Below are 121896 nucleotides of genomic sequence, written 5' to 3' on the forward strand. Positions count from 1 at the left end.
AGTGGGAGAGAAGGCAGACACATAAACTCTCAAGGCTAATATCTTAAGAACCATCTTATCTAATCTCCACTGTTATCTCCAGCACTCCACCAAAATCCACTCAGTGCTGTAAAACATTTAGTCCTCAGGAGTTCACTACTCAGAGCTGCGGTTCCCACCTTCTTAGTACCAGGGACTGATTTTGTGGAAGACAATTTTTCCATGGACAGGAATGCAGGGGTGCGAAGGATGGTTTAGGCAGTAATTCAATCATTTTTCTGTGACCCAGGGCCTAGGGACCCCTGCTTTACCTAATACCCCATCCATTGGAAATATAAAGCAAGCCACATGTATAATTTACATTTTTCTGGTAATTATCAAAAGGGGGGGAAAAAACAAACAGGTGAAATTAAGCATTTTTGTTTTCTTGGAATGTTTAAATCCCTATTATTAATTTTTAAACAATTGTGTTTATGTATTTTTATTATTTATTTATTATTTTGGCTGTGCTGGGTCCTGGTTGCTTTGTGCGGGGATTTCTCTAGTTGCAGCAGACTTTCTCTAGTTGTGGTGAGCAGGGGCGACTCTTCCATGTGGTACTTGGGATTCTCACTGTGGTGCCTTCTCTCGTTACTGACCACTGGGCTCTAGGGGGCTCAGGCTTCAGTAGCTGCAGCACAAGGGCTTCAGTAGCTGTGGGGGCGGTTTTAGTTCCTCCTCAGCATGTGTATTTTTCCCAGACCACAATCAAACCCATGTCCCCTGCACTGGCAAGGAGGAATCTTACCCAGGGCACCACCAGGGAAGCTCCCCATTATGAATCTGCATACCATAAAAGTAACCAATTTTAAATGTATACGTTTTGTCATATGTACAGGTGAAATTAATTTTAATAGTATTTTATTTAGCTCATCACATCCAAAATATTATCCTTTCAACCAGAAATCAAAATAAAAACAGTTAATGAGATATTATACATTCTTTTACTGTACTAAAACCATCCCAGTTCAGATCAGCCACATTTCACTTGCTCAGTGGCCCCATGTGGCTAGTGAATAAAGCATAAATTAGGGGGAACCCACTATATTCTTGGACCACTTTTGGTAGTTAGATATCTTTCCTTGGATGATAGAATAATGCTGACTTGGTTTCTTCTTTAAACATTTGCATCTTCAATTTGTTTACCATCAACATGTATTAATACAGGATTAGGATAGGAATAAGTACTAGGTGTTATGGTTGCTCATGTTAGGGACGCCTCATCATGCCCTTGTAGGACAGAGAAGGTTTCAGGAGGAGGATACACAGGAATGGATAAAATTAATGCTGAAAAGAGATTTGATTATATTCAGCTTGTAATTATTCTCTAAACCATACTTATATGTTTGATGTACTCCCCTGTATATATTTCACAATTTAAAAACATAAGTTTTCTTCTCAGTAGCAATGAGCAATGATCCAGTGTCCAGATTTTGGCTTCTAAAAATCATCTTCAATAGAAGAAACCAGGGATCTTTGGAGAAGTAGATGATTTTATGGTGGGTAGAGAAAAGAAAAAGCTTCTCTGGTGGCTCAGATGGTAAAGAATCTGCCCGCAGTGCAGGGAAACCAGAGTTCAATCTCTGTGTCGGGAAGATGATACCCTGGAGAAGGAAATGGCAACCCACTCCAGTATTCTTGCCTGGAAAATTTCATGGATAGAGGAGCCTGGCGGGCTAAAGTCCATGGGATCTCAAAGGGTCGGACACGACTGAGTGACTAAAAATTTCCAATTTCCAGAGAAAAGAAAAGATGAGCTCAGAACATCCTGTAGCGCCAGGAAGTAAGAAAGGATTAAAAAACCAAAACCCAACAACCTGAAAGAGCAAGCAATGGGCAAAGCTGGGACAATTTGAGCTACAGAAGAAAAAACATAGTATTGGATTATAACCCAAAGTGTAAAATAAATATTACATGAGTCCCTGTTAATAAAAATAAATAATTGAATAAATAAGTAAATAAATGGGGGAGAAGAGACAAATCTTCTTTAAAGAAGAATCCCAAATAATTTATGTAGATGCTTCCCCCTCCAAGAGGTGGAATTTAATCCCATTCCCTAACCCTTGTGTGTCAGCTGGATTTAGTGACTTGCTAAAGAACAGACTGGAAAGGTGTGGGGGCAAGGGTGGTGGTTAGGGAGTGGGAGTGGTAGAATCACCAAGTGGTGGAAGTTAACATAACCAGTAATAAGCCATGTGGGTAGCATGTGACCCATGATAGGGTATGATGAGAAAGGCTCTTCATCTCTGTGGCTACTTTTTCTCCTGAACCCATAACCTCAGTCTAGTCATGAGGCAAATATCAAGTAAGCCCAAATTAAGGGACATTCTGCAAAATACCTAACCAGTGTTCCTCAAGGTTTTCAAGGTCATAGGAATAAGGAAAGACTAACTAGTAAGTTGTCGCTGGCCAGAGCAGACTAAAGAGACAGGGGAACTAAATGCAGGGTGGTGTCCTGGCTGGGATTCTGGAACAGAAAAAGAAATCAGTGAAATCTGATTAAAGTCTGGAGTTTGGGATTTTCCAGGCAAGAATACTGGAGGAGGTTGCCATTTCCTCCTCCATGAGATCTCCCTGACCCAGGGATCAAACCTGAGTCTCTGGTGGCTTCTGCATTGGCAGGTGGATTATTTATTACTGAGCGACTTGGGAACCCCTCAAAGCTAGGGGAGAAAGACATCAAAAAAGAAAGGAAGGAAGAAAGAAAGGTCTTGCCTACTAGAAGCAGAAACCTCAGAGAAGGCTGCATTTCAGGGAGCATGGGGAAAGGGTGGAGTGGAATAGCAGTCCTGGTGGAGACTCTTGGTCAGGTCAGGGTTAAGCCTTTGGGACTTTATCTCATGGTAGTCGGGGAACTATTGAAGGCTACTAATGGTAGCCTGACTTCAAGGGTGTGGCTGATTTCAGAATGACTCAGCCAAAGTCATCCTTTTCAGCTTACCCAGGCCCCTTTCTACCCTCCACTACCCAAGGTCCCTTCTTTCCGTGAGCTCTTTATTCTTTGCCTGTAGAGGCTAAACTCGGGCTGGAATCTAAGTCATTAGCACAGAGATGCTCTCCCCCACTGCTCACCCTCCCACCTCCACCCTATCCTGGTTCAGTGGTCTTTAGAGGCTCAGCATTGCCACACCTGCTAAGGGCCAGAGCCACCTTTCAACCCACCCAGCAGAGACCCCTGGGCAGAGAGGTGCAGGACGGGGACTCATGTAAAAATCCCATAAGCTCTTTGTGGAGTCATTTCCACCACACCCTCTCCCCTCTCTCTCCTCTCTCTTCCTCTGGTGAAAGGAAAGCAGTCCATCCGAGAGGGAAGCAGAAGGCAGCTTCAAGACTGAACCTTCTAGACTGCCACCAGGAAGATTGTTATCAGCCTTTCTTCGATGACCTGCTTGGAAACACAAATATGTCCAGGTCAGAAGCTGGCGGGGGAGGGAGAGGGATGGGGAGAAAATGGGAGAGAAAAGGTAACTGTATAGTTTGCTCTCCATATCCGTGGATTCAACTAACTGCAGATAGAAAATATTCAGAAAAAGACATTTCCAGAAAATTCCAAAAAGCAAAACTTGAATTTGTTGAGCACTGGCAATGATTTACATTGTATTTACAATGGTATTGACAGCTATTTATGCAACATTTACATTGTATCAGGTATTATAAGTAACTTAGAGGTGATTGATTGATATTTTGGGCTATGCTGGGTCTTTGTTTCAGCATGTGGGTTTTTCTCTAGTTGCAGCTTGCAGGCTTCTCTTTGTAAGAATCCGTCTGCAATGCAGGAGACCCCAGTTTGATTCCTGGGTTGGGCGTATCTGATAGAGAAGGGATAGTCTTCCCACTCCAGTATTCTTCGGCTTCCCTGGTGGCTCAGAAGGTAAAGACTCTGCCTGCAATGCACGAGACCTGGGTTCGATCCCTAGGTTGGGAAGATCCCTTGGAGGAGGGCATGGCAGTCAACTCCAGTATTCTTGCCTGGAGAATCCCCGTAGACAGAGGAGCCTGGTGGGCTGCAGTCCATGGGGTCGCAGAGAATCGGACATGACTGAGCAGCTAAGCACACAGCACATGCTATTTTATAGGTGTGAAGGGCTTGCGCATCCACACATTTTGGTGTTGGCAGGAGGTCCTGAAATCAATCCCCCATGAACACTGAAGGACTTCTCCTGCCAGCAGTGGTAGCTATGAGAGTTCAGTGTAGAATTTATCAATTTCCACACCTCAATCATGCCAGTTTTCTCATCCTGTATCTTTAATCCTGTATCTTTTCCCTCTGTGGAAGAGAATACAAAACTTTAACTTTACTGAGCAATCTGTTCTGTGCTAGGCACTATGCATAACTTCATTCAGTCCTCATAACAAATCTATTAGTATACTCCTTTTACAGAAAGCTGAGGCTCAGAGGAGGTAAGTGACATGCCCAAGGTTATGCAGCGGAGAGGTAGCAGAGCAGGGAGAGAGCAAAGCCAGTTCAAGTTTTTAGAAGCATGGGCTTGAAAAGGATCTTAGGGAATTTTAGCTTTCAGGGTAGAGGAAGGAAATGGTTTTATGGTAAAATCCAAATTTCTTACAGGGTATCTAGCCTCCACTTCTGACCTCACTCCTATAATGTCTGAAGTAGCCACAGCATTTAGAGAACTTCGTAAAGCCTTGCCCTTCTTTCTAAAGGTGTTCCTCCAAATCAGTCACTCAGGTCTGGGCCTAACAATCAGAGCCGCCATCCTTGTTCACCCTATGCAGGGCCCACATCCCCTTCAGTCACTCTTTGCGACCCCACGGACCGCAGCACGCCAGGCTTCCTTGTCCTTCACCATCTCCTGGAGCTTGCTCAAACTCATGCCCATTGAGTCGGTGATGCCATCTAATCATCTCATTCTCTGTCACCCCCTTCTCCTGCTGTCCTCAATCTTGCCCAGCATCAGGGCCTTTTCCAACAAGTTGGCTCTTCACATCACGTGGCCAGAGTATTGAAGCTTCAGCTTCCAATGAATATTCAGGACTGATTTCCTTTACGATTGACTGGTTTGATCTCCTTGCAGTCCAAGGGACTCTCAAGAGTCTTCTCCAACACCACAGTTCAAAAGCATCAATTCTTCGGCGCTCAGCCTTCTTTATGGTCCAACTCTCACATTCATATATGACTACTGGAAAAAACATAGCTTTGACTAAACAGACATTTGTCGGCAAAGTAATGTCTCTCCTTTTTAATACACTGTCTAGGTTTGTCATAGTTTTTCTTACAAGGAGCAAGAGTCTTTTAATTTCATGACTTCAGTCACCATCCACATCCCCTTACACATGCTCAGGTGTCATAGCACCTACCACCTCCTGACATATTTCTGGACTTATTTCTCTGCTTGTCTGTATACATTCACGAGAATATAAACTCCACGAGATCAGGACCTGGTCTGTTTGATTCACTGCTGTACTCCTAGTGTCTGATAGAGTAAACCCATAATGAGTTGGATGAATAAAAAGAAGAAATTCTGCTTTCTTCCACTGAGTACTGGACTCCTATTCCCCATCAGCTGCTGAATCCTCTCCCCACTTCAAAGCCTCACTCCTTTGCTTTCCCATTAGGGACTGCTTCTCTCTCACCTTTCCCAGCCTTGGGACTGATACAGCCACCCAATTAGTTGTTCCAACCAGAAACCAGAAGTCATCCTCAACTCCTCCTTTCTATCTGCCCTGTGCCACTACCCCCAGTTTCCAATCAATCACCAACTCCAGTCCATTTTACCTCTTTACTTGTCCCCCAGATATGCCAAGTCTCCCAGTCCCTGCTATGCTCCCTCCTCCAGGCAGCTCTCCTACTTTGCCTAGGTTGCTGCATCAGCCTCCTCTGCCTCTGGTTAGGCCCTTGCCATTCAGTCTGCATATTGTAATCACAATGATTAGCCTAAAACTCAAATCGCCTGGGTAAGCATCCCACTGAGTCCTCAGTGACCTGAAATAAAGTCCAGGATCTTAATGTGGAATATAAGACTCTGCCCTGTGTGCACAGCCTCACTTTCAACCACACTCTGCTCCTGTCTGATTGAAATACTTTTCGTTTCCTGGAATACTTTTCGTTTCCCCAAATGTGTCCATGACATTTCTTTTGCCTGGGAACTCTGGCCAACTCCTGATTGCATTCAGATCTTAGCCTGGACATCACTTTCTCCAGGACCCCACCAGGCGGGGTTAGGAATCCTTAGCGTGTAGAATCAAAGCATTTTGCCTACCCTGAATGATCTCAGTGGTCACCTGGTCCAATTTCCCACCCTCTTCCATTGTGTCCCTCTGGGTGTCACTGAACAGCCTCCATTACTTCTCCAATGCTTTTCACCTTTCAAGACCCATCTCAAGTTCAGTTTCATCTAGAAAAATTTCCAGAGAAGGAAAAGAAGGCTGCCTATGAGTTAGGATGTCTCTAGTCTCCCCGTTGCCTCTTCCTAGTGTGACTGTGGGCATGCCACTTTGCCCCTAAAAGCCTCAGTTCCCTCTATAAAACACAGATGATAACATGGCTATCTGCCTCTTGGTTGTTATAAGTAAAATTATAGATGTTAAAAAACTGTAAAGACTGAAGTGCTGTGTAGACATGAGGATGATTATCATCTTTCTGGGCACTGTACTCCTGCAGCACTCACAGGTCATGACCTACCATTCTGCACTTAATTATACCCTGCCTCCAATGATCTGCTCTTGTTCTTGTGTGGGAGCCTACTGTTTACCCAGTGCGGAAGCCAACTGGGATTGCATCTCTTATAGCCCTTCTGCATCCCCTAGAGTTCAGAGATCAGCACTGAGCTAACAGAAGGTGTGTTTTATTACTGTGATTGTAACACACTACCATTTATTGATTGCTTATTAAGCACTCAGTATATATTGTTTCTCAGAACTACCTGAGAGATAGGTATTTTTATTTCCACTACGCAAACTAAGGGTCAGATAAATAACTTGTCCAAGGTCACAGAGCTGTTAGGACCATGGGGGCAGAGGCCCAGAGAGTCTTTCTGGCACTATCCCCAGATGTATGTTAAGGGGCTGGTGGCTTTCCACCTACTCAGTCTTCTTCGGCCACAGCTGAGCTGTGTCGGAGAAAAAGAAAAAAATCAAACTAGAGGCTGGTCAGAGGAGGTGGCTGCCATGTCATGGACCAGACACAGAGGCAGGAGACTTTTGACAAGTAAGTTAGGTATGGCTCCACCAAAGGCAGTCACAAAGCCTTGGTCTTGTGGATGTGGCAGGTGAGAAGTGGTCAGCAAAAGCCCTGGGACATCTAAAAGTGTCAGCACTGAATAGCTGCCCACATCTACATGAGAAGCGTAGAGAGAAGTGTGCTCTGATGGCAAAGTCACTCACAGCAAGCAGATGATCAGCTCACAGTGAAAGTGAAGTCGCTCAGTCATGTCCGACTCTTTGAGACCCCCTGGACTATAGCCTCTGTCCATACAGGGAGCTGTAGACTCCTCTGTCCATGGGATTTTCCAGGCAAGAGTACTGGAGTGGGTTGCCATTTCCTTCTCCAGGGGATCTTCCCGATCCAGGGATCGAACCCAGGTCTCCCGCATTATAGTCAGACGCTTTACTGTCTGAGCCACCGCTTCCATTTTCCTTGTCCAAAAATTTGATCCAGGAGGAGGAAATGCAGAGTTCATAGTCCACAACTAGGTGGCACTGTGCATGGAGGGCACACAAATGCAATCAGAACCTTTCACAAGAATCAGTAGAAGGGATTTTAGAGCAAGTAAGCCATAAAGTAAATGTCTCCTTTTATAGAAGACATGTGAAATCCAGAGAAGTTATCCAAGTTTCCCAGTTTTGTGGCTGAACCAATTCAGTTCAGTCCCTCAGTCGAGTCTGAGTCTTTGCAATCCCATGGACGGCAGCACGCCAGGCTTCTCTATCACCAACTCCCAGAGTTTACTCAAACTCATGTCCATCGCATCGGTGATGCCATCCAACTGTCTCATCCTCTGTCATCCCCTTCTCCTCCTGCCCTCAATCTTTCCCAGCATGCTTTTTTCAAATGAGTCAGTTCTTTGCATCAGGTGGCCAAAGTATTGGAGTTTCAGCTTCAGCATCAGTCCTTCCAATTAATATTCAGGACTGATTTCCTTTAGGATGGACTGGTTGGATCTCCTTGCAGTCAAGGAACTCTCAAGAGTCTTCTCCAATACCACAATTCAAAAGCATCAATTCTTCAGTGTTCATCTTTCTTTATAGTCCAACTCTCACATCCAAACATGATTACTGGAAACACCATAGCTTTGACTAGATGGACAATTGTTGGTAAAGTAATGACTTTGTTTTTTAATATGCTGTCTAGGTACTAGAGGACAAATTTGGCCTGCTTCTAAGTTCAGTGCACTTCATCTTTAATGCTCATCAGATCCCATCAAAATGTCCATCTATTTGTGGTGTGATCTTACTCAAGTCATTGATGTCCTCTGTGCAGAGAATAGTGCGTTAGTCTAGATCCATGATGTCAATATGGTAGCCACTAGTCACATGGCTATTTAAGTCAATTAGTAGTAGTAGAGTTAGTTGCTCAGTCATGTCCGATTCTTTGTGACCCTGTAGACTGCAGCCCACCAGGCTCCTCTGTCCATGGGATTCTCCAGGCAAGAATACTGGAGTGGGTTGCCATGCCTTTCTCCAGGAGATCTTCCTGACCCAGGAATTGAACTTGGGTCTCCTGCATTGCAGGAGGAAAGCATAATTATGCATTCCACCAGGAAAGCATAATTAAAACTAAAAGTTAAAATTCAGTTCTTAATCACAATAACAGCATTTCAAGGGCTCAATAGACAATTATGAATAGTGGCTATCATATTGGACAGCATAAATATAGATTATTTCCATTATTGCTGATAGTTCCAATAGCATTGGTTGGTATTTAAGGTCCTTCCAGCTTTTAGCATCCTAGAGATCCTCTGTGAGAACAATGGAGGATATAGGATTAAATGCAAAAGGTTTTCCAGCTCTGAGTTTTTAACCACATACAAGCGATACAGAAGAGAATAAGATGAATAAAAATCCTCCCTTAATGGAGTTGACATTCTAATGAGCCTAAGATACTGTATCTAAAAACCACAGCTTTGTGCCCCAGGACCTGTGGAGGGGTGGTTTGAGGTTACTACGTAAATGATCCCTTGGAGACTGTTAGTGGCTACTGACAAATACTTCTTCTTAATTGCCTTTTCACCTTGACTCTTTCTTTCTCTACCCAACCCTCCCTGTGTTAGAACCCCAATAATGCTACCCTGCATAATTTTTGGAAAATAAATATCATTAGGAAATCCAGATGTAAGATATTAGACCATTATATACTATTTCAATCCATAGTTTCTGGAGCATAATTTTTAATCCATATGAAAATAATTTCACATTAATGCAATAAGAAAAATGACAATTTAGTGCATGTTCAGTCGCTTCAGTCATGTCCAACTCTTAGCTATCCCATGGACTGCCTGTAGCCCACCAGGCTCCTCTGTTTAGGGAGTTCTCCAGGCAAGAACACTGGAATGGGTTGCCATTCCCTACTCCAAGTGATCTTCTGAACCCAGGGATCGAACCCAGGTTTCCTGCTGCTGCTGCTGCTAAGTCACTTCAGTCGTGTCCGACTCTGTGTGACCCCACAGACGGAAGCCCACCAGGCTCTCCCGTCCCTGGGATTCTCCAGGCAGAACACTGGAGTGGGTTGCCATTTCCTTCTCCAATGTGTGAAAGTGAAAAGTGAAAGTGAAGTCGCTCAGTCATGTCCGACCCTTAGCGACCCCACGGACTGCAGCCTACCAGGCTCCTCCATAGGATTTTGGCATATTCTCTTACCATCTGAGCCAGGGAAGCTCAGGTACAAAGTAGAGGGACTTCTCTGCTGGTGGTTTAGCCATGGACTCTAGCCAATCAGGCTCCTCTTTCCATGGGATTTCCCAGGTAAGAATACTGGAGTGGGTAGCCATTTTCTTTTCCAGGGGACCTTAACCACCTAGGGATCGAACCTGGGTCTCCTGCATTGCAGGTGGATTCTTTACCAGCTGAACCACCAGGGAAGCCCATGTCACAGTTTACCTTCAGATAATATTCTACCATTTCTCTGATACAGTGTTTGCAACAATAAACTTATACAGTAAGTTTACAGAAGTAAACTTCTGAGCGGTTCCTTCTGAGCACATTTTATACTATTATCATCATGCATTTTTACTTTTAAATATGTTATAAATGCCACGTAATACTTTATTGCCTATTTTGGTTTAGTTGGCCAATTCTTTTTTTGTAATAAGCTATTTTTAAATTTTTTATTTATTTTTATTTTTGTGATGGATCTTTGTTGCTGTGTTTGGGCTTTCTCCAGTTGTGGTGTGTAGGCTTCTCATCGCAGGAGCTTCTCTTGTTGCAGAGCACAGGCTCTAGGGCATGCAGGCTTCAGCAGCTCCAGCACTCAGGCTGTATGTGGGATCTTCCTGGACTAGGGATCGAACCTGTGTTCCCCTCATTGGCAGGCAGACTCTTAATAAGGGATGTCCTAGTCAGCCAATGATTTTTTAAATAGATTGAAAGTATCTTTTCTATTTATTTTTTACCATGTTCAATACTTCTCATTTCTTTGTACATATCCAAGTTCCCTCAGGTATCACACTCCTTCTTCTGGAAGAACTTCCATTACCTTTTCTTGTTGTTAGGTCTACTGACAATGGATGTCCCCAGCTTTTGTCCGTTGCCCCCTCAGCTTTCAGCCACCCCTGCAACCCAGCAGGGGTTCTTCTCCATGCTCTCCCTGCTCTCCTTGGGGCAGCCTGCAGCTGCCTCTTACATGATGATATGCAGGTCACCATGCTAAGACCTCAGGTGGGTTTCTCCATTGTCCTGACCCAGCCTCAGTCTTAGGCAGGATCTATGCATCTGGGCCTCAGGCAGGAGCCTTCTCAGCATCCCTGACCCTCCTCCTTGTGGCACCAAATTCCACCTGGTGTTTTTGGTTTGTCTATAGTGTTCCCAGACCTAGAGCAGACCTCAGATTGGTATTGCTGTAGGGTCATGAGCCTGAACTGGTTTCCAGCCCCTCCTAGAAAGGTGGAGGGTTTCTGCTTCTGCTTATCCCCCGCCTGCAGTGAAGCCTTGCTTGTGTCTTGGAGTGCGAGTATTCGCTACACACCCATCAGTCCAGGCAGAAGGGTGTTGCTGCTATTCCTCCTGCAGAAACAACAGATCTTTGCTGGGAGGAACCCGGGCACGAGGGTCTGCTTCCCCTCCCCCAAAGGCTTAAAATTTTGCTTTGTTAAAAAGGAAGCATCTGGAAAACTGTAAGGGACTTTGTAGTAGCTCAGTTGGTAGAGAATCTGCCTGCAATGCAGGAGACCCAGGTTCGATCCCTGGGTCAGGAAAGGTCCCCTGGAGAAGGAAATGGCAACACATTCCAGTATTCTTGTCTGGGGAACAGAGGACCTGGCGGGCTACAGTCCATGGGATCGCGAAGAGTCAGACACGACTGTGCGACTTTCACTTTGCATCCTTCAGCAGCAGCCAGTTACCTGCTGCACACCTATGCCATGAGGATGTTCTCTGGTCTCCCGCTCTGCTTTCAGTCTTTCTAGTGAGCAGCCACTGGAGGCCTGTGGAAAAGAACTTGGAGTGAAAACTCCTCTTGTGTCAGAGCCCCAGTCCATACCACACTGATATGCTAGCCCATGCGTGGTCTTTAAAAATATGTCAAAATTTTAGCTAATTTTCTTCTCATCAGTTTCTCTGGCAGCCACCGCTTTCTCTTGTGCTTTGATTAAAGTGACATGTGTGTGTATCCCACCTCACCTTTGAGAAGACCTCACTCTTTGGAATTCAGTTGACTTCATTGTTCTCCGATGCGTTGAAGAAAAATCATGACATTATAGACTACTTGCCTTTTTCTCCTTATTGAGTTGGGAGTGGTATTTTTGCCACTTTCTTCATCTGAAGTGGAAGTAAAAGCCTATGAAATTTCTTGAAACGTACATTTTGTTACTGAACAACACTGGCAACAGTAAAGGATTTGCTCTGGACTACTCTGGTGACAAGGCAGCACCCTGAACAGGAATGTTGCCAAAAGTAATTCCCCATCCCTCTAGGTTGGGTTGAACTTTGCTGCTCCAGTGTGTGTGTCAGGCACTGTGGGGCAAAATATCCATTGATTCACTCAGTAAGTATTTAGTGAGAGCATCCCGTGGATAGGTATCCACCAGGCTACCTGCGGGAGATTGTGCCAACAGGCATGATTCTGGCCTTCATAGGGTTCACAATATAGTGAAAGTGAAAAAAATCATGACAAGTGTGGTTAGTGCCACAAAAGAGGAAATAGAGGTTGCTATGGAAGATCATGACCAATGATCTAACCTAGTCCTGTCCAGGGAAGCATTTCAGATGAGAGCTGGAGGTTCAGGAGAAGCTAGCCAAGTGGAGAAAGGAGGTATTCTACTTAAGTGTGGATACATATCAAATTCCCCCCAGTCTTATTGGCATTTATTTTATGATCACAAGTTCCCTGTGTCAGGAATTCAGACAAGGCACCACGGGGTGGCTTGTCTCTACACCAGTGTCTGGGGCCTCACTTGGAAGACTTAAAGGCTTGAGGCCTGGAAGCATCTAAAAGTTTAATTACTCACTTATCTGGTGGTTTATGCAAGCTGTTGGCCAGTGGCTTCAACTCCCCTCTACATGGGCTTTTCTGAATGTTCTCTCCACATGGATCAGTCTGGGCTTCCAAGGGCAAACATCCCAAGAAAGAGAGCTAGGTGGAAGCAACACCATTTTTTCTTTTGGCTATGTTGGGTCTTCATTGGTGGTTCAAGGGGACTTCTCTAGTTGTGGGAGCTTCTCTTATTATGACATGCAGGCTTTGCTGCCCTGTGGCATGCAGGATCTTAGTTCCCTGACCAGGGACTGAACCCATGTCCCCTGCATTGCAGGACAGATTCTTAACCACTGGACCACCAAGGAAGTCCCAAAACCTTCTTTTCTGACTCAACTTCAGAAGTCACTCAACATCACTTCTACTATGTTGAGGTAGTCGAAAAAATTCCACTCCACGTCAAGGGAAGAAGAAATAGACTCCCATCTCTTTATGGGGGACAGCAAAGTTCTAGAAGAGCATGTGGGACAAGAAATACTGCTGTGGCCAGGTGTGAAAAATACAGACTGCCCCAGTGGGAAGAATATTTCAGTTGAGACAATCCTTAAACAAAAATCTTCCCATGAGAGAAGGCAGAGTCCACCTGAGGACAAAAAAAAAGAGGCTGGCAGGTAGCCAAGAGGAGACTAGCATGAGATCTAAGAAGTCAAAAACCAAAGTCCTCATCCTTACCCTTGATGAGTTTGTCATCTTAATGGCAGTGGTGCCTCCCTTCTGCTTAGTGCTTTACCATCAACAAAGCAGCACCTCAGCGATTTCATTTGCTTCGAACAACAACCTTGTAAGGGATGTAATATTAGTCCTATTGCACAGATGAAGAAGCTAAGCATCAAATGATTGTACAGATGAAGAAGCTAAGCATCAATGAGGTGAAGTGGAAGGTGATACAGGAGGGATAAAGGTACTCAGTGATTTTAGTTGACACATGGATAAACATTTCACATGTTAGTGTTAATAGTTCACATCTTTTTTCATAGAGAAATATGTCTAAGACATCAAACTCATCATCTCATTGGACAAATCAAAGAAGCAAACTGATTTAAAGTTGACATAAGGGAAAGCTATTTAAAAATTTTTTTTTAATTTATTTATTTTTTCTTTTACTATGCTGGGTTTTTTTCGCTGTGCGAAGGCTTTCCCTAGTTGCAGCAAGTGGGGGCTACTCTCTAGTTGCTGTGTTCAGGCTTCTCACTGCAGCGGTTTCTCTTGTTGTAGAGCACGGGCTCTAAACACAGGCTCAGTAGTTATGGCTCATGGGCTTAGTTGCCCCAAGGAATGTGGAATCTTCCCAGACCAGGAATCAAACCAATGTCCCCTGCATTAGAAGGGAGATTCTTAACCACTGGACCACCAGGGAAACTTTTAATATAAAAGGTCTGTAAATACTGTAATAATGATAAAGATGAGAGGTAAATAGGAGAGCTTGAGAAATACTGGCAAAGGAGTAAGTGTGTTGGATCTGTCTGGAGTCAGACCAAATCCTGACCAGTTCCGGGGGCAAAAAAAAAAAAAAAAAGGCCTGAAGAGAGAGCCAGACAAGTTACTTAACTCCCTTCTGCCTCAGTTTTCTCATTTTAAAAATTAAAATAACCATGTTACTTCTCTATGAAAAGTAAACTAGTGAATATTGGTAAAGTGTGCAGAAGAATTCCTGGCACTTAGTAAGTACTATATAAGTATTTATTAAACAACTAAATTAAATCAACTTACTTAAGCATAAAAGGGAATGCGTTGGCTTTTGAAACCGCAAAGTTCACTGAAGTTTGCTTGTCTTGAGTCTGGATCCAGGGGCTCAGAGTGTGCCATTGCTTCTGTCTGTCTCTCTCTCATTCTTTCTCCTTCCCTCCCTTACTCCTCCCTCTCACTCCACATCTCAGCTCTACCCTGGGTTTACTCATCCCCAGGTGACCTCTCAACCACTGCTGGCAAGATGACCACAGCAGCTCCAGAGTTAGAGGAACCTGACAGAACTCACAGCTCCCATACCAAAGGGAAGAGACGCCCCCTTTCCAATGCTGTAGGAAAAGCCGCTTTATTATTCTTATTGGTCCTGCTTAGGTCACATGACCAAACCTCAACCAATCTTTGTGGCCCATAGGGAGGATTACTTGGGTCAGTTTAGTTACAAATGCAACCTTGACTCCAAGATGTGGAGTGCGTTTCCACAAAACCTTGGACCAAATATGCAGGAGGGGCAGTTCTCAGAGGAATATCCAGTGTTCTTCGAAGAAGAAAAAGCATTAGTTACCGGAAGGGCTTCCCTGATGGCTCAGATGGTAAAAATTCCGCCTGCAATGCGGGAGTCCTGGGTTCGATCCCTGGGTTGGGAAAATCCCCTGAAGGAGGGTGTTTCAATCCACTCCAGTATTCTTGTCTGGAGCATCCCCATGGACAGAGGGGTCGCACAGAGTCGGACAGGACTGAGCAACTAAGCACACAGCACTGGAAGGGCAAACAAAAAGTCTTCTATATTAAGTTTGTAAATTATCTAGAGTTGCCAAGCCTCAGTGTCCATGTGTTTATGTCAGATGAGTACAATATAAGACAGTGCCCACTGGGAATTCCCTGGCAGTCCAGTGGTTAGGACTGCTTTCAGTCACCAGCCTGAGTTCAATCCCTGGTCAGGGAACTAAGATCCCACAAGCCTCAAGGTGGTGCAGCAAAAAAAAAAAAAGATCCCATAGAATAAATTCATGGTAAGTTTTAAATGATATAAACATTTAATAAAGCTTAGCACCATAACCAGTCATACAGTAAGCACTCAATAAATATTAGTTATTATTAGTAATACCCATGTCACAGAGTTAATAATGATGGAGCTGGGAGTTACAAATATGTTTTCTGATTTTAAAAACTACAGGTACACGTCAATCAACTGGTCTTTGTACCCTTCAATCAGTTTTTATAACAACAAACCCTCCTATCTCTGTACTATTTTGCATATACAAAGAGAATTCACCTACATTTTTCTTATTTGATCCTTGGAATAAGAAATAAGGAATCCTCCTTATTGGATACACTTTGCCCTATACAAATGATACAGAATTGGAGAACCGAAAGCTTGAAGAATAATACATTTGCTCTATTCATTTCCTCAACAAATATTAAGTGTACACTAAGTTGTGTTGAGAGGGACTTTTCCTAATGCTCCAGCTTTCTTCTCTACTCACAATGACAAGACATGCTTTTCAAGTTGCAGATCATTACCTGTTAGTGGGTCATGAGATCAATTGAGTGAACTGTTACCAGCATTTTAATTTTTAAAATGAGACAGAAAACACTGAGTGCATCCCAAATGGTGAGCTAGGATTTGTGTAACGCTCATTCAATTACACGGCTGCATACATATGTCGATACAGATCATGATGAAAAATGGAGTTTCCTCTGAAAGACTTTGTTGAAAAAGTTTGAAAGCCGTTGACCAACAGAGGATCTCCAACGTTTTGACCCTAGGACTCCACTGTTGTCCAGTCACTAAGTTGTGTCTGACTCTTTGGGACCCCATGGACTGCAGCATGCCAGGCTTCCCTATCCTTCAGTATATCCTGGAGTTTGCTCAAACTCATGTTCACTGAGTCGGTGATGCTTAAAAATTATTGAGAACCTTAGGAAAATTCTTGTTTTGTAGCTTTTATCTATTGAAATTTACCATGTTAGAAAATAAAATACTGAGAAAAATTTAGATCACAGGAATATATGGTGGAAAAGGCAGGTAACATTTTTTTTTTGCTGAGCTGGGTCTTCGTTGGTGTACACAGGCTTTCTCGGGGCAAGCGGGGGCTACTCTTTGTTGCTGTGCGCAGGCTTCCCATTGCAGTGGCTTCTCTTGTTGCAGAAGACAGGCTCTAGATGCACAGGCTTCAGTGGTTGTGACAAGACGGCTCTGTGGTTTCCGATCACGGGCCTTAAAATTTGGGGTCCATAGTTGTGGTACACAGGTTTAGATGTCTGATGGATGGCATGTGGACTCTTTCTGGACCAGGAATCGAACCCGTGTCCCCTGCACTGGCAGGTAAATTCTTATCCACTGCACCACCAGGGAAGTCCAGCAGGTAGCTTTTTTTGCACTCTTGTGGATATTGTTTTGAATGTACAGACCCTCTGAAAGGTTTGTGGGAAATGGTCTACAAGATATCTGTTTAAATGTTTCTGCCAAATTTCTAACTCACTCTTTCCAAAACATACTCATTATTTAATCAATAGACTTTCCCAGAATGCCTGTTTAGTCATTGGCACTACTTTCCTTCAGTGATCCAGGTTTCAAACTAAGAATTCTGGTTTTGTGTTTGTTTATTTGTTTTTTGTTTGTCATGCCTCAAACTCAGTCCCTTGGCAGTGAAAGCACAGAGTTCTAACCACTCAACTGCCAAGGAATTCTCTAAGAATTCTGTTTGAGTCCTGTTTTCTTCATCCATCAGACATTTACCTCTCTTCTCTCTTTCAAGTGGACCTGGAATTATTATTTGGGAGGTAGTATAATGATTAAGAGCATTAACTTGCAGTTACATGACCTTGCTATAGAACTCTGGGCAAGTTACTCACACATATGCAAAATTCAGAAGTACTGCTGCTGCTGCTGCTAAGTCACTTCAGTCATGTCCGACTCTGTGTGACCCCATAGACGGAAGCCCACCAGGCTCCCCCGTCCCTGGGATTCTCCAGGCAAGAACACTGGAGTGGGTTGCCATTTCCTTCTCCGATGAGATATAAAATGAAAAGTAAGTCTCCTTCCCTTCTCTGTCCCAGAGCATCCTGTCCCTCACCATAGAGGTAGCCACGTCTCGCATCTCAGCTCTCAAAAGTTTTTCATTTCATGTCATCTCTTAATTTTTCTGTCTGTCAAACTCTAGGCTTACCTTGAACCCCTCCTTGGCTCTCCCTCAACAAAACAGAATTGGTTGCTCCTTCTTATTGGCAAACTCTGAATAAGCCTCTAAAAGTTTACTAAATGTATTGCTTTGAACATAGACACATTTATTTTTTCTCAATATATTTTGAGTGAATAGGGCAATGCCTTTTGCTTTTGTAAGCCTAATGTCTATCCAGTTCAATGCTTAATGCAGTATGAGTGTTCAGTGAATCTTTGAAGACAGAGTGTATTTCCCTTGATCAAGAGTTTTCAGACTCTCCAGTGTCTGTGAGGGTACAGTCTACACTCATATGGACTTTCCAATTTTCCCCATTTGACCTCAACTTCTCTATGCAAACTGATGCCCTGGGAAATTTGGCTGTAGCCAAGATAGTCTCCTAATTAGAGCCAGTCTGCCAAACTCTGTCCTACTGCCAGGCCTTTGTGCTGTTGACCATCAGCTGAAATTCTGAAATCAAATGTATGTTTCTTAGAAACAAGAAATGTATGTTTACTTATCAATAGGTAAATGTTGAATATTTCTCACAAGAAATTATTTAGTTTGGAAAGTTGCATGATATCAATCCACCGCAGCATTGTTTTAAAATAGCAAAAGAATCCCACTCCTGGGGGCGGGGGGACATGTTTGGAAAGGGTATATGTAGCCCAAAATTCAATGTAGCACTGTTTACAATAGCCAAGGCATGGGAGCAATTTAAATAAATGGATAGAAAATGTGATACGTATATACAATGGAATACTTAGCCACTAAATAGAATGAATTAATGCCATTTGCAGCAACATGGATGGACTTGGAGATTATCATGCTAAATAAAGTAAGTCAGACAAAGATAATTATCATATGATATTGCTTATATGTGGAATCAAAAAAATGATACAAATGAACTTATTTACAAAACAGAAAGACTCACAAACATAGAAAACAAACTTATGGTTAACAAGGGGGAAAAGTGAGGGGAAGGATAAATTGGGAGTTTGGGATTGACATAAACACACTGCTATGTTAAAAATAGCCCTTTTCATGAAGATGGCACCCGAAGGCGAAGAAGGAAGCCCCTGCCCCTCCTAAAGCTGAAGCCAGAGCAAAGGCTTTGAAGGTCAAGAAAGCAGTGTTGAAAGGTGTCCACAGCCACAAGAAAAAGAAGATCCGGATGTCACCCACCTTCCGGCGGCCCAAAACACTGTGGCTCAGGAGGCAGCCCAAATATCCTCGGAAGAGCGCCCCTAGGAGAAACAAACTTGACCACTTCGCCATCATCAAACTCCCCCTCACCACCGAGTCAGTCATGAAGAAGATAGAAGACAACATACTGGTGTTCATCGTGGGTGTCAAGGCTAACAAGCACCAAATTAAACAGGCTGTGAAGAAGCTCTATGACACTGACGTGGCTAAGGTCAATACTCTGATCAGGCCTGATGGAGAGAAGAAGGCATATGTTCGACTGGCTCCTGACTACGATGCTTTGGATGTTGCTGAGTGAACTCCGGGAGTTGGTGATGGACAGGGAGGCCTGGCGTGCTGTGATTCATGGGATCGCAGAGAGTCAGACACGACTGAGCGACTGAACTGAACTGAACTGAAACTGAGTCCAGCTGGCTAATTCCAAATATAAAAGTTTTCACTATGTATATGAAAAAAAATAACACTACTACATTAAAAATTGATAACCGACAAGGACCTACTGTATAGCACAGAGAACTCTGCTCAATATTCTGTAATAAACTAGGTGAGAAAAGAATTTGAAAAAGAATAGATATATGTGTATGTATAATTGAATCACTTTGCTGTACACCTGAAACTGATACAACGTTGAAAATCAACTATAGGCCCATATAAAGTAAAACATTTTTAAAGAATTTTAAAAAGCAATAGAAATACTGAAAATATGCTAAATGCCTACCAATATAGGAATGGTTAAACAACAATATAGTTTCTTAATTTAGTGGCAAACTGCTACTGATGCTAAGTCACTTCAGTCGTGTCCGACTCTGTGTGACCCCATAGACGGAAGCCCACCAGGCTCCCCTGTCCCTAGGATTCTCCAGGCAAGAACACTGGAGTGGGTTGCCATTTCCTTCTCCAATGTGTGAAAGTGAAAAGTGAAAGTGAAGTCGCTCAGTCTATATAGCTATTAAATGAGCTAGATCTAGATATATTAATCTGAATAAATTTTAAATGGAATTTTACTGCACGCTGGGCTTCTTTCTACAGTGTTATGCTCAAGAGATTCATCTAGGTTGTTGCTTGTGACAGTGGTTTGCTCCTTCTCCTGGCTATATATCAACAGTATTCTGCTGTATGAATACATCCATTTTACTATGGATGACCATTCGGGTTGTTTCCATTTCTCAGTTATGATTCTGTCATCTGTTATAAATATTCTTGTGCATAAATTATGCTTATAGGTTCACGATCCATGTGGAGTGGAGGATCTGAGTATACATTCAGCTTTAACTGATATTTTCAAAATCAATTTCCAAAATGGTTGTACCATTTTACATTCGTACTAATAATGAATAAGCATTCCAGTTGATTCACACGGTCACCAAAACTTAGCAACATCAAGAATTCCCTGAGGACCTCACACTTGCACTGTAGGGAGCAAGGGTTTGATCCCTGTTTTGGGATCTCCAGTCAGGAATTAAGATCCTGCAAGCCTTGGCTTGGCCAAAAAAAACCAACAACAACAAAAACTTGCTAACATCAGTATTTTAAGCTTAACCATTTTAAGGGTGAGCAGTGAGATCTGATGAAGTTCTTTTGGTTTGGGGGATTTGGGGGGTCATTAATTTTACAGGATCTTTGCTGGTAGACCACTTTCTTACACCCAGGAGACTTACATGTCTCTTAGACATGTGCCTAGAAGGCTTTTGAGGGACAAGTGAAAGTGAAAGTCGCTCAGTCCTCTCTGACTCTTTGTGACCCCATGGACTATACAGTCCATGGAATTGTCCAGGCTAGAATACTGGAGTGGGTAGCCCTTCCCTTCTCCAGGGGATCTTCCCAACCCAGGAATCAAACCCAGGTCTGCTGCATTGCAGGCAGATTCTTTACCAGCTGAGCCACAGGGAGGGACAAGACTGGACCACAAATTCAACCTTGTATCAATGCCCTTCTCACCAATGCACAGGCCAAAACTTGCCCTCACCTCGTAACTGCTCATGGGAGAGCAGAATCTTCTTCCTGATAAAGCAAAATCTAAAGACATCTAAAACCAAGCATTCGGTAGGGGCAAGCCTGAGAAGGCCTAAGAGAGGTGGTCCTCCCACTCCTGTCAGACAAAAACCAGCCCAGTGGGTCCAGCACAATGACCAGGGGTGGCCAGGTGGGGAGTGGTCAAGGGCTGGCTCCGCACTGGCTACAGGATCTCAAGGTCTCAGGCCAGCTTTGGCAGTTCCAGCTCTCAGTGCTCCAGTTCCGTGTAACAGCCACTGCCTCGACTCAAACGACTTGATGACAAGGATGTGCATCAGGCCTGTGGTGGCAACGCCCCTCTCCAGCTGGATGGGGTGGTCTGCCTGTGCACCTCAATGCGGTGCAGGTTGGCCTCCAGGCAGATGAACATGAGCTCCTCCTTGGCCTCTTCTATGTAAAATTGCAAAGGGAAGTTGAAGTTTTCAGGCTCAGTCCAACCACAGCTTTATCTCCATGTCCTCCTGCTGCTGGCTGATTCTGAATAAAGGCAAGTTCAGGAATTTATCCCAACAGGATTTAAGAGGAATCAAGCTCATGAAGTTTTAATTTGCATTTCCTTGATACTTGAGGTTTAGCAACTTCTCGTGTTTAATGGTCATGTGTTATTTTCTCAGTATGCATCTCTTCACGCATTTTGTCTATTTTTATCTTACCTTTCATTGTAAAGGTGGTCTGTCCTTTTCTAATCGGTTTATAGTAATTCTTTATATATTCAGAACACAATCCTTTCTCATTTGTATATACTGCAAATATCTTCTCCTGCTTTGTAGACTGCTGCTTAATTTTGGTGATATGTAAGTTTGCCCATCCTTCCCCATCTTTGTTAGCATCAAAATGCAATTTGGAAAAAAAAAAAAACAGAAAGAAAATTCTGCCCAAAGGTATTTCATTGTTATCATAGTTTTAAAATATTTTATTATTTATTTAGCTGTGCTGGATCTTAGTTGCATCTTACAGGATCTTTCATTGTGGCCCAAGGACTCTCTAGTTGTGGCATGGGCTCCCGAGCATGTCCTCTGCATTGCAAGGCAGATTCTTGACCACTGGACCACCAGGGAAGTTCCTCATTGTTATTATTTTTTAATAAGTACTATTTATTTTTTAGAGCAGTTTTACGTTTATAGAAAATTGAGCAGATAGTAGAAAGGCCCATATACCCCCTTTCCATCGCCTCCAGTCCCTTAATATCAATACCTTTCTTTAGTGTAGCATATGTGTTATAATTGAGGCAATGTTGATACATTATAGTGAATAGTTGTTTTTCTTTTTTTTACAGTCCATAGTTTTTACATAAGGTTCATTTTTTGTGTTGTATAGCAATAGGCATTTTGATAAATACATAATGCCATATATCCGCTTTTACAGTATCATATAGAGTAGTTTCACTGCTTTAAATGGCCTATTTCCTCCCTCCCTTCTTCTTTCCACTTTAAATCCCCTGCTAACCACTGATCTTTTTACTGTTGCTGTAGTTTTGCCTCTTCTAGCATATCATATAGTTGGAATCATATCATAAGTAACCTGGCTTCTTTCACTCAGTAGTATGCATTTAAGTTTCCTTCATGTCTTTTTGTGACTTAATAGTTCATTTCCTTTATCACTGATTATTATTCCATTGTATGAATTTACCACAGCTTTTTATACACTCACCTTTAGAAGGACATCTTGGTTGCTTCCAGCACTTGGCAATTATGAATTAAATTTCTATAAATATCTGCGTGCAGGTTTTTGTATGGACATAAGTTTTCAACTTATTTTGGGTGAATGCATGTGTGTGTGTTAGTTGCTCAGTCATGTCCGACTCTTGCTGACCCCATAGACTAGCTCTCCAGGTTCCTCCGTCCATGGAATTCTCCATGCAAGAATACTGGAGTGGTTAACCATTCCCTTCTCCAGGGGATCTTCCCAAACCAGGGATCGAACTCGGGTCTCCTGCATTGCGGGCAGATTCTTTACCATCTGAGCCACCAGGGAAGCCCATTTGGGTGAATAACTAGGTGGTAAGACTAAGTCTAGGGCTTCCCAGATGGCACTAGTGTTAAAGAAGCCATCTGCCAATGCCGGGGACTTAAGAGACACTATTTTGATCCCTGGGTCAGAAAGATCCCCTGGAGGAGGGCATGGCCACCCACTCTAGTGTTTTTGCCTGGAGAATCCCATGAACAGAGGAGTCTGGCTAACTACATGGGGTCGCAAAGGGTAGGACACGACTGAATTGACTTAGCACACATGCATGCAAGACTTAGTTTGGTTTTGTAGGAAACCACCAGACTGTATTCCAAAGTGGCTGTGCCATTTTATATTCCCATCAACAATGAATGAAATTTACTATTGCTCCATCCACATCCTTACCAACATTTGGTATTTGTTAGTTTTTTTAATTTTAGCCATTCTAATAGTAAGTTGCATTTATCAAATGGCATCTGATGTTGAGCATCTTTTCCATACGCTTATATGATACCTAAGTATCTTCTTTGGTGAGATATCCAGAACTTTGTCCGTTTTTAAATTGGGTTGTTTTCTTATTGTTGATTTTTAAGAGATCTTCGTATGCTTTGAATACAAGTCCATTACATGACAGGTGTTTGTGCAAATATTTCCCCCCAATCTGTGGCTTATCTTTTTAACCTCTTAATTGTCTTTTGTAGAGCAGATGGTTTTAATAAAGTCTAGGTTACCAGTTTTTTCTCTCATTAACCTGAAAATTCTTCACCCAACTCAGGGCCATTTAACTTTAATTCTTTCTTTTTTTTTTAATATTTATTTAGCTGCACCAGGTCTTATTTGTGACTAGTTCCCTGACCAGGGATCGAACCCAGGCCCCCTGCATTGGGAGCACTAAGATTAGACTAAGACTAGAATCTTAGCCACTAGACCACCAGGGAAGTCCCCCACACATTTTAAAAAAAATTTAGTTTTGGCTGTGTTGAGTCTTCATTTTTTTCAAGGGCTTTCTCTAGTTGTGGTTCGAGGGCTTCTCATTGAGGTGGCTTCTCTTGTTGCAGAGCATGGACTCTAGGTGTGTAGGCTTCAGTAGTTGAAGCTTGCAGGCTCTAGAGCACAGACTCAATAATTGCGGAGCCTGGGCTTAGTTGCCTCAAAGCATAAGGATCAAACCTGTGTCCCCTGCATTGGCAAGCAGATCTTTTATTTTTATTTTGGGTTGTGCTGGGTCTTCATTGCTGCTTGGGCTTTTCTCTAGTTGCGGAGATTAGGGGCTACTCTCTAGTGGTGATGTACAGGCTTCTCATTGTGGTTTATCTTGTCGCAGAGCACAGGCTCTGGGGCTCTCAGGCGTCAGTAGTTGAAGCATTTGGGCTCAGTAGTTGCGGCTCCCATGCTCTAGAGCACAGACTTAGTAGTTGCTCTGCGGCATGTGGAATCTTCCAGGATGCAGGATCAAACCCGGGTCTCCTGCATTGACAGGCAGATTATTAACTACTGGACCACCAGGGAAGCCCTGAAAACACTGGAATTCTATTTGATCTATCTTCTGTGAGTTTGATTAGCAAAAGTCATTGCACTAATTTTGATTGATACCAGGAATCCTGATACCACCGAGAGTCTATATGTACAGAACTGGGCTTGTCTCCTGGGATCTGAGTTCTGCCCAAATCTATCACCTTGAAAGATTCTACAGTGGATACTCCGAGCTGGGTAGCCCCCAAATCCATTTATTAATCTCTGTTCCTTTGCCTCCTCTTGGGATGCTAAATAATTGCTTTCTGGACTTTTCCAAACCAACCTTGTAGGTAGTTCTAAGACATAGTTCCAACAAGTGAGATATAAGCAGAAATCTGTTGGGGGCTTCTAAAAAACTTTTGCTTTCTAATAAAAGACAGCTAGCTGTTTCCTTTTCCCCTATTTTTCTTGCCTTGAACATAGATATGATGCTTGGTGCTGCAGCAACAATTTTATTACACTGAAAAATTAAAACTGAGTGTTCGAGCAGAAAAAATAGAAACAAATTATGTTGAACAGTTGGACTAATTACAACCATCACCTACCTCAGGACTTCTTGTTAAGCGTGAAAACAATCTCAAGTGTTAAAGCCACTGCTGGTCAGGTTATTTATTACTTGCCACTGAAAACCGTCTCAATTAATCTTCTAACAGTCTCAGTTAATCTGCCAACTATTCTAGTGGGGCCATCTTTGGGTAGACATTTCTGGAATGCTTCTTTTGGAAATGATCTAGGATTCTTTTTTTTTTTTCCATTGTGCCACTCAGCTTGTACAGGCCCTTGGCAGTAAAATCATGGAGTCCTAACCACCAGGCCATCAGGGAATTCCTACCATAGAATTCTTTGAGATATTCTCTTGATTGTTCCCATCAGTGGCAATCTCTGCCCCTTCTTTGACTGGATTAAAAAGAAATGAAGATAATTCATTTAGGAAACAGAAGACTCAGTGGGGACACGAGAGTCATATTCATTATCTAAAGTTTCTTTAAAAAATATTTAATTGCCTGGACCAGTTCTTAGTTGCTGCTCACAGGATCTTTGATCTTCACTGGGGCACATGGGACCTTTAGAGTTGTGGCGTGTGGGACCTAATTCCCAGTCAGGGATCAAACCCAGGCCCCCTGCATTGGAATCAGGTGTCTTAGTCATTGGACCATCAGGGAAGTCCCTAAAGGTTTTTTAAGAGAAAAAGGGATCATTTTGACTATCACTCCTGATCAAATTGACACAAGACTTTACAGTTTATGTAAATATCACCTCACTTAATACACAAAATCTATGTTGCTACAGAGAACAGAGTTGAGATAAATATGTAGAACTTCATTACAAAGAACTTTCTAGTGATCAGAATAACGCAAACAAGGAAATGTGCTGCCCCGTGAAAGGAAGAATTGCTCACCTGGGAAGGGCTGAGCAGAAAGCTGAGGATGCCAAGCAGGAAAGCAGATTAGGGCTCAGTTGACTCTAAGATTCAGACCCAAATCTGGGGCATGAGATTGGCTAATTCTTTCTTAGTTTCGCTAAGCAGGATTTTAGAGAAGGAACAGGAAGATCAGTAAGATAAATGGGAGCAGGAGGAAGCTTCCAAGTGGAATGAATAACTTGAACAAAGGTGCAGTGTCCTCAAGATGAGTTGGGATACTCTTGATGGACCAGTTGGACTGGAGTGGACAGTTTGGGCCCTTGAGGGTCTATGACTTTAGGCAAATCACCAGACTGTTTTAGATCAAAGTTTTCTCTTCTGTAAAATGAAAGGACTAACTGAAATCAGTGGGTCTGAAATTCTCTCACAGCGACCTAGAGGGCACTCCCAAAGGCTTTGCAACCACAAGTCCTAAAGAAAATGCTAGGAGGGAGTGTGTTAGTCACTCAGTTATGTCCAACTCTTTGTGATCCCCGAACTGTAGCCCCCAGGCTCCTCTGTCTATGAAATTCTCCAGGCAAGAATATTGGAGTGGGTTGCCATTTCCTTATCCAGGGGATCTTCCCGACCCAGGGATCGAACCCGGGTCTCCTGCATTGCAAGCAGATTTTTTACTATCTGATCCACCAGGGGAGCCCCGATGGGGAGTACATTTTTTAAAAAAATATTCAATTACAAACTATTTCAAACATTCAGAAAAATATAGATAATAATATAACCACTAAGATAAAAGTGATGTTTAATGTTTTGCTATGTTTACTATTGACCTCTTTTTTAAGAAATAAGTTAGCACTATAGCCAGACTTTGTTTTTTTGGGCTCCAAAATCACTGCAGATGCTGATTGCAGCCATGAAATTAAAAGACGCTTGCTCCTTGGAAGGAAAGTTATGACCAATCTTGATAGTATATTAAAAAGCAGAGACATTACTTTGCCAACCAAGGTCCGTCTAGTCAAGGCAATGGTTTTTCCCGTGGTCATGTATGGATGTGAGAGTTGGACTGTGAAGAAAGCTGATCACCGAAGAATCGATGCTTTTGAACTGTGGTGTTGGAGAAGACTCTTGAGAGTCCCTTATACTGCAAGGAGATCCAACCAGTCCATTCTAAAGGAGATCAATCCTGGATGTTCATTGGAGGGACTGATGCTAAAGCTGAAACTCCAATACTTTGGCCACCTCATGCGACGAGTTGACTCACTGGAAAAGACTCTGATGCTGGGAAAGGTTAGGGGCAGGAGGAGAAGGGGACGACGGAGAATGGGATGGCTGGATGGCATCACCGACTCTGTGGACATGAGTTTGAGTGAACTCCGGGAGTTGGTGATGGACAGGGAGGCCTGGTGTGCTGTGATTCATGGGGTCGCGGAGAGTCGGACACGACTGAGCGACTGAACTGAACTGATAGCCAAAACCCGGCTTCCCAGGTAACAATAATGGTAAACAACCCACCTGCCAATACAGGAGGCATAAGAGACTCAGGTTTGATCCCCTGTGCTCCTGAAGATGGGAAGGAATGGAAACCCACTGGAATATTCTTGCCTAGAGAATCCCATGGACAGAGGAGCCTGGCAGGCTATAATCCATAGGGTCGCAAAGAGTCAGACACGACTGAAATGACTGACGTAGCATGCATAACCAAACCCCATTGTTCATCTCGGTTTTCTTCCTTTTCCTCAGAAGTAACCACTTTCCCCAAATTGCTATGTGTTTTTCCCATTTAACATTTTGTACTTTTATTTCATATGTAAGCATCTATAATATGTGGTATTTTTGTGTTACGTTTTACATCAATATCACAGTGAATGGATCTTTTTCAACTTCCTTTTTTCCACTCATTATTATGCTTTTAAGATTTTTCTATCTTGATAGCATGTGAATCATTCAATTGGTTGTGTAGTACTTCATGATCAGGGATTGAACTTGCTTCTCCTGCATTGGCAGGCAGATTCTTTACCACTGACACACCTGGGAAGCCCCTGATGGCTCAGCAGTAAAGAATCCACCTGCAATGCTGGAGACACTGGTTTGACCCCTGGGTCTGGAATATCCCCTGGAAGAGGAAATGGCAACCCACTCAAGTATTCTTGTCTGGAAAATCCTGCAGACAGAGGAGCCTGGTGGGCTACAGTCTATAGTGTCGCAAAGAGCCAGTGCAAGTGAACACACGGTCACCAGTGGTTAAGACCCTGGGTTTCCAATGCCGGGGATGCAGGTTCAATCCCTGGTCAGATCCGACATGTCTCGAGTTGCGGGGGGAAAAGGTGGTGTTCTTTTTAAATTTGTAAGAAATATATATATATATATATATCAGAAGTTGCATTGCTGGGTTGTAGAATATGAGCATCTTTAATGCTTTAATGAGCATCTTTAATTTCAGGTTGAATATATCCCCTTTTGTCCCAGAGTCCAATCAAGACATGAAAATAGTGGTGTCAGTAACTACCTCTATAGAGCTGATCAGCTGGGACATCATCTGATGCTTTTAGGAGAGGAAAAGAAGCAACATTCACTACTATGAGCCATATTTGAGTAATCTTTGTCTACTTCCAAAAGTCAAATCAGAAAATATTAGAATTGGTCATTTAATTAAATATCTATACAATAAAGTAATTCTTTCTAGAGTATCCTGGACAGATGACTATATGATATATGCTATACATGAATACTACCACAGACAGAGAGCTCCAAACCTCCCCAAATAGCCCAACTCTAGTGGTTAGAAAGTTCTCTCTTAAATTGATCTGAAAACACCTATGGCTGGGAGGGGTCTCTTTCTGAACTGAACTGTGAGTCTCTGTTTCTTCTATGTAAAATGAAAGTAAGAATAATACCTACCTCATAATGTTGTTGTGAGGATCAAATGAGTTAGGGTGTGTGTGAGTGTATACATGTGTGTATGCAAAGATACATGTACATATGTATGTGTATATATGTGTGTACATATGTATATGTGTATATATGTATCTATACATGTGTACACATGTATATGTGGACATGGATACATGTATGTATATATGTATACACATGCAATATATAAACCTGTCATATATACATATATATTCATAGATGTAGAAAAGAAAAAGAGTGCATGAGAGAACAAGTGAGCTCCTGATAGAAAATAAATATAGATGTAGCTATTAATATTCTTCTTGCTATCATCCACTCCCTATCGACAAAACAACTGACAACAAATATTTACTGAATGTCTGCTCTCTGCAAAATACTGTGCTAAGAGTCACAGAAACATCAACCATACTTCTCTATCAGTATTTCTAAGATCCTCTGATATTGCCAGCATAGAACAGGGTTTAAAATGGGGGTTCTGGACTCAAATAAGCTGGGTCTTAATTCCAACTAGCTATATGATTCATGACATTATTGCTTAATTCACTGATAAGTACTTATCTCCCATGGTAAATGTTCAATAAATGTTAGCTATTATTCATTTGAATTGACCCAGTGTTTCAGCCTGCACCTTGGGAGCTATACATAGGTGACCTCAAAGCTTTCTCCCAGTCTCAAAGTTTATAATTTTTTATTTAAAATATTTATCTATTTTTATATTATCTTGGTCACACCATCCAGCATGCAGGATCTTAGTTCCCCAACCAGGGACTGAACCCGTGCCCCTTGCATTGGAAGCACAGATCTTAACTACTGGACTGCCAGGGAAGTCCCCTATAATTTTTTAAATTTGGTGAAACATCTATCTGTAAGAGAGAGATCAAGAGATATGATCCACCACATTTTTAGGATAAAGGCATTGCACAAAGCTGAATTGATAAGGGTAGGCTTTAATGCCTCCAAATGGGGAGAAATCGCACTTAGGGAGCTCACAGACTAATTCAGCTCTTGATATGAGCAGAAGCAGGACAAAACAAGCAACTCATGAAGTAATAAACACAGGGCAAACACTGTAAGTGCTAAATATGTATATATAGTTCTTCTTGAGGACAAGTGCTGCCTGGTTCTCACTGGAGGGACAGGTACTGTTCAAAAGTTCAGACTCTTAGATTGGTTCCTTATCATCCATATGACCCTGGGCAAATTGCTTTTAACTTTTTTATGCCTCAGTTTCCTCTACTGCAAAACAGATAACAGTAATAGTACCTATCTAAGGAATAGCTTAGATAGGTACTGTACTCAGTACAGTGCTGACATAGTAAGAAAATGCTCAGCAAAAGCACATTATTGTTATTGTCTCACAGAGGGCATCCTATGGGTGAGCGGTAAGTTTCCATTCTGGGAAGATGACCTTGTCTTCTTTTTCTGACTGGAGGCTCCTCATGGGTGGGGCCCGGTCTCTACCTTCAGAAGTTAGGCATAATAACTCCCTTGTGACCTTGGGAACTTCTTTAGAGACGAAGTGACTCCTCCATCAGACTTGGGACTCCACAAGGCTGGAACCGCCTCTCAGAGGTGGGAACGGCAGTACTTCCACCGATCTCAGATACATCTTGTCTCTCGCAACAGACTGAGGGTTTCCAAGAGTGTGTGTATGGCTGGCTCCCCTCCAGGCCACGCGGTGTAGGCTGATTACCTTTTATCCTCCTCCTTCAGGCGGGGAGACAACGGTGAGGAATGTGCCGCTTCGGCAGCCCCCAAGAATAGGATGCAGTGAGCTGAGACTTGGCTCTGGGGGAGGGGCCCCAGCCTTGAGGGGTCCCGCAATTAAGGAGCTCTGAGGAAGTCGTGAGAAGGCTCTTGCGAGAATGTGTCGGCCTCTGGGGGCAGTGGGTGAGGGGAGTGTCCCAAAAGCGACAGCAGGGAGCATTTTACGTGGATATAGGATAGAAGGCGCGTCCGGGTAACTAATGGCAACTGGGCGGGGTGAGCCCGCGCTGCGGGAGTTCTTCGACGGAGAAAAACTACGACTCCCAGGATGCCCCAGGGCCTAGCCCAGCTTTTCCGCCCGCCCACTGGCTGCCGGTCCGGCGAGCGGCGAAGCGGATTGGCCGCGGCTGTGCGGGGCTCCCCCACTAGCAGGTTAGTAGGCGCCGCCGGCAGCAGACGTTGACCGGGCGCGGGGAGTGGAGGGTGTGTTGGGGGGAGCCCTGATCGCCATTCTGGAAACTGCCGGGCGCTGTCTCCGTAGCGTAGCCTCTGGCTGTGAGGCGCGGGGCGGGGGCGGAGACTGCGTGGCGCAGGCGCGGTGCTGGGCTTCTCCTGGGTCCCCAGACAGCTGGAGGAGATAAACAGAGGAGGAGGAGGGAGGGGAGTGCGTGTGTGAGAGCGCGCGAGGGAGTGTGAGTGTGTGTGTGAGCGCGGGTGTGAGGCGGTGCGCAGGGGCGGGCGGAGGCGCTGTCCGGCCCCGGCCAGGCGCCGGGAGGGGAGCATGGGAAGGGGCTAGAGCAGCCCGGGTCCCCCAGCCCCCTCCCCGGGATCCGCGCCCCCCCTCCGGGGAGAGGGGCCGGGCCCCCCGGACGGACATGGGCTCCTGAAGTTGCGCCGCCACCGGTCCTAGGAAGAGGCCTGACAGGTACGGGTAGCCGCCGCCCCCTGCTCTTCGCGGGCGCCGAGGCGAGGACCGGCTCCGGCAGCCTTGGGCGCACGGGCCGCCTCTGCTCTGGGCCGGCCCCAGCCCTGCCGGCCCGGGGGCCTGAGCCCGTCCGCCTTGGGGGGCCCCCAGGGTGTCCCGAGAAGGGGCAGGCCTCGCCGGGGTGGAGGGCAGAGTGGGCCGGGGGCGAGGTGGGGACGGAGGGCTGGCTGGGACGTGGTGGGGGAGGCTCTGGGAGTTCGGGGAGCCTCAGCAGAGGGAGAGGTGGAAGTCGTCCCATCACGAGACTTTTTTGCGGAGTTTTCCTTTGACATCTGAGATGGCCCGGGTCTAAGCAAGAAGGGGGCAGGTGGAAGTGCCGAGAGGGCAACGTTGACCTGACCTCCTGCTCTCTCTTAGTTTCTCTGTCTCTGTGTCCGTCCCCGTGTCCAGTCCAGGCTTCTGGCAGCCGCAGATGCCTTCAGTGGCCCATCCTGGCACCAAACTGAACTCTGCCGAGGTGTTTCCACCAGGCGACTGTAGCGCCCGTACAAAAGGGCCTTTACTTGGGAACTGGCTATTCAGTACCCACTTCAAAGGGCAAATAGGAAGTGTGGAGTAGGAGAGAGACTGCGACCCAGCAGGTTCCAATTCTCGTTGCTGAAAGCTGCAGTGAGACGCCCCCTTGCCAACCAGGTTGAATTTGCTCAGTGCCCTCTGGCTCTCCTCTGCAGGTGCGCTACTAGGGTCTCTAGGAAAGAGATATCGGGACTTACGACTCATGTCTAACAACCTAATTTGACTATTTCGCCCAAAGGCCTTTTCGTCAATGACTTTCTTTAACTGGTAGAACAACTTTAAAGTTTTCTTCTCAAGTTAGTGAGTTTAAAAGCCTGGTAGGGTGGCTGTAGCTTCCCCATTCTTTCTAAAGATGGGTAGGTGATCAGGGCAAAGTGGCAGTTAAGTCATCACTTTTAATAAAGCCTAAAACAGTTTTGAGAAGACTATTCTGAGGTCACCTCCTGACTCAAAGGCATTATGAAATCCCCACCTAGGGCACAGGTATGCCCAGTGGCCTCACTAAACTTTTCTGTACCTTGCAGTACTTCTTGAGTGGCTAGTCTTTGCTTCTAAGTTGAAGGAACTACTTAAGGCTATTTTGGTTTGAATTCTGGCTTCTTCTTTGTAATTCTACTGTTTTTAAAGAGGTTGTTGGCTGTTGAGTATAGTAATAACCAGATCCTCTATCACATGCCAAGGAGTAACTAGGCTTCCTTAGGCTGAGTCTTAAGACTGACAATGAATTTCTTCATTGCAAGCTGTTGTGTTTCATTGGTAGGTGGGAAAACAACCTTTTGTGCCATAGTTGGTGATCACACTGCTTCAGTTCTGGAGTCCAGCGATCCTTCCCTCTTTTCATCTGTTTGGGGGCACTTATGTTCAAGTCACATCCCCATTTGTAGAAGCAGTGCTTTGGGTCAACTCTGAGGAGTAACTGAACAGCAGTTCATATTTGTGCCTGGGACTCATTCCCTTTGGGGTCACTGAAGGAAAGAGAATATGTGTAATGCTTGTGATGATGTCATTGACGATTTGCCAGTTTTGAGTTTTAAAGTTGTCAAACAGCTTTCCTAGCTGGAAAGAACTCATGGGACATCCTGTGAAGGATATTTTCACACACCTGGGCTTCAGAACCTGGCAGGTTACAACTGAAGAAGCCCCCTGCTAAACATCTGTAGCTCTGGAGAGGTTAACTGCTGGGACCCTCCAGAACTGTGACTTTAATTATTCTTTAATTATTTTTCTTCTCTCTTTTTTGGAATTAAGGAACATAGCCTGCATGTGCAGTCCTGGGTCTCAGAGAGGGAGGCATAGACAACACATGGTGTGGTGATGCTTACCTTTCCTTTTGGGTGACTGGTTTAATGATCCCTTCTGTCTCCTTTCTTCTTTCATCATCACCTTTCCAGATTCTCCACCACATCCGTGGGCTTCCAAACCCATATCACTCTTGGGCTGTGCTTTCTTCTCAGCTGTATAATAAGAAAGCTCTTCAAAAACCCAAGCCTTGATAGTTCCCATCAGAAACCAGTCCCTTGTGTTACATTTAATTCTGGCTCATTTACTGTGAGGGATATTTGCTAATTGGAATACATCCTAAAAATTGACTGACATTTATTGAGGGCCTGGTATATGTCAGACTCTATGCTCAGTAGTGTTCTTACTTTATCTAATTTAACCTTCATGACTACCCAGTGAGGCGAAAATCATTTTTCCTGGTATACATATGAAGATACTGGTTCAGAGAGGTAAAATAACTTGCTTAAGGCCACACAACTAGTAAGTGAAAGGATCAGAATTCAGACCCAGGTCTCTTTCCTCAGGGACCGTGACACTTGATCAGGAGCTGAAGGGACCAGAGCTAAGTGCCTGGGGGACATATACTTGAAGAACTGTCCTTGGAAAGGGAACTGGACTTTTCTCTGTGTGATTCTGGAATGCAGCACTAGGATCAGAGGATGAAAATCCCAAGAGGGTAGATGTTGATGTGACAGGAGAGAATTTGGCTTTCTCAAAATGGGCTGCCTTGTGAAGGAGTGAGTTAGCCATCATTGGAAGTATTCAAGCAGAGGCTTTGCATCTTTTTATCAAAGATAAAAAGATGGTAGAGGAGTTCATACTTATGTAGTTAATTGGACAGGTTTTTTTTTAGTATTTTAAACTGTTAATATGTGAAAATTATGTAAAATTCCTATTGTTTTGAGCCATAAAAAACTAATATGTATTGAATATTTTGTGCCTGATACTTGCTGGACACTTTTCTTCCAATATTTCATTTAGTCCTAGTGATAAGTATTATCACTATTCCCACTCTACAGATGAGGAAACTGAGGGTCCAGAGAGTTGACAGATATGCTGGAGGTTACACAGGGAGTCATAGTAGGGCTGGTGCTTGATCCTGTGTGTGCACCTTCTTAGATGTGTGTCCTAGAGTAAATCACATGTTCTCTCTGAGCGGTGCTTTTCTGATCTGTGAAATGACCACCTACTTTACAGTGGGTTTGTGAGGACTCACTGATGTAATATTTGCTTTTCATTAGATCTCATATATTGCCCATCAAGGGCCTGGGTTTGGGGGTGAAGGGACTTTGGTTTCTTCAGGGTGAATTCAGGTCTGTCGGGAACCCTGAGAGTAATTCTGGGGTTCATTCTTGGTGCTATTAGTAATAGCTGCTGACTCCACAAAGGGCTTTGTGGCATTAGTGACTAATACCTTAAAAACTTGAGGCCTGAATAAGAGGAGGATTCAGCCAACAGGTTGGGGTATAGGAGGCAGTGTTGGAGGCTGTGTGGAAATGAAATTCTCACCCTATTGTAGAGTCAGATTCAGGGATCACTGCTGCATCTTTATATTTAATGTCTTATTTTAGAATGAACAAGGTCATAACTGCTAGAGCTGTGACAGAGCTGGATGCAAAGAATAATAACCCTTAATCCTCCCTGTTGCCATCTGGGGAGGTATTAACCCCATTTTCTTGGGGAAGGGGGCAGAGGAGGATCAGTCCTTGCCCAGGTTGCTATCTACAAGCTCTTTGGAGGCAGTGTTAGGATCAGGACCTTGGTAAAATTATGTCTTTGTTCATAACCTCCAGATTTTATTTTCGGAAAGCATAAAACTGTGCTTATTCGTGAACCTTTTATAGAGCCTTTCTCAGAATGGGAGTCAGGCGTTTCTGGTCAGGGAGCTTCATCAGTTGAGGCCTGAGAGTTTGGGTGCCAGTGGCTCTTCCAGTTCCTTCTTGAGCTGGACATCTGGATGTAACACAACTGCAATTGAATCAAAAAGGAAACATTTCCAAATTGATTGACTTAGTTTTCCTTGACCTTTCTACTGGGAGTGAAATTAGAGGGTGAAACTTAAAGGGCTTCCCTGTGAGAGGTATGTTGAGTTGTGGCAGGATTTGGGACGATGCAAGTTAAAGGTGAAATGCAAGACCGGATGCTCTTGAATTCAATGAGAAAGGATAATGTTTTCAGAATACTCTCCCATTTCTGTTTCTGTTCCCTTCCACTATCTTAAGATAATTGTGGCCCTATGACACCACAGATAAATGAATATGGTCACTGAAAAGCAAAGCTCCGAGAACAGGAAAATCGTTTATAAAACTCAGATGGCGATAGAGAACTCTACAGACAGAGACAACATCAAACTGAGTTTTCATCCAGAGCTCCCACAAAGTGGAGCATTTCTTAGGATGGCCTTTCCCAGAGAATGTTTCAGTCAGCCCCATACGGAATCATTTAAGCCAGGAGCCTCAAAGATGGCAAAGAACTTTTCCAGTGATGCTTGGCTGATGGGCTTGTCCTGCCATCCACACCTTTCTCAGATGTTCTTGTGCCAACTTAGTCCATGATCCTGAAATGCAAGCTTTAAGTTTGTGTTTAAGACCAGCAGAGTCAAGGTGATTTTGATGCCTTAGCCTAACCGGAAGAAATGATAAGAGAGTTTCTTTTGGCAAAGAGTGCTTGGATGTGGTCTAAATAAAGATAGTAGTAGTAATTCTTTTTTAGTGGTCAACAGCCTGGGTTCTGGAGATAAAGTGTCTAGTTTGACTCTTCATTTAATTACTGTAACTTTGGGCAAGTTACCTTCTCCATGCCTCAGTCCTTCATCTATAAAATGAGAATAATAGTAGTACCTGTCCCATAGGGCTGATATGAGGAGGGGTCTGTCAGATAGTACTTGTAAAATGCTTAGAATGTCCAATAAATACTATTTACTAGGCTCGGTATCAGGCATTTTACATATGTGGCTCCTCCCATTCCTCATCACTCTGTGAAGGTGGGCTTTATAATCCCTGTTTTATAGATTAGGAAACTGAGATTTAGAAATACTGTCACAGAGAAAGTAGGTGGCAGAATTGGAATTTGAACCTGAGGTCTGTTGGACTCCGCAGCCAACTTTTTATTTTATTATTTTAGTTCAGATTACCTTTATGCATTGGAAGTGCATTTTTTCCCCCATAGGATTGCTCCAGTAGGAAAACCATTGCAAATAGAGAGGAAACTTGCATATATCTTTTGCATAATTCAGGATGTTGACAGGGAGGTTGGTCAGTTGTCACTCAGCTGGGGCCACCTCCGTGCAGTGGGAGGCAGTCCAGAGGAAAGAGAATACAGATGATGTGGGTTCGGTCTCCACTCTGTACTTCCTAGCAGTGTGTCCTGGGATAATGGTATTGGAATGAATTTTGCAGTGCATCTCAGTCTACCTCTCATTTTACACATGGGTAAATAGGCTGAGGGAATGAAATGCTGTACTCAGAGTCACGTAGCCAGTTAGAGGCAGGTCTTGGCCTGGAGCACAAGACCCTAATCCCAGTTCAGTACCTCTCCCTCAGTACCACATAGCAGTGGGCTTCAGTTCGCCCTTGTTAAAAGGGGATCATAGGAACTTTCCAGCTTCTTCTCAAGATTATTGTGAAGTTCAAATAAAAGCATGAGCAGAAGTGTTGTGATAGGTATAAAACACTGTTTATATGCAAGGCAGTCATGCTGTTGTTCATGCAGCAAGTTTTAATATATTGGTACCTGCTAAGCCCACATCTCTTCTTGGAAGACCCAGGAGGGGTCAGTAGATGAATCAGATAGAGTTGGCCCTCAGGATGTTTTTAGTCTGTTAAGGAAAAGAAGCCACATAAATAACTGCTATTCGAGTTAGGAGACCAATGAAGGAAAAGGTGAGAACTAAATTTTCTTAAATTGTGATTTTGAGGTAGAGAACCGAAGAAAGGGTTTAGGGACTTTTCCTCCTTTACAGCTGAGATATAATTTACTTACCATAAAACCCATGCTTTTAATGTGTGCAGTTCTTCACTTTTTAATATAGTCACAGTTTTATAACCGTCTAATTCTGGAACATTTTTGTCACCCCCCCCAAAAGAAAACCATACCCTTTAGCTATCACTGCCCACCCCCAATCACCCCATCTTCTCTCTCAACCCTAAACAACCGCTAATCTTCTTTCTGTCTTTATAGCTTTTTCTGTTCTTGAGATTTCATATAAATGAATTCACACAATATGTGGCATTTGGGGACTGGCTTCTTTCCCTTAGCATAATGTCTTCAAGTTTTCATCCATGTTACAGCATGAATCAATACTTCATTCCTTTTTATGACCAAATAGCATTCCTTTGTGTGAATAAGCCACATTTTGTTTATCCATTCATCAGTTGATGGACAGTTTGGTTGTTTCTACCTTTTAGCTATTGTGAATAATGTTACTATATGCATTCTTACACAAGTTTTGTATAGAATTTCTTTGTTTTCAACAAAGTCACTTTTTTCCTCCTGATCTTGTATTTCAAAGCTAGCAGAGGTGACAAAGACATCCTGTTCTCTATGCCCCACCATACCACACACAACGGAATCCTCAATGTCAGCTTTGTCTCTCTGGTAGGGAAGGAAATGTGGAAGAAATGTTGTAACCGTGCCACTGAGCATGGATAACAGGAGTTATCCAGTCGTAGAATTTAGGTCTGGCTACCATCTATTCCCTCATAGCTCAGTTGGTAAAGAATCTACCTGCAATGCAGGAGAGCCTGGTTCTATTCCTGGGTGGGGAAGATCCTCTGGAGAAGGGATAGGCTACCCACTCCAATATTCTTGGGCTTCCCTTGTGGCTCAGCTGGTAAAGAATCTGCCTGCAATGTGGGAGACCTGGGTTTGATCCCTGGCTTGGGAAGATCCTCTGGAGAAGGGAACAGCTACCCACTCCAGTATTCTAGCCTGAAGAATGTCCATGGGATCGCAAAGAGTTGGACACAACTGAGCGACTTTCACTTCACTACTGCTGCTAAGTTGCTTCAGTCGTGTCCAACTAAGCCTTCAATTAACCATCTATTAAGCCCTTACTATGATCCAGGTATATATTTTGCATTTTCATACATACTTCATCATTTCTTCCTCACAATGATCCATTGAATTAGGTTATCTTCCCTCTTTTACAAGTGAGCAAATTGAAACTCAGAAAGATTAAGTAACTTGCCCAACCAGAGGCTGAAATTCAGGCCCAGGTGCCTACCTATTATAAGTCTGCTTCTCTTTCTGCTACATTAACCAGAGTCCAAACAAGGACTATGGCACACCTAAAATGGGTGGTTCCTCATGTTTGCATATTACCATTTAATCCTTGGTTCCAGATGAGTAATCTTCTCCAGGTGTACTTTGTTCTAGGGTTTGTTAACCATAAGCTGTTATATTACTGGTACCCTTTGCATTATGACCCTGGGGAAGGAAATGGTAACCCACTGAAGTATTCTTGCCTGGAGAATCCCACGGACAGAGGAGCCTGGTGGGCTGCAGTCCATGGGGTTGCACAGAGTCGGACATGACTGAGTGACTAACACTTGCATTATGAAGTATGAGTTTAAGTCCTCCAAACTGAATTTTATTAGCTTCCTTTAACTGTAACGGGCTTCCCTGGTGGCTCAGAGGTTAAAGCGTCTGCCTCCAATGTGGGAGACCCGGGTTCGATCCCTGGGTCGGGAAGATCCCCTGGAGAAGGAAACGGTAACCCACTCCAGTATTCTTGCCTGGAGAATCCCATGGACGGAGAAGCCTGGTAGGCTACAGTCCACGGGGTCACAAAGAGTCGGACACGACTGAGCGACGGGACGACGACGACGAACTGTAACAGATACAGGCCCATTGAACAAAGTTTCCCAGTAGCCTAAGTTAAAAGTTTGTGGAAGTGATGGTGGTAAGTTCTAGGTGTTTTGGAGCTCCAGGAACAGAATGCCTTTTGGAAGATACAACATCTACATAGCAGCTCATGTTTTCTTTATAACATTATGTCATATGTTTTCCACTGTGCCTTCAGTTCAGTTCAGTTCAGTCACTCAGTCGTGTCCGACTCTCCGCGACCCCATGAATCACAGCACGCCAATCCTCCCTGTCCATCACCAACTCCCGGAGTTCACTCAAACTCATGTCCACAGAGTCGGTGATGCCATCCAGCCATCTCATTCTCTGTCGTCCCCTTCTCCTCCCGCCCCCAACCCTTCCCAGCATCAGAGACTTTTCCAGTGAGTCAACTCGTCGCATGAGGTGGCCAAAGTATTGGAGTTTCAGCTTTAGCATCAGTCCTTCCAATGAACACCCAGGATTGATCTCCCTTAGAATGGACTGGTTGGATCTCCTTGCGGTACAAGGGACTCTCAAGAGTCTTCTCCAACATCACAGTTCAAAGGTGTTTCTATATTTCTCATATTCCTGATTCACAAAAAACTGGCTTCCTTCTTCCTCTTTTCCATTGAATATCAGCTGGAGTTTGCCTGTAGTATCTTAAATTATAAGTAAATACCATTCCTAAGCCTTTCTATTCTAGCTGGAGAATGTTTTCTTGAACTTTCATGTTCTGCTAGCAAATTAGCCCTCAATGTTATGAGAGCTTTAGTGTGAAAATCAGAATTTACTTATTAACTGTGCTATCCTTAGGATGAAGAAGATACATTAAAAGTTTCTTGTTGTCTGGGAGTTCCCTGGTGGTTAGGACTCAGCCCTTTCACTGTGATGGCCTCAGTTCAGTCCCTAGTTGGGAAGCTAAGTTCCCATAAGCTGTGTGGCACAGCCCAGAAAAGTTGCTTGTCGGCTGTTAAACTCTTCATTAGTGATTTCCCAGGAGTCTGTCTCGCTCTACTGTTATTATGTTTAGATGTGTGAATAAATGAGTATAAATAAGATTTAATATATTATTCCATGTTGTTCCTTCTGAATTTACTGTCCTAGCTATTCATTTTGATCATTTGACTAAGTTAAAGTTAGCCTTCTTCAGTCTCTCTTTGGAGCTGATTATGGCCTGGGTGCCTTTGAAGTAACTCTGACTGCATTGTGTGCTCTTAGTCTAGCACAGTGCCTGGCAAAGTAGATACTGAAATTGTTACTTTATGGATTCTTGAAGTCACTTAGTTTGGTCTTTTTACCCCTCAGTTCAGTTCAGTCGCTCAGTCGTGTCCGACTCTCCACGACCCCATGAATCATAGCACGCCAGGCCTCCCTGTCCATCACCAACTCCCAGAGTTCACTCAAACTCATGTCCACAGAGTCGGTGATGCCATCCAGCTATCTCATTCTCTGTCGTCCCCATCTCCTCCCGCCCCCAACCTTTCCTAGCATCAGAGTCTTTTCCAGTGAGTCAACTCGTTGCATGAGGTGGCCATAGTATTACAGTTTCAGCTTTAGCATCAGTCCTTCCAATGAATACCCAGGATTGATCTCCTTTAGAATGGACTGGTTGGATCTCCTTGCAGTACAAGGGACTCTCAAGAGTCTTCTCCAACACCACAGTTCAAAAGCATCAATTCTTCGGCAATCAGCTTTCTTCACAGTCCAACTCTCACATCCATACATGACCGCTGGAAAAACCATAGCCTTGACTAGACGGACCTTTGTTGGCAAAGTAATGTCTCTGCTTTTTAATATACTATCAAGGTTGGTCATAACTTTCCTTCCAAGGAGTAAGCGTCTTTTAATTTCATTTTACCCCTCAAGAGAACTGAATATTATGTAATTCACGTACTGCACCAGAGATAGAAACTCTCTTGAATTAAGCACTTTTCTAGTGTTTAATCATACACACACACACATACACGTAACTTCCTTTTGCCAATTTCAATATTTCATTCATATCATTTCAATTGACTATTTCTGAACCTTCCTTAAAATAATGCTTTTAAAATGTGACCATGATTGAATCTCATATTCATATAGCTTTTATTTATTGCTCTGATTATTTGTATTTGAGAAGTATGAAACTAGTTATGCCCTCTGTACATTTGAGTACATTTCTCTCCTGAGGTGAGCCTTTTAAATGATCTCTATTTAGAAGTGTTTCCAGTTATGCTTGTCTGCCTCTAAAAGTTTGTGAAAAGGTACTGTTTCCTTAAGAGAGAAGAGGATGGGCTGTGTTACAAAATGAGCTGTCTGCCAGTGTGCTATCATTTCTTCTCAGGATGGGAATGCAACTGTTTACCAAAATACCACCTGAGCAGTAGTTGTGTTGAATTTGACATTTTGGGTCTTAAACCTCTGCCTACCAGTCTGATACTGTTTTAAATCCCAGTTTCCATTTTACCATTTACCTGAATAGCAGTGATTTTTGCTTGCCTAGTTTCCCTGCTTTTACTCTTCAGGTTCCTTTTAGTATTTTCAAGCCACACACCAATATTAGCTAGAGTTCCTTGTGGCTCGTGGGGTTTTAGTTCCCCCACCAGGAACTGAACGCATGCCCTTGGCAGTGAAAACACCGATTCCTAACTGCTGGACCACCAGGGAATTCCCTAAAGCCCCTTGCCTTTGATTCTTTGCTTTTTAGCATAGGTACTGTATCTTTTCATCTTCACTATTCCCTCATGACTAGCACAGTGCTGGGTGCCTGGTAAAAATTCAGTTTATGTTTTAAGAAAATTAGTGAATGAATAATGACAATTTATTTGGCTCTTTGGGGGATTCCCTGATAGCTCAGTTGGTAAAGAATCCGCCTGCAATGCAGGAGACCCCTGTTCTATTCCTGGACTGGGAAGATCCGCTGGAGAAGGGATAAGCTACCCACTTCAGTATTCTTGGGCTTCCCTTGTGGCTCAGCTGGTAAAGAATCTGCCTGCAATGCAGGAGACCTGGGTTTGATCCCTGGGTTGGGAAGATCCCCTGGAGAAGGAAAAGGCTTCCTACTCCAGTATTCTAGTCTGTATAGTCCATGGGGTCGCAGAGTCGGGCACGACTGAGTGACTTTCACTTGGGGATTCTTGTAGTGATCATTACTCTAGGAAATTGCATACTGGAGTAATTTATTTACGTATACATAGTGGTTAAGAGTGTACATACAGTTTTGGCTTTGGGTCCCTGCTATGTCTCCAATTTATCAGCTGTGTGATGTGGGAATTGTTTCATATCTATGACTCTGTCTCCTTGTGTGTACAGTGAAGATAGGACGAGCATCTACCATACAAGCTTTTGAGATGATTTTAGCACTGGTTTTCTCCCTTCTCAGAATTGTATCCCCCTAGATCTTTGTGACTTTTTGCCATTCAGCTTAAATGTCATCTTCTCAGAGAACTCCTCTGTATTAGACCAGATTTGTAGTTGTCAGCAACAGAAACCAAGATGATTTTAAGATGATTCTTGAAAGGATATTAAGGAAACTCAATAAAATATCAAGGAAGGCCACAAAGCCAGGCTTGAAGAATGGGCTAGAACAAAGGAAATTAGTTAGCAGCCAGGACCCACAGCCAAAATTATTCACAGAACCAGTCCATGAGGTCACTGCTGCCACTTGCACAGCTTACACCACCACCAGCTGACTGGACCTCAGTGTCAACTATAGCACCCCTTCCTGCCAGCATGGACTCTCCATGGTCCTCTGATTTTTTGACAGCAGATCTCAATTAAGGTCTGGGGCTCATGTGTCTGTTTGCATAGCCTGGGCCATATGCACATACACCAGGTATAGGAGAACCTCTGAAAGAGAATCTTGTCTCCACCATTCTCACTTCCTAGTGAGAGGGCTCTCTACTTCCCACCAAACTCATTGGATGGGAAATTCCCAAAATACAGGAAGGAAGTTCAGATGCAGGAGCTGCAGGAGCAGCCAGACAACTCCAAAATGCACTATATCTTTTTTAGCCTGAAGTCTAAAAGTAGCTCATCAGTCACTCTCTGATCAGCTTGTTTTATTTTCATCATAGCACTTTTCACTACTGGATTGTATTATTATTTGTTATCTATCCCCTCTTGCTAGAATATAGGTACCCTGAGAATAAGGAATTTATCTGTTCTGTTCACTGCTATGTCTCCTAGGTCTGGAATAGTACCTCGCATATAGTAGAAGCTTCTTGTGCTCACTTGTTGAGTGAATAAATGAATGGATGAATAAATGTAAAGCACTTAGCATAATTCTTGGCACATAGTAAGTGCATAATATTTGGCAGCTTACTATTTCTTAGCATATACAAGAGTTTATGTTCCTCTCAAAATAAGGGAAAAGGCTTTATACTTACATTATTTTATTTGACCTTCCCAGTAACCTTCTAAGGAAAAGGGTATTGGGAGGAAAAAGTGAGCCGCCTTCTGGTGAAGCATGCATGGCCCCTTCACTGTTTCAATGCTTCCTGTGATTGTGAGTCACAGGAATGAGCGCCTACTTAGAGATATTAAGAGACTTGACCAAGGCCACATGGCTGGTCTTACTTTATATCAGATATACTCACTGACTTTGGTGTTTTCCATTGTGATAAGCCCCATCTCATATTCTTGGTGATTGTGGGGGCAATTGCTGTTAATATTTTGGCTTTGACTGTTATAACACAAATCAGAGTCAATTGCAGGCCAGTGCTTAATTGATGTCAGTTTGTTCAAATTTATAATTTTAATTTGATAGCCAAGGGCCCCTGGAAAAGCCATCACAGAATTGTAGTTCTTACAATGGCATTGCTGGATGTTCTTGGTGCTTGTAGGTCTTGTGATCCTAGGTAGTGCCCATGACTTCCATATATCCCTGGTAATGCTTACTGAGATGCAGTGCTGGTTGGCTTCCACATTCTAAGGGAAGGTGCTTGCCCTTTTAAGAGCTTGTAATCGCAAAATAGATCATTGAGACATAAGCCCCAAAGAATTCAAGCTGAATGGGAGCATCTAATCAGGCAGCAAGTTTGTTTTTTTTTTCTATTGTCCTACTGTGTGCCTAGCACTAAAGGGAAAAAAGCAATCTCCAATAACATAGTGTTTATAAATGGAGTCTCCTTTTGTGGTTAAATGCCAAAAGGAAGGGAAGGAGTCTGCTCACAGCTCAGGTGGGAAATGTTTGGTTTTAGGAGGGTGTACAAGGGATCTGCAGAAGACCAGGAGGAAAGCCCGGGCCAGGAGATCCAGAAGTGGCTGCAGGGGGTCCTGTTGACTCAGGAGGGTTAGCAGAGAGGCCTGATGGGTCCCCAAGCCATTGTCATAGGGCCATCATGGAGAACAAAGACTGGACCTCCTGTGTGACTCCAGAGGTAGAAACAGGACCAAAAAGTGGGCATAAAAACAGGCAGAACTTTCTTTTAAAATTTTGTGGGTTTATTTTCTCTAGCTGTTTTTTTTTTCTGATTGTAAAATTAATGTGGTTGTATGGAAAAAAATTGAAAACATCAAAAAGTAGAAGGAAAAAGTCAGTCATACTATTTATTATCTAAAGATGGCAATTGTTATTTTTTATATTTCCTTTTTAAAACATAGCTGTGATGATAGTGTTTATTGAAAAAGAAAATACAGGCAATGTGATATAAGCATTTTTCTTTCACAAGTAGCCTTTCTAATGCTGCATTATATCATATGGCCATCCATTATTTAGCTGTTCCTCTATCATTGGAAACCTGGGTGGCTTTATTTATTCATTTTGCTCTTCCAAACTCTGTGATGAGTGTGCTTCAGTTTGGAGCTTTTTTATTTCTCATATTTTGTGCTTTCTTAATGGTAAATTATCAGAAATGGTTTCTCTGTCAGAGTTGTGTAACAAAGAAATAGTTTGTTTCAAGAGGTTCTGAGTATGAAAATCTACCTATCCGGATACTGAAGAAGGTTTTCTTAAAGTTGGACATGGTCACCATTACATTTCTTCTCCACTCTTTGTGAATTTGTTAGAAAGTTGAATGTTCTGTCTGTGATACTGATTTGGTTTGGGGGAGAGCTAAGCTGAAGGTGAAGGATTTTGAAGCATAAATAAGTTACAGACTAGTGGCCACAGATGCATACTGAGCAAGTGAAACTTGACATCTTTCTCTCTGTATGCCTTGTTCTTCCTTTCAGGATGTGTTTCCATCTTCCTTCATACTCATAGTCACACACACACACCCATTTTCTGGAGAAGCACACACGGCTCCTTCAGGTGTTGGTTCCAATATTTCCTGTGGCTGTGAATCAGTTTCTCCCCTGCCCCCTTGACCCTCCAGAGGTTCTTCAACACTATGGAGCAGGGCCAGCGCACCATGTCGTAAATCACAGGCAGTAGCCAGTTTACTGGGTGGGCTGGTGGGGTGTTTTAGGGGTGGAATCAGGGCTCCAAAGCCACCTTTCCGCATCCCCCAAGGTTTGATGATTTTTTTTCCCCCAGGTAATTAAATGTGTGTCTTGTGGACCTGGGCTTGGCTGGAATGCTCAAGGGTCCTGAAGATACTTTTATAGCGTCCTTCTGTTGAACCCATTAAGAGAAGATGGCAAAAGTCAACATAACTAGAGACCTCATCCGTAGGCAGATAAAGGTAAGCAACCCAGGCCCATGATCCAGAACATGAGGTCCTTTTTTCCCCACGGATTTCTTTTATAGCTGAATAAACTGAGGACTAGAATCTGACTTGCCCAAAGTCGCACAACTGATTTAATTAGTGACAGACCCAGGACTAGAGCTGAGGTCTCTTGACTGTGATCTTCTTTTACCCAAGAACGTGGAATGCATGGAGATTCCTCTGTCCAAGCACCTGTACCTGGGCTCCTGAGATTGATGGAGTCTGGTGAGGGAGGGGAGCATGAGTGTACACATCTCTGAGGCGGGGGGTGCAGCGGAAGTAAGTAAGTAGAGCTTCTTCATGTTGCTCTGGCTGCTCAGATAAACCTGGGAGAGTCCTAATCCCACTTTAGCTTAAGCTCTCTCTTCTCTTCTTCGAGGGTCTCCTGTTCCAAAGCCTGCACCTCTTCTCTGCGGTTTGTACATGGAAGACACTCTAGTACTGTGAGATGAATGATGACTGGGCAGTCACACTCATTTAGTTATGTAGCCCAGACTTTGTCAGGGAGGCCCTCAGTAAAGGAACACAGGGGTTTAATGGAGGAGATTCAACCAGGCAAGATGTGCTTTTGAAATAAGAGCCCCAGGCTGGGGTCAGGAGCTTGTAATCTCACTGCCCTAATTAACTACCTGCATGACTTCAGTCACTTCCCCTCCTTGTGCCGCAGTTTTCCACTGTTAAACGATAGTAATGTCTGTCTGTCTGTCTGCAGGCTAATCTTGAGGATAAAATCTAAAAGAACCTGAGAAAGTTCTTTGTAAAGTTTCGGTGCCAAAAATCTTTAAAAAATTAAGTGGTGTGCAGCATAAAGTGTGGTCACCATCTAGAAGGACTGAGTATATGCCTCTTCTTGAGCCATGTACTTGGTGCATGTTAGTCTGTGTGTCATGTATTTTGCCCCGCATCCTTTTGCAGCTTTGTCCACTTGTCGGGGCATTTTCTTGGTTTGATTTCATTAGACTGGGTGGCCCTCAAGGACCAGGACTAATTCCTAGAGGCACAGAGTCACAGAATTGGAGGACTATGCAAATTATTTTTCTCTTTTGTATATATCCTGCAATACGTGTCCTAAAGATGATGCCCACCTTCTTTAACCTAAATATGGAAACATTCCCTATTTGTTGTTTCAGGTTTGTTTTTTTTTTTTTTTTGGAACCTAACAATTGGGACTTAGTGCTTAATTATGTACTCACTTCTGTTCACTAATCCCTGCTGAAGTACAGTATAAGCTCCTGCAGGTCAGTTTCTTGTTCTCTTTTTCTAGCTCTAGCCCAGCACATTGCTGTATATGTAGTAGGAACATAGTAAATCATGTTACATTTGAATCAGTTGAACCTCAGAGTTTGTTTCTGTCCTTCAGGAGCGGGGTGCCCTGAGCTTTGAGCGGCGCTACCATGTCACTGATCCCTTTATCAGACGGCTGGGCCTGGAAGCAGAGCTGCAGGTAAGAAATCCAGTTTGCACCCTAGATGCAGATGATTGGTTCTCCACTCTCTGCCTGCCGAGAATCCTCCTGGCACTGTTCAAGGCATAAACAGTTTTTCTCTGTAGGTCATACCTGAAGGTTACCTCTCCTTTATAGCAGCTTTATTAGGCACAGAAATCTGAATCAAGATTAGTGATTGACACAGTCACACAGAAGCTGTTTTTTTGTCATATTATTTCCTTGGTGCTTGGAAAGGAAAAAGACTATTGAATTTCTTTCATACTGCTGTTTTTACTGTTGGCTTGGACAGTTAAGATTCTTACCTTTGTATATGAATTTAGAGTTTACAAAGTGTTTTCTCTCTCATGTACACGCACACATACATGCTTTCTCATTTTAGCTTCAGAGAAATGCTGTGGGAGGTAGACAGGAAATAGATACATATTAAAAAAAAAGTGACTTAGAAAAACTCAGCACCTTGTCTAGTGTTGTCCTGTCCAGTCCATGGAGAGTCAGGTTTAGAGTCCAGAAGTTGAGCTTTTTCATTGTGTCAGACATAAAAACAGTCCATAATGTTAGTTTCATTCCCTTTCCTTCCTCAAGATCATGTCCTGAATCCAACTTTTAGCTGTCCTGTCCAACTTAGTGTCATTGTTGGTTCCTTCACATTAATGTTTATAAGTGATTGTGTTGATCTTAGAAAAAGATTAGAAAGGAAATTATTGAATACTGACAGGGTTATCTGGAGGTAGTGAAATTATAGATGATTGTTAATTGCTTTCTTTTCATTATAAACTTTTATCCCTTATAAAATATGACTACACCAATAGTAATATGGAAAAGAGAACTAGAAATTGCATCTTATTCCCACCTCCCTAATATAGTTACTATTAGCATTTTATATACTTTGTTGTATCTCTTGCATATTTTCACAGAATCGTAATCACACTTTGATTTGATAATTTTTTCTATAATAAACCTTTTCTCTGTGCTACCAAGTAGTCCTCACAACTTTCACTGAAAATTTTTTTCTGATTATAGAAGTAGTACATATCATAGTGGAAAATATGGAATCGACAGAAATATATAAGAAGAAAACAAAATCACTTTTAATTCTTCCATCCAGAAATAAACATTGTTACTGTTTGGAATATTACTTTTGTGTATTATGAAGCAGAATGCTCATTAGGAGATGGGCATTAAAGTTGGATAAATTTAGTTTCAAGACCTATCCTCTCTCCAGCTATATGTGCAAGTTACCCCTCATTTCCTGATCTTGAAATGGAACAATAGCTGAGAACTGTTGTGACGATTAAATGAGGTGATTTTATAAAGTGATTAATACAATACCTGGATCATAGTAAGGTAGTTCAGTAAATAACAATTATTATTATTAAGTCTTCCAGTTTTTTTAATGCTTTATAAATTTTTTTTCTACAGAATTGGGCTTATACCATTTACACAGTTTGTTACACTCTTTTATACTTTTATTTCCCCATATCCCATGGACGGAAGACCCTGGTGGGCTACAGTCCATAGGGTTGCAGAGTCAGACACGACTGGAGCGACTTAGCACACACGCACATATCTCTAAAAAGTCTCTGAACCACATGAGTTTGTAAATATATTGTATTATTTCTCCTTTGTTTCTTTCCATATTTCCTTTAGAATATAAAGCACCTCTGTTTAGTGCAGTTGGGGGTGGTGCATGGGAAGTTTTACCTCCGAGGGGACATTTGGTAATGTCCAGAAACAATTTTGGCTGTGAAAACTAGAAGAGCTCTACTGGCATACAGTGAACAGAGTGTAGGGATGCTGCTCAACATCCTACAGTCAGAGTGCAACAAAGAACGTGCAGCACAGGATTAGCAGCGCCCAGTGCCAATAATGCCAAGGCTGAGAAACCCCGCTCGGGGGGTGCTGAGCAGGCAGTTCCCGCCAGCTGGCTGGGCCTCCACCCAACCCGTATTGTCTCTACTATCTCTTCCTGGTCTGATAACTTTGTCCACAATAGACTTGGAAACTTTAGTGAACACAAAACAGGATTCTATGATTCCCAAAGATTTGGCACTCAAATACAAAAATATGTTAAGGTGAATGAACTGTTTGAATTTACACCTGGCCGAAGGCAGCCTTGTTGGGGACCTGTAGTAGCAGTGCACAACATGAAGGGATGCTCACAGGTTTAGATGTTAAAACAAACATCCCAGCTTTGCCACTTGTGCGGCTTAGAGAAGTCAGAGCAGATGGAAAGAAGACTGGGAGGAAAAATAGGCTTATGAGAGAATTAGGGATTCTCCATAAAGTTGGGAAGCCTGTTGGATAGCTTTGTGGAGATGTCAGATAGACTGTTGATGGTGCTAACTGGGGGAGAGCTCTGGACCATAGGGAGAAATTCAGAGACTTCAGCTATCCATTTAGGCTTCAAGAATAGAGTCCAAGATCTAACTCTTAGAGATACTACAGCTGTCAGAATTGATTACAACCTAAGGAGATTGAACAGTTAACCACCAAATAGTCCATGAAGTGGATCGGAAACAAAACCAGGAGAGTGTAAGGAGAGTATTTCAAGAAAGGAGTGGTCAGTTTTACTCAGTGCTTTGGAAAGTTTGAATGAAAGTGAAAGTGAAGTCGGTCAGTCCTGTCCAACTCTTTGGGACCCTATGGACACCAGGCTCCTCCGTCCATGGGATTTTCTAGGCAAGGGTACTGGAGTGGGTTGCCATTTCCTTCTCCAGGGAATCTTCCTGACCCAGGGATCGAACCCAGGTCTCCTGCATTGTAGACAGATGCTTTACCTTCTGAGCCACCAGGGAAGTCCAAAGTTTGAATAAGTGGGGGCAAAACAGTGACTGTGGCCTTACCTAGAGCAGTTTTATTGGAGTGGTGAGAATAGATACTAGACGGAAGGAGTAAGATGGACATGAAGGAGTGCAGTAGCAAGTAATGGTAGTGGTTTCGCCGCTTAAGTCGTGTCCAACTCTTGCAACCCCATGGACTGTAGCTTGCCAGGCTCCTCTGTCCATGGGATTCTCCAGGCAAGAATTCTGGAGTGGGTTACCATTTCCTTCTCCAGGGAATCCTCCCAACCCAGGAATCAAACCCAGGTCTCCTTCATTGCAGGCAGATTCTTTACTTACTGAGCTATGAGGGAAGCCCATAGCAAGTAGGCAACTCTATATTTTAAAAACAATTTTTAGGAAATTCTCTCATAGTCCCATGGTTAAGACTCGGTGCTTTCACTGCCGTGGGTCTGGGTTCATTCTCTCATTGAGGAGCTGAGATCCCACAACTGCACAAAATTTTAAAGAGGGTGATTAAATTTTATCTATTTATTTAGTTATTGCACACTTTTCCCCTAGATGAAAGGAAAGATAGGATGTAAGCAGTAAAAAGGGTAAACAGTTGCAGGAAGGGGGACCCCTTCCAGGGCCAGAGAGTGGGCTCTTGTCTAACACTCAGAAACGAATTGTCCAGGGAGACACACATGCTGACACAGCAAGAGCCTTTATTGGGAAGGGGCGCCCGGGCAGAGAACAGCAGGGTAAAGGAGCCCAAGGGAACTGCTCTGCCCCATGGCTTACATGCTCAGGTTTTATGGTGAGCATGTAAAATGAATGGGTTGTCCCTGGCCAGTCATTCTGACCCAGCGTCCTTCCCGCTGGCACACTCATCACTCAGCCAGGATGAATTCCATGAGAAGGGTTTTTAGAAGTTGATGGAATATACAGACTGGTGTCCCCTCTCTCCTTCTGACTTTTCCCAAACCCTTCCAGCTGGTGGTACCTTGTTAGTTCTATTTTGTTCACTAGGACCTCCTGTTGTAAGAAAACTCTTACTGTTGTGCCTGGCCATGGTGGGAGGTTTTGATAAGTGGTTCCCCTAACAAAATTGTAAAAGATAGCCTTCTCTTGTCTCTACACCTCCTCTTCACCATTTTTTCTTCAGCTCACTGCCTGGACAGTGGACTTGCACAGATGTATAGAGTCTCTCTTGTCCTGCTCTCTTCTGTTTGAGTTTAACCAGTGGGGAGTCTTTCAGGAGATTGGAGGACGAAGACATCTGGTTTTTTTTCCCATTGTTTCCACCCTTCACAGTCACTTTTGTTTTGTTTTTGTATTTGTTTTCCAGCTCAATTGAGCTGTGTAGACAATTCTTGAAGGACTTTGTTTACCAAAGGAAGCGGAGAAATGGGGCTGTAGCTGGAGGGGCATATGGGATCAAAGGAGGGATTTGTAAGAACGGGAAGAAATACTAGAGCTTGTTTGTATGTTGATAAGAGAGAAAGGGATTGAGGATACAGGCTTAGAACAGAATAACTGAAGGAGCAAAGTCCTAAGGAAGATTGGCGGGCTTAGGATTCAGAGTTGGAGCAGAGCACTCAGCCTTTGATAAGTGCAAAGACATTTCTATCATTGTTACAAGGTCCAGTGGGTCTGGGGCCAAAAGAAGCATGAAAAGTGAAAATGTTAGTTATGTCCTACTCTTGGCAACCCCATAGACAGTAGCCCCCCAGGGTCCTCTGTCCATTGAATTCTCCAGGCAAGAAACTGGAGTGGGTCGCCATTCCCTTCTCCAGGGGATCTTCCTGACCCAGGGATCAAACCCAAATCTCCTGTGGCTCCTTGCTGGTGGATTGTTTACCCGCTGAGCCACCAGGGAAGCATAGACTGTGATAATTTTAAATTTCAACCCTTAAGTACAGATCTCTTCAGTATATGGGGTAGGAAGAATCCATAAAGTGCTGCTGCTGCATACTGAATTATGATGGTTGTCTTGAGGAAAAGCACTTGTTCAGTTGTTTTGAGTTGTAAGCTCAACTGGACATTTTTTTCATGGAACACCATCTGAAAGAATGGCTAGCAGACGAAAACTGTGGTTATTCAAATATGGGTATTTGGCAGACATTTTCTTTAAAATGAATGAAGTAAACTGTCACTTCAAAAAGAACAACTGACAGTATTTGTTGCCAAGGATAAAATTTGAGCTTTAAAGAGAAAAAAAAAAAAGAATATAGGAAAACTTATGTTTGCCACCAAGAGCTTGATAGCTTCGCAATACTTAAAAAAAATTATTTATTTGGCTCTACCAGGTCTTAGCTGCAGCATGCAGCATCTTTTAGTTGTGGCATGTCAGATCTAGCTTCCTGACCAGAGATGAAACCTGGGCCCCCAGCATTGGGAACGCAGAGTCTTAGCCACTGGACCACTGGGAAAGTCCCTTCTTAATACTTTAAAAGACTTTTTGATGAGAACTGCAAGGAGATCCAACCAGTCCATTCTGAAGGAGATCAGTCCTGGGTGTTCATTGGAAGGACTGATGCTAAAGCTGAAACTGCAGTACTTTGGCCACCTCATGCGACGAGTTGACTCACTGGAAAAGACTCTGATGCTGGGAAAGATTGAGGGTGGGAGGAGAAGGGGACGACAGAGAATGAGATGGCTGGATGGCATCACCGACTCTGTGGACATGAGTTTGAGTGAACTCCAGGAGTTGGTGATGGACAGGGAGGCCTGGCGTGCTGTGATTCATGGGGTCACAAAGAGTCGGACACGACTGAGCGACTGAACTGAACTGAACTGAACTTTTAAAAATGCTTTATGGTCATTTTCTTCCCTTGTTTTGTTTCCCACCCATTATCACATGTGTGTGTTGGTCGCTCAGTTGTGTCCAACTCTTCACAACCCCGTGGACTGTAGCCCACAGGCTCCTCTGTCCATGGAATTCTCCAGGCAAGAATACTGGAGTGGGTTGCCATTCCCTTCTCCAGGGGCTCTTTCCAACCTAGGAATTAAACCTGGGTCTCCTGCATTGCAGGCACATTTTTTACCATCTAAGCCATCGCAGAATCCCTTATCACATATGGACCCCATTTCATTTAACCAGAGTTTGATATGGGGCATTAAGAAGAGGTGATATTATAAGGGTTGGGGGTGGAATAAAAGAGGTAAAATCAACAGTAAAAGCTCCTGCCTTTTGTGGTTATTGATTATAATGTTTTCCTCTTACTGTCTGGGGGAATTTTTTCTCCTGGATTTCCTAATTTACTATTTTGTATACTTTTTGAAAAAGGCAAAAGGTAATTCCAAGAGAACTTGTAGGATATAGTGCTGAACATTTAGTAGAGGTTCACTAAAAGCCTATTGGTTTGATTGGCTTTTAAAATTTTCTATTTTAGAGCTAGTTTAAAAGTTTAAAAAGGTCATCTCCTTTCCACTGTTTTTCTCAGCCACCAAATGCACTCTCCTGGAATCAACTAACATACTCAATTTCAGTATCCTTCCAGATAAATTTTATTTATTTTTATGTCGATTCTCACCTTTCCTCACAAATGTTAAGCCTAACAGATTTACTACTTTGTATCTTACTTTTGAATTTCAAAATATACTTTCTTGATTTTACCATATCAGTACATAAAGATGTCTCTAATATCTAATTTTTTCATGGCTTCAGAGTATTGTGTTGTATGAGTATAGTATAAATTATTTAAATTGTCCCTGTTGTTGGATATGTAGATTACTTACGATCTTTTGTATGGACAGTGTTATTCCTTGCAGCATCATTTGGCATATGTGGGTGTTTATCTTTAGAATGCTGCTGCTGCTAAGTCGCTTCAGTCGTGACCGACTCTCTGCGACCCCATGACAGCAGCCCACCAGGCTCCCCCGTCCCCGGGATTCTCCAGGCAAGAACACTGGAGTGGGTTGCCATTTCTTTCTCCAATGCATGAAAGTGAAAAGTGAGAGTGAAGTCGCTCAGTCATGTCCGACTCTTAGCTACAAATAGAATTAGCAGGTCAGAGAGTGTATCCACCTGTAATTTTGATAAATATTAACAAACTTGCCTTTCATGGAATTTGCACAGTTTATCAATTTATACTCAAAGCATCAATTTACACTCTTATCACACTTCTTCACTCTTAAACATAGTATTCAATAAACAATTGTTCTCTCAATCCCAACCTCTTCTCCCCAACGTGTCCATCATTCTGAGAGATTTCACATACAAGTGAAATACAGTGGGCCAGAGAGATCTCAACTTGGCTTCCTAAGAGAAATGTAGTCTAGGCTGATACCTGAAATATGGATGGAAGGAGCTAACTAGGTTTGAGGGAGATAGGAAGAGACTGAGCGACTTCACTTTCACCACATTGGAGAAGGAAATGGCAACCCACCCCAGTGTTGTTGCCTAGAGAATCCCAGGGACGGGGTACCCTGGTGGGCTGCTGTCTACGGGGTCGCACAGTCGGACACGACTGAAGCAACTTAGCAGCAGCAGCAGCAGCAGGAAGAGAAAAGTTCTAGACTGGGAGAACAGCACTTGAGTGAGACAAAAGAGAGTAGAGGGTACTTGGTTCAAGAGAACAGCTAGTCACAGATACAGATGGAAAAAGGATATAGGTGAGGTTGGTGGGATGAGTGTGAGGGGATGCTTCATAATGAAGAGTGTTGTAAGCTGTATTGAAGATTGTTGATTTTATCCTCAGAGCAGTGGAGAGCTATTAGAGTGGTCCGTACCACGTAAGCAACATGATCAGAATGAAGGTTGTTCTTGTTTTTCATTTAAAATTGCCTTTAAAATGAAGATTGCTGACATTTAAACTGTGGACAACTAGACCACTTAAGAGACAGTTGTAGTGATTCAGGAAGAAGTAATTGGTTACTTGAACCTAGATAGTAGTAGTTTGGATGGAGAGAAGTCAGTGAATTTGAAAGACATGTAAGAGGTAGAATTTACAGAATTCTTGATGATTGAATGTGAAAAGTTAGGAAAAGAGAGGAGTCAAGGATAAAGTTAAGTTTCTTTTTAGCAGAGTAAATGATAGTTTCATTCACAGAGTTAAAGAGCACTGGAGAAGAAATAATTTTGAAGGAAAAGATGATAAGCTTGGTTATGACTGTTCTGGAGCTATAGGCCATGTGTCATCTAGTGCTTTCTAGATTGTTGCTGTTCAGCTGCTAAGTTGTGTCTGACCCTTTGCGACCCCATGGACTGCAGCACTCTAGCCTTCCCTGTCCTTTACTATGTTCTAGAGTTTCCTCGGTGTGTATGCCTAGGAGTGCGATTGCTGGATCATATGGCAGTTCTATTTCCAGTTTTTTGAGGAATCTCCACAATGTTCTCCATAGTGGCTGTACTAGTTTGCATTCCCACCAACAGTGTAAGAGGGTTCCCTTCTCTCCACACCCTCTCCAGCGTTTATTGCATGTAGACTTTTGGATAGCAGCCATTCTGACTGGTGTGAAATGGTATCTCATTGTGGTTTTGATTTGCATTTCTCTGATTATGAGGGATGTTGAGCATTTTTTCATGTGTTTGTTAGCCATCTTTATGTCTTCTTTGGAGAAATATCTGTTTAGTTCTTTGGCCCATATTTTGATTGGGTCATTTATTTTTCTGGAATTGAGCTGCAGGAGCTGCTTGTATATTTTGGAGATTAATCCTTTATCAGTTGCTTCATTTGCTATTATTTTCTCCCATTCTGAAGGCTGTCTTTTCACCTTACTTATAGTTTCCTTTGCTGTGCAGAAGCTTTTGATTTTAGCACTCAGCCTTCCTGATGGTCCAGCTCTCACATCTGTACAAGAATACTGGAAAAACCATCACTTTGACTGTACAGACTTTTTTCGGCAGAGTGATGCCTCTGCTTCTTAATATGCTGTCTAGGTTTGCCATAGCTTTTCTTTCAAGGAGCAAACGTCTGTTAATTTCATGGCTGCAGTCACATTCCTCAATGATTTTGGAGTCCAGGAAAATAAAATCTGCCATTGTTGCCGTTTTTCCCCCATCTGTTTGCCATGAAGTGATGGGACTGGATCATTAGTTTTTTGAATGTTGAGCTTTAAGCCAGCTTTTTTCACTGTGCTCTTTTGCCTTTATCAAGAGGTTATTTAGTTCCTCATCACTTTCTGCCATTAGGGTGATATCATCTGCATATCTGAGGTTATTGATATTTCTCTTGGCAGTCTTGATTCCAGCTTGAGCTTCATCCAGCCTGGCATTTCACATGATGTACTCTGCATATAAGTTAAATAAGCAGAGTGACAGTATACAGCCTGGATGTACTCCTTTCCCAATTTTGAATCAGTCCATTGTTCGATGTCTGATTCTAACTGTTGCTTCTAGATAGGTAGTTGGAATACTTGAGTCTGAGCTTAGGAATGAGTTACACAGTGGAGATGTTGATTTGGGAGCAGTGAGCAACATGTACATTGGAACAATGAAAGTAAGTTATGATTGTCATTGAGTGTGTAGAGTAGGAAGAAAGCCTAGGGTAGAGCCATAGGAAGACCAGTATAAGAGCCAGGGGGACAAAGAAGAACATGCAAAGGGTATCAAGAAAGAGCACCTTAAAAAAGAAGAAAAGAAAGAGCAACTAGAGGAGTAGGAAGGAAAACAGAGGTTGATGCCCCAGAACCCAGAAGAGGAAAGTTTCATTGAGAAGGAAGTGTAGTCAGCATCATCAAATACAGCCGGGAACCAGTAAGATAAGGACTGAGAAGTGTCCCTATGATTTAGGGCAAGGAAGCCTCGTGGTCACCTTGACAAGGGCCACTTTTGTGGTATCAGTAGAAGTGGGTTGAGAAATTATTGGAAAACGAGGAAGTAAAAATGTCCAGTATAGACTGCTCTTTCAGCATGGTTATGAAGGGGAAGAAAAATGGACAGCCACAGCTAAATGTGAATTTGGCATCAAGGGATGGCTTTTTAGATTAGAGAACCTTGAGCACGCTTAATCCCAAGGGGAAAGAATCAGAGAAAGGGAAAGTTGAAGACACAGAAAAGTTAAAAGATCATCTAGGGTTGGGATTTTGTCAGATGAAGGTGGGAAGAGAATGATTGTGGTAATGAATCAAATTTTTAGGGGAGTGGGAAGGAAGTCAAGATATGAGTAGCTTGTAAGGGAAGAATAGAGTGATTGGATCTGAAGGACTTGTTAAGGATAAGAATCATTGAGGAATGATATATATTCTCTTTTTTTCACTTACTAACATATCTTGAAAATCACCCAGGTCAGTTCAGAGAGTTCTTTTTTTTTCGTTTGTTTTTTGGCTCTGCCTTGCAATTTGTGGGACCTTACTTCCCTGACCAGGGATCAAACCCAGGCCCATGGCAGTGAAAGTGCTGAATCTTAGCCACTAGACCTCTGGGAAATCCCTCATGGAGCTCTTTTTCACAGCTGCATGGTAGTCTATTAATAGTATGTAGATAAAGCAAGGCTAAGTCAGTGAATTTCCCATGTATGGGCTCTTACAGTTGTTTCTAATAGTTTGTGCTACAACGCCATAATGAATAAACTTGTGTATATGGTTTTAGTATTGCTGGAGATATATCTTCAGGGTAAAAACCTAGAAGTGGGAGTACTGACCAAAGGGTAAATGTATGTGTGATTTTGTTAGCTATTGCCACATTTTCCTCCATGGGAGTTACACCATTTTGCCTTCCTAGTAGCGGTGCATGACAGCACCTGTTTCTCCACAACTTACCAACAGATTGGGGGGTTGAGCTTTAGAATATTTTACCATTCTAGCAGGTGAAACATGGTATCTCAGTAGAGTTTCAGATTACATTTCTGAGTGGGCTTCCATGGTGGATCAAATGGTAAAGAATCTGCCAGCAATACAGGAGACCCAGGTTGGATCCATGGGTCAGGAAGATCCCGTGGAGAAGGGAATAGCAACCCACTCCAATATTCTTTCCTGGAGAATTCCATGGACAGAGGAGCCTGGAGAGCTATAGTCCATGGGGTCTTAGAGAGTCAGACACAACTAAACGACTAACACACATGAGTGAAATGGAATATCTTTTTTTAATGTATGTAAGGGCTTCCCTTGTGGCTCAGCTGATAAAGAATCCGCCTGCAGTGCAGGAGACCTGGGTTCAATCCCTGGGTTGGGAAGATCCCCTGGAGAAGGGAATGGCTACCCACTCCAGTATTATGGCCTGGAGAATTTCATGGGCTGTGTAGTCTGTGGAGTCGCAAGGAGTCGGACACGACTGAGTGACTTGCACTTTCATACAAGTGTTGTTTTAATATAATTTTGCCAAGTTTGGTATAATGAAGGAGAGTAAGAATTTATATATTTAACTGCATATTTTTTCAAACATAAGTATAGACTGGATAAGCAGAGACTAATGCAATTGGTCATCTCTAGGGGATAGAAGGCATAGAGTGGAGGGGTAGAGAAAAGGGAATAACACTTCTGGACCTTTTTGTAGAATTTTTACTTTTATAACCACATTGAGGTTTTACACATTCAAAAAGTAAAATAAAGTTGGCAGAGATGGGGAAAGGGATATCAACTAACTCAAGTAATTTTTGACACAGTACTTTGACTATAAGTATTCTTTAACGGTATATATTTTGAAGACAAACTAAAGAAATCTTGATTGAACTCTAGTTAGTAAGTTTGTCATTTGTAGTGCTATTGCTGAAGCAGTTCTGTGACTATTTTGGGTTTGTTGCAGAACTGAGCAATGGGTAAATATGTCAGTGTTGTTGGGGTAAATTGATCAATGTATAATAAATATAATATTGATAACAATGTTATCAGTGTTGTTCCCTTCTCACTGTAGAAGGAGGGAAATTCAAATATGGAATAGGCAAAAGAAGAACTCTGAGGTATTGAATTGGAATTATTAGTATCAGTATGAATTCATGGGTGTTTTGCTTTTTTTTCCGGCCACACAGCTTGTGGGATCTTAGTTCCCCAACCAGGGATTGACCTTGGGCCCCAGCAGTGAAAGCACCAGATCCTAACCACTGGACTGCCAGGGAATTCCTGAATTCATAATTTTAAAATACATGTATTTTAGCATTATTATATATTATTATTTATATATTATTTCTAGCTCTATCTTCTGAGAAGGGTCCAAGAAGTAATGATACCTCAATAGCCATGAGTTACTGGTTTCTAAAAAGAACTAGGGGTTCTTGGAGGAGTGATTGATTCAAGTCTGGGACAGCCATGAGCCTCCAACATCTTGTAGCAGAGGATTAACAGAAAGTGAAGAAGTAAAAATGATAGGGGCTTATCATAAGGACACAGAAGCCAGCTTGAAAGGCATGCTACTGGCCAAACCCGTTGCAGTTTGAGCATCAGGATGAATAATGACAATAATGAATTAAAACCCACTGAATAAAAAATACCTGAGTTTGTGCTGGTAAGAGAGACAGAGAAAGAAGGGGAGGAGAGAAAGGGGGGAGGAACCCACTTAATTCTAGTAGATTGTGGTGGTGGTTTAATCTCTAAGTCGTTTCTGACTCCTGTGACCCCATGGACTGTAATCTGCCAGGTTCCTCTGTCCATGGGATTCTCCAGGCAAGCATACTGGAGTGGGTGGCCATTTCCTTCTCCACGGGATCTTACCAATCCAAAAATCGAACCCAGATCTCCTGCATTGTTGGTAGATTGTTTACCAGCTGAGCCTCAAGGGAAGCCTAAATTGAGAAATGAAACATTGGTAAAATCACAGATTTATAAGCATCATACCAAATCAGTAATTGATTCAGACAAAAATAATCAGTGAGTTATCGAATCTTTGGGTGGAAATTGATGTTTGCACAGTGTAAAAGTATTTTCTCACAGACAACAAAAGGGAAAATAGTAACGTTAGAATGGAGAAACCTGGTCTGTCTGTACTCAGTCTCATCCAACTCTTTGCAACCCTGGGGGGTGTAGGCTGCCAGGCTCCTCTGTCCATGGGATTTTCTAGGCCAGAACACTGGAATGGGTTGCCATTTCCTCCTCCAGGGGATCTTCCTGACCCAGGGATCAAACCCACATCTCCTGCACCCTCTGCACTGGCAGGTGGATTCTTTATCACTGCGCCAGCTGGGAAGCCAGAGAAACCTGGTGGATGCTGCCTTCAGCATCAGGTGCCGCCCGACAGTGTGCGCTGAGTAGGACACAAAATCACCTGGGTGTGGGTCTGTCAAAATGCAGACCCACGTTAACCATTTTCTAAAACTAGTCACGAGGAAGTAATCAGACAAATCCAAGCCCAGAACAGCTGACATAGGATTCAGAAATGTCAGTGTCAGAAAAACTAAAGGACTGAGGAACTGTTCCACATTAAAGGAGACTAAAAGGAAAATGACAGCTAAATGCAGCATGTGATTCTGGATTGGATCCTGGATCAGCAGAATCAAAGGGATAATATTGGGACAGTTGATGAAATGTGAATGTAGACTATGTATTGTGTCAATGTCAAATTTCTTCTCAGATGGTTCAAGGGGAAGAAAAAGGGGTGTATGTGTAGAGAGAGGAGTGGGGAGACAAACGTTAGCAGTTAATGAATTAGGGGAAAGATGTGTATGGGTGTTTTTGCACTATTCTTGTTCCTTTTTTATATGTTTGTAATTGTTTCAAAACTGAGAGTTTAAAATGTTCATTAAGAAAATATGAAGAAGTGTTGTAGTGGCAGCAACTTAGGAAGAGAGACCAAAGAGAGGTCAAGATTAGAAGATTGAAGTTTAATGTTGGTTAGGATAAGTTGTAAGTTGTTCTGGCATATAGACCAAAACACTTCTCTGTATTCCTCGGACACCTTTGCTGAGCGTTCCTCAGTTCAGTTCAGTTCAGTTCAGTTGCTCAGTCGTGTCCGACTCTCCGCGACCCCATGAATCACAGCACACCAGGCCTCCCTGTCCATCACCAACTCCCAGAGTTCACTCAAACTCATGTCCACAGAGTCGGTGATTCCATCCAGCCATCTCATTCTCCGTCGTCCCCTTCTCCTCCCACCCCCAACCTTTCCCAGCATCAGAGTCTTTTCCAGTGAGTCAACTCGTCACATGAGGTGGCCAAAGTATTGCAGTCTCAGCTTTAGCATCAGTCCCTCCAATGAACATCCAGGATTGATCTCCTTTAGAATGGACTGGTTGGATCTCCTTGCAGTATAAAGGACTCTCAAGAGTCTTCTCCAACACCATAGTTCAAAAGCATCGATTCTTCGGCGATCAGCTTTCTTCACAGTCCAACTCTCACATCCATACATGACCACGGGAAAAACCATAGCCTTGACTAGACGGACCTTTGTTGGCAAAGTGATGTCTCTGCTTTTTAATATACTATCAAGGTTGGTCATAACTTTCCTTCCAAGGAGCAAGCGTCTTTTAATTTCATGGCTGCAATCAGCATCTGCAGTGATTTTAGAGCCCAAAAAAATAAAGTCTGACACTGTTTCCACTGTTTTTCCATCTATTTCCCATGAAGTGATGGGACCAGATGCCATGATCTTTGTTTTCTGAATGTTGAGCTTCAAGCCAACCTTTTCACTCTCCTCTTTGACTTTCATCAAGAGGCTTTTGAGTTCCTCTTCACTTTCTGCCATAAGGGTAGTGTCATCTGCATATCTGAGATTACTGATATTTCTCCCAGCAGTCTTGATTCCAGCTTGTGCTTCTTCCAGCCCAGCGTTCCTCATGATGTACTCTGTATATAAGTTAAATAAGCAAGGTGACAATATACAACCTTGACGTACACCTTTTCCTATTTGGAACCAGTCTGTTGTTCCATGTCCAGTTCTAACTGTTGCTTCCTGACCTGCATACAGGTTTCTCAAGAGGCAGGTCAGGTGATCTGGGATTCCCGTCTCTTTCAGAATGTTCCACAGTTTATTGTGATCGACACAGTCAAAGGCTTTGGCATAGTCAATGAAGCAGAAATAGATGTTTTTCTGAAACTCTCTTGCTTTCTCCATGATCCAGCAAATGTTGGCAATTTGATCTCTCATCCCCCTTTAGTTATATGTGCTAGCTCATCTTGTCTCAGTGAGTTTTGTCCTAACCAGACAGGAGCCAGAAACCCTGCAGTTTGTGACCTGCAGTCCTCACTGGAGGCGGGGAGCTGTTTGCTTTCAACATCACTAGGATTTTCCAGGTCTTCCTTAAAGTTCTGATCATCCTTTGATCCATTCTGTTTCTTCCTCTCATGGGATTTCTTGGCACAGTGTTTGGCATTAACACTGAGAGGTAGAGAGAGGGAGAAGAAAGTACCCTCTCTTTACAAATAGGGAGAGTAAACAAGCACTTCCAAGTTCACATGAGTGGTAGAAATGAGATTAGTAAGATTTATATCAGGCCTGCCTGGCCTTAAAGTTTATAGTCTTTCCTACTTCACCCGTGTGTCTACTTTTTTAAAGGCCTTATTAACTAATAGTTCTTAGCTTGGTGGATTTATTCTTCTGCCGTTTTAGTTTTATTAGTAATGTCCTTATAAGTTGCATACATGATATATATCCCAACTTCACAATTGGTTTGATGTTTTTTGTTTCTGTTTTGTTTCTTGTGTAAATTTGAGCATAAATTCACTGGAAACAAGTCATACCAAACTAGTGAGGTTTTCTTTTTGAATATAGTTGGTATGGTAGACCAGGATAGTTTGATAGAGTAACCTGATTCTAACAAAGATTTATCAGAGTTTTTTTTACAATATCAGTTTAGAGAAGGAAACTTGACAACATTTATCAAGTAGTCACCCTGAAAGAAAGAGATGGAGCAGAGAGATCTGACTTTGTGAGAGATTTCAAGGACTGTCCTTTATATCAGGAGTCAACGGATTATGACTTGCTTAAGTTTATGTGTTTTATGTAAGTGTACAGTTCAGTGGGTTTTTTGTTTTGTTTTTTAGTATATTCACAAAGTTGTGCAGCCGTCACCATTACCTTATTCCATACATTTTGATAAGCTCTTTACCCATAGTATTCCCCATCCCCTACCCCTGGCTCCACCCCCTGGCAACCACTCATCTGTTTTCTATCTCTATGGATTTTCCTATTCTGGATACTTCATATGAATGGAATCATATACTGTGTAGCTTTTTGTATCTGACTTCCTCAATACGGGGGCTTCCCTTGTGGCTCAGACAGGTAAAGAATCTCCCTGTAATGTGGGAAACATCAGTTTGATCCCTAGGTCAGGAAGATCCCCTGGAGAAGGGACTGGCTACCCACTCCAGTATTCCTGCCTGGAGAATTCCGTGGACCGAGGAGCCTGGCAAGCTACAGTCCATGGGGCCGCAAAGAGTCAGACATGACTGAGTGACTAACATCTTTTTCATTTCCTTAATATGATAATCTCAAGATTTCTCTATGTTGAAGCATGAATCATACTTCATTCCTTTTTATTGCTGAATAACATTCCATTATATGGATATGCCACATTTTATTTATCCAGTCATCAGTTAGTGGATATTTTGTTTGTTTCCACTTTTTTACTATTGTGAATAATGCTGCTGTGAATAATTGGTGTAGAAGATTTTGTGCAGACATTTATTTTCAGTTCTTTTAGTTATATACCTAAGAGTAGAATTGCTGTGTCATATGGCAACTCTGTGTTTAATTTTTTGAGGAACTGCCAAACTGTTTCTCCACGTGGCACCACCATTTTACATTTCCGCCAGAAATGTACAAGGGTTCCATTTTCTCCATATTCTTTCCAATACTTACTGTCTTTTTTTATTATAGTCATTCCTAGTGGGGGTGATGTGCTATTTCATTGTGGTCTTGATTTGCACTTCCCTAATGACTAATGATGCTGATTGCAGCCATGAAATTAAAAGACGCTTGCTCCTTGGAAGGAAAGTTATGACCAACCTTGATAGTATATTAAAAAGCAGAGACATTACTTTGCCAACCAAGGTCCGTCTAGTCAAGGCAATGGTTTTTCCCGTGGTCATGTATGGATGTGAGAGTTGGACTGTGAAGAAAGCTGATCGCCGAAGAATCGATGCTTTTGAACTGTGGTGTTGGAGAAGACTCTTGAGAGTCCCTTATACTGCAAGGAGATCCAACCAGTCCATTCTAAAGGAGATCAATCCTGGGTGTTCATTGGAGGGACTGATGCTAAAGCTGAAACTCCAATACTTTGGCCACCTCATGCGACGAGTTGACTCACTGGAAAAGACTCTGATGCTGGGAAAGGTTGGGGGTGGGAGGAGAAGGGGACGACGGAGAATGAGATGGCTGGATGGCATCAGCGACTCTGTGGACATGAGTTTGAGTGTACTCCGGGAGTTGGTGATGGACAGGGAGGCCTGGCGTGCTGTGATTCATGGGGTCGCGGAGAGTCGGACACGACTGAGCGACTGAACTGAACTGAATGACTAATGATGTTGCACTTCTTTACATGTGCTTATTGGCCATTTGTATATCTTCTTCTTTGGAGGAATGTTTATTCAGATCCTTTGACCATTTTTAATTTTTTAATTAATTTATTTTAATTGGAGGCTAATTACAATATTGTAGTGGTTTTTGCGATACATTGATATTGATCAGCCATGGGTGCACATGTGTTCCCCATCCTGAACCCCCCTCCCACCTCCCTCCCCATCCCATCCCTCGGGGTCATCCCAGTGCGCCAGCCCTGAGCACCCTGCCTCATGCTTCGAACCTGGACTGACGGTCTATTTCACATATGGTAATATTCAGAGCTGTTCTCTCAAATCATCCCACCCTTGCCTTCTCCCACAGAGTCCAAAAGTCTGTTTACATCTGTGTGTCTTTTGCTGTCTCGCATATAAGGTCATCGTTACCATCTTTCTAAATTCCATATATGTATGTTAATAGACTGTATTGGTGTTTTTCTTTCTGGCTTGCTTCACTCTGTATAATAGGCTCCAGTTTCATCCACCTCATTAGAACTGATTCAAATGCATTCTTTTTAATAGGTGAGTAATATTCCATTGTGTGTATGTAGCACAGCTTTCTTATCCATTTGTCTGCCGATGGACATCTAGGTTGCTTCCATGTCCTGGCTATTGTAAACAGTGCTGCGATGAACACTGGGGCACATGTGTCTCTTTCAGTTCTGGTTTCCTTGGTGTGTATGCCCAGCAGTGGGATTGCTGGGTCGTATGGCAGTTCTATTTCCAGTTTTTTAAGGAATCTCCACACTGTTCTGCATAGTGGGTGTACTAGTTTGCATTCCCACCAACAGTGTAAGAGGGTTCCCTTTTCTCCACACCCTCTCCAGGATTTATTGTTTGTAGACTTTTTGATAGCAGCCATTCTGACTGGCATCAGATGGTACTTCATTGTGATTTTGTTTTGCATTTCTCTGATAATGAGTGATGTTGAGCATCTTTTCATGTGTTTGTTAGCCATCTGTATGCCTTCTTTGGAGAAATGTCTGTTTAATTCTTTGGCTTATTTTTTGATTGGGTCATTTATTTTTCTGGAATTGAGCTTCATGAGCTGTTTGTATATTTTGGAGATTAATTCTTTGTCAGTTGCTTTGTTTGCTATAATTGTCTCCCATTCTGAAGGCGCTCTTTTCACCTTATAGTTTCCTTCGTTGTGCAAAAGTTTTTAAGTTTAATTAGGTCCCATTTGTTTATTTTTGCTTTTATTTCCATTATTCTGGGAGGTGGGTCATAGAGGATCCTGCTGTGATTTATGTCAGAGAGTGTTTTGCCTGTGTTAGGAGTTTTATAGTTTCTGGTCTTACATTTAGATCTTTAATCCATTTTGAGTTTATTTTTGTGAATGGTGTTAGAAAGTGTTCTAGTTTTATTCTTTTATAAGTGGTTGACCAGTTTTCCCAGCACCATTTGTTAAAGAGATTGTCTTTTCTCCGTTGTATATTCTTGCCTCCTTTGTCAAAAATAAGGTGTCCATAGGTGCATGGATTTATCTCTGGGCTTTCTATTTTGTTCCATTGATCTATATTTCTGTCTTTGTGCCAGTACCATACTGTCTTGATGACTGTAGCTTTGTAGTATAGTCTGAAGTCAGGCAGGTTGATCCTCCAGTTCCATTCTTCTTTCTCAAGATTGCTTTGGCTATTCGAGGATTTTTGTATTTCCATACAAATTGTGAAATTATTTGTTCTAGTTTTCTGAAAAATACCGTTGGAAGCTTGATGGGGAGTGCATTGAATCTGTAGATTGCTTTGGGTAGTATACTTATTTTCGTTATATTGATTCTTCCGATCCATGAACGTGGTATATTTCTTCATCTATTTGTACATTGACCATTTTTAAAGTGTTACTTATTGTTGAGTCATAAGAATTCTTTGTATGTCCTGGATAATAAACCTTTATCAGATTATGTGATTTGAAAATTTTCCTCTCATTCTTTGGATTTTTTCACTTTCTTGAGAGCATTTTTGACTGACAAAACTTTTCATTTTCTTGAAGTCCAAGTTATTTTCTTTATTTTTTCATTTGCACTTTTGGTGTCATATTTAAGAAGCCATTTCCTAATACAAGATCACAAAGATATACATGTGTGTTTTCTTCTAAACGTTTAATAGTTTTAAGTCTTCTATGTATGTCTTTTTTCTATTTTGGGTTAATTTTTATATATGGTGTCATGTTGAGGCCCAGTTTCATTCTTTTGCATATACATATCCAGTTATGTATATGGACTTCCCTCATAGCTCAGCTGGTAAAGTATCTGCCTACAATGCAGGAGACCAGGGTTCGATTCCTGGCTCGGGAAGATCTCCTGGAGAATGAAATGGCAACCCACTCCAGTATTCTTGCCTGGAGAATCCCATGGACAGAGGACCCTCTCAGGCTACGATCCACGGGGTTGCAAGAGTCGGACACGACTTAGTGACTAAACCACTACCACCGTTCAGTTATTGGGCTTCCCAGGTGGCGCTAGTGGTAAAGAACCCACCTGCCACAGCAGGTAGACGTAAGAGACTTGGATTCGATCCCTGGGTTGGGAAGATCCCCTGGAGGAGGGCATGGCAAATCACTTTGGTACTCTTGCCTGGAGAATCCCATGGACAGAGGAGCCTGGTGGGCTCTGTCCATAGGATCACACAGAGTCGGACACGACTGAAGTGACTAAGCAGCAGCAGCATTCAGTTATTACAGCATCATTTGTTGAAAAGACTATTCTTTCTCTCATTTTAATTGTCTTGGCACTCTTGTTGGAAATCAGCTGCTGCTGCTGCTGCTGCTGAGTCGCTTCAGTTGTGTCCGACTCTGTGCGACCCCATAGACGGCAGCCACCAGGCTCCGCCATCCCTGGGATTCTCCAGGCAAGAACACTGGAGCAGGGTGCCATTTCCTTCTCCAATGCATGAAAGCGAAAAGTGAGTCGCTCAGTCGTGTCTGACTCTTAGCGACCCCATGGACTGCAGCCTACCTGGCTCCTCCATCCATGGCATTTTCCAGGCAAGACTACTGGAGTGGGGTGCCATTGCCTTCTAACCTTACATAAATGTAAGGGTTTATTTGTGGCCTATATGACACCATTAGAATCTTGCCTCTGCTCACCTCTGAAACTTAGCTTGCCTTACTCTGTCCCTTTTATCCCTATATTCTAGCCACTGGCCTTAATTCTATATCTATAGCATGGCAAGCCTGTTCTTACCTTTGTACTTGTTCTTTCCTATGCCTGGCATGGTTTTCCTTCTCAGCGTTCAGATTTCTTCTCAAACTTATCTATAGGGTTTCCCTGACCAGTATATCTAAAGTATAACCCATCACCATGTTTTCTTTTCTTTAATTAATTTTCTGGTTGCACTGGATCTTCTTTGCTGTGCAGGGGCTTTCTCTAGTTGCAGCAAATGGGAGCTAACTCTTCGTGGTGCGTGGGCTTCTTATTGCTGTGGCTTCTCATGTTGCAGAGCACAGACTGTAGGCGCACAGGCTTCAGTAGTCGCAGTATGTGGGCTCAGTAGGTGCGACATGTAGTTCTAGGGCACGTAGGCTTCAGTAATTGCAGCACACAGCCTCAGTAGTTGTGGCTCTCAGACCCGAAAGTTTGCAGCCTCAGTAGTTGTGACCCACAGGCTCAATAGCTATGGCACATGGGCTTAGTTGCTCCGTGGCATGTGGAATCTTCCTGGACCTGGGATGGAACCCATGTCCCCTTCATTGGCAGGTGGATTCCTATCCATTGCACAACCAGCTAAGTCCCACCAGGTTTTATTTTCTACATAGCACTTATCACTGTCTGAACTCATTTTACTGATTCCTGTGTTTTGTTTTTTTTTCCTCCCTCATCACTGGAGTTCTTTATCTTATTTACCACCATAACCTTTGCATATATAAGAGAGCCTGTTTTATAAGAAATAAAAATAAAACCAATCCATCAATCAAATAAAGTGAATTTGCTGGGATAGACTGCAGATATAGGTCAGCATAAGGAAAAAGTTTCTAATATGAAAAAGTTTCTCATTTGGTTGTTGACTCACCCCACTATATTCATACTTAGATTTTTACTTAAACATATAGCAGTTGAAATATATTTTACCTTATGTTTTTTAGAAATATGTTTTAAATCGTTCCGGGAGGATTTTTCCTTCCCCAGTAATCATAGTTCACATCAGGCTGTACTGTAAGTATTAAATTATCCTGGTGCAGGGGAGAGAACGTATTTGGACTTGATTTCCACTTTTGCTACTCAGCTGTTACAGTGCTTCACAAATACTGATTTGTTCCCCACAACAATCCTATGAGGTTATGTATATTATCACCTTTTTTTTAGAGACGTAAAACCTGAAACACAGAGAAGTTATAGAACTTCCTCAAGGAAACACAACTTGTGAACCCAGAAACACATTTACTGTTCTTTATGAACAGTTTAATGAATTTTGAAGAGTAATTATGTGAAGCGGTTAGGGCAGGGCCTGACACATAGTATGATGAGTTTTTGTTATTCTTGTTTCTCTTACTACTCTAGTAGGTAATTTTCAGTCACTAAAATTTGAGAAAGCATTGAACTTGGTTAAAGAAGCAACAGAAAGATTTTACGGAGATGTTTGTGTACTCACATCATTCTGCCTTTAAGGTAACTGAGTTTTATTTGCCTTCAGGACTCACTACATTCTGTTATATTGCAACTGTGTAATCTTAATATATTAAGGCTAATAAACGACATGTATTGTGAAGTTTAAATGAATTGGTATACATGAAAGCTTAGCACTTACAGGCACATAGCAGACCTTTCAGTTTTGAGGGATATAGCCGGAATTTAAAAAGGCAGTATGACACCATGGTTAAGAGCCAGGCTGTGGAGTCTGCTACTATACTGTTTATGCAATATGGATATTAACCTTTTTCTCATTAAAAAAAAACGAGAATAGTAGTGGTATTTCCATCATGAGGCAGTTGCAAAGTTTAACTCAGCATAAGTGAAGGGCATAATATTGTCTCTAGAGGATGGTGAGATAGCACTTACATATTAGCTACTACTATCATTATTATTTATTATGATTACCTTTTTTCTTCCTTCTCTTTATTGAGATATGATTTGCATAAAAATAAAGTACATAGATCTCAGGTTGGATGAGTTTTGACACTTGAGTAACTACTCCTCATGACAAGACAGAAAACACTTCCATCACCCTAGAAATTCCCATGGTGCCCTTTCCAGTCAACACTCCTCTCTCAGAGCAACCACTTTTTGGCTTCTGTCTCCATAGATTAGTTTATTTGTGTTTTATTTCTCCCCATAGGTTAGTTTTGCCTGTTCATACACTTTCTGAAACTGGATTATACAGTATGCATGTTTTTCCGTGTGGCTTCTTTTGCTTAGCATCATGTGTTTTGAGTTTCTTCCACGTGGTTTCATGTATCTATGGTAGTTCCTTTTTATTTCTGAGTAGGATTACACTGTTTGAATACACTACTTTTGTGTATCTCTTTTCCTGTTGATGATCATTTGGGTTATTTCTAGTGTGAGACTTTGAAAATTAAAGCATCTAGGGATATTCTTATTACCAGTCTTTAGGTGGATAAATGTCTTCATTTCCCTTGAGTAAATACCTAAGGAATGGAATTGCTGGGTCATAGGGTAGATATAAATTTGACTTTATATCAAACTGACCGTTTTCTAAGGTGATAGTAGCAGTGAGATCTCTTTTTAATACGGGTGGGAATAAGGGTGGCATTTGAGGTAATCCAGCACAGAGAAATATTTGGAGTCATATGGACCTGGGTTCCTATCCAGCCTCTGGTGTTTACAGTCTGAGTGACTTATTTAATATCTCTGAGACTTAGTCTTACCTGTAAAAAGGGAATGACCATTAGGTCATGTATATTGCTATCTAGTATTCTACCCAGCAGTGGCCTACCAAGCTGGGGGCAGTAGTGCAGGCTTGTAAGGGGGTGTGTGGTCTGTAAAGAATTTAAAAGCAGTAAGAATACCACCTAAGTGTCCATCTGCTTCTTATCATCATTATGCACCTGCAAGTCTAAGCAGCGTCAGTGATAAAATGCTTCTCCTTGCCTCCTTTTCCTCCTGTATACTATGCTGCCTGGCAATTATAGGAATTTTTAATAAATAGTAATTATAATCAATCTTTAATCAAGTTAAGCAGGAAGTAAGAGGTTGGAATTTGGAACCTGAGTGAGATCTGGGACTTTTGTTGCAGGTTCGTTCTCTGTGCAGTTTGTTTCTTCCTTATTCCTGGTGTGCAAGGCTCACCATAAGTAGGACATGTCCAGGGTTCCAGGGAGCCAACCACACAGAAGTCTGTTCCTCTCTCGGAGCCATCTGTAAACAGCCACTCCTCTCTGTTTCTTTAAAGTTTGAGGTTTTCTCCTTTCTTACCCACTGTTTAATTCTGATATGCCATAGGCATATTTTCTTCCATTGTATTCTTCAGCTTAATTCTAGATCATGTACCTCATCTAAGCCAGACTTATTTATCAAGGCCAAAACAAATCCTCTTAAACACCCCATGCCTTATATAAATTAGCTTCCCAAACACATATTCTAACTTATAGAGCCCTTTATTAATGCCTTTTGTCAATAGTTACTTTGTATTTTTGTAAAATCTGATTTGGACTTTCTCTCTACACTTTCTCCAACTTACCTGTCTCTGAGCTGTTTTTTACTGTGTAAAAATGAGTCATAAGCAACATGTTTGTCTGCTGTGGCCTGTCTTCTGTACTTTGGATGTGCTACTGATTTGAGGACAAATATAACAATTCTGGAAGCATTCATGCACTTTTCAGGCAGTGCTTAAGAGCCCGAGCCCTTGAGTTAAATGCTTCCTGATACCACTGCTAGCTGTGCTGCATTAGCCATGTCCAACGTGTGGGTGTGTGTTGGTTTGGTTTATGCCACCAAGCAGCTCTCCAATACCAGCTGCTGCTGCTGCTGCTAAGTCACTTCAGTCGTGTCCGACTCTGTGCGACCCTATACACAGCAGCCCACCAGGCTCCGCCGTCCCTGGGATTCTCCAGGCAAGAACACTGGAGTGGGCTGCCATTTCCTTCTCCAGTGCATGAAAGTGAAAAGTGAAAGTGAAGTCGCTCAGTCGTGTCCGACTCCTTGCAGCCCCATGGACAGCAGCCCACCAGGCTCCTCCGCCCATGGGATTTTCCAGGCAAGAGTACTAGAGTGGGTTGTCATTGCCTTCTTCCCAATACCAGCTGGTTCCCTACAATTTAACTCAGTTCTGATACTGTCTACCTGAAGATAGTGTCAGATCCCTCAGGTTGAGAGCTCAGGCCTTAACCACTGGACCACCAAGGAAGTCAACAGCTCAGTCCTGTAAACTGCCCTTCAGCCCCAACAGCTACTTCAGACACCAATTGCAAATCCAGGTTGTCACCTGTGCTTTTGACTAATTGTAGATTAGAAGTTTCAAGGGGCTTCCCTGGTGGCTCAATGAAGGAGGCCCGGGTTTGATCCCTGAGTCAAGAAGATCCCTTGGAGAAGGAAATGGCAATCCACTCCAGTATTCTTGCCTGGAGAATTCCGTAGACAGAGGAGCCTGGCAGTCCACATGATCACAAAGTCAAACACAACTGAGCGACTAACATTTCAGAAGTTCCAAACCCCTTTTCCTTGGTTTCAATTTATTTGCTAAAGTGACTAACAGAACTCAGAGAAACATTTTACTTAGTAGATTACTGGTTTATTATAAAATGATATAAATCAGTAAACAATCAGATAAAAGAGGTGCAGAGGGCAAGGTACATGGGATGGGATGCATAGCTTCCATGTCCTCTCCTAGCATGCCACTCTCCCCAAATCTCCATGTGTACCAACAGAAGCTCTCTGAACCCTGTCCTTTTGTGTAGTTCATTACATTGGCTGGTTGATTAAATCATCGTCCATTGGTGATCAGTTCAGCTTCCAGCCCCTCTCCTCTCCCTGGTGGTCAGGGAAGTGGGACTGAGAGTTCCAACCCTCCAATCATATGTTTGGTTCTTCTGGTAACCAGTCTGCACCCTTAGGTGCTTCCCAAAAATCTCTTCATTAACATAAACTCAGGTGTTAGTTGAAAGAGGTTTGTTATGGATATCACGATATCTTAATTACTTTTATTACTTAGAATATTCCAAGGGTTTTTAGGACTTCTGTGCCAGACAGAAGGATCAAGACTATATCTTTCTGACATACATTAAATACATATAAATTACAGAATCTCAGCAGTGTACTTAACCTTTCTGACTATTGGGTTTTTGTTGGCGGAGGGGAGTTGTTTCTGTTTTGTTTTTTTTCCCTTTTTTTGGTCACACTGTTCAGCATGCATATTTTTAGTTCCCTGAACAGGGCTCAAACCCACACCCTCTGTGTTGGAAGTTCAGTTCAGTTCAGTTCAGTCGCTCGGTCGTGTCCGACTCTTTGCGACCCCATGAATCACAGCACGCCAGGCCTCCCTGTCCATCACCAACTCCCGGAGTTCACTCAAACTCATGTCCATCGAGTCGGTGAGGCAATCCAGCCATCTCATCCTCTGTCATCCCCTTCTCCTCCTGCCCCCAATCCCTCCCAGCATCAGAGTCTTTTCCAGTGAGTCAACTCTTCGCATGAGGTGGCCAAAGTATTGGAGTTTCAGCTTTAGCATCAGTCCCTCCAATGAACACCCAGGATTGATCTCCTTTAGAATGAACTGGTTGGATCTCCTTGCAGTCCAAGGGACTCTTCTCCAACACCACAGTTCAAAATCTTCAATTCTTTGGCGATCAGCTTTCTTCACAGTCCAACTCTCACATTCATACATGCAGAATCTTAACCCTGGACCTCCAGGGAAGTTTTTCTTATCTGTAAAATAAGTAATGATACCTGTTTCTTAAACAAGATAATGGATGTAGAATGCTGTAAAATTCCTATGGCTGCCATAACAAATTACCATAAACTTAAAACAACACAAATATAGTATCTTCTAGTTCTGTAGGTCGGAAGTCTGACCTGGGTCTCACCAGCCTAATGTCTTGACAGGGCTTTGGTCCTTCTGGAGGCTGTAGAGTAGAATCCATTTTCTTGCACTTCCCAGTTTCTAGCATTTCTTGGCTAGAAGAAACCTTCCATCTTCAGAACTGGCAGTCATCGGTCAACTCCATTTCACACTTTCATGTCTCTACTCTCTGCAGCCAGGAAAGGTTCTCTGATTTTAAGGGCTCCAGTGATTGTATTGGGCTCCCCTGAATAAAGATAATCTCCCTACCTCAAATATTTTAACCTTAATCACATCTGCAGAGTCCCTTTGCCATCTACCATAATGTATTCATGGCTTCCAGAAGACGAGGACATGGACATTTGTAAGGGGGGCGTTGTTCTGCCCACCACAGGTGCAAGGTACTATGCTGAGCTCTTTGTAAGCCCTCGGTAAGTGACGAACATTGAAAGCCCTCAGCATTCTGGGAAATTGCAAGCTGAAGATGTGACCCCTGGGCACAAGTAATTTAAAGCCTGGTGGGAAAATGAGAGGGGTGAGGACAGAAATGAATCTGATTCTGGAAGAGTGACCAGAGTCGTGTATGGGATTTCAACCCAGTGCCATGGGAAAGTGAGAGGATGCAGGTCAGCCAGTAGTCTGGCAAGTTGAACAGAGTGAATGTGTCAATAATGTATTGAAATGCAGAACCTACAAAGACTTTAGGTTCAACCCACATGAGAATTTTTATAGGACAGTGGGTGAGAGGGAAGGAAAAGGCAGAGGAAAAGCCTCTGCTGACGAAAGAGTCAGGAGTTTGTTCATTCTCTCAAGTCTTCCCACGAGGCCCATCGGACCCACTTGTTCACTGTGCAGCAGATACGTGCCGGGCACTGTTCCTGGCCTTGGGGATACAGTGAGCATGGTCACAGAGGCCTCTTTCCCCAGCTCAGTGTGGTGAAACAGACAACCGTGTCAACACAGAGCCGTGATACAGCGTGACAGTAGGAGCCCACAGGAAGGGTGTGCCTCCTTCCCAGGTTTATGGGATGGGAACAGCTCCTTGAGGGAAGTACCCACGAACTGAGACCTGAAGAATGAGTTGATCAGGATGCTCTGAACCACGAGTAACAGCCCAGTTCAAGTGACCTTAAACCAATGAGCAGACTGGCTCCTAACTGGAGCCCAGGAGTCGGGTAGGCATCAGGGTGGTCATTCTAGCTCCATCTTTCTGTGATTCCTTTGGCTGGGCTTTCCACTCCATGTTTATTTCACTGTCAGGCTGGCTACCCTCATGGTCACAGTTCTAGGAGTCATATCAGGACACCCAGCATCCACAGGAAGAAAGGCGTCCCTTTTGTAGACTCTTTTCTGAAAATGAGAAAACTTCTTTTCTACATGCTCTCAACTCCTGGCCCCGTTGCATCCAGTTGGGGTTACAGGCTCATTTCTGAGCCAGTCCCTATGTCTGGGTGAATGCCATGTCCAATTTGGCTTAGATCTAAGTTCCTGAACCCACCATTGTGGAAAGGACAATGAACTTACACTTCCTGAAATACATGGTCTTATTTTGGGCTGGACAGATAATGAAATGAAAATCAAGATGCCATTAGGAATGAGGGAAAGAAAGAACAGGATGTCGGAATGGAAGTGACTTGTTCTCTTCTTCTCCCGTGTAAGACTTGTTTCGGCCACTGCATACCTTCTGCTTTTCATGGTTTCTGTTTCCTCATGATTCTAGCTCTGCCTTGACTTCTCTCTGTGCATGCTTCCAATGTCAGCATTTGTCATTAAGTGCCTCACTTCTCCATGTTTCTCACTTCACATCCCTGTGCTTAATTTATCTCACTTTGCACGTACTTGAAGTAAGCTCCAGAAGACCAGGGACTTTGTTATACCCCCAGCATCTGAACAGTACCTGGTATGCAGTGAGTGTTGGATGAATGTGTGCCAGATGAATGAAAGATCAGGCTTCTAGCTAACTGACTGCATTTCACTCAGTTGGGCTCCTCTGTCCAGATTTTCTGTGACTGAGGGTCTGTCCCTTGAAGTGACTGTTAATAGATACCCTTCTAGTGGTAGGAGCACAAATTTGTTTGGATACACTTCCACTATTACCTGAACTTCGGTTTACTTTTCTGCAAAATAAAATCAATAAAATCTTTCCTTTGTGGCTCAGAGGGGTTCAGTATCAAGTGGAATTATGCGTATGAAAGTATATTATATATTATGAACTGCATGGTGGTTTGATTCAGTCCTGCTCATTCACATACACCTAGAAAACACTGATGATGGAAAGGCTATTTTATCTCTTCACTTCTACTTCTTGATATTGAGTTCTCCAGGAGAACTTCTAACTGGCTCTCTTCGTGTCCCCCAGGGTCACTCAGGATGTGTCAACTGTCTGGAGTGGAACGAGAAAGGAGAGTAAGTATGAGATCCGGCACCTACGGGTGCTGGAGAAAGGTGTGGGGAGGTTGGGAGAAGTGGATTTTCCTTCCTCTTTGTAGATCTAAGGAAAAAAGTGGACCCAAAGGAGAAGTTGGGTCCTCTGCTCTCTGCTGTGTCCTTAAGTTTCGTTCATCAGCAGTACACAGTCAAATAATGAATCCCAGATAGATGGAAGGTTGGATGACCTTCCAAACTGTTTTTTTGATAAGCTAATGCATTTAAGGAATAATGAGAAATCCTCCAAACAAAATAAAAGAGAATCAATCACTGTTTACAAGATAACCTTATATTCTGTGACACATACTGTTGTTCTTAAAGTTGTGTCTGGCCTAAGCCCTTTTCACCTGGGAAACACGGGATAGAGGAACTTGGGGAGAGGTCAAAACTGTTCCCTCTCTCTGCTTACAGCTTGCTGGCCTCTGGTTCCGACGACCAGCACACAATTGTGTGGGACCCGCTGCACCACAAGAAGCTGCTTTCCATGCACACAGGACACACTGCAAATATCTTTTCTGTCAAGGTGAGCAGGATAAGCCGCAGAGCAAGTGAATGGTGTGACTGGGCCGCGTGTGTGGTCGTGTTTGCATGTAACCACCTACCCTGTTTGCATGTAACCACCTACCCTGGGGGTTACAGACATCTTTGTGATCTGAGCATCTGCTGGTGATTTCTAAAACTCTCTGTCTCTTTTCCATGCGCTAATTCCTCTCTCAGAGCCAAGAGGTCAGCTCCAAATGAATGTATACGCATGTGAGTGGTGATGATATAAGGTATGGTTCTGAGTATGAACTTTGATAGCATAGCAGGCAGACCCGTGTTTGACTCCCTTATCTGCCTCTTGGAAGCTGTGTGAACTGGGCAAATCACCTGACCTCTCTGAGCCTGTTTACCCATCTATAAAAAGGAAGTAGATAAAGAAAATCCCTCAAATTCATGAATAAATAATTTAACTAAAAAGGGAAGAAGTAATCTTTAGGGTTGATGTTACAGGTTAAGGAGATGGTTGATAAAAAAAAGCACCTGGCCCAGGTGATTGTAGGAAATGAGTATGCTGTTTGTTGTTGGAGGGGAGTTGAGGAGAGGGGAGGGAGGGGACTTACGAATGTCTTCAGACCTCTGAAAGTGAAAGTGTCCAACTCTTTGCCACCCCATGAACTGTATAGTCTACCAGCCCCCTCTGTCCATGGGATTCTCCAAACAAAGATACTGACATAGGTAGTCATTCCCGTCTCCAGGGGATCTTCCCAACCCAGGGATCGAACCCAGGTCTTCCACCTTGTGGGCAGATTCTTTATTGTCTGAGCCACTGGTGAGGCCCCTCTTTAGACCTCAGGAGACCGTTACGTGGAAGTAACATGAGGCTTGTCCCTTTTGGTCCCAGAGAACAGACCTCGGATTAGTGACTATTGAGTTTTCAGAAGCAGATGTAGGCCTGATGAAGCAAAGAACTGTCTAATGCTTAGACGAATTTGAAAAAGGCAAAGTGGGCCTTCTGAGGATGTAGTCCGTGTCCCAGCACTGAGGTATTCCTTCAGTTCAGTTCAGTTCAGTCGCTCAGTCATGTCCGACTCTCTGCGACCCCATGAATCACAGCACGCCAGGCCTCCCTGTCCATCACCAACTCCTGGAGTTCACTCAAACTCATGTCCATCGAGGCGGTGATGCCATCCAGCCATCTCATTCTCTGTCGTCCCCTTCTCCTCCCACCCCCAACCTTTCCCAGCATCAGAGTCTTTTCCAGTGAGTCAACTCGTTGCATGAGGTATTCCTTACTAAGACCTTAAAAGAAATTACCTTTAAGGACGTTTCCAGCTCTGAAATTCTATAATGGTGTATGTGAGAGTGAGGCTGTCCTTTGGAAAGCCTCACTCATCCAGGAAATCTTTTCCTGATTATCAAGACCAATTACAAGAAGCCTGAAGAGGAAGACAGATTCAGGAGCTCAAAACCAACTTATTTCCCTAATCAGAACTCTTTCCCAGCTCTGACTCTCATCTACTGTTCCAAGGATCAAGCCTAGATTAATTTCTGTGACTTTTTAATGACAGAGAAATGCTGATTCACCTCTTGCATGATGACCAGAAACTGCTTTCGTCCCCTGAAAAGTGTTAGGTCTAATTTAAATCTGTGGGGTCAGATCAGGAGAAGGGACCTAAGCCATCATTTTGGCATCATAGAACACAAAATGTCGAGTTCAGAGACCAGAATTGGACAGTGGCCTTGATATTCCCTAATACTAAGACCTTGGGCAAGACCCTTAGCCTCCTCTTCTATTCTAAAAGGGTTCCTCTCTCTCCCTTCTGGTGATAAACCACAGATGTATTTAACCCACGAGCTCCCCCTAGTGGCATCTATAATGTAGGACGAGTAGGGCAGCAGCCACAAGCTCTTCCCAAGGGCTCTTCTGTTTCTGTTGCGAGTAGGGTGTATGTTGTTTCCAGACACCCTAAAAATGATCAAATTCCATCTTTCATCTAGCCCTTATGCTGGGGAGCTATCAGAGAAGTGGATGTGGAAAGAGTGAATTTTTAGCTCAAGCCAGGTGGGACTTTAGTATTTTTAGACAAAATTTTAGTATTAATCAAAATTATGTTTGTGGCTGTTTTGTCCTTGCCATATGTGATCTGGACCATTTTGTTCTCAGCTTCATTGGAATGATGGGGTTGTCCTTCTGAATGATGGCCACATAGAACTGTAGCCTTCTGATGCTCAGCCCTTCCCCAAGGTCTGGCTTCTGAGCCATTTCCAGCACTGCCCTTGTAAGGAGTGCTACTTGGATCACCTTTGCACGGGTCCCATTTTTCTTTTAGAATTACTTCTCAGAAGTGGTAGCTTTGGGTCAAAAGATAGAAATAGCTTTTATCTGTTACCTGTTGCTAGATTGTTCTCCAGAAATATTTGAACCAATTTAAAACACCCACTGTCTTAAAACACCAAGGGACTTGTGTTTTAAGACTAATTTATTACTTAACCCCCAGGTTATTAGTCATCATGAAGCATCTAGGAGTCAGACAGACTTGAATTTGAACCCAGTCCTGCTGAATACTAGTGCCGAACCTCAATTTTAATGAGATTTTTTTATTAATCAGATAAATCACATACTCCATGTCTAGCACATGGTAAATGCTTAATAAATGGTAACAGCTGTGATGGCCTGGGGAAGAATCAGATGAAGAGAGTTCCGTAGATAGTCCAGCTTGGCGTGGGTCAGGACCACTCTGGAAAATAAAGGTGTATACCCTGATTTTGACCTTTAGGCCTACAGACTGATGCTCAAGATCCAAAGTTCTCTTGGTGGATTGGCTTGGATGGGCTCCTTTTCTTATCTGCTATGGAGAGAGGGAAAAAGATGCTAACATGCAGGCTAGTCTCCTTCCATGGCCTACCCCCACCACCTGCCAACCTCTTCTTCAATCTCTCCCAAGCAGTTCCTGCCTCACGCTGGGGACCGCATCTTGATCACAGGGGCAGCTGACTCCAAGGTGCATGTCCACGACCTGACAGTAAAGGAGACGATCCATATGTTTGGAGACCACACAAACCGGGTGAAACGCATCGCCACGGCGCCCATGTGGCCCAACACGTTCTGGAGCGCTGCTGAGGACGGGCTTATCCGGTGAGGCCCTGAGGCAGGGCGTGGGGCCCAGGCTTCCCTGCCCCACTGCATGTGGGTTCCCCCTCCCATCTGCCCTCCTGCTTCCTTTCCCAGACCTGGCTCCTTCCCTCCAACAGAGCTCCAGCCTCATTGGTCTGCACAGCACAGTTACCAGGCAACAGGAACAGTGGGAACATTTGCTTACTCTGTTCTTCACCTGCCTCACTTCTTACCCTCTCCTGAGCTACACAAGCCCACTGGCTTTCTCACCGCCTCACACACACAGTCTGCCTCCTCTGGGCCTTCGCCCTTGCTGTTCCCTCTACCTGGTTTTCTCAGTCCCAGCTCTCTCTCAACTCTTTCTTACCCTAAGGAGACTGCTTGAGAGTCACCTCCTGAGAAGCACCTTCCCTGGTCATCCTCTCTACCACGGACCTTCCACCACTGTTTTTTGTCTCCGTGTCCTCACTGTATCCTCTGTAGCTCTAATCACCATCTGGAGTGATTTTATTTATTTGATGGTTCACTCTTTTGTCTGTGTCTCTCACTGAGTAGTAAACTCTGTCAACATTTTTGTCTGTCCTGTCCTTGGTTGTGTCCCTAGAGCCCAGCACAATGCCTAGCACACAGAGGCACACAGAGGCACACGATACATTTCCCTTGAACGGTCGGTCAGAGGACATATTCTTGGGAGGAGGATTGCCAGCCAGAAATGGTTAAGTGGACTCTCCCCCTTTTCACTGACCTGGATCATCACACCTTTGCCTCTGCTTCCCTTTTTCTTAAAATGGTCTCATTGCCTTTCTTTAACTCCTTTCTTCAGATATAACCTGAGAACTTTTTCCCTATCTCCACAATCTACGTTAATTGCCTCCCTTGAGATCCCATGGGACTTTGTGCCCTCTTCCTTTTAACAAAGGACAAGGGGTGTCTTAAGTCATGGAGGAACTAGAACTCAGACCAAGTCAAGTCATACCTCTGTCACTCAGTGTCCAGGCAAGTCACTTCACCCTCAGACCTCAGTTTCCTCGTCTATAACAAAAACAGTATTTTAGGAAGAGCAATCTGGTGAGGATGGCTTAGAAAGATAAGCGAACAATGAAGAGATCATTGCAGGTGTTTAGGTGGAGGTGGGTGAGCACAGGGGTGATGCCCTTGCCATTTTCTGGATGTGCCTGCGTCCTAGAAGCAGAACAGGTCCCTGGTAGAAGTGTGCTCGTGCTGGGTGGATGTTTTGGCCTGACCTTTACCATTGGCTCAGATGGTGAAGAATCTGTCTGCAATGCAGGAGTCCTGGGTTCAATCCCTGCTTTAGGAAGATCCCCTGGAGAAGGGAACGGCTTCCAGTATTCTGGCCTGGAGAATTCCATGGACAGAGGAGCCTGGTAGGCTACAGTCCTTGGAGTCACAAAGAGTTGGACACGACTGAGCAACTTTCCCTTTGCCATCTGGATGGGACTCGGGCTTGTTCTGGGAGTTGGCGTTTCTGGGCAGCTTGTAGATGATCTCCAGATTCTCTTTTCTGTCACCTCTGTACTTCTTTTGTTTCCTACAAGAAACTAGGTTAAGAATAGAATTAAGAATCAGAATCAAGGAGCAGAGCAGAGTGGTTAAAACGCAGTCTTCCCAGCTCTGCACTTACTGCGGTGTCATCCAGGCAAGTTATTGAACTTTGAACTTCTAGTGGTATCTAGGGATAGTGTGAGAATTTAATTAGATAATACCTGTGTAACACTTGGGAACAATACCGGACACCAAGCAATGTCTCATGAAATGTTAGTAGTCAGCAGTAATAGTACTTAGTGGCAATAATATTGGTATCTGTTAAAAAGATAAATAAAAGGGTTCAGTAGTATCTACCTTAGGGAGTTCTGTTAGAATAAAAAGAATGTATAAGAAGCCTACTACTGGTGCTTGGCACACAGGGCACTCAAGATATGGGAGTGGTTTTTGACATTCTTACTTACAAACAGATCCATGACCCCTCCCAGTTCCTTTGCGCTCCAGGCCTTGGCTTCTCCCCTGCCTTGTGCCCACGGACGCACCCCCCAACCCTCTGTGTCCTCTCTCACAGCCAGTATGACCTTCGGGAAAACAGCAAACACTCGGAGGTGCTCATCGACCTGACAGAGTACTGTGGCCAGCTGGTGGAGGCCAAGTGCCTCACCGTCAACCCCCAGGACAACAACTGCCTGGCTGTGGGGGCCAGCGGGCCCTTTGTGAGGCTCTACGACATTCGCATGATCCACAACCACAGGTAGGAACACTCGGCAAGTCCCTGGGAACCTGCTGCCCCTTACCCTCATTGCCAGGCCCTCTTCTCTTTGAGGTGGGTTATTTTTCATTCTGTGATTTTTTTTTAAATAATTCAATCCATGCTTGTTTTTATGAGAAGTGTATTGAAGAAATTACTTTTACTCCATTACCTGAAAGAAGTCACTGTGAATAATATTTTCTGTACATACGTAGTATACATAGTAATCATCTTATACATGTAAATTCCTTTATTTGTACATACAATTTTACTTTATTCTTTTTAAAAAAAAAAGTGTACTCGGAACCTCCACAGTAGCCCCAGACCTGCGCAGCTCCGCCAGTCTGGGTTTTCAGTGGACTCCTGGGACAGGTGTACAAATTTCTGGTCTGCATTACTTTTGTTTGTGGATTTGGACGACTGTTGTTGCTCTTCACACACTACATGACTTAGAGTAGGCCACGAGCTTTAGCTTCCTCGTCTATAAAATGGGAGTAATAGGGTGGCCATGAACCAAAGACAGGTAGGCAGGGCCACTGTGATGTGTCCACAGCTGTCCAGTTGGTTGACTTTTGGGGGTGCTCAGGTAAGGAAGAAAGGTACCTCTTCCTGTATCTCTGCAGAGACACAAACGGGTTTTTCCTGAGGAAGCGTGGTCTAGCCAGGAGTTCTGATCAGTATCATAACCTATTTTGTTTGCCTTGCCACCAGAAAAAGCATGAAGCAGAGCCCTTCAGCAGGCGTGCACACCTTCTGTGACCGGCAGAAGCCCCTCCCGGATGGCGCAGCCCAGTATTATGTAGCAGGTAGGGCTCAGCCCAGCTCTGGCCCTCCGGAGCAGCGCAGGGAGGCAGTGCTGACCGAGAGTCAGACAGACCTGGGTTTAATCCTGGTTACCATCTGCCAGCTCTAATGTGACCTTTGGCAAATTTCTTACCCTGGAGGAATCTTACTTTCTTTTCTGTAAAACGGGATTGTGATGACTCAGTGAGATAGTGTATAACAGTTGGCCCAGTTGATACAGTAAGGGCTCAACACTTAGAGCTGCTTTTCTGAGGAAGATGATTGGTCACTGGTAAGGCTGACTTCTCACAACTCCCTGCCCCTTTTGAGAGGGACTGGAAGCCTCCCACTCGGGTAGCTCTGTTCCCTGCAGGTCACCTGCCGGTGAAGCTGCCTGACTACAACAACCGTCTGAGGGTGCTGGTCGCCACCTACGTCACCTTCAGCCCCAACGGCGCAGAGCTGCTGGTCAACATGGGGGGAGAGCAGGTACGGCGGCCCCTGCCCCCATGTCCGGCGGCCAGGGCTTTGTCCACCACATCCGCTGCCACAAGGCAGACAGGAATCCTCACTGTAAATGCCGTTACCGTGAAACACGCAAATGCCGTGGCTCCACTGGAATTCCCAGAGGAGTCCCTGGTCTTGAGCGTAAGCTTTAGAACCGACAGGCCTGTCTTCAGTCACTGGCCTTTCATTTACGAGCTGTGTGCTGTGACTTTGAACACCTCTCTTCATTTTCCTGAACCTTGGTTTCCTCATCTGCTGCTTTCCTAGGAGATCCTGTGGCTCAGAGCACGCAGCCAGGGTGCAGTTCAGGACCAGTTTGGGGAAGTGTTCTTTGATAATGGCCGATTGCTAAACCTTCTGTTGTTCTCAGTCAGGTTGTTTAATAAGTCTTGCATAAATTAATTTACTCTGCAAACACTGAGTACTTACTCTGGGAGTAGCATTATCATAAACATGAGGGAGACAGGTGCAAAATATGATCCATGCTGGGCTGACGGGAGAGACATGGCAAGTGAAACAAACCATTGCTGACATTTAAAGGCAAGGTGTGATACAGGAGAAATGGGATGTGGACACTGGGTGAGCCCCCGAGTTCAGAAGAGGGCTCTAGATTCAGACTGCTGAGCCGTCCCCTGGCTTAAAGGTTACGGTACCAGAATAAGTGGAGAGACAGTCTAGCAGAGTGGTTTGGAGCCAAATAGACTTGGTTTTGGGTGCTGGCTGTGCCACTTGCTACTTTTATGGCCCTGGATAAATTAAACTCTGAGCCGCCATTTCTTCTTCTGGAAAGGTGGCCGATGATGATAGTACCTTTCTGTGGTACAAACGATGGTACTCATTTTGTGGTTCTCACTTCTAAGATGAAATGAGAAAAGTCATATAAAACACTTAACAGAGGAGCACAGTAAGGATTCAGTACATGTTAAATTTAATAGGTGATATTTACTGAGGGAAGTAACTAGCAATGTTACTTTGGGCAAATTGCTTTTCTTCGCTGAGGTTTCAGTTTTCCCATTTATAACATGAGACCCCTGAGGCCCTTGTTGACCTCATACGCATGTGATTCTAAGGAATGACGGTATTTCAAGCCATCCACCCCAAGGGCCAGACACTGGGAGGATTCTCCAGAGGTTTGCTCCATGAAGCACCCCATCCGGTGTCACTCGGTGGTTCCCTGCTCAACATTCAGCTGCATTCCCAAGAGCCGCCCAGGCCTCACTCCTCGCCTGGCCACGAATCTTGCCTCACGGTATCCATCTTCTCTTGATCCCTACACTCTAGGTCTATTTGTTTGACCTGACTTACAAGCAGCGGCCGTACACCTTCCTCTTGCCTAGAAAATGCCACTCCTCAGGGGGTAAGTTCTCTCTCCCCGGCTCCTTCAGGGCATCTCTGCTGGGGACCATGAGTGTGCACTGCCTCTGCCCGGCAGCCTGCCCCTTACCTTGCACTGTGGCTGTGATCCTCCGGAAGGAGCAGGTTCTCTGAAGTAGCACTGTACAGTAAGAAGGAAGGGAATCCCAGGTCAGAGAGCTCTGTAAAAATGGGTTTGCCTCACAGCCCTTTTCACTCCCTCAGAAAAAGCAGGTTCTTTCCATGGCTTGGCTCTTGAGGAACCTGAAGTAGTTGTGCCCTCCCCTGCTGTCCTGGACCAGTCTCCTCAGTGATTCTTCCTGGGGCCTGCAGTTGATTTAGGCACTTCCTCACCCCCCCACTTTTAGGCGTCCCCACAGCCATATAATGCCAAGTTGAAGTTATGTCCCTCTCTAGCCAGCAGAGGGCGCACAGGCTTTCTTTATGTGCTTGCCGGCCTGCCTGTCAGAACTTGCTTTCTGGGAGTGGATCTACCCTGGGAGGGATAGCCCTGCTGTGGAGCCGTCAGATCCCCAGATGGAAGCTGGAGGGCTGCTGAGGAGAAGTGAGGACCGCCTCCTAAGTTGTTGCTGTTCCTTTCTAACCACCCCCAACCAGAAGTTCAGAATGGCAAGATGTCCACCAATGGTGTGTCCAACGGCGTGTCCAATGGCCTGCACCTTCACAGCAATGGCTTCCGGCTGCCAGAGACTAAGGGGCATGTGAGGTAAGGCCAGCCTGACTTGGGGCACAGAGGCTTCTGGAATGTGGCTAGTGGTCCCCATGCCACCTCTGCCTGGTGGGACTCCAGTCATGCTCCAGCTGAAGCTCTGGTCTCTTGGTGCCAATCCCCGAGGTCAGGACCCAGGGGCTAGCTCCTCTTAGCCCTGGGCTCCCCACTAAAGGATCCCACACAGACAGGCCTCCCCCGTTGTGTTTTCTCCATTCATAGCATCTTAATGCCTCTTTCACTGCCAGGCCCTGAGCTCAGCTTTCGATATAGAGGTGCCCAGGTCCTCTAACCCTTAAGAGAAACTTCTCTATAGAGACATCAATGGGCGGGACTTGGGCGGTGACAAAGTTCAGTTCAGTATGGAGGCCGGAGGTGTCAGCTGCTTTCATGCCCAGTTTGATGAAGAATTCCTTTAAAACCTTTCTAGGACAACTTCATTTCTGCCTCTCTGTTTTTTCTCACTGGCACAAAGCATCTGGAATTGTGACCATTGACCTGCCACAGTTACCCAGGCCACGGGTGGGAGTGGTGTCCTCTTTCAGATGACAGTGCAGATCTCAGGGACCAAGGAAACCTGAGAGGCCTCCAGGCAGGGCCACAGACGTCCTGAGGGGCTGCTCTGACCTTCCTTGCTTGGCCTGACACTCTGCTTCCCCCGCAGCCCCCAGGTAGAGCTGCCCCCATACCTGGAGCGGGTGAAACAGCAAGCCAATGAGGCTTTTGCCTGCCAGCAGTGGACCCAGGCCATTCAGCTGTACAGCAAGGCCGTGCAGAGGGCCCCTCACAACGCCATGCTCTACGGGAACCGAGCTGCTGCCTACATGAAGCGCAAGTGGTGAGTGGGCCTGAGGGAACCAAGTTGCTGAGGCATCCAGGGCCAGTAGCAGTGGCATCCTCCTGCCTTCAGGGCATGTTTGGCCCAGGCCTCTCACCAGTGCCTGGTTGGTGGTGGGCAGGTGCCTGACCTGTTAGTCAGGAAGCCTCAAACACCAGGAAAGCTCACAGTTAAGTGGAACATGTTCACAAGTAGCTGTGGCATGTTAGTGCTATGGACGCTGGAAGCAGGAATTGGGAGAGTGGTTAATCCCAGTCCTTGGAGAATTGGGCCTTGAATTGGACTTTTAAAGGGGCAGTAGAATCTTGCTAGATGGAAATGAGGCCCTGGTGAATTCAGTTGCTATCTGTTTGAAGTGATTGTGCAGCGCCTTGACCTTGGGGTTTTCTCTCCTATGCTCTTGTACTCTTTGGATCAAGCACAAGCAGGATCCTAGACATCTGAAGCTGGCTGTGGGTCTTGCTGGATGGTAGTGGCCAGTGGTAAGGGAGTAGGTTCATATCCTGAAGAACCCTTTATCTTTGGAGACCACCAGGGCCCCCAGCCCTTCCGCCTGCAGCACCAGCAGGCAAGCAGGCAGGCAGACCCCATCCCCCAGCCAGGGCCAGGATGGGAGATGGATAAAGCTGGGCCCACAGCCATTTCTGCTCCGTCTGGCATCCGTCGGCTCTGCCCAGACAGACAGGCCAGCTGGTGTGCCATCGTCTGGCTGCAACTCGGCAGGCCAGAGAGGGAAGCTTAAGAAACCCACCCAAGTCAGCAGGATGGTGGATGGGGGTTTGGGAAGATGCTGCCCCCACAGGCCTTAGCTCAGACATCAGGAGTTGGCGAAGGGCTCAGATGGCAGCCAACCCCAGGAGATGACAGTTGGGGGGCCCTCCTGAGGTGTTTTGTCCCTCTTTTCCAGCAGGTGGGTAGAATGCAGTGGTCTTCATGCAGGCTCTAGGCTGAGAGCACTTTCCTGCATTTTTGCTGAGAGGGACTGATGATTTCCCAGTCCACAGTACCCTTAAGATGTTCTCTGAATCCCTACTATGCACTGGGAACTAGAGACACAAAGTTCTGTCCTTCCGAGCTCCTGTGCTCCAGAGTGCACAACCTCTGAACAGGGGCTACAGAGGCAGGCATGGTCCATCACTGAAGAGGCAGGATGCAGGGAGTCTTTGAAGGGCCAGGTGAAGCGCCGTGGGCAGAGGAAAAGCCCGGCCACTGTACCTGGGGGTCAGGGAGCACCAGGAAGACGTGGTGTCTGCTTTCAGTGTGGGCAGGCTTAGACAGGAGAGGGAAGTGGGAGGGGATGGTGGGGGAAGGACATTCCCAGGGAGATGAAACGGTGTGAACAAAGGCGTGGGGGTGGGGGACTGACTGAAGAGCTTGTTTGCAGAACAACAAATCCATTTGGCTGGAGCAGAGGGTTCGGGAAGGGACTGGCAGGAGATGAGTCTGTGAGGTAGCCTGGGGCCAGCCTGGGAAGGACTTGGAATGCAGAGCGGTGGCGTTTTGGCCTCGATTCAGTGGATGATGGGCAGCTACTGAAGAGTTTCGAGCAGGAGAGGGAGGTGTTGAGGGCTGTCTTTTCAGGGAGATTGAGCTGGCAGCAAGTCCGGATGGGTGCGCCCTGGGGCCAGCCTGCTCTCTCCCCATCCCCACGTGCCTGCCAGTGACCCCTAGAATGTCACGTTCTGTCCCAGGCCAGTCTCCCCAGGGCGGCCATCTGCTCCTGGATGCGGTGGGAGCTGTCACCCTCTGGCTCCTGGCTGCTTTCTGGTCTGGCTCTCCCCGGGAGTTCTGAGGGGCACCTTGCAGGCGGTAATTGGGTTTCCGAAGAGCGCCTGCTCCTCCGTCACAGTCACTCGTTCTGACGCAGGCCGCGCCGTCGGAACACTCTGTCTCCTGCCCGCCTCCGCACTGCCGAGCAGCTTGTCCCTGGTCTGAGCAGGCTGCTCTGAGGACCGGTGTTGTTTCCTCTGGGTGCTGTAGGAGGGAGGGTCAGGAGCACAGCTCCAGCGTCGAACCTGCCCTGGCCCCTTGCACACAGGGTTCTGAGCTGCGCCTTGGTGGGGAGGCCATCAGCTCTGGGGCAGGCGGGGGTGGGGGGCGTGCTGCTTAACACGAATGGGTTCTGGGCCCGCCTCACCCCAGGGGAGGGAGGAGTGGCTCCCGTGAGCCCCTGGCTCTCCAGTTGAGAGGTGGGGCTGCCTGTGGGCCTGGGCAGGTGTGTATTCTGTGCTCCTGCACAGGGTGGGGGGAGGAGGGGCTTCTTCTCTGACCCTCCCCTCCCCCCAAAACCAGTCCCACTTCCCCACATCCGTGCTTCTGGAGTTCAGAGAAGTTAGTGTGGACGATTTGGAGCTCCTGTGTCCTATGCCCGCCCCCACTCCCGCCATCCGCTTCCAGAGAAGTGACTCTGCCAGACTGTCGGGCCCCATCCTCCAGCCCCGGGAGGTAGAGGCCACAGCTGCTGTGGATCAGTCAGCCAGGACAGAGGGGGGCCTGGCTGAGGACTTGCTGCCTGCCGGTCAGACCATGAGTCCCCAGCCTGACACTTCTGGCTTCCCCGGACCACAGAACTGTTCTTGAGGGCCCCCTGCCTCAGACCTGGCTTTGAAGGCCAGCCGGGGGGATCTGAGGAGGTGGGTGGAGGAAGGGAAAAGGAGGACCTGGGGAGCCTGAGGCGGGCGAGATGCCAGGCCTTCTGCTGCAGAGCTGCGGGTGCCTGGGGTGAGCGGGCACGCAGTTGCACTCTGTGTCCAGCAGAGGGCAGCCCGACACTGGTTTCTGCCTCATGCCCACCTCCCACCCTCTACCTGCCAAGACACCAGGGTTCCTGGCTTGCCTCCTAAACACACTCTGCCTCCTAGAGAGCAAGTCCTGGGCTGAAGCAGGATTCTCTCCATCCCCAAATACCCTTGCCCTGAGATCGCTCAAAGGTGGGCTTGGGTGGCCTCAGGAAGCGACAAGACTGAATGAGGACTCCCTGCCTGCCACGGGGCCCCACCTCCAAACCAGACTCCCCTGCCTTCCCAGGGATGGTGACCACTACGACGCCCTGCGGGACTGCCTCAAGGCCATCTCCCTAAATCCATGCCACCTGAAGGCCCACTTCCGCCTGGCCCGATGCCTCTTTGAGCTCAAGTACGTGGCTGAGGCCCTAGAGTGCCTGGATGATTTCAAAGGGAAGTTCCCGGAGCAGGCCCATAGCAGCGCCTGTGACGCATTGGGACGTGACATCACGGCCGCCCTCTTCTCCAAAAATGACGGTGGTGAGTAGAGCGCGCACTGAGGAGGGGTTGCTGTCACTGTCTGCTGGAGATGCTCCATGACATTCCGAGAGGCCTGGCTCATCTGCTGGAGATGCTCCATGACATTCCGAGAGGCCTGGCTCACACCGATTGAGAACCACGCGGCCTTGGGATGGCCGCTTGGTCTCTTTGAGACAAGGACTAGCAATAGCGTGTTTCAGGCATCTGGTATAGTTCCCCCGGGGCTCAGGATAGGAGTCGGCCGAGCTAGGTCATCCTCTCCTGTCATAGACGGGGCCTTGGCCGTTCCACTGGGATCTGAGCTCCAGCTGGTTGGCTAGAGTGACTTGCTCCAGATCGCATGGGTTCAGGAGAGACAGCACACAGGGCAGTGGTGAGGCCCGGGCACAGGTGTGGAGCCTCGGTTCTCATCGCAGCTCTGCCATGCGGAACCATGAGACTGGGCAGAGCACAGCCGCTCCGAACCCGCTGGCATATTTGTACAGCATGTTGAAGGGCCTGCCCTGCTCCCCTGGGTGGCGCTGGAGAGTGAACCAGGTAACTGTGCAGTCTAAATATGAGAGGGGAGCTCACTGGGGGCAGACATGCAGCTCCCTCTTCTGCTTTGCAGTGTATTGCACCATGGATTAATCCATTTGTCTCGATAGTGCCAGGCACTGTGCTCTGTCCTGGGAATACATCTGGGAACAAGTCAGATGGAATTTCTGTACTCATGAACCTATAGCCTGGTGAAGGAACCGAGTGATGAAGAAGCAAAGAAGGCCCTGGGGATCTGATAGGGCGCAAGTGCAGGGGGAGGGCTTGAAGGCAGTCTGGGCTTCTGGAGGAAGACATTCAGGCGGAGATCTTGAAACTGAGGAAGAGGTGACTAGGTACAGTGTCGCCAGAGGAAAAGGGTTCTGGCAGAGGGACCAGCACGTGCCAAGGCCCTGAGGCAGGCAGGAACAAGGCACTGAGAGAACTGGTATGACTTTACCAAGGCACTTAAGGGATCCACTGGGATCCAGGCTGACTTGCCTTCTGGAGCGGGAGGGCTTGGACTTGACTGCCTTCAAAACCATGAATCTGTTTAGAAAAATCACCCGCTCAAGGCTCTCTTGGCAGCGCTTTGCCCTCCCCTCCGCGCCGCCCACCTCCACAGCAACAGACCTTAGGGCCGTGCATCCTCGGGGCTTCCAGACATTGTTCAGGGACCTAAGCCAAGGCCCTCCTGGCATCAGCGGTCTCCTCTTGAACACCCTCAAGGGCAGGATGTACAGATGCTTCTTTTTCACAGTTGTTTCCAATTTTCCAGGGTAGGGGGAGAGGGATAGCCCTTCATGGCTTACTACTTGGACAGGGAACAGGGTGAAGGGTGGGGAGGAAATGGGGAGGTGGGGAGAGACGGGCAGGACTCTCACAGACCCTCTTCTCTGCCCCAGAGGAGAAGAAGGGAGCAGGCGGTGGCGGCGGCCCTGTCCGCCTCCGCAGCATGAGCCGCAAGGACTCCATCTCCGAGGACGAGATGGTGCTGCGGGAGCGAAGCTACGACTACCAGTTCCGCTACTGTGGCCACTGCAACACCACCACGGACATCAAGGAGGCCAATTTCTTTGGCAGGTCCGAGGCCCTGAAGAGGAGGAGGAGTGCCCAGCCCAGTTGGCGGCAGGAGGTTGGGGGTGGCGTGGGGACCTCGGCTTTGAGAAGTCTCAAGTCCCAGCTCTGTGCCCTTGGGCAGATGGCTTCACCTCTGTGAGCCACCATCACCCCCAGCCCTCCTCTGTAGATGACGTACTGTCTTGGGTAGGTGAGATCCATGTATATGAATCAAGCGTCTCCAGCAAGATCCCTTCTAAATATCAGCAGTGTGTTGGGGGCAGGTGTGCTGTAGGATCTGGGGGTCTGGATCCAGAGAGGCTAGGACTACCGAGGAAAGGCTGAGGCAGGAACGTTCCCAGAGACCCCCGAGAGGCAGGATCCGATCCTGGCACCCAGGGGGCTTATAATGCACTTTGAGGGAGAGTAAGTTAGAGGGACCTAGGCCATCTGTGACCCCAAAGTGAGGAAAACAGTTGGACAGTGACACGACTGCCCAGTGTGGAGAGGATTCTCGTGTGCGTGGGAGTTCCGAGTCAGGTGAAGACCCCAGAGTTCGGGGGGGCTGAGTGGCTCCAGGCTTCCCTGCTCCCCCTTTCCCTCAGCCATGCAGCCTGCAGGCCATACCCCCACCTGACCTCCCTGCCCTTTGCCCCCCACCCCGCCAGCAATGCTCAGTATATCGTCAGTGGCTCTGACGATGGCTCCTTCTTCGTCTGGGAAAAGGAGACCACCAACCTGGTCCGCGTGCTTCAGGGCGACGAATCCATCGTCAACTGCCTGCAGCCACACCCCAGCTACTGCTTCCTGGCCACCAGCGGCATTGACCCTGTTGTGCGGCTCTGGAACCCCCGGCCGGAGGTGAGGGGGCAGGCAGGGTGGCAGAAGCCAGGCTGAGAGGAAAGAAGGGAGGACCCTCTGTGAGGCCTCCAGCTGAGCTTGTGTGGGGCGGGAAGGGAAAGGAGCCACAGCCTCATGGAGGCAAGGGGCTGCGAGGGGAGGAGCTCTCTCCCCAGGGATCCAAGCTGCGTCAGGGCTGGAGCCAATGAGTTCTGAAAGCTCCAGATGAAGCGGGCAATTCCAGGGGCATACCCGTGACTCACACCCGGGAGGCAGTGCCCAGTAACTGGGACCAGGTGCGGGAGGGCAGGGAGGGCACCCGCCCCGCCCAACACCAGCTCCCAAGAATGCTACCTCCCTCGGTGCCCTGTCCCTCAGAAGCCCTGCAGAGGCCAGTGCCTCAGTCACACGGGCAGCGCGTGGGCTTTGGAGTCTGATGGCCCTCAGTTTGAATCGTGGTCCCTTCACTTAGGCCTGAGGGACTCAACCAAGGTCTTTATCATTTGTATATTGGAATGGGCTTGACAGCACAACCTTAGAAGGTTGCTTTGAGGATTAAAGAAGTGATGTCTGTGATGTGTCTGGTCCACGGGGACACAGGGATGGTGTGGGTAGTCAGGTGGTCTGGCCTGAGGCCTCCCCTGCTCTCTGCCCACCTCCTCCCCGCTCCCAGCTGGTAAAACAGAAGTCAAGAGGTGGCTCTAATTCCAGAGGCAGTTTCCTATAAATTTAAGACCTTTCCTTGAGGGAGGAGTAGCAACAAAAGAACAGGGGGTGGGGGTGGGGTTGTCTGCACCCCGCCCAGGGGCATAGATGGGGGAGGGCAGGGGGTGAGTTGTGTCTGCACCCCGCCCAGGGGCATAGACGTGCCCAGCATGTCCTGGGGTGAGTCTGCCCTCACCTGTGTCCCTGCCCGCGCCCCGCCCCGCCCCCACGATGGTGTGTCCTCAGCACTTTCCAGTGTGGGGCCTACCAGAAGACACTCTGGTGTGTATTCCCCCCGTCTATATCCCACTGTGTACGACCATGTGCCCCCACCCCCAGTGTAGTGCGCCATCCCCCTCACAATGGTGTCTATGTGTCTGTGTGTGTCTGTGCATCCGACCACATACCTCCCAGGATGCGTTCCCCTGTGCCTGGGCACTCACGGGTGCACTCACACACCCCCCATGGCATGCACATGCCCCTCCACACATGTAGCTCCGTCTGTGTGTTTCGCCTGCACACAGAGCCCCCTGGTAAGTGTGCCTCCCCCGGCTCCCCTCCCGCAGAGTGAAGACCTCACAGGCCGAGTTGTGGAGGACATGGAGGGTGCCTCCCAGGCCAACCAGCGGCGCATGAATGCGGACCCGTTGGAGGTGATGCTGCTCAACATGGGCTACCGGATCACAGGCCTGAGCAGTGGGGGCGCCGGGGCCTCTGACGACGAGGACAGCTCCGAGGGCCAGGTGCAGTGCCGGCCCAGCTAGACCCTCCTAGCCCCGTCCCAGCCCCTGCTATCGGCTGGATCCTCCGCCCCGGGCAGGAGATCAGGGGGTTCTGTTTTGGTTTGTCTTCCCCATCCCCCCAATTTTTTTTTTTCATTTTTCCCCGTTACATTTGTTAGTTTGGCATTGCGGGTGGGGATTGCTGCAACTTGCTGGCTTTTGGACTTTTGGGCAGTTGCCCCTTGATTGGCCCCAGCCCTGAGCAGACGAGCAGGAGGGGAAGCCCCTCCATCTCCCCCAACCCCACCTCCCCCCATCCATGTCCCTGAGGGCTCTGGCCTGCCTCAGGTGGGGAGGCCAGGGCTGCCGCTGTCTCCGGGGACTTCCCCACCCTTCGGCTGGCAGTAGGAGTGGGGTGGAATAGGACAGGCTGGCCTTGGCCTGTTAGCATTCTTGCTCCTGATGGGCGAGGCTGGTTCCCTCCTGGTCTTCAGGGAATGTTCTAGAAAAGGACAGGGTGCCCCCCCATCCCTGCAGAGCCGCTGTGTCAGGGTGGAAATGGAAGTGAGGACGGAGCCCTGGAGTGCACACGGTCAGGCCACTGCCTCCTGGCAGCCCGGCGTCCTTTCCCTCTCCCCCCTCCGCACCCACTGGACCCCCCAAGCACAGGCACTGGGTCCTTGCTGCGCCCGCCCGCCGTCACCGGCCCTCTGGGGGCTCAGCCTCTCCCATGGGCCCTGGCAGTGGGCAGGGGCACCACACCATTCCCTGCCCACCCGTGCCAGCCCTTCTGCACTCTGGGGGGGGGCCCTCTCCTCCCTTGGGCGCTCTTTGGCCTCACTGTGACCTTTCTGCCAGAGCTCCCGGCCAGGCCTCCTCTCCCTGAGATGGCACTCCCTCCCACCCCCCACACGCTGAGCCGCCACAAACACCAAAGAAGTGATGGCTTTTCTCTGTCCCCTGCTGTTCTGGGGGGAGGGGTGGGCCTCCTGAGCCCTGGGGTGGAAAGTCCCTAACTCGGCCCCTGCTCAGCAGCCCAGAGCTCTACACTGGATGCAGCGGTCCCCCAGCACCCCACCACTGCCTCACTCTTGGCCTCCTTGGCTCTCAGCTCAGGAGCTGCTCCCGGCCGTTGGTCCCCCTCCCCGTTCCCCTCGGCGCTCCCTGGGCTCCAGCCTCCAGCTGCAGCCTCCCTCCGCCCCGCTCCCTCCCTCCACCCTGTCTCTGCCAGGTGCCTCCTCTCAGTCAGGCTTCAGAGAAGCCCTGGAGACAGCAGGGCCATGTTAAAAGCTTTTTTACAGTTTTAAGAAGATGGGGGTGGGGGTGGGGTGGTGAGGATAGTGGTGGGGGGTCTGGCACCGTCTCGTCATTGCTTTAATCCCAGCGACACAGGTGGCAGCCTCTCCCCCTTCCTGTCCCCCATCACCCCCCACCCCTCTCTCCTAGCTTGGTAATGAAGTATATTTATTGGTGAAGGAAACAGCTGCTGCTGCTTCTCCTGCTGCTGGGACTCGCTCCCCTGTCTCTTCTCCACGACCCTTCTGCAGCCGGGAGGGGCGAGCCGGGGCACTGAGGCTGGGCCTGGGGCCCACGGACTAGCAGGGGCCCCTTTGCTTTCCTGTGTTCCAGCCGCCCGCCATTTCCTCCCTCCCTGCCTCCCGCCTGCCCAGCCTGGGCCCTGCCGCGTGGAGAGACTCAGAAGCCTTACTGTCCTCTGGGGGCAGGAGCCGAGCCTTTTTGTTGCTCCGCTCCCAGGAGAGTGAGGGTGACGCAACTGATTAAAACCATTTTGTTCTAGGTGTGGCTGGTGGCATTTGTGGGTTGCCCATGGGTCTGGGGGAAAGGGAGAGGATTTCATCTCCGTAGCTCCGTGACTCTTGAGTAACCACACCTCTGCCGGGTGGAATGAGGCCTGCCTTGGAGCGTCCCAGTGGACCATGGCCACCAGCCCAAGTGCAGAGCCTGGCCCTGGTGGCCGTGATTTGCAATAATCAGCTTTCATTATCTGGGCTGTCTTCTCATCTGTAAAGTAAGGAGGGTGAAGTCTTAGTGGTTTTTCAGACTTTTAAAATCACGGCTCAAACAAGTATACATCTTCCATTGTGACCCAAGACACCCACGCTAATTTGTGTGTATATGATGAACGTAAGTGTCACACAATAACACTGAGCCTTGCTACATGCAGTGTGTTCTAGTTACCATTCTATTTAATGAAGGAGGGGGAAAATGCTGTCTATAACCCACTAAATTGATTTCAAAATCTGTTGTTTCTTGATGGGCCCTAGATGAGAGGATTTCTTAGACCAGAGGTTCCCAAACTTTTTCAGCTCACTGAACCATCAGTGCCTCAGTGATTTTTACCTGGACCCCCTAAGCCAAAAGAAATACCTAACATCTCAACATGTTAGTTAAGCCAAGATCACTTAAGAATTGATGTCCTAGGCTCCCTTGGTGGTCCAGTGGTTAAGAATCCGCCTGCCAATGCAGGGGACATGGGTTCAATCCCTTTTCTGGGAAGATCCCACATGCCACGGAGCAGCTAAGCCCGTGTACAACTACTGAGCCCAACCAGCCACAACTGCTGAAGCCCGTGTGCCTGAAGCCTGTGCTCCACAACAGGAGAAGCCAGCAAAATGAGAAACCCGTGCACTGCAACTAAACAGTAGCCCCCAGTCACGGCAGCTGGAAAAAGCCCATGCAGCAATGATGATCCAGTGCAACCAAAAATAAATAATAATCTTTTAAAAAAAATTTTGTCCTACCAAGTTGGTCATTAAAGAATACACAAAAGAAAAAAAATGAAAAAGAAATAGATATCAGAAGAAACTATTTCATTCTTAATAACTTACAGTAACTAATGGAATCCGTGTGCTTGTTGGGCGCTGAAAAACTTGTCAGACCTTCTAATCAGATTGGACACCACCACCCTCATTTCCTGTTCCACAATGACTTTCATTTACTTTGTATCTCAGCAACCTCTAAAAACTCAGCTTCTCAAAGATGACATAATCAAAGCAATGTAGTGGAGTCTAAGGACAAAACTGAACCACCCTGAGCTTGTAGTTCTCTCCGTAGCCAACAGATGCTCAGTAACTCTAAATTTAAAATATCCTTCTGTGCTCCTGTGACTTGACTGTGGCACCCTAAGGTACCTTGATGCACAGTTTGGTAACTGTGGGTCAGTATTGTAGGAATAATAGTTTCACTAGTGAGATTTTGTGGTTATTCTGTTTGTACATTTGGAAAGAACCAGGCTGAGGCCAGCAGGGTATCCTCAGTTTCGTACAGGAGACAGAAAGGGAAGAGATTCCGTCAGAAGCACAATATGTGATGTCATGAAGCAGGTGCTTATCAGTCCTCTGTGTCCCCAAACTGACGCTGCTTTAGCACGTTTCCAGACCACGCGAGGAAGGGCTGATATACCAGATCGAGGGACTAGGGCAGAGTCCCAGGTGCCCTCATGGAGCCTGAGTGATTCAGTTCAGCTGCATGGTAGAGGATGGAGTGGCCCATGGACTTCAGGGGTAGCCAGACTGTGGAGGACTCCCTGTGCTTGATGAGGGATTGTAAGCTTGGTCTTGCCAGCAGGGATTAGCCATTGGAAGACTTTACCAGGAGCTCCATTTCATTTGGAATTGGTACATTTTTTTAAAAACAAACTTTTTTTAGAGCAGTTTAAAGCTTACAGAAAATTTAAAAGATAATACAAAGTCCCATATACCCCTTCTCTCGCTGGCTCCATATCCCCTCTTATTAACATCTTGCATTGATGTACATTTGTTACAATTAATGACCCAATGTTGATACATCATTAATAACTAAGGTCCATAGCTTGTATTGAGGTTCATTCTTTGTATTGTACGGTTTTATGGGTTTTGACATATACATAACGTCCTGCATCCACACTGTGAAAAATAGTTTAACTGCCATAAAAATCCCCTGCGCTCCACCTAATCAGTCCTTACCAGCACAAAAAAAAAGAGAAAAAAAGTAAGTACTATAAGTACTAAAGTACTTATATACTTAGTTCCTACTAAGTATGTACCAGCAAAATATACACAAGATATTTAAGAGGAAAACTATAAAATTGTGATGAGTGAAAACAGGGGAAATCAGAATATGTGAAGAGATATTTCATGCTCATACATAGGAAGCCTCTATTATTAATAAAGATGTCATTTTCTTCCCAACTTGGGCAATGAAATCTCAACCAAAATCCCAGCAGATTATTTCACGACTATCCACAGGCTTATTCTAACGTTTGTATGGAGAGACAAAAGACCCAGAATAGCCAACACAGATAACAAAGAGAAAGAACAAAGTCAGAGGACTGACACTATCCAACCTCAAGACTTAACAAAAAGCTACAATAACCAAGACAGTGTGGCATTTGTGAAGGAAAAGACAAATCAGTGGAATGATATAGGGATCCCAAAAGTAGATCCACACAAATATAGTCAACAGATCTCTGACCAAAGAGCAGAATCAACTCAATGGAGAAAGGAAAGCAACCTTTGCAACAAATGGTGCTGGAACAACTGGACATCTCCATGTGTGGGTGCATGCTAAGTCGCTTCAGTCGTGTCTGACTCTGCAACCCCATGAACTGTAGCCCGCCAGGCTCCTGTGTCCATGGAATTCTCCAGCAAGAACACCGGAGTGCGTTGCCATGCCCTCCTCAGGGCATCTTCCCCACCTAGGGATCGAACGCACTTCTCTTGAGTAGCCTGCATTTTGGTGGGTGGTTCTTTACCACTAGAGCCACCTGGGAGCCCAGGCTACATGCCCCACCTAACCCCCCCAACAAAGGATCAAAACACTGAGTACACTGTCCACAAAAATTAATTCAAAATTGATCATAGAACTAAATGTAAAACAAATCAGTAAAACTCAGAAGACCACATAGGAGAAGTTTGGCAACAGGTATTTAGATACAACATCGAAAGCACAACCCATGAAATAAAAAATTGATATACTGGACTTCATCAAAACTCCTGCTCTGTGAAATCACTGTTAAGAGAATGAAAAAGACAACCCAACAATTAAGAGAAAATAAAAGAATTTTTACAACTCAATAATATGAAACAAGCACCCCAATTTTAAAACGGGCAAAATATCTGAATAGACACCTCACCAAGGAGGATATAAAGGTGACTGGTAAGCACACAAAAGCTGTCCAGCATTGTCACTTCAGTTTATTTGCTCAGTCGTTTCCGACTCTTTGCGACCCTATGAACTGCAGCACGCCAGGCCTCCCTGTCCATCATCATCTCCCAAAATCAGCCCTAACTCATATCCATTGAGTTGGTGATGCCATCCAACCATCTCATCCTCTGTTATCCCCTTCTCCTCCTGTCACTATCTTTCCCAGCATCAGGGTCTTTTCCAGTGAGTCAGCTCTTCGCATCAGGTGGCCAAAGTACTAGAGTTTCAGCTTCAACATCAGTCCTTCCAATCAACACCCAGGACTGATCTCCTTTAGGATGGACTGGTTGGATCTCCTTGCAGTCCAAGGGACTCTCAAGAGTCTTCTCCAACACCACAGTGCAAAAGCATCAATTCTTCTGCGCTCAGCTTTCTTTATAGTCTAACTCTCGCATCCATACATGACCACTGGAAAAACCATAGCCTTGACTGGACGGACCTTTGTTGACAAAGTAATGTCTCTGCTTTTTAATATGCTATCTAGGTTGGTCGTAACTTTCCTTCCAAGGAGTAAGTGTCTTTTAAAAAATTTCATAACTGCAGTCACCATCTGCAGTGATTTTGGAGCCCCCAAAAATAAAGTCAGCCACTGTTTCCCGATCTATTTGCCATGAAATGATGGGACCGGATGCCATGATCTTAGTTTTCTGAATGTTGAGCTTTAAGCCAACTTTTTCACTCTCTTTCACTTTCATCAAGAGGCTCTTTAGTTCTTCCTGACTTTCTGCTATAAGGGTGGTGTCATCTGCATATCTGAGGTTATTGATATTTCTTCCAACAATCTTGATTCCAGCTTGTGCCTCTTCCAGCCCAGCATTTCTCATGATGTACTCTGCATATAAGTTAAATAAGCAGGGTGACAATATACAGCCTTGACATACTCCTTTTCCTATTTGGGACCAGTCTATTTTTCCATGTCCAGTTCTAACTGTTGCTTCCTGATCTGCATACAGATTTCTCAAGAGGCAAGTCAGGTGGTCTGGTATGCCCTTCTCTTTCAGAATTTTCCACAGTTTGTTGTGATCCACACAGTCAAAGGCTTTGGCATAGTCAGTGAAGCAGAAATAGATGTTTTTCTGGAACTCTCTTGCTTTCTCCATGATCCAGCGGATGTTGGCAATTTGATCTCTGGTTCCTCTGCCCTTTCTAAAACCAGCTTAAACATCTGGAAGTTCAGGGTTCACATATTGCTGAAGCCTGGCTTGGAGAAGTTTGAGCATGACTTTACCAGCGTGTGAGATGAGTGCAATTGTGCGGTAGTTTGAGCATTCTTTGGCATTGCCTTTCTTTGGGATTGGAATGAAGACTGACCTTTTCCAGTCCTGTGGCCATTGCTGAGTTTTCCAAATTTGCTGGCATATTGACTGCAGCACTTTCACAGCATCATCTTTCAAGATTTGAAATAGCTCAACTGGAATTCCATCACCTCCACTAGCTTTGTTCATAGTGATGCTTAAGGCCCACTTGACTTCACATTCCAGGATGTCTGGCTCTAGGTGATGATCACACCATCGTGATTATCTAGGTCATGAAGATCTTTTTTGTACAGTTCTTCTATGTCACTGTGTCACTAGGGAATTACACATTAAACCAACAATGAGATACCATGCCACACTGATTAGGATGACAACATCAAATGCTAACAAGGATGTGAAGTAACAGGAACTCATTCACTGCTGGTGAGAATGCAAAATGGTAAGAGTTTGGCAGTTTCTTACAAAGTTCAATAGTCTTTGTAAGATCCAGCAGCTGCTATCCTTAGTTGAAAGTGTTATGTCCATGCACAAATGTGTATATAAATGTTTACAGCAGTGTTATTAATAATTGCCAAAAACTGAAGCAACCAAGAAGTCCTTCAAGATAAGGTACAGCCATGAAATATATGGAAATGAGCAATCAAGCCCCAAAGCCGGGGAGGAAACTTAAGTGCGTTATTGCTTTTGAAAGAAGCCAATCTGAAAGCCATACCGTATGATTCCAAGTATATGACATTCTGGAAAAGGCAAAACCATAGTAAAAAAGATCGATGGTGCTCCAGTTTTAATGTGCATCCGCATATGTTACTCAACCCTGCTGATGGGGAGCCTGGGGCTCGGTCAGATAAGCCTGCACAGTTAATGTGTAGCAAAAGAGACTTCAGAATTGGAACTCCTGTGTTTGTGGTGGGCAGATGTGGTCCCAGGGGCCTGCGATGGGTCTCTGTGCTAAGGAGCATGCTGAAGTGTAGTTGCAGAACTGAAAAGGTGATGAGAGATCACCTAGCTCAGAGGTTCCCAGCCCTGGTTATACATCAGAACCACCTGGGATACTTAACCACCCAGAGATTCTGTTTTAATTGGTCTGCGGGGAAGGTGGGGAGGTGTCCAAGCATCCATCCATTATTTGAAAACATCTCAGATTCATTCTAATGTAGGACCAGAGCAGAGAACCACCAATCTAGTCCTATTTCCAGACCATCTATGGAGTCCTATTTACGAACATAGACAAGTTCCAAAGAGGGCAGGAAGAGGGAATGGGCTGCCTAACCCGAGTTGGTAACCCACTCCAGTATTCTTGCCTGGAGAATCCCATGGACGGAGAAGCCTGGTAGGCTACAGTCCACGGGGTCGCATAGAGTCAGACACGACTGAGTGACGGAACGGAACGGAACCCGAGTTAATTAGAGGCAAAACCAGGACCGGGTCACTGATCTCTGCTTCCTGGTCCACTTCTTTAAGGATCATTTTTCTTATTTAATGTCACGATACTTTTTGAGCCCCTGTTTGCCCAACACTGGCTTAATGAAAATGTACTCAACGGGTTAGCCCCTGCCTTCCTGGAGCTCCCACATTATCTGGAAGGCGTGGGCAGCAAATATGGGGGTTGTGCCCGGTCCCTGAATGTTGGATTTTGCCCTGGAGTTCCCCACTGAGTGGCAGGCCCTGTGTCTGATGGCCGTGATGGCGGGCGTGAGGCATTCATGGTGACACGGTCTGCTTCCCGCATCTGACCCATTTCTGTATGTATAACAGTCCTAGGGTTTCCCTGGCGGCTCAGAGAGGAAAGGGTCTGCCTGCAATGCAGAAGACCAAGGTTCGATCCCTGGGTAGGAAAGATACCCTGGAGAAGGGAATGGCAACCAACCCACTCCAGTATTCTTGCCTGGAGAATTCCATGGACAGAGGAGCCTGGTGGGCTACAGTCAATGGGGTTACAAAGAGTCGGACACAACTGAGTGACTAACACGAACAGGTCCTGGTCCAGTGAGGCCACGGTTTGCACCATTTTATGATGATTTACAGAATCTTAGGTCTCATCCTCCTCTCTTTAATGACTCGAAAAGGGGTCACCAGCAGAGAAAAAGCAGGGTTGAGGTTTAGAAACCCAACTCTATCTAGTTTATGCATGCTAAGTCGCTTCAGTTGTGTCTGACTGTGCGACCCTCTGGACTGCAGCTTGCCAGGCTCCTTTGACCATGGGATTCTCCAGGTAAGAATACTGGAGTGGGTTGCCATGCCTTCCTCCAAGGGATCTTCCCCACCCTGGGATCGAACCCCTGTGTTACATCTAACCTGCGTTGGCAGGCAAGTTCTTTACTACTAGCACCACCTGGGAAGCCCAGTTTATGTTTAGACCTTGCAAAAGTTCCTGAACCTTTTTGGGCTTATTTTTCTCTTTGGGAAAATGGATGCCATACCTGCTCTCTGGTTACTTCACTGCATTGTAAAGAGGCACCAAATCATAGGACAGAATGCACATCAAAGTGCTTTTTAAGTGGTTAGGAGTCTTATGATGGTGATGAGTGGTTTTAATTGCTGTAGTAGCGAACACTGAGTGTTCATATTGGGCCAATAGCTGATCAGCTATAGCTTATCCAATAAACTTTACAGGAACTTTGCAACATGTTTTTCCCCATTTTAGGGATGAGGAAATTGATGCCCTGACAGGTTCAGTTACTTTCCTAAGGTCTGACAACCTCTGACAGAGCTAAGGGTCAGTACTGGGCTTGCTGGCTGACGCCTGAGTTCACGTGTTCAACCATCACGCTTTATTGCCCACCTGGCAGCAGAACATGTAGATTCTGGGCCTGGCTGTGCTCTCTATTTTCTTAGGGAAGTTTACCATCTATATAATGGAATGGAGAAGGAAGTCATTTTGTAATCTCTGATGTCTTAAGGGTCAGAGGGTGTGTTCTCAAATGGTTTGTTGCATTGTATCTGCCCCTGTGGTCCCTTCCCCACCATGGAAAGGTTTGGAGCTATCCAGGAAGACAGTTTAGGGCTTAATGGGGGCAAAGGAGCAGAAGCAGAAAGGCTGCGGAAGAGAGGGGACACACACACACACACACACACAGAGCATCACCCCCAGCAGCTCCTCCAACCTGTGCTGAGATTGCCCCAGGCTCAGCTCTGCTTCCCTGGCTTATTGATTGAGGTGATTCTTCTGCCAGAGCCCTGAAGGAGACCAATCTGTGGTCAACAAACAGCTCCGGGGACAGTCCCTAAGCGCTTCCTTTCTCCCCGGTGCAGTTCTGACTCCAAGGTCCAATGGATCTAGTCAGTCCCCTTCTCAAGGAGTTCACAGTCTCCTGGGGTAGACAGACATGTAAACAGCTAATGCTAATGCAAGTATACATGAATATTCAATAGGCAGAAACAGCCTCCGTGCTCTGGGAGCAAAGAGGGAGGATTTGCTGGAAACCTTGAAAGTGCTGTAGGAGAGCAGGGGAAGGGCACTATGCTGAAGGAATAGTTCAAGCAAAGACACGAGGTATTAAGTGCAGGGCTCATTCTCTGAAGGGCAAATAGCGCAGTGAGGGTAACTCCAAGCAAGTCCCAAGGGAGACAGAGAGATGAGGGTGGAAAAAGGTTAAGGGTTGGGGCCAGACCATGAGGGCCTTGAATCCCAGAATGAGGAGTAAGATGGCCTGGGGAAGGAAGGAAGGCTGTGGGCTCTGGCGACTTCTATCTGGGGCCAATTGAGGGGGTGTCCTGACCCACACCAAGAGAGGACGTGCCCTGAGTTCACCCTTCAAACAAGCAGCATCTTACCCTTGAAGCTTTCCCAGCTTGACGCTTCCAGCTCTGCCATCCTTCCCTCCCCCAGCCAGTCCTATAAGTGGGTCCAGATGGTCATTCCTATTTTAGGTCGGGGTGTGTGTTGGGGGAGGGGTAGCTATGAGCTCTATCAATCCTTTCCTGAGCTGTCTGTTAGAGGAGCTTCTTCCAGGACACTGCTGTGATCCTCTGAGCCTGGAAAGGAGTGTTAGGCCTTGGTGGAGATATCCCATCTGTCTGTGCGTGATAGGGGTGGCAGCGACAGAGGAGGCAAGGACACGGGCCAGGGAGGCTTTCACATTGGGTAAGAGAACCAAGGTGACGTGTACAGGTGGGAGGGGGCACTGTGAACAGGCTGTGATGGGGCTGGGACAGAGGCTCCAGAGGAGTCAGAGAAGGAGCTGGCTTCTCCCTCCAGGTACCTGGAATTCTCCAGGCAAGAATATTGCCTCTTTGCGACGCTGTGGACCATAGCCTGCCAGGCTCCTCTGTCCATGGGATTCTCCAGGCAAGAATACTCAAGTGAGTTGCCATGCCCTCCTCCAGGGGATCTTCCTGACCCTAGGCATGGTAACCCACTCCAGTATTCTTGCCTGGAGAATCCCGTGGACAGAGAAGCCTGGCAGGCTATGGTCCATAGGGTCGCAAAGAGTCAGACATGACAGAAGAAACTTAGCACAGTACATAGACCCCTTCAGGTACCTTCCCTTCTCATGCCCCTGCTTCTGCAGCTACTTAGACCAAGGGTAAGAGGATGCAGATCGTGGGGGAAGGGGCTGGGGCTCTCTAGTCAGACCCTGCTGAGCACTGTGCCTACCAACATCCATGGGGCCCTTAAAACTCTTGGGGCACTGCAAAGTAGCAGCTAACAAGCTAGGTCCTGCCCTCAGACTGACTGTAGCTGTCATAACTAAGCTTATAAGTATTTGTCATTCATTCAGTTTAGCAAATACTGATTAAGGAAATACTCTATGCTAGACACTAGTAGGCATTGGTTTTACAAAAGCGAATAAGACAAATACAGTGTCTTCCTTCAAGGAGTTTCCAACCTAGTGGGGGAGTCCAACAAGACATAGCCACAAACGTGCTATGAAGGAAAAGAACAAGGTATTCCAGGAGCTTTCTCATTTAGATTGGGAGGCCAGGGAAGAGTTCTGAGAAAGCAACATTTAATCTGTGACTTGAAGGATGAATGGAAGTTAGCCAGTTTTGGAGGCAGTAGAGGCATTTCAGGTGAAAGAGAACAGTATGTGCCAAGTCCATGGGGTATGAAATAGCATGGCCCATGAGAGGAACTGAGAAAGGCTGTAGGACAGTGAACAAGTAAGCAAAAGGTATGATGCAGGGCCTTGTAAGCCGCGGTGTATTTGTGTTTTATCTAAAGTGCAGTGGGAAGCCACTGAAGGCCGTAGCGTAAATGTGGTGCTTGTGTTAGTACTACCAGATTTGTGGCAGACCCTGAGAAAGGCTGACTTCGGTTGTTTATTCATCCATATACACAATAAATGTTTAAAGAGCACCCACCAGCCCTTTGCTAGAATTACGGGTTGACAGTGATAGAATAGGCATGTCTAAGGTATAGACTTTCCTTGGAGACCTTTCTCCAGAAGAGATGAGACAGCTATAGTCAATGAATCAAGATGCAATCTCTTCATTCCACAAACATATACTGTACACCCCTTCTATACCTGTGCCAGGTGCTGGCTGTTGCCCTTCACAGATCACACACGTGGGCCACATATTCAAAAGAATTTTGAGTGGGTGAGAATCATTTTCAGCTGTGTTATCTGTGAGGCCTTTATAAAAACATCCATTTAGTCACTCTGTAAATCAGGAAATATCTAGTGGGCATCTGCTCTGCACTAGAAACAGTGCAAGCTACTGAAATTAAGGACCTTAGAGTTCCATAACAGAGTAGATGTACGCCCCACAAATGCATTAAAGTATTAGGTGCTAAAAATAGATCAGCATTGAAGGAGGGTAATTCAACGGAAAAAAATCTTCCCAAAAATGCACAGCTCCCACCTTTCTGAGTGGATGTAGCCATACCTCTCACCAGCTTAATTTTGAGCTGCTGCCTTCCTCCTTTGTCCTCCCATTTCCCTTTCCCACTCCAGCAGATTCCATTTCCTTTGTCTATCTTGGCATCTGCTTTAAAAGCCCAAAGACTGGAGAAGGAAATGGCAATCCACTCCAATACTATTGCCTGGAAAATCCTATGGACAGAGGAGCCTGGTAGGCTACAGTCCATGGGGTTGCAAAGAGTCAGACACGACTGAGCAACTTCACCTATTCATCTATGGTTATTCTTTAGTTTATCTCACAAAGTCTCTCACCATCTCAGATCATTTTAATAGTAACACCACCAGTATAATTACTGACAGCAGTTTATTTATTTAATTTATTACTGGTTTTTTGTGGCATTGAGCTGTGTGCAGGATCTTAGTTCCCAACCAGGAATCGAACGCCCCAGCATTAGCCACTTTTGACCACCAGGGAAGTCCAGTTCAAGAGCAGTTTAAAATCTCTTTGCATATGTTCTTCCTCCTCTCTTCCCCAGTTTTGTATGCTTTCATGAGATCCACATAGATTGAGCAGTTGCCATTACATACTATATTCTCTACTGTTTAGACCTCTTTATGGCTAGTTTAAAAGTAAGCCAATGTTTAATACTCACATTGGTCTTTATGTCAAGGCTTCTGTAGTTATCTTGCTTGTCTGAATCCCATTCTCGAGTAGATTCCTTGGGAAGGACTCATGGGAACAATATTTTCATTGCACATTGATGACGGTTTTGTAGCCTTTCTACATAAAAGTCAGTTTTTGAAATTTAAAATCCTTAGCTCATGTTTTCTTCCTTTGACTGCCTTAAAAATGCTATGCCATCATCTTGTGGCATAAAAAACTGCTATCAACAAGCAGGATGATTTTCTTTTCTCTTATAAATGGCTACCGCTTTTGCCTAAATGGCCAATGGATATTTTTTCTCTTGTCCTACAATTTTAAGACTCCCCTGGTGGTCCAGTGGTTAAGACTTCTCCTTCCAATGCAGAGGGTAAGGGTTCGATCCCTGGTTCGGCAGCTAAGATCCCACATGCCTCTTAGCCATAAAACCAAAACATAAAACAGAAGCAATATTGTAACAAATTCAATAAAGACTTTTAAAAAAATGGTCCACATAAAAAATAAAGTCCTATAAATTACTTTTGAAAAAAAAAAAAAAGCCCAAAGAATTCAGGGTTTGAGCCTGGCTTCTTCATATGATACTGTGTGATCTCAGACAATTACTTAACTTCATTGAGTCTCAGTTTTGCCAATTGTACAATGAAGGGATGGGATCACATCTAAGGCTTGTGATTTACTCCAGCCAAGGTGATATTCACACTCCTTCGCATTGCTCTGCAAGGCCTTCCTTTCTTTGCACCACTGCCCGCACCCATTCTGGAGCCACCTGGCAAACATCAGGACTCGACTCAAATATCTCCAGGCAAGTTTTCCCTACTTCTACACAGATGTCACACGTCATTTTAGCTTATCCTTCCTTTATGCTACCACTGCCTCGTGAAAGACCACAGAATGAAAAAGAGAGGGAGACAGACTTTGGGTTGAGTACTGGCCACTGACCTCACCTCTTAAGCCTCAGTTTCTCACTTGTAACCTGCGGGAAATGGAAACAGTGACAGACTTTATTTTTTTGGGCTCCAAAGTCACTGCAGATGCTGACTGCAGCCATGAAGTTAAAAGACACTTGCTCCTTGGAAGAAAAGTTGTGACCAACCTAGATAGCATATTAAAAAGCTGAGACATTACTTTGCCAACCAAGGTCTGTCTAGTCAAGGCTATGGTTTTTCCCTTGGTCATGTATGGATGTGAGAGTTGGACTGTGAAGAAAGCTGATCGCCGAAGAATTGATGCTTTTGAACTGTGGTGTTGGAGAAGACTCTTGAAGTCCCTTGGACCGCAAGGAGATCCAACCAGTCCATCATAAAGGAACTCAGTCCTGAATATTCATTGGAAGGACTGATGCTGAAGCTGAAACTCCAGTACTTTGGCCACCTGATGCGAAGAACTGACACTGGAAAAGACCCTGATGCTGGGAAAGATTGAAGGCAGGAGGAGAAGGGGACGACAGAGGATGAGATGGTTGGATGGTATCACCAACTCGATGGACATGAGTCTTAGTAAACTCCTGGAGTTCATAATGGACAGGGAGGCCCGGCTTGCTGCAGTCCATGGGGTCACAAAGAATTGGACGGGACTAAACAACACAAGAGAAGACTCTACACATGGACATCACCAGATGGTCAACACCGAAATCAGATTGATTATATTCTTTGCAGCCAAAGATGGAGAAGCTGTATACAGTTAGCAAAAACAAGACCAGGAGCTGACTGTGGCTCAGATCATGAACTCCTTATTGCCAAATTCAGACTTAAATTGAAGAAAGTAGGGAAAACCACTAGACCATTCAGGTATGACCTAAATCAAATCCCTTATGATTATACAGTGGGAGTGAGGAATAGATTTAAGGGATTAGATCTGATAGATAGAGTGCCTGATGAACTCTGGACGGAGGTTTGTGACATTGTAAAGGAGACAGGGACCAAGACCATCCCCATGGAAAAGAAATGCAAAAAAGCAAAATGGCTGTCTGAGGAGGCCTTACAAATAGCTGTGAAAAGAAGAGAAGCGAAAAGCTAAGGAGAAAAGGAAAGATATAAGCAGCTGAATGCAGAGTTCCAAAGAATAGCAAGGAGAGATAAGAAAGCCTTCCTCAGTGATCAATGCAAAGAAATAGAGGAAAACAACAGAATAGGAAAAACAAGAGATCTCTTCAAGAAGATTAGAGATTCCAAGGGAACATTTCATGCAAAGATGGGCTCAATAAAGGACAGAAATGGTATGGACCTAACAGAAGCAGAAGATATTAAGAAGAGGTGGCAAGAATACACAGAAGAACTGTACAAAAAAGATCTTCACGACCAAGATAGTCACGATAACGTGATCACTGACCTAGAGCCAGACATCTTGGAATGTGAAGTTAAGTGGGCCTTAGAGAGCATCACTACGAACAAAGCTAGTGGTGGTGATGGAATTCCAGTTGAGCTATTTCAAATCTTGAAAGATGATGCTGTGAAAGTGCTGCAGTCAATATGCCAGCAAATTTGGAAAACTCAGCAGTGGCCACAGGACTGGAAAAGGTCAGTCTTCATTCCAATCCCAAAGAAAGGGAATGCCAAAGAATGCTCAAACTACCGCACAATTGCAGTCATCTCACACGCTAGTAAAGTCATGCTCAAAATTCTCCAAGCCAGGCTTCAGCAATACGTGAACCATGAACTCCCAGATGTTCAAGCAGGTTTTAGAAAAGGCAGAGGCACCAGAGATCAAATTGCCAACATCTGCTGGATCATGGAGAAAGCAAGAGAGTTCCAGAAAACCATCTATTTCTGCTTCATTGACTATGCCAAAGCCTTTGACTGTGTGGATCACAGTAAACCGTGGACACTCTGAAAGAGATGGGAATACCAGACCACCTGACCTGCCTCTTGAGAAACCTGTATACAGGTCAGGAAGCAACAGTCAGAACTGTACATGGAACAACAGACTGGTTCCAAATAGGAAAAGGAGTGCGTCAAGGCTGTATATTGTCACGTTGCTTATTTAACTTATATGCAGAGTACATCATGAGGAACGCTGGGCTGGAAGAAGCACAAACTGGAATCAAGAATGCTGGGAGAAATATCAATAATCTCAGATATGCAGATGACACCACCCTTATGGCAGAAAGTGAAGAGGAACTAAAAAGCCTCTTGATGAAAGTAAAAGAGGAGAGTGAAAAGGTTGGCTTGAAGCTCAACATTCAGAAAACAAAGATCATGGCATCTGGTCCCATCATTTCATGGGAAATAGATGGAAAAACAGTGGAAACAGTGTCAGACTTTATTTTTGGGGGCTCCAAAATCACTGCAGATGCTGATTGCAGCCATGAAATTAAAAGACGCTTACTCCTTGGAAGGAAAGTTATGATCAACCTTGATAATATATTAAAAAGCAGAGACATTACTTTGCCAACCAAGGTCCGTCTAGTCAAGGCTATGGTTTTTCCCGTGGTCATGTATGGATGTGAGAGTTGGACTTGAAGAAAGCTGATCGCCGAAGAATTGATGCTTTTGAACTGTGGTGTTGGAGAAGACTCTTGAGAGTCCCTTGGAGACTCCCGCAAGGAGATCCAACCAGTCCATTCTAAGGGAGATCGATCCTGGGTGTTCATTGGAAGGACTGATGCTAAAGCTGAAACTGCAATACTTTGGCCACCTCATGCGACGAGTTGACTCACTGGAAAAGACTCTGATGCTGGGAAAGGTTGGGGGCGGGAGGAGAAGGGGACGACCGAGAATGAGATGGCTGGATGGCATCACCGACTCTGTGGACATGAGTTTGAGTGAACTCCGGGAGTTGGTGATGGACAGGGAGGATTGGCGTGCTGTGATTCATGGGGTCGCGGAGAGTCGGACACGACTGAGCGACTGGACTGAACTGAACTGAAGCGACTAAAGTGACTGAACTGATGTTCGCATGTCTAGGGGCTTCCCAGATGGCGCCAGAGGTAAAGAACCCGCCTGCCAATGCAGGAGACATGAGACGCGGGTTCGATCCCCTGGTCGGGAAGAGCCCCTGGAGGAGGGCATGGCAACAATTCTCGCATGTCTAACCAGTTTGTGGGGATTAAAAACAATGTATGTCAGGCGCGTGGCACCTAAGGAGCGCTCAATAAGTAGAGACTGCACCACACCTCTCAGAAACCCTCAGCGTACTGAATTATTGAGCGCTTGGTGAAGCGCCAGCACTACACTGCGCGCTGCCCCTCAGGCAGCGCCTCGCCGCGGGCGCAACGGCGCCGGGCCCAGAGGGACGCGGCTCCTATTCCCGGGGGGAAAGCCAAGCCGGGCGGACCCCACCTCCGGGAAGTGACGCCACCCGGCGAGCGGCACTGGAGCAGGGGCTGGGCCGGTAGGGCGCACGCAGCATGGCGGAAGCGGAAGGGAGTTCGCCGCTCCTGTTGCCGCCGCCGCTGCCTCCCCCGCTCGGGATGGCGGAAGTGGAGGCGCCGACGGCGGCCGAGACGGACAAGAAGCAGCTTGGCGGTGCTGGCAGCGGCGCCATGGACGTGGAACGGAGCCGCTTCCCCTACTGCGTGGTGTGGACGCCCATCCCGGTGCTCACGTGAGTCTTCTCTGGCGTTCGGCCGGGACGGGGAGAGATGGGCCGGCGCGTTGGCCTCCGGCGGCCCCGGGCCAGCCTCCGGGCCCAAAGCGCAGCAAAGCTTTCCCAAGGGGCCGGGGTTCATCAGGACCCCGCCACCCGCGTGTTGCCAGTGGTGCTGACGGATGGGACCGGCTCCTCGCCCTCGTTACACCTGGTCTGATCTGAGAGACAGTTGTTGACCGAGGAGAGGTTCAGAGGCTGGGAAGCTCAGGACCTGTGGGCGTAGAGCAAAGAGGCCCCTTGACTTCGTGTGAGAGACCTCTTCATTCACTGGCTTATTCATTCATTAAACAGACGATCACTGGTCACTTCCTGTACGCAAGACATTCTGCTGTGTCTGGAGGCCCAGAATGGGAGTTTGGTTGGGACCACACTGACTCCTGGGATGTCGTCATTGGAAGGGCCCCCAGAAATATGACCACACCATCTCTGTTGCAAAGCGCGTTTAAGTCCCAGGCAGTCTGCCCACCAGACCAAAGTTCTTTCTATGGCATCAGATCAGCCTTTGTCAGATATTCAGCAAGTGCTCCAGAAAGTGCTGGCGCCTTGTAGCAAGGAGCCGCGGGGTTAGGGAGGTAGGGAGCTGGTTTGCCCTGGTGCTTCATCCCTGACAACTGATGATAGCCATTACCACCGTGCTGGACACTTGGCCAAGCTCTTTTACACCCATTTTCTCTGAATTTCACAGCCACTTTCTGAGGTAGGAATTATAGTCTCAGATGATGGATCTCTACCATTAAATGTCTTGATCAGGTTCACACAACAGTAAGCAAAGCTATCCCCAACACCGTTTTCTGACTTGCTGTCTTTTGACCACATCCTGTTCCCTCTCACCTGATGGAATAGACTTACTTGTTTCCTGTGTCAAAAACAGCCAGGTGGTATGGAGAACGGATCAGTTTTGTCCTTATTTGTTTCTGATTCTAAAGTGAGCTCTTTTTCTTAAGTCTTGCATCATGTTAAAATACTTCCGTTGTTTCTGTTTCAAATGCTTTTGCATTTGTTTAAGAATATCCAAGTCTGAGTCCTTTAAAAATAAAAATATTTAAGAAAGTTTTCATTGATTAACTCAATATTCCTTTTAACACACCTGCTCAGTGACTCCTGTGTGCCTAGAATAGTTCTCGGTGATAAGAATGTACAGTGGTGAGTAAGGCAGATATGATTCTTGCTCTCACAGAGTTAAATCATGGTGGAAGGAGATGGACAGTAAACAAGGGTACTATAAAAGAACCGATAGTGATTAGTGCTATGAAGAAAGTAAAATGTTAATGTGAGAATAAGTGGGAGGGAATGTATTGGTTTTGCTAAAAATTGTGTTGTTATCCCAAGATCTCGTTTGGTTATCCCCTGTTCTCAAAAACACATTTGCAGAGTCCTCTGCTCTTCAGAGAGCTGGTCGCAACGTTGAGTGGAAGCACCACAGTCCCCAGTCATCTGGGCCAGAAGCAGTGCACACTCCGTTTCTATGCAGATCTGTGTACAGGTGTTCATAAGGTGAATCTAGTGCCCCTGTCAGAGGGCTCATGTTCCCATCGAAGGACTCGCCCCAGCAGAAGAGAGAGGTGAACCATTGTAGTGCGTTATGGTGATTGCTGACCTCGAGTGCAGAGCTAGGAACAGATGCGGCTCTAGGAACTGTCATTGATTTTGGAGGGGGAGGACCAGAGACGAGAGAACTGAATCCAGAGATCTGCCTGTCCCCTCAGAACTGTTGATGATTCTGCGAGAAAAGCCTGATATAACAGCTGCTGCTACTACAAAAAACAGCAAAGAGTAGATACTTACTCTGTTCTGGGCTCTGTGCTAAACATTTTATATTCACTGTCTCATTCAGTCCTCACATCAACCTAAGGAAATAAAATAAATACTATCACCTCCATTTTACAGATGAGGAAGCAAAGGCTTTGAAGCCAGCATAGGGCTTTTTCCACTGAAATACTCTACCCTACTAGGTAGAGGTCCAGGGTCAGTATCATTCATTCAATAAGCAGATCTTGAGGCCCTGTTACATACTAGGTCTGAATATATGGTAGTCTACAAAGCAGCTTTCGAGCTTGCCTTCATGGAGCTTCCAGACTGACAAACACTTTGAGAGTTTCTTTTCTGGGGCTTCCCCAGGTGCAGGTGCTGCCATTGTCTCCAGTCTCTATTTTAACTTCCAGTGCGGCTGTGGTATGTGGAGTACTGGTCAAAGCCACACCTTTGCCCCAACCAGATGAAAGAAATTGAGGGGAGGAGGGGAAGAGGGATCTTGAGATCAGTGTCTGAGAGGTCTGAGGCCTTGAGTCCATGCTGTGGCCACTATGAATCTTCAGCAAACTTATACACCAGTCCAGCCAGTCATATAGTGAGTATTTATTGCACACCTCGTGATAACATTGAGCAACTAGCAAGTGCAAGGGAGTGTCGAGCATTGTGCAGGCAGATCCTGTTTGACCCTCACAGTTACGCCGCACTGAGGCGCTATCATTAGCGTTCACCTCTCACTGAGAGATGGGAATGAGTGCCTGCCCAAAACACAGTCAAGACTCTACCCAGGTCCGACTTCAGAGCCTGACTCCACTCTTAAATGCAGGACGTTCACTCATTCAGCATTTAGTCAGTGACTGCTTGGCTCCAGTCATGTGCCAGGCACTGCCTGTGGGCTATTCTAATACCAAAGAGAAAATCCCTGCTCTCTTGAAGTTTACATGCTAGTGGGGAAAGACAGGGGCTTTCCAGGTGGCACTAGTGGTAAAGAACATGCTTACCATTGCAGAAGACATAGAGATGTGGCTTCGATCCCGGGTCTGGAAGATCTCCTGGAGAAGGGGATAACCCACTCCATGTTCTTGCCTGGAGAATCCTATGGACAGAGGAGCCTGGCAGGCTACAGTTCATAGGGTCGCAGACACAACTGTTGGACATGACTGGAGCGACTTAGCATGCAGGCACGGGGAAAGACAGTGACCATATAAGTGAACAAGGTAGTCTGAGGTTGTAGTAGATACCATGAAGAAATTAAAGCAAAGTGATGGGGCCTGGGGTGCCTGGGGTTGTGTGTGGCCAATTTAGAAGGCATCATCAAGGAAAACCTCCGAAGTTGATGGTTGAGCTGAGGCATCAGTGAAAAGAAGCAGCCAGCTATTTGAAGCTCTAGAAGACAGTTTGGGATGAAAGCCAAAGCAAAAAAAGCGTTGAGGTGGGAGGACTTGGTGTGTTCGATGAACCAGAAGTGGGCAGTGTAGCTAAAGAAAAGAGTGAGGTGGTATCAGAGGATAAGCATGACGAGACTATTGGAAGGAGTTTGGAGTATATTATAAGTGTAACAGGAAGCCTTCAGGGAGTGTCAAAGCAAGGGAATGACGGAATCTGGATTACGTTCTTAAAAGGCCACTTGGGAATTCCCTGGTCGCCCAGTGGTTAGGATTTAGCCCTTTCACTGTGGGGGCCTGGGTTCGGTCTCTGGTCTGGGAACTGAGATCCCTCAAGCCACGGGACAGCAAAAAAGTTTAAAACAGCCCACTCGGTCCCCAGCATCCTTCCAGGTCCTCGAGCTGCAGCCCAGAAGTGCACTGTTCCGTCGTCATAAAACCACCCAGTTTCCTTTGAAAGATCTTCTGAAGCCATCTGCTTCTTACCACCCCACCCCCAGTACTCTGCTCAGGATCACTGTCACCTCTTGCCAATATTCCAGAAGAGCCTCTGAACTCCTGTCCTCCCATTCTCCAGGCACATGCAGCGCTTTGCTGCCTTTGGAGTTGTGCTTTCTGCCTCTTGACGTCCTGTCCTTTCACAGGTCTGGGTTAAAGGTCACCTCCTCTGTGACGTCCTAGCCCCACATAATTGTTTCCTGGGGCTGCATCTCTAGGTTTTGCCTCCACCTCTCCAGCAGGCAGCCTTAAAATCACACTTGGCTGCTGGCCCTGTGAGGCCTTTTTTTTCCCCTGTGAGTCCTTAAACTGATCAGTCTCTCCACCACCTAGTTCCTGGGGAGCCATGGTTCGCAGACTGCAGACAGATCTGGAGTTCCTATGTGTTTTGCATATAGGGGTCCTACTGGGATTTGGGTTTTTGTAAATGCCCATGACTTTCAAAAGTTTGAAGTCTCAATTCCTGTATTACACCGCGCTTTTGTCCGGATTTCTACCCTTGCACGTATTGTTTCTTCATCAGTCCCTCAGAGGAAGCTTCTGAACCTCCCCCCACCCAACACACGTACACACACACATATACATTGGTTTAAATGCACCCCCCTACTTTTAAAAAAAAAACTTTTTATTGAGAGATAAGATATAGCATAAAGAGTGCAAATCATCAGTGTATGGGTCAGTGAATTCTGCATATGTGTACGCTCACGTCACCCAGGTCCAGAAAGGACATTTCCAGTATCCAGGGGAGCTCCCTTGTGCCTGACATTTCTGCCACAGAAATAATCCATCTTCTCCCTCCAGCACAATAGATTGGTTTTGCCTTTTCTTGAACTGTATATAAACAGAATGCTATGCGTGTGTTTTTGTGTGAGGTTTCGTTTACTCTGCTTATGTCTGTGAAGACCTGTGTTGTACGTAACAGTTTCTTCTTTCGCATTGTTACCTGCTGTTCACTGTGTGGCTGTGCCCCAGTCTGCGTACCCATTTTATTATTGTTGGACGTTTAGCATATTTCTAGTTTTTTTAATCAACTTTATTGTGGTATAAATCACATACAGTAAAGTGCATGCACTTTTCAGTGTGCAGTTCAGTGAGTTTTGACAAATGTTTTTTCTAGCTATGTATTTTTCTTTTTCTTTTTTCCTGCTAGTTTTTAATAAAGGTGCTGTGAACGTTCTGGTCCACAGCTTTGGTGGACACTGGCACCAGAAGCTTGCTTTTGTGGGGTGTATGCTCTGAAGTGGAGTTGCTGGGGCAGAGGGTATAGTGCCCGTTTGCGAAAGCTGTAGAGACGGCTTCTACCCCGGCAGCAGTGAAGGAGCACTCCCGTCGCTCTGCACCCACACCTCGCTCAGTGTTATGGCCTTGGAGTTGCGCTGCGTTGTGGGCGCGCGGACTCCCCGCTCTGTTATTCGTCTGTACTGGCCTCTCTTCCCTACGCCCCCGCCCCCCACACCACCCTCATGGGCACTCGCCACGTGTGTCATATACATCAGCGCTCACGCCGGACGGAGTGTCCCCAGCTCTGTCTGACCAGCTGAGACTCCCCTGAGCTCTGTCCTTCCATGTCTTTTTCTCTCAGGTGGTTCTTCCCCATCATTGGCCACATGGGCATCTGCACATCCACAGGAGTCATTCGGGACTTTGCCGGCCCCTACTTTGTGTCGGTGAGTTCCCCGTTCTGCCCGCTCTGGAAGGCTCTGAGGCTCCCGTGGAAGGCTGGGCTATCTTGCCAGCAGGCAGCCTTCCCATGTCCCTAGTATCCAGAGAGCGCAGTTGCCCCGCAGTCCTTGCCCTGGCCCTCTGCTCCCCACCAGTGTTTTGACCCCTTTTCCCCTTCTCTTGCCTCCAGGACAGGCCGGGAGGGCAGTGTGGCCAGAAGGATTCTTAAGTAACTGACCCAGCCCTTGGCCCACCCCGGGGGTACCAAGACATGGGTAGGGGTTAGAGGCAAGAGTGGAGAGTCAGACCATCCTGGAACTACATCTCTGGACCTTCAGAAGGTGGGAGTCACAAGGTGGGGGCACATGGGAGGCTGACATGGTTACCTGGGTGTGGCCATGGAGAAGGGGCAGGCCTTCTAGAATGAACCACCTGTGTTCTCAGGTCTGCTCCCAGGGGCTGGGCCCAAGATAGGGGCAGTGGGCTTGCTCCAGATAAGCAGGCAGCGTCCTGCCTATTTCGAGGTTGCAACTTCCTCTCCATCAGAGGTTAGATGAACAAGTGTGACAGTACCGATCTGTCTGATTCATATTTATCATGATCTCTAACACCACAAAGGTCTTTCATACCCCTTACTTTCCGTGTCATACACGTTGATGAGAATTCATCTCTGACTTGCTCTGTGAGCAGATGCTAAACCCAGACTCTCCCTGTGTAACTCCTGTGCTCCGCATCTTGTGCGGCAGGTCTCGGACTCGGCTATAACATCTCCCTCAAAGGAGGCCTCTTGAGACCCAACCTCTGTGTCCCCCCGCAATCCACCCCACGTCCTGCTCTGACTGCAGTCACACTGCCAGGCTCCATGTGGGCCACCACTGTCGGGTTGGGAGGTCAGAGGGTGTCCTCGTTCACACTATCAAGGAAACCACCTCCCTGTGGGCAAAGACCAGAGACTGACCAGAGAACCTGGAGAAAACCAGGCCCAGAGAGGATGAGAGAATTACCTGGGAGCTGCAGAGAGGAGCAGTCTTGCCTGTACCCCGAGTGTCTGGTCTCTGGGCACAGGGCTTTCTGCATTCCTGCCGTGTCGCCTTCTTCATGCAGGAAAGCTGCTGCAAGCACTTGAGCACTGTCAGCCCCAGAGCAGGGCCCGCGCCCCCATCGTGCCCACCCCACATCCCTCCTTCTAAGTCACAACGCTTCCACCACCAACCCAGGTCTGTCTTTCTGGCCAGATGCAGGCTCCTCACTGACCTCTGCTCTTGTCCCCCAACAGGAAGACAACATGGCCTTTGGGAAGCCTGCCAAGTAAGTGACGAACATGCATGTGACTGGCCCTGGAGCCAGGTTCCTCTGCCTGGAGCAGCAGGCCAGGCCTTCTGGGGGCGCAGCAGGAGCCAGCAGCCTGTGGAGGGGTTGGGGCGGGGGGCGCAGCCAGGGTTCACCAGAGGGTCTGGCCTTGTACCACACATCGCCTACTCCGGTCCCTGGGCAGGTCCTTTACCCACAGGCCTTTTAGGCCTTGCCTCAGCCCTCCAAGTTCGTGTTTTCAGCTGCGTCGGAAAGGTGAGGGAAAGAAGGAAAAGGTGAGAAATGGAAAGGAGGTGGCAGAACTGGCACTTGCATGCAGGTCTGTCTCCCTCCAGAACCTAGACCCTTTCTCCTGCCCCTCAGGGAACAAACACACCATTTAAGGTGTAAGGGAGGCATTGTTTGGAACTCTGCTGGAAAGTTCTGGTTGGAGATAACGAAAGCAACCTCCTGGAGGATTGCTAATTTGCATGGGGTTTGGGGACCTCAGTTTTTCTGTCTGGGGGCCTGTCTTTATTGTGGCCTGAAGACAGCGCTTCAGTCATCGGTCTGCTCAGAAGAGCATCAGGTGCCCTGTTCCCCAAGGCAGCGTCCAGGAGGGTGGAGGCCTGGAAGAGTGGGTGTCCTGCACAGCACCGGCAGCTGGGAGCGGGGCTCCCAAGCCCTGCTGGCATCCTCAGGGACCTCTGGCCTGGGTGTCTGCTGCCAGCCCGCTCTTCAGCAGGAGTTGGAAGGGCACCAGGCACCCATTTCCAAGCAGGAACCACCGAGCAGATCACGTCCCCAGACAGCAGCAGTTTCTCTCCGGTCCAGTCTGTAGGCTCCTCTGTCAAGCCACACCCCACACAGCAGCCAGAGGGCGCTGGAGCCCCCATTGCCCCTGCCTGAGGGACCCTGTGGGCCTCTCAGCTTGAGGGTCGTGAGCTTTAAGCTCCACCAGCGGTTCTCCTACTCACCCTAGCCTCCCGAGTGAGGTGATGAGGGGAAAGATGGATAAATTCCTCAGGAGGATATTCGGGTCCCCAGACACGGCCCCCTGCCTCTCCAGCCTCAGTGTCCAGCCTCCTGTGCCCTGTTCCTCCCTCCGAACCCTGCAGCAGTGCCCAGCGTCTTCGTTCCTGGACGCGCTGCAGTGTTGTGCCCCTTCCCTGCTTCAGGCTGTCCCCTCTGCCTAGAACGTCTGCTCCCCACTCCATGCCTGACTGCTCCCTCCTGTGTCACACCGGACTCAAGTGTTCCCGCCCCCCACAGGGAAGCCTCTCACACCCCTGCTGAGTGAGCCCGTGCCCTCCACAGGGCCTGCGAGGCCACGGCATGTCACACTGTTGCAGCTGCCAGCTGTGTGACTCTCTCCCTGCACCTGGCTCACCCTTGCAGCCTCCGCGCCTACTCAGGGCCCCGCACGGAGCAGGCATCAGGGGACACTGGTGGAGCTGAGCCAGTGCCCAGAACGCTCTCTTCCCCCCTCCCAGGTACTGGAAGCTGGACCCTGCTAAGGTCTACGCCAGCGGGCCCAATGCGTGGGACACCGCTGTGCACGACGCCTCTGAGGAATACAAGCACCGCATGGTAGGTGGGCCACCCCTGGGGGCGGGAAGCAGGGTGGGAGTGCGCCCGCGCCCCTCACCCCCCGCAGCCCGGCCTGACCTAGCCCTCCCTGCATCTCCAGCACAATCTCTGCTGTGACAACTGCCACTCGCACGTGGCCTTGGCCCTGAACCTGATGCGCTACAACAACAGCGCCAACTGGAACATGGTGGCGCTCTGCTTCTTCTGCCTGCTCTACGGGAAGTACGTCAGGTGAGCCCCTGGGCTGCGCTTCCACAGACACCACCAGGGCCACGCGTCCCAGCAGGGCAGCTTCTGGGGCCCTTCAGCCAGCAGCGCCAAGTGGGTGCTGATGGGAGCGGCAGAGGTTCTGAAACAGCCAGCTGAGCTGGCCGAGAGGGCGTGCCATCCGAGGCCAGCTCTGTGCCCTGCTCACGGTGAGATCCCAGGGCGTGGTCTCGGCCTCTCTTAAGCGGCACCTGCCCTTTGGTAAACGGAGATAAAGATGCTGGCTCCTCGGGGACGCTGTGCATGTGCAGAGCCCTGTGCTCAGGTCAGGGAACCAGGTAGACTCTCAGAAGGGGGTGGGTAACCCCACAGTGTCCCCTCCCAGCTTCACTTGCCAAAGGCAGGGTTCTGGGTGGGTGGGCCCCCCGTAGTGGCCTGGGAAGCCCTTTGAAGCCACGGACAGCCCCATGACCTGTGAGGTCACAGGCCGTGGTCTTGATTCACAGGTAGAGGGAGCTCGGAGAGGTGGAGCGACCCGCCCACCGGGCACCAGCACACACCTGGGCCAGCCTGGCTGCCTCTCCAGGCTGCCCTCCAGCTGCACTCATGGTTCAGAGCTTCTGAAAAGGAGGTTCTTTTCAGAAGAATCTTTTGGTCCAAAGGGTTTTAGAGGTCCCCTGGGAAGCCCTTAACTGCAGTCACACAGAGGTTGAACCCAGGACCCTGACTCCAGCCACAGCCCTGTGCTGACTCTCCCCAGCCCCTCCGCACCTCGTAGGCTGTCTGCAACACACAGAGTAAAGACTTCCCAGTTCTCTTGCTGGAGACCCCTCCCCAGACACAGGAGCGATTGTGGATGGAGTCATGAAGGCCCAGAGGGTGGGCCTGTCTTCCCGTACCCACCCAGCGAGGTGTCCCATCGCCAGGCACCTGGAACGGCCCACCTGCGACGGGAACTGGTGGGCCTCCGTAGTGGAGCAGCCCCGCAGTTGACCGAGTTTGGGGCTGAGAGGGTGGGTCCGGGAGCTTCCTGAGGGGAGCAGCCCCGTCTGGGTGTGCAGGTGGACGGTGTCTGAGCCACACACCCACTCCCCAGGCCCTTGCAGCCCACGCGCTCCTCTCTCCCACCAGCGTCGGCGCCTTCGTGAAGACCTGGCTGCCTTTTGTCCTTCTCCTGGGCATCATCCTGACCGTCAGCTTGGTCTTCAACCTGCGGTGATGGCCGCTCCGTGGCCCGGACCCACCCGGCTCCTGGGGAGGCAGCCGCCACCCCTTCCGTCCCAGATTGTGCGTCTTCACCCCGAAAGGCAGGGATGGGCCTGCTGGGTTTGACCCGGGGTCCGGGCTGGGCAGGACGGAGTAAACGGCTGAGGGTGAGCTGGGGCAGAGGCGTTCGCATTTTGTGCCTAACCGGTCGCTCAGAAGCTCCCGGACCCCCCATCCCAGGCTTGTGACCCCCATCCTCCTGGCACCCTTTGTTCATCTGTCGGAAAAACCTTGGTTTCCCTCTGGAGCTGGGCTCCCTCTGCCTCAGCCCAGTCCTTGGCGGGGGAGAGAAGGGCATTTGGACCGACCAGCCAGGGCAGCCCTGGGGCCAGAGCTGGTTGAAGCCCATTCTGCCAGGGCTCTGGTCCCTGGATGAGGGCACCCTCAGAAGTCTCCATGAGCTCGGTGCCCCGGGGCCTGCCTTCTCCACTGGCCACTGGAATGGCCCAGCAGGACCGATGGCTCCCCTCAGATGTTTGTCAGAAGCTGCGCTCGGGGTGGTTTGGGCCCCACTGTGGGCGGCCTCCAGCGCTCTCTTCCTGCTCTCCCAGGGCCTGCAAGCTCTTGGGCCTATCTTCCCCTGCAGTTTGGGGCCTGGGCTCCCCCAACCAGGCTGGAGAAAGGAGTGATATATCCAGGGCGACCCCTGCAGATCAGAGCAGCATCATACAGCTTGGCCTCAGCCTCAGGTGTGGACCTCACCCTGGTGACTGGATGACCCCCAAGATGTTGCGGGGGTCGTTGGCGCAGCCAGCGCCATCAGAGGGCTAAAGGGGAGCTGTTTCTGCCCGCCTCCCACGGCTCCTCCTTCTCTCCAAGATGTGGACGGGCTCGTGTCGCCCCCTCACCTCTGCTCCACAGATTCCTTTGTGCGAGCCTCCCTGGACAGGACAATAAAGAGTTTTAACTCTTGACCAGGCCTCGTCCTTGTTTTCTCCCTTTGGTGGTCCCTGGGTTTACTGAAGATGTGAGCTCCCTTCAGCTCCTGTCTTCTGGGTGAACTTGGGTTCCTCTGCCCCCAGCAAGGGGTCTGGTTGCCGAGGACATGGCTGTGTCTGGAGCTTAGAGCCGGCGTTGCTTGGGTATATCCCGCTCTGAGCCTGAACTGTGGAGGTTCCTCATCACGCCCCATCCACCACCCCGAAGCTGTCTCCCTGAGGCAGGTGAATAGTGAAACCCCTCCCATATTCCCTTTTGGGAAGAACTTAGCAGTGGGATTGGGAGTCGGCGTAGGGCTGACCCCCAGGGGCCAGGTTGCTGCCCTGCTGTGTGGCGTCTCCACTCTTCATGGCCTTCGGGACCCTGCAGTCTCACTCTGCATCCTGGCCTCCACCGAGAGGGTGGGACCCACTCTCAGCACCCGCCTGCTTCTGGTCCTCTGCTTTCCACCCGTTGAAGTCATGCCCTTCCTTCCCAGGTTAAAAGCCACTTCCTTGGCAAAGTATTTCCTAATCCTGCGCTATGCCAAGTGTCTCTTGAGTTGAGCTAGCAAAAGATTTGGTCTCTGAATCCTGAAAGCCCAAGGATGGCCCTCTGGGTCAGGTGTCCATCACCCAGATCCTACAGTGTTGCGGTTTGCAAGCCTGGGGGTTCTCCAGGTTAGGGGAGTGCCACCTCCCCTCTTAAGAGCTATTCCATTTTCAAAAATCTGTTTTGCATACTGGGCTCCACCTAAGGTTTGGGATTAAGTTCTGATACAGAGGACACAACAGCAGAATGGACAGGAAAGTTTTTGAGCCTGCTTTCACACAGCAGAACTTTAAATCAGCCGTGTGGTGATGGACCTAAATAGGTGTCATAAAAATCACTTAACAGTTACTAAGTGCTGATAAAGTATGTCATTTACCCTCACCTCAGCCCCATGAGGTACATGCTGTCATCCCCATTTGAAGATTAAAAAAAGAAGGGATTCCCTGGTGGTCTAATGGTTAAGAATCTGCCTTGTAATGCAGGGGACGCAGGTTTGATCCCTGGTCAGGGAACTAAGATCCCATATGCCGCAGGGCAACTAAGCCTGTGCTCTCTGGAGCCCATGCACCGCAAGGAACGATCCCATGTGCCCCAACTAAGACCCGAGGCAGCCAAAATAAAATTTTAAATATATACTTTTTTAAAAGCACAGAGAAGTGACATGATCTGCTCAAGGTCACGGAGGTAGGAAGCGTGGAACCATGTTCAAAGGCAGCAACCGGGCTCCAGAGCCCCCCA

General features: G+C 46.1%; 2 protein-coding genes and 1 pseudogene across 11 annotated transcripts; all 3 read left to right on the forward strand.

The window, feature by feature from the left end:
• The first annotated feature begins 18461 nt into the window (after positions 1-18461).
• LOC129538600 (large ribosomal subunit protein uL23 pseudogene) lies at positions 18462-19012 on the forward strand (annotated as a pseudogene).
• An 11713-nt stretch (positions 19013-30725) lies between these two features.
• On the forward strand, positions 30726-94140 carry WDTC1 (WD and tetratricopeptide repeats 1). 5 transcript variants are annotated; one of them, XM_055397679.2, is made up of 16 exons: positions 30726-31091; positions 45235-45382; positions 46767-46850; positions 75293-75339; positions 75772-75883; positions 78789-78979; positions 81033-81215; positions 81924-82018; positions 82369-82484; positions 83784-83859; positions 84474-84582; positions 85250-85423; positions 88451-88686; positions 90108-90285; positions 90988-91122; positions 92373-94140. In XM_055397679.2, the coding sequence occupies exons 2-16, from the start codon at positions 45335-45337 to the stop codon at positions 92440-92442; spliced, it is 1854 nt and encodes a 617-aa protein (XP_055253654.1). In that variant the 5' UTR covers positions 30726-31091; positions 45235-45334; the 3' UTR covers positions 92443-94140. The 5 variants fall into 5 exon arrangements, with proteins under 5 accessions (XP_055253654.1, XP_055253652.1, XP_055253655.1 ...); XM_055397677.2 differs by having other exon boundaries at positions 30733-31091; positions 90930-91122; XM_055397680.2 differs by having other exon boundaries at positions 30733-31091; positions 78792-78979.
• Positions 94141-109764: 15624 nt separating this feature from the next.
• Positions 109765-120600, forward strand: TMEM222 (transmembrane protein 222). Of its 6 annotated transcripts, none has more exons than XR_008682165.2 (7): positions 109769-109996; positions 115256-115340; positions 116612-116643; positions 118119-118215; positions 118316-118446; positions 119554-119709; positions 120240-120378. XR_008682165.2 is itself a non-coding variant. In XM_055398120.2 (6 exons), the coding sequence occupies exons 1-6, from the start codon at positions 109800-109802 to the stop codon at positions 119568-119570; spliced, it is 594 nt and encodes a 197-aa protein (XP_055254095.1). In that variant the 5' UTR covers positions 109765-109799; the 3' UTR covers positions 119571-120221. The 6 variants fall into 6 exon arrangements, 4 of the variants coding, with proteins under 4 accessions (XP_055254095.1, XP_055254094.1, XP_088700053.1 ...); XR_008682164.2 differs by having other exon boundaries at positions 109770-109996; positions 119554-119795; XM_055398120.2 differs by lacking the exon at positions 120240-120378 and having other exon boundaries at positions 109765-109996; positions 119519-120221.
• The last annotated feature ends 1296 nt before the right edge of the window (positions 120601-121896 follow it).

This window comes from Moschus berezovskii, chromosome 2, assembly GCF_049115385.1.
Source record: "Moschus berezovskii isolate FMDL1 chromosome 2, NW_MosBer_1.0, whole genome shotgun sequence".
NCBI classification, from domain to species: Eukaryota; Metazoa; Chordata; class Mammalia; order Artiodactyla; family Moschidae; genus Moschus; species Moschus berezovskii.

Excerpts from the sequence above, each read along its gene's own strand:
- WDTC1 (XM_055397677.2), top strand. The coding sequence starts at position 45,335 with ATGGCAAAAGTCAACATAACTAGAGACCTCATCCGTAGGCAGATAAAG. Across the intron at positions 46,851-75,292 it reads GCCTGGAAGCAGAGCTGCAG|GGTCACTCAGGATGTGTCAA; the intron begins GTAAGAAATCCA and ends CGTGTCCCCCAG. Across the intron at positions 82,485-83,783 it reads TCAACATGGGGGGAGAGCAG|GTCTATTTGTTTGACCTGAC; the intron begins GTACGGCGGCCC and ends CCTACACTCTAG.
- TMEM222 (XM_088843927.1), top strand. The coding sequence starts at position 109,800 with ATGGCGGAAGCGGAAGGGAGTTCGCCGCTCCTGTTGCCGCCGCCGCTG. Across the intron at positions 109,997-115,255 it reads ACGCCCATCCCGGTGCTCAC|GTGGTTCTTCCCCATCATTG; the intron begins GTGAGTCTTCTC and ends TTTTTCTCTCAG. Across the intron at positions 115,341-116,611 it reads CCGGCCCCTACTTTGTGTCG|GAAGACAACATGGCCTTTGG; the intron begins GTGAGTTCCCCG and ends GTCCCCCAACAG.